A 107,575-nucleotide genomic window follows, 5' to 3' on the forward strand; every position below is an offset into this window, starting at 1 on the left:
TCTTGGAAAATAAAACATATATATTTATCATTACATTGTAATATTATTTATTTTTGCCCCATCATATTTTTTCATTTATTAACTTTGATGAAAATAAAAAATATTTATTATTTCATTTTATTATATTATAAACATTTTCACCCACCATTTTTTTTTTTCAATTTTCATATTATTTATTTGTGTCGTTTTTACTTATCTATTTATTTTGAGGGGAAAAAAAATATAATTTCATTTTAATATTATGTATTTTGGCCCATTTCTTTTTTTTTTTTCATTTTATTAATTTTGATGAAAATAAAAAAAAATATATTATTTCATTTTATTATACTACATTTATTTTCACCCAAAAAAACACAAAAAGATGCAGAACGACTAAGAGATGGAAAATGACTGAAGACAAAATTATTAGCCTACAACGACAAACAACAACAAAAACAGAAATAACAGACATTAAAAAGAGAGGTAACACCACCACAAGATCTGTATTCCCTTTCACACTGCCTGTTCAGAGCAGGAATAAAGATGGGAAAGCGCCGGCTCTGACCACCTCGAATTTACGACAGAAATTGAGGAATACCTCCGCACAAAATTCTAGACTAATGTTAATGATATTGGACATGGACCCATTTCAATTGTCTTTTCTTAGTCTACTGGTATCTGATCTTAAAATTATTTTGTCTGTTGCCCTTTGAATGGTTTTGTCTGCAGGTGTTTATGCTGCTGTCTTGCTCAGGTCTTGCCTATTTAGGCAAAGTACAATAAAATAATATTTGATCAAACACAAAGAAAGCCAAGTATTCCTTTTTTTTCTTTCCTCCCTTTTATTGTGAAGTAAAAATGACCAAACTTCCGGTTGCGGTTGGTCTGGATTGACGCCGGTATTTGCGGCTTTCAGCAGAATTCCTTGAATGTGCGCGAGACCGCCTCAGAGCCTCTCTGTTTGTGCGTGTGGCACTTAGTCGTGCGCGAGGCAAATCTGTGCCTCACGTGAAGATGTAATAAAGGATATATGTTCAAGTCCACAGTGTGTCGGGTAACCTACAACTCACTGTGCTCTGTATGTATGAATCACCATGAGAGGCTATGTGATTCCTAATTACTAAAGTACCTGCGTGGTGCCAGTGTAGAGACGTAGAGAGGATTATACAGCCTAACTGAAGCCACACAGGTAGGAACAGAGCCAACATGGAGGCTTACAGTATACAGCTCAGTGAAGACGGTCAGGGATATCATTGGTTGTCCAAGTGCTCTGATTGGTTTAGTTTTAAAGGCTTCAAAATGTTTTGGGAAAATAAAAGTCAGGTTTGATTTTGGGTCGTTTCAGACACATTTGTCATGGCATCATTATATCCTGCTGAGACCCTGTGTCCACATCTGAGGACATCACATCTTGGGTTTAATGGACCTTATACTTTATCCTACTTAACTTAGACCTGTTGTCCTCATTCGTAGACACTTTTGTGCCATCTAGTGATAGTAAGAGCACAATACACTAATCTATGTAAAAACAAGATGGCAGCCATCTCTGCCAAGTCAGTCTGCAGCTGATCCCGACACAAACATGGACAAAGTCCAAAACCTGATCACATTTTATGGTTTTTATTCATGATTAATGATGTTTGTAGTTTGATATGGCAACAAAGTTGACCAATTTTAGTAACAGTAACAAGCTGAGACGGTGTTAATTAGGACGTACTCACTTGAAGACATTGGACTTAATTATTGTTGAAAATGATTTGTTTTTTACACTTATCAGGTCCTACTGATCCCAAATAGCCAGGAGAAATTAAAAATGCACACCAAACAAAAGTTCTGGTCTCAGGAGGATATAGGAGAGTGTAACCATTTCCTCTTCTGTAACCTACTCACCTACCAAGTAGTACACCAACTTCATCAACTAGGTTGAGGTTCCTGTGCCAGAAAATTTGGAGCATGAGACACCCATTTTAAAATCCATCTACCTACCTACCTACCTGCCTGCCTGCCTGCCTGCCTGCCTACCTACCTGCCTGCCTGCCTGCCTGCCTGCCTGCCTGCCTGCCTGCCCGTCCATCCATCCATCCATCCATCCACCTGCCTGCCTGCCCGCCCGTCCATCCATCCCTCCATCCAATTACCTACCTGCCTGCCTGCCTGCCTGCCTGCCTGCCTACCTACCTACCTGCCTGCCTGCCTGCCTGCCTGCCTACCTACCTGCCTGCCTGCCTGCCCGTCCATCCATCCATCCACCCACCCATCCACCCATCCATCCATCCATCCATCCATCCACCCACCCACCCACCCACCCACCCATCCATCCATCCATCCACCTGCCTGCCTGCCCGCCCATCCATCCATCCCTCCATCCAATTACCTACCTGCCTGCCTGCCTGCCTGCCCGTCCGTCCATCCATCCATCCACCCACCCACCCATCCACCCATCCATCCATCCATCCACCTGCCTGCCTGCCCGCCTGTCCATCCATCCCTCCATCCAATTACCTACCTGCCTGCCTGCCTGCCCATCCATCCAACTACCTACCTACCCATCCATCCATCCATCCATCCAACTAACTACCTACCCATCCATCCATCCACCAACCATCCATCCAACTACCTACCTACCTGTCTACCTACCTACCTACCTACCCATCCATCCTCCATCCATCCATCCAGCTACCTACCTACCTACCCACCCATCCATCCATCCAGCTACCTACCTACCTACCTACCTACCTACCTACCTAACCATCCATCCATTCGTCCATCCATCCATCTACCTACCTACATGTCTACCTACCTACCCATCCATCCATCCATCCATCCATCCATCATCTATCTATCTATCTATCTATCTATCTATCTATCCATCCATCCATCTATCTATCTACCTACCCACCCATTTGTATCTCAAAAATCTGTCAAAATAAAAGTCCTCTGCTACTGTCTTGTTTTATTCGGGGTGACAAATAACATGCTCTAAATATTGAGGGAGACGTGTCCCCTGTCTCCACAAAATCTGTTATTATGAAACTCTCCCTAGCTGCAGGAAGAAAGTTCTGGCACAATAACTTGAGGATAAATACAGTTCTGTCAGTGCTGAACTGACCTACACAGCTATTATTTTTGTTTTAAATACTACACTGCTTATTAGTGCATGGAAGCTTATGGTTCTGCCAGGTTGGTCGGAGATTTTAGATTTAGTTGCCTTAAGAAATAAATCCCTTGCTTTATTTGACAACAAAATACATACAGGACCCAGACTGGCTCTGAGAATAAGTTTTGATAATTTACTGTAGTTGACTGAAGCTTCAGAGGAGGCTGAAAAAATCTGCTTCATAAAACCAGAGGCGTTTATAAATGAAGCCAAAACCAAAAACGGTCCTCTGCCTCGTGCAGGGAAGCTGTGGGCTCATGCACAAGTCGCACGTGTGTGTGTGTGTGTGTGTGTAAGAGGGGGGCATAATCCCTTCTCGCGCGCGCTTGGAAAAGCCTCTTCTCTGGTAGATTAATGGCGCACGGCGCACGCTCCAACCATCTGTTCCTCCAGCGGCATCACACCGGCACGAGCGCCTCTTCTTCCGTCTTTATGATTCCTTTGTGTCGGTCTTTATCAATCACACCTGCCGCCGATAATTCAACACCCAACTTCCCCTTAGATTACAGGTTTCAAAATAAAATCCCTTCATGCAGTTATGAACAAATGTCTCACTCTTTGTCATAACAGAACTAATACTTACAGCCTGTTCTATATGGAATCTTTGGTGACTTAATGTGCCTTAAGCCTTAAAACTTTTTGCCTACTATTCCCTTATAATTAAGTAAATGTATAATGACTGGCTGTTTAACTTAAAGGGGTTTTTAGGCTGAAGCTGTCCAGAATTTCCACATTAAAAGAGGTTTAAAAAAATCACAAAAAAAAAAAACAAACAAAAAGCATTGATCTCTTATCCCTTTAATTATCTGGTGACACCTCAGACTTTGGGGACCTTTGGGGGTTCTGACCCACAGACTGAGAGCCTGTACCCCTGTTTTACACGAGGTCTTTGATGAATTTATGTGCTTAAAGCTTTAAACTTTTGGCCTTGTGGTCCCTTAAAATTAAGTAAATGTATAAAGTGATTGGTTGTTTAATTTAAAGGGTTTTTTAGGATGAAGGTGTCCAGAATTTCACCTTAAAAGAGCAAAAAATTCATAAAACTCACAATTCTGACAGAAAAAGATATAAAGATATCCCCTTAATTGTCTGGTGAGTCCTCAGATTTTGTGGACCCTTGGGGGGTTCTGAGCCACAGATTGAGAACCAGCCCAGCCTGTTTTATATGGAGTCTTTGGTGACTTTATGTGCTTTAAGCCTTAAACCTTTTTGCCTTGTAGTCCCTTAAAAGTAAGTAAATGTATAAGGTGATTGGTTGTTTAATTTAAAGGTTTTTTTAGGATGAAGGTGTCCAGAATTTCACATTAAAAGACGTTTAAAAAATCACAAAACTCAAAATTACAACCCCACAATTCTGACAGAAAAAAATCCCTTTAATCATCTGGGGACCCCTCAGAGTTTGGGGACCCCTGAGAGGTTCTGAGCCACAGATTGAGAACCTTTTCAGACTGTTTTATATGGAGTCTTTGGTGACTTTATATGCTTTTGGTATTAAACTTTTTTTTTTGCATTCTTTTCCCTTAAAATAAAGTAAATGTATAGAGTGACTGGTTAAGGGATTTTAGGCTCAAGGTGTCCTGAATTTTACATTAAAAGAGGTAAAAACAATTCACAAAAACTCAAAAAAGGACAATTCTAACAGAAAAGGCAGAGTCTATTCTTTTTGTCTCTTAATCCCTTTAATCATATGATGACCCCTCACATTTTAGTGTGCCTTGGGAGATTCTGGCCCACAGATTGGGAACCTTTCCAACCTGTTTTATGTGGAGTGTTTGATGACTTTATGTGTTTTAAGCGTTAAACCTTTTTGTCTTGTGGTCCCTTAAAATTAAGGAAATGTAAAGAGTGAGTGGTTGTTAAATTTTAAGTGGTTTTATTAGACTGACGGTGTCCAGAATTTCACATTAATAGAGGTAAGAAAAAAAAAATCACAAAACTTGGAAAACCCCACAGTTCTGACAGAAAAGACAGAGGCTACTCTTGTTGTCTCTTATCCCTTTAATTGTCTAGTGACCCCTCAGATATTGTGGGGACGCTCTGGGGGTTCTGACCCACAGATTTAGAGCCTGTCCCCCTGTTTTATATGGAGTGTTTGATGACTTTATGTGTTTTAAGCCTTAAACCTTTTTGCCTGCTATTCCCTTAAAATTAAGTAGTTGTATAGAGTGACTAGTTATTTAACTTAAAGGGTTTTTTTAAGGTTGAAGGTGTCCAGAATTTCACACTAAAAGAGGTAAAAACAATTCACAAAAACTCAAAAAAGGACAATTATGACAGAAAATGCATAAGCTTTTCTTTTTGTCTCTTAACCCTTTAATCATCTGGTGACCCCTCAGACTTTGGGGACCAACAGGTTGAGAACCGCATGCCTTAAAACCACAGTTTAGTCAGAAATATAACTTGCAGAAAACCCTTTAATTTCATATGTTGCAATATAGTTTTAGGTTACTTACATGGCTCTATCTACCTATTTATTTTTAATTTCCATTTCCACCCTGTTCCAAGTCAGTCAAGTCAAACAGACAGAATTTAGGCAAAAAGATTAATATGCATCACTTTTTTCGAATATATGAGTTATTCATACGAGAACACAGCTATTGCATTTGAGTTTCATGAGCTCGGCCGGGTGTAACAGTGAAAGTCGGGGAATTCTGGTGATTTTTTTAGGGGATTCCCAGCAAAATATGCTGTGTAACAAACCGCCCAAAGGCCCACTGCACAATAGACTATAACAGACCTGACTTTCATTTATGTCGCATGCTGTTCCTAAATGTCAAGAGTGAACTTCCACGCCTAAAGAGGAACATGCTACTTTAATTTCACTCAGGCCCAAATTAGAAATTGCGCCGACAAACCCTCGTGTTGTATCGGCGGTGATCACAGAGCCACGGAGCTTTCACTTGGACTTGCCAAAAAACATCCACCATGTTGTGCATGTATATCCTCACTGCCTCACCTCCACTGGCTGCGGTGGTAATCTGTCTGTTTATGGGTCTTTATGGAAATATGCTCCAACCTTTGCACCAAAGGCATGACGGTTAAACGTGATGCAATGCGCTCCTACCACTAGAGGATACTGTTGACTTTGACAAGACATGGCCCCGTTAAAAAAACAACATGTGAGGGTATTTCTCAAGAGCTGTTTGGAGCAAAGTGTTTGCCAGAAGAGAGAAAACAGAAATAAAGGAAACCCAGCAGAGCAGAATGAACCGGTCAGAGGAGCAAACGGTTGTAAAGCATAATAATGTACTGACTTTTGTGGTTGTGCATGCACAGAGGCAGCAAAAGATGAGGAGGAATTTGTATTTTTGCTATAGTTATATATATTTGCATAAAATATTTGCACTTGTATTGTTGATTTTGTGATTGTTTTCTTCCTGTTGATGATGAAACACAAATGAATTGTGGTTGTTGGGTTGGAAAGCTGTTTTAAACTGAAGTAAAATGATAGATTTAATTAAATTTGAGTTTTAAAAAGATGAATAATTAATATTTGGGGTATGGGAATATGTAAGTTTGATTAAAAATAAGGTTTAATGCGCGTAAAAATACAGTTTCATCGCGTAATAGGCAGTTTCCCGCCGCGGTGTGTTTGTTCCTTATTTCTAACAGCCTGGAGAAATATTTTTCTGCTGCTGCACTAAAAGCTCCATGAAGGAGTTGGCTTGAAAAATATCTGTAGATGTTTTTTTGGACATGCGCAGATGGGAGATGCCATATTGGAACGGGGGCAGCAGCAGCTGAAAGACGTCGCTCGCGTTGCTGTGCTCGAGCTCACGCGAACGAGGAGAGGAGCGAGAGAGAGGGGAGGAAAAAAAAACAGACGGGGGTCTCGAGACGGAGAGGCGACCAGAAAAAAAAAAACTTGGACAGGTAAGACAGGTGACGGCTCCGGCGGTGCGGGGAGGCTTTTCCGTGCTTGCTGCGGTTTGTTATTTGCGTTATGTCGACGGAATAAACACGGCGGAGAGTTATTTCTCTCCTCCTTCCCTTTAAAAAAACCATGAAGTGCTCCCGAGGCGGTTACTGTAGAAACGAGAAAATAGTCGCGAGCGTTCGTTCACGAGCCTTAAGTTGTTCAAAGTGTCTCTCACGCGCTGTAATTAACAGCTCTCACCGGCTGGGAGGACGCTGTCTCGTGGCACTCGTGGTAATACGCTTTTTATTGCGTTGTTTTCCCTCTCTGTGTGTGTGTCTGTCATGTTCACAAGTGTCCCAGAAATATGGTGAATTTTTAATATTCTGCAGTAAGCTTTAATTTAAAGTGTTTCATGCTGCGTTCAGCGACGCAATTTTTTTGTTTGACGCCGCCGCGAAGTTGTTGTCACAGATTAACATTAGAAACGACTTATTGCGGATTCTCGCGCACACATGAGTCATTTGGGATTTTTTTCGTCACCCCAAGGTGCGTGGAAAAAAGCCATCGGAAAATACCGGACACTGCCAAAATGTCAAAGCACTTTCAACATGGCGGGTTCTGGTGTTGAGGGGGGAAAACTGCGCCTTAAAATCTTTGAACGAGGAAAAAATAAAACGACGACAGATAACGCGCCCGGGTCGGTTTCTTTTGATGGACACACACGAGGTGTAATCAATTAAATTCGAAGTGTGCATTTGGCATTTCCGTGGGAGTTTTTTTCCGCTGCAGTTTTGAGTGTGCAAAGTACATGACCGGAGTGACAGGCAGCCTGCTGGTCGGCTACACCCCTCACTGCCTCATCTTCCTCATGTGCACTTAACGTTTCCTCTTTCACTTTTATCCAAAAAATGCTCGAGCTCGTGCGACTCGTCCCTTACCAACACACATTATATTACATTAATATCGGGTTATTTTCTGATCAAGCCGACAGCAGGATGATTTAATTGCACATTTCGGCTGTAATCTTAGATTAATATGTTTGTGATTGTACAGTGGGACGAGTTTATTGTGTCTCCGTGGGTACATTTGCACCGATTAAGCAGATAATTGGGTTAAACCGCGCGTATCTGTTTAATTATTTCTCTTTTGCGTGCGGTCTGCAAATCCGAGCTTTAGCAGCTTTGCATTATGCGAGGATTCCTCCTGCAGATTAAAGCCGTCACCATAATGAAGAGAAACAATAACGACTGCGTTATGGAGCCGCCGAGACACGTTCATGTGCGTGGAATAAATCATGCTCTCACACTTCTTGTTTCTCCAAACATATTTGAGGTGTGAGTGGTGATGGGCGAGCGGCAGGAAATGCCCCACAGTGAGCACTGTGAAGGGGAGATATAACGCGTAGGCATGAAGGTAGACATATATGATCCGCTGTGTCCAAGGGAGAGGTGATCGATATGCTGCATTGATACATTATTGATGCTTTGGACTGGAAGAACCTCCCACCGCCATTTTTATCATCCAGCAGGTTCTGATGAGCCTCTGTATGCTAATGACGATGATGATGATGATGATGATGATGATGTATCAGTGTTTAAGACTCACTGTAAAGAGACAGAGGCTGTCACCTCACAGGAAGTTATGAGGTCAGGAGGCTTTCTTTCTTTCTCTCTTTCTTTTCTGTCCTGTCATTTCTTTCCTTTCTGTCTCTTTTCTTTCCTTCTTTCTGTCCTTTCTTTTCTGTCTCTCTTTCTTTCATTCTTCCCTGTCATTTCTTTCCTTTCTGTCTCTTTTCTGCCCTTTTTCTTTCCCTCTTTCTTTTCTGTCCTTCTTTATTTCTTTTCTGTCTTTCTTTCTTTTCTTTCCTTTCTTTCTCTCTTTCATTCTCCCCTGTCATTTCTTTCCTTTCTCTTTTCTGCCCCTTTTCTTTCCCTCTTTCTTTTCTGTCCTTCTTTATTTCTTTTCTGTCTTTTGTCCTTTCATTCTCTCTTTCTTTCATTCCTCCCTGTCATTTCTTTCCTTTCTGTCTCTTTTCTGCCCTTTTTCTTTCCCTCTTTCTGTCCTTCTTTCTTTCTTTATTTATTTTTCTGTCTTTTCTGTCCTTCTCTTTCTTTTTCTTATATTTCCTGTTCCATCATCTCTATCTTTATTCTTTCCCCTTTCTTTTTCCTTCTTTCAGTCCTTAATTCTTTCTGTTCTGTCTCTTTTCCGTCCTTTTTTCTTTCTGTCTTTATTTTTTCTTTCTTTCTCTTTTTCTTTCCTGTTCTGTCATGTCTATCTTTCTTCTTTCCTCCCTTTGTTTTCCTTCATTCTTTCTCTGTCATTCTTTTTTCTCCTTTCTTTTCTTTTTCTATCTTTCACCATCATTATTTCATTCTTTCTCTGTCATTCTATCTTTCAGAAAACTTTTTTGTCTTTTCTTTCTTTCTCTTTCTGTCTTTATTTCTTTTGTTCTTCATCATTCTTTCTCTTTCTATCTGTCTCTCTGTCTCTGTGCTGACAGACAGTCTCTGGGCCTGTGTGTGAATGAGAGGACTTTACAGGCCCACTGTCAGATTTGACCTCTCATGTTGTTGTTAGTAGACAGACTCAGTCTCAAAGCTGCAGGTAGTGTTGTTTATGTGTACGTGTGTGTGTGTGTGTGTGTGTGTGTGTAGGAAGTTGTTTCCAGTCACTGATGTTGAAATTAGAAAGCTCCGGGCTCGGGGAGTTCCCGCCCCCTCCTCACCCTCTGGCTGCTGCTGCCTCACAGTTTCTCCTGGTGTTTTCGGCTCCACCAGGGGCAGTTGCTGTTTGCACTTCATCATTTTATAGTTAGCTGATCTCAGCGAGCATCACAGGCTGTCGTAATTGGGCATGAAACACACAGGCTGCATTGTGTACACGTTTAAAAAACCGCAGGAATCAAGAGGGAGAAACAGAGGGCAAATTGTTGCATCGGGGCCTCCTGTTGCTGAGAGGAAACAACCCTTGGATGGGTCTAAAAGAGGAGAACCTAATAGGGAGTAATGCAACAAAACCCCAAGCCCATGCAGTGGTAGTTAATCTCCTAAATCCCCCATTAAATCTTTGGCATGGACAGGTTTAGGGAAAGGCAGGAGACAACATGTGGATGCCCAGCGACCCATCAGGGGCTAATCAATAAAAAAAACCTCCCCTCAATCTGAGACCACGGGGACGCAAATGTCCTGAGATTAACTCTCCCAGACCAGTTTAATCCCCTTGTGCCCAATCTGGACTGTTTCCTCCAGGCCAGTAAGCTTCATCAAGTACAAACGCTGCTCCAAAAAGAGTCGCTGTGGTTCAGGGATAAAGACTGAGTCAAAGAGTCGACATTGACAGCGACCTTCTGCCAAAGCCCGTGGATGGTTTTCTGCTCCTGAGGGTTATAAAACTAGTTTAACCAGTGAGGGACCACTGAAAAAACCTCTCTCACAGGGAGCTGGGAGGGTAAAAAGACTTTTTAAGGGTTTTTTCTCGCTGATTAATTATAAAATGTCACTTTTTTTTAGAGGAGAATGGAGAATTTAGCAGTAAAGTTTATTCAAACTGCTAACACCCACAGAAAATCTACTTTATAGGCCCCATAATGGCAGAAACATAAATGTGGGTTGGCTGTGTGTTAGAACAGAAAGCATTCTTCAAGACCTCGGGGGAACTGTACGATACGAAGAGTAAAATATGTGACCTTTTTTAAATTCCAGAGGACATCCAAAAGTTTGCTCAGATAATAAATATGTCAGGGTGAATTTTGGGGAAATGAGCAATGCAGTCCAAAAGTATTTGGACAGTGACACATTTCCTGTTTTGCTGGCTCTGCGCGCCGTCCAGCAGAGTGAATCTGAAATGAAACAACTTTCAGCTTTAAGGATTTTTTTTTTAACGGCTGTTTTCTGTATCTGTGTTGAGCAATCAGCGTCAGAGCAGCCGTGCCCTGTTTTTATACATATTGCCTCCAATTTCATGTCTTCAGCTCCTGCACTTTTCTTCTGATGTGGTCGTTAAAAGCCTCTAATTAAAGCTCAAAGTCAGCTCTTTAACCGCAAAGTCTTTGTTTCGTTTTAAAGTCAATGTGCTGCAGTGGAGACAAACAATTCAAGCTGTCATGAATGTATGTAGGGAAGGGCAGCACTGAATGTAATATATCCAATAGGGCTACAATTAACCATCATTTGCATTATTAATTTATCAGTTCATTATATTTTTGATAAATAAATTAAATTGTTTTTGGTGAAAAATGTTCCCAGAGCCCAAAGTGGTGTCTTCAAATCGACTGTCTTATGTGATTAGCTGTGCAAAACCCTAAAAATATTCAATTTACAATCAAGCTGCAACAATTAAATAACTAGTTATCGATCACTAAATTAATCGGCAACTCGTTTGACATTCAGATAATCGGTTTGGGTATCTTTTTATGCATGGATGGATTACTGGACGCCAGGCTTCCACCTGCACAATGTGACCTAAATTACCACAAACAGATCAGGGGTCTCATTTATAAACATTGCGACGCACAAAACAAGGCCTGAAAGAGGTGTACGCCACTTCCCATGCAAAAGCTGTGATCTTAATAAACAGATCTTATGGGAGAAACTTTGACCCATGCTTACGAACATTTTGGAGAGAGGAAATCGGCGACGTAGATTGTGAGGTGAAACTGATTGTAGGAACAGTCAAATATTTTTTGGTGTACACCGTTTTTGGCTTTTGTCTGTATGTATATTTTTAGTATGGATCCTACGCACTGTTGTACAAATGAGATCCCAGGAGGAGACTCAAAATGGCCACAAAGAAACATAAAACAACTACAAAGAGACAAAAAGATAATTTAGAGGCACAAAAACAACTACAAAGAGATGCAAAACAGCTGCAAATAGATTCTAAATGACAACAAAGAGACTCAAAATGACTACAAAGAGACGCAAAGCACCTATAACTCACTCATAATGGCTACAACAAGATTCAAAATGACTTTAATAAGACAGAAAGCAACTTCAAAGAGACGGACAGCAACTACAAAGAGACTCAAAATGACTAAAAAAAGGGGCAAAACAACCGCAGACGCAAAAAACTACAGACAGAAGGTAACAGAGAGGTGGAAGCCTGATTGTGGAAATTGTTAAATATTTTCTGGCGCATACCGTTTTTTGGCTTTTGTCTGTATGTACATTTTTAGTATGGATCCTTCGCACTGTTGTATAAATGAGGCCCCAGGAGGAGACTCAAAATGACCACAAAGAAACATAAAATGACTAGGGCTGCAACAATTAGTCGAGTAATCGATGACTAATCGACTATTAAAATAATCAGTGACTATTTTAGTTGTCGACTAATCGGTTTGAGTCATTTTTCATAGAAAAGTACTATAAAAGTACCCTAAAATACTCTTATTGTAGCTTCTTATGTTCGAATATTGGCAGCTTTACACACTCTCCCATGACGGTGAACTAAAACCCTTTGGCGTGAGTACGACACAAGACATTAGATGACATAATTTTGGGGTTTGGGAGAGACAGACCGACATTTTTTGACATTTTAACACATTTTTCGATAAAATGATTAGTCAACTAATCGAAGAAAATCGACAGGTTAGTCGACAATGAAAATAATCGTTAGTTGCAGCCCTAAAAACGACTACAAAGAGACAAAAAAGATCAATAAGAGACAAAACAACAACAAAGAGATGCAAAACAACTGCAAATAGATTCTAAATGACAAAAAAGGGACTCAAAATCACTAGAGAGGCAAAGCACCTTCAAACTCACTCGTAATGACGACAAAGAGATTCAAAATGACTTCAATGAGATGAAAAGCAGCTCACTCAAAATGAAACAAAACAGCAGCAAATAGATTCTAAACGACCACAAAGGGACTCAAAATGACTACAAAGAGAGGTAAAATTACTTCAAAGAGATGGAAGGCAACAACAAAGAGACTCACAATGACTGAAAAAAGAGGCAAAACAACCGCAGACACAAAAACAACAGACAGAAAGTAACAGAGATGCATAACTGCTACAAAAAGAAGCTGAACAACTAATAAAGTCTTGCCTCAGTGCAGGAGAGGTGGTGACACCTTCCTCATGTCTGTGCTCAGGTGCCCACTGTCTCATAATCTGTCCATATTTTTATGAAAAAAATGTCAAAAGTCACTGACTCTTAGCTTCTTGAACGGATATATTTACTGGTTTCTATGACGGAAAACTGAATATCTTTGGGTTATAGACAAAACAAGACATTTGAGGACGATATCTTGGGCTTTGGGAAACACTGATCGACAGTTATCACCATTTTCTGATGTGTTATAGACCTGTGGGAGCCAGAATATGTATTTAACCTCTGCTGTTTATTATTTGTGCAAGCTGTGCACATTCTTATGGTTACTTTCACAGAGGTGTGGTTTTCATGTTGTGATACCTGTTCATATACTGGTCTGGCAGCTCTTAGACAAAGAGGATGAGTTTTTGGCTCCCGTATTTTCTGTCAACGGTGATATCACTTCACTTAATATTTCGTGTAATCTCGTTTTGCTGTATCGTAGTTGTTTGTTTGATAATGGGGCTGCAACTAACGATTATTTTCATTGTCGACTACTCTGTCGATTATTTCTTCGATTAGTCGACTGATCATTTTATCGAAAAATGTGTTAAAATGTTGAAAAATGTTGGTCTGTACTCACGCCAAAGGGTTTCAGTTCACCGTCATGGGAGAGTGTGTAAAGCTGCCAGTATCTGGACGTAAGAAGCTGTACTGTATTTTGGGTACTTTTATAGTACTTTTCTATGAAAAATGAACAATACCAATTAGTCGACGACTAAAATAGTCACCGATTATTTAATCGATTAGTCATTGATTAGTTGACTAATCGTTGCAGCCCTATTTGATAAACCACCTTAAAACACATCTTTGGACTTCGGTATGAATTTCTTTGAACGAGTCACAGTTAGGAGCCTACTCAGCCTCTTAGCAGCTTTTTCCATTGATAATAATAATAATAATAATAATAATAATAATAATAATAACTTTTACTTATATAGCACCTTTCAAAAACGAGTTACAAGGTGCTGTACATAAAACATATCACATACAATACAATTGTCAACATAAAAAACCACCAAGAGAAATAAAATTGGCCTTAAAAAATTAACTTAACGTCGCTACAAGACCAAACAACTAATTGATTGATCAAGAAAATAATCGACACTGACAATTAAAGTAAGATGCAGCCCTAATTTACGATGAGATAAAACAGGAAAAAGCTGCAAGTCACATAAAAAGAGCAGGAGCCAGTTAATGACTGGCCATTTATACTTGATAATTAACGTCACTATCAAAACATGGCATCTGGGGTTTTAAAGGAATACTTAACACACAAAATGACCATCTGTTAATCAGTTCGTGATGCTGTGTTACCTTGGATTCATGAAGAAGACTCCATGCGTCCATGGAAAGCAAAAAACATATGGATTGATTGATTGATCAATTGGGGATGTGTTTAACAGCAAAACTATATCAAAACATCAGTTTACAAACTATCACACGACTCCTGCAGTATAATCCAACTCTCTTATAACTTAGTCGTATGCTCAGTGCTTTCCAAATGAGCCCGGTCTCACTCCGAAGTCATCGAAATCTGGAGTCAGAAACCAACGGAAAAAGGCCTCCTTTATTGCGGCACGATACACAGCCAGTTGCCCTTATGGTTTAACTGTGCCCGCCGGCGTCAGGGGGAAACTCGGTGCGACAAGGACGAAAGTTTAGGTGGCGAAAGTCCAACTGGGGCAGGCCGGAGGGGTGGTGGATGGGTCCAACAAACACCGACTTTCACCGAAGAGAACGGTGTCAAACCCTGTTCTTTTTCCCTAAACCTAACCACGTGTGTTTGTTGTTGAAGGTAAAAAAACGTCAATTTGTGGTGTTGTACTGATGTAGTGCGTTTATTTTGAGGCAGAACTGAACATAGTGTCCCAGAACGTCAACAACCAACACACCCAGGGTACCTTGGACGTTGTATCTGGACGTAGAAAGTCCATGACCAAACGTCAGTATGTGACGAGGTCGGAGTGAGAATGTGTTGCCCAAACACATGTACTCTTGCTAACACTTTTCGACTGAAACTGACTTGAAAGTGAAACTTATCTATTCTCTCTTCAAAGCCAGACTCCATTACTAAGGGTTTTTTTGTGTGAAAATGCATGTGTTTGGGAAGTACTGAGCACATGTTTTGTGTATAAAATGTCAGGAAATGGTGAAAAATGTCCCCACAGCATAGGTGTAGATTTTGGAGAGGACGCAGAGGAAACCTCCCCCTCGAAATTTACAACACGTGCATTTGTCTCCCCGAATAAAAACATGGAAGTAGTAGAGCACTTTGACAATTTTTAAGGACATTTACACCACACACTGCTGCAGAAAAAGCACCAGAATGCAGGAAAATAAGTGTTTGATGCGCAAAATGTTCTGGTGCCCCCCACATGGACGCCCTTGCCCTGGTGTGATGTCTTCAAATTGATCGTCTTATGTGATCAACAGTCCAAAAACCTAAATATATATTTAATTAACGATGATATAAAACAGAAAAAAGCAGCAAATAATTAATGTTTTTGCCATTTTTGCTTGATAAATAACTTGTTCGTTAATTTCCTTCTAAATGACTTATTGTTTCAACACCAACTTCTGCTCGGTGTAACTATAAATACACGCCATCTTGGGTTTTAAAGTCTGTCTTCAAATAGCTTAACTGAAGTGTTGAAGCGAGCAGATGCTGAATGTCTTAACTGTCACAGTGTCGGGGGAGAAACAGCCGCTTAAGGGGCTTTTTAAGGGGAAAAACCAGGTTGAAGAGCCGCTGTGAGCTGCTCCTTGCACTATTTGATAGCAGTGTTTGAGTGCACTTTAATGAGTTTTGTCGAGGGCTGCATGCTGACGACAGCGATGTGTCAATGCCGCAGGAGATTGTAGGGCTCTTGGGCAAGAAATGGTCTGTGAGGAGGGGGAGAGAAGGGCAGCGAACGGAGTCATGTGAGCCAAATCAGCTCAGCTTGTTGTTTATGCAATTGATGTTTGCCGGAGCCACTGTGGGACGTCAGGGGCGTGTGTGGTTGTGGTGCTGGTGAGGGAGGGGGGATGCGGCCGGTTGTGGAGACTGTCACAGCCTCACAGTTCTGTAAATACACTCGGCTCTGACGGCAGCTTGAGCATTGTCTGTGTGTTTTCATTTCCTCAGGATTTTCAAGGGTTCTTTTGGACGCGGGGCTTCGGTCTATTTTCATAAAGAGGATTGTTGGATTCTCACATTTTTCATCTTATTTCTGTTTTTTGATTTTCCTCCCTGGGAACATCTTAGGATGCGTGGTGTGCCCAGTCACAGGATAAGGATATTTTCTGCTCCTTTGGATATTGATTTGAGAGCGACAACCTGATCCTGGAGTTGTTTTCAGCTTGACTGGGGGATCTCTGTGTGACGAGGCAGCGTGCCTCAGTGTTTATTGTCATGTTGATGAAAGTGGGTGCAAGTCGGGGAGTGAGTCATTGATCATGTTACCGCATGACCTACTGTAGGACAACCACCAGGCAAGTGACACACAGGGTTTGTTGTTGTGAAGATGATTATTTTTATTATTATTATATTATTTTTGTGCTGATTATTTAGAAATGAAACAGTTTTAGACTTGAAATCTGCTGTTTTCCCCCTTTATAATATATCTTTTCTGGAATGTACCTTTACACAGGTTGAGGTATTAAGTTTCCATGTGCCGTCTTGATTTTTGTAAAGCTTATTTTTAAAACTTTAACAGGGTGTCTACAGATATAAGTGAAATTTAAGACTTTTTAAGGCCTTTTTAATTCCACCTTATATGAAATTTAAGACCAAACCTGCAACCTTTTCAATTTAACACACTGATATCAGTTTAAAATGAACAGTAAGGGAAAATAACAGCTGGGTGAGTTTAAGTTTAATGTGTTTAATGTAGAAAGAAAACAAAATCCCATCACACATCTCACATTTATGCTATTTATTATTGCAATATTCAGAGAGATACAAATTTTTCAATCTGTCAAATAATTGTAATCAGTCATTGGGTCTGTCAGGCTGGAGACATTTTCACGGTAATGTGACCGAAAAAATTTAAAACCCACTGAATCTGAATTTAAGACAATTAGAGTAGAGTTTTTTAAGGACCTGTGGACACTCTGTTTAATGATACTGTACGAGGAGTGCGTTGAGTAGACACAGATATAGAGGGCTGAGGCATCTGGTGGCCCGCTGGTTGAGATCAGTGACATACACTCTGCTTCTTTTTCCACTTAAATGATTCAGATGATTCACTGACTGATAGAAAATGAAGCAGGAACTATTTTGATGATCAATAAGCCAGTTTGTAAGTTAAACTTCTGTGGTTGCAGCTTCTTTAATGTGAGGATTTGCTTGTAAATTGAATATCTTTGGGTGTTGGACTGGTAATAGAGGGAATCGCCTTGTTGTTTACAAATACTTTGGGGTGGAAAACCAGCAGAGTTTAGCTATATATATATATATATATATATATATATATATATATATATATATATATATATATCACATTTTTCACGTCACTATATCACCGTTGAGAGTAATCTGATGTTTGTTAAGCCTATAAACACAATGATTGAACAAACATTACTATTTCTGTGGATTTTTTCCAGCGGATATCTTAGTTACAACATGATTGAGCTAACTGGAGTAGTTTCATGTCGTATCCGACAACAGGAGGCTTTTAACAGATGACGTCCTGATGTTAGCTTTGCTGCTAGTGTTAGCTGTCCCTGTCAGCTGCAGCCACTGATGCTTTTTAGACGTCGTGATTTCCCAAAACTGAATAAATACCACACATAGCAACACAAAACTGCTTTGCTAGCTCAATCATGATGTAACTAGGATATCCGCTGGAAAAAATATTTTTTTCACGGACCGTTTATTGAGTTACTGAGTTATTACAGACACTGCTAACGGCTAACAGCTAATCTACAATAATGATGTTATTAATTACAAAACGTGCACACAGAAATAATAATGTTTGTTCAGTCATTGTGTTTATAGACTTTACAAACATCAGATTAGTCTAAACAGTGATATAGTGACGTGAAAAATGTGATTTTATATATATATATAGCTAAACTCTGCTGGCTTTCTACCCATTAGTATTTGTAAACAACAAGGTGATTCCCTCTATTGGAAAAAACAAGGCATTTGATGATGTCAGCAAGGACTTTTGGAAAGATTTTCACCATTTTCAGACTTTTAAAGACCTTTTAACAACACTTTAATTTTCTGACCAAAATTGTGATTGAAATAGATGCCAAAAAAGATGCGCATTGATGTCAGTTCCAAGTGAACAATAAGGTAATATAACATTGATGTAATTCTCTGTGCCTAACTGCTGCGAAGGCACTATAATATCGGCATGTCATCGGTATTGGCAGATAAAGGCTTTAAAATGACGCATCAGTATCAGACCGAAATGAAGGTTTCTGCCAACATGACAGGCCAATAAGATGACGCTTTGATTATGTGACTTTAATCTGTCGAAATAGCTCAGTTTTTTTCTTGCTTGTTGTTATTGTCAAGATTGTCTCAGGGAGACAAAAATGTTACATAAAAACTATATACAGCTGGTTTTACATGTAACCTAAGTTGAAGTAGCAAATGTATACATCTTGAAAAGCATTGTCTTTTATGTCTGCACCTGCCAGTGGCCCATCACTGGCAGATTCATCCACTGATGAATTTAAGGGCATCATGAAGAATGTGGTGACAGAGACATGTGCTTGTTTTTCTTGGAAGGCCGCTATATTTGAGTAGTTGCTGTTTTATTGTGGATTTTTGTGTTACATGTTGTATTTGTTGCATTTTATTGTGTTTTGATTGGCTGCTACCTCGGCCGGGTCTGTCTTGTAAAAGAGATTTTCAATCTCAATGGGACTTCCTGGTTAAATAAGGGTTGAATAAATAGAATAAATCACAACAAAAGTAGGTACAATTTCATGTGAATTTCACTACAGGAGAGACTTGATGTTCTCTGCAAATATTTGCAAAAAATACATGATGAGACTAGACAACTTTGAAGATCCTTCCAATTTAATTTAAGACAATTTCATATTTCTTCAGGCCTTTTAAGAACAGTTGAATTCTTTTTTAAGGACCTGTGGCCACCCTGCAAACGAGTAATCAGTCAACTGAGAAAATAATCTTCAGATTAATCGATAATGAAAATATTAGTTAGTTGCAACCCCAATTTCAGCACCCCTGGTTTGATGTCATTCCTCTTTTCTGTCTCCTCTCCACTGTCTGCTGTTAAATAAAAAAAATACCAAAAATACTTACAAACAGAATACAAAATACTTACGAACAGGTCAGAAGGTGTTCAATAACTATAAAGAAAAGAAGAAAACCATATTTCAGTACAGTAAATATCACATAGTGGATCGACTGTTTAAACTGTCATCGTGTAACTACACTGTTAACAAGACGAGACGCATCACAGTCTGTCTGATTCATCTCAGCGGGTGACTGATTGATTGATCACGTCTTACGTTTGCTTCACAGTAATTAATCAGAGTTCAAAGTTAGTTTTGATCAGCGGGAGCGGACGCTGCTTTCAAAATGACGACTCCGTAAACGTCGGAACTGCACTTGAAAGAAAACAAGGGAACATAAAGGCGACTGTGGCAAAGGAAAAATCAGGAGAGTTCACACTAATAGACGATTACCTTTATGTTATTTCAAGACCAGTTTTAATGAAGAAACATTTGCTAATTGACGCATTAATGAGCTTAACTAATGGCCTCATTAGTGAAAGTGAGTGTGTTTAATACATCATGGTGATTACAGCCCAACATTAAACAGCTCAAGTCCCTCTGGTGTAAATACATGTTTATGGTCATTTCTCTCTTTTAAGCTTCAGTGTCATCATTCAATTTATTATTGTCTCTCTGTGATAATGGAGCATTATTCTCTCTCCACAGTTGCCTAAATTAATATTTTCAAGTTGCACTAATTTGCCTGCCTGTTGTCTCGCTCGTGTCATTCCAGTTTTTCTACTCTGTTTGAATCTGATTGGTTATCTGATGCAGTTTTGCTGCGGCATGCAAAATCTGGCTGCCGGCAGACAAAATACATAACCTGATATTACAGAGTGCAGGGTGAAGCAGAGGCAGAGTTTGGTCGCCAATTAAACACAATCACAGGCTTTCCGCTCGGCTTTAATGATGCTGAAAATTAGTTTGAGCTTGGAAAACTGCAAGATCTCTGTTTTGTTTCTTTTCTTACACTCTGCCTCAGCACGGGCTGCTAAGTGCTTATTACTGCACTGGTTTTTTTTAATCTGGACTTCCCCCGAGACCAGCTGTCTTTTCAGTGGAATTTCTCTTGGTGAAGTTAGAGGCAGCATTGTTCTCTTTCGCTGTTTGTGCTTATCACCCACTTCTTGTGTGTTTTCTGGAGAAACTGGACATGCAACCTGCATCATTTCCTGTCTGCCAGATCATTTTCCGAAGAAATTCTTAACAAACAGTGGGTGCAGCAAATGCAAAGCTTTTATGAATTGTCTCTAGCAGCTGTGACGTGTATCTAAGTACATTTACTCACAAAGGCAAAAGACCTTAATTCATCGGCGTGTAGAACTAAGAAAAAGCTGCATGACATCAGAAATGTGGCGATTCTCTGTTTTCTTCAACACAGCCTTTTATCGTCGTTAAAATCTTAAGCTCAGACTTGATCTTTGACCCTTATTCTGCAGTTAAGCTACTCTGCATTTGTATTTAATGCAAAGCAATGCAGGGTCATGCTGAGGCAAAAGGTGTTAACCTCCATCTGATCTCTCACTTGTTGTTGATCAGAGTAAGCAGGGTTGGGTCGGTGTAGAAATTTTTAAACAGCTTCCTGTCAATCTACCTCCAGCTAACTGCCACCTTGTTTTGGTATTGTGTCATTTTGTTTTTTTTAGATAAGTCATTTCAGCGCAATCAATCAGACATTCCTTGTCCGTTGCAGCGACAAGGGACAAAGGTTCAGCTCAGATCTGCAGCCAGTTAGGACACATCTTTTGTTGGCTTTAAACCTCATCTCGTCACCCCAAAAAACACACATACTTTCTAGTAAACAAAAGCCCCGTTTCCACCGAGCAGTGCGGTTCAGTTCAGTTCGCTTTTTTTCTGTTTCCACTGTGAAAAGTTGTGGATGTACCAATGGAGCCGTTCCGTACCATTCCCATGTTTGGTCCCCCCTCTGTTGGGGTACCTAGCACACAGATCTGGTACTAAAAGGTGGAGCTGTGAACACTGCAGTCTGATTGGTCAGTAGAGGACGGTCACTCTGCTCTGGGCTGAGTTGTGTCTGGTTTTGAGGCTCATGTAACCACTGTTCATACTGTGGAGAGTTTTATTAGTAAACTGTAACTATAAAATTAGTAATGAGTGGATCTTCAAGCGTTTATATATATTAATTTTGACCAGGTTATGTGAACCGCATATATTCTAATCCTCACACGGAGAAAAAACAGCGTCAGAAAGTGTCGTTCCTGTGGGCTCCAGCAACACTAAACCCCTGAGCTTGCCTGAGAAGGACTAAATGCACAAAGCTGCTATTTTTAAATATCCCATGGAGAGAGACTCTCACTGCAGCCTGTTCTATTTTGTTCTGAAAATGTCGGCGTGCAGCCTCGTTCTGTGGACGAGAAAGAAAGTGCAGACTGATAAAGGAGGAAATACAGTGAGTGCTGGACGGAGCAGTGAGTGACAACAACCCGCCCACATTTAAGAGGACTGTTTGTGGTGGAAACACTAGGGTCTAGGTACCATGTCTGAAGGGTTACTGTTGGTTCCAAAGGTACCATACCGAATGTAATTAGTGGAAACAGGGCTTAACTCAATATGTGCCACTCTCACCTCTACTGAAGTTTGATGTTCGTCATGTTGTAGGCCTTGGCTGGGCTGTAAATTGTGCATAGACTGTAGGAAACTGTCGTTATTACCTGTGCAATACAAGGTGGATTTAGTGCAGTGATGCTGCTGATGTAGGCTACTTTACCTTTTTCTCAAACCGTTTTAAGAGCGCACACTGGACCAGACCAGACCGGCAAAACTCTCAACTCAAGTTAAGTCTGTAGTGTTTTTTTTTTTAAACCTCTCTGACTTTGATTGTCTTTTGATGGTCCATTACCAATTTATATCAGATTGGGTAAACTAATATTTATATTGAATCAAAACCAAATCAAACCTTACAATATTAGTTTTCCAATCTCTTAATGTTGCAAGTTGCAAAAAGAGTTACCTCATTCTTGGGTAAACAAACCATTCTCAACGCAACAAAACACAGCCAAAGAACCTTAAGTTAAGTTGCAGGATTTTGCCTTGATTTTCAGAACTTTTCTAGTTAAGGCAAAGACAACTCACTATTTTTAACAAAAAACAACACAGGATATTTGTCCCAAGTGACAGAGCAGCCACTGATTATTCTAGAAATGAACAAAAGTATTTTTTGGATAATGGAGTTAAGATCTTTTGCCCTTCAGTACTGAACTTATGTAGCAGTTTGAGGTACCTTAGTTGAGTGCTTGCTATTACACTTGCTAATACAATATTTACCACTGAGATAAAGTACAAGTAAAAAGTTGCATAACTTTTTACTTGTACTTTATCTCAGTGGTAAATATTGTATTTTTTTTTTTAAAATTTTATTTAGAACAAAATTGGAGCACAGTTCTTACATCATATTGTAGTTCCATATCATTTTTATTTTCCTTTTCTTTGAAGGTAAAGTAACAAAACATTCAAATGGATCTGTTGTATATATGACAACAGAGTGAAAAAATTAAATTTCCCCTCAGGGATTAATAAAAAATTAGTGTGAGTGGGCGGAAGTTCACTGCATAGATCAGCCTCTCGTTAGGCGGAATGAGCCACCCACTGAAGTCCCGCCCTACCACCTCCGGTTGCAGTTTTCAACACGTCCTTCACTAACTTTTGCAGTGTTTGATCTTGCAGGGATGTAGCCATTTTTCTGCCATGGTTCGTGTCCTGTAGGCAATATTTTTGTGGGCGTGTTACACCAAAACCTGTTTCCCCCCGGCAATATTTTTGCAAGCGCACCGTTGCTGTGGCACCGCCCAGAACGATTGTGATTGGTTGAAAGAAATACAAGCAGCTGGGGCATTTTTTTTCTCCAATCTTAAAGTGAGAGTCGGCCCAGCCAGACCTTTCTTTTCTTGAGAAAGGTCTGGTGAGCGAGACTAATAAAGAATATAAATAAATGAAAAAAAAAAGGGTATAGGTATATAGGTATTTATGTATATGTATAGGTAAATAAATAAAAAAGGATTTGGCAAGAAGGAAATACACAAATTAAATAATTGAAATTAAAAATAAAAAAAAATTCACCCTTACAAAAATAATAGGTAAATAGTTACAGATAAAACAAAGCAATAATAAGCACTTGCTGAATCAATTAATTTTTGTACCTTTAGACATAATCCAATAAACCAGAAGAAATATTATACTTTTACTGCACTACATTTGTCGACAGCTTCAGTTACTTTTCAGATTACAACTTTTAATTCTCTTCCTGTCCAGTGAAAACCACGTATCTCCAGATGTGCTGATGTTGTTTGTGATAAACTGAAAGATGAAGTGTTCCTTTATGTGCTGAGAAAATTCTCCTACTTCTTAAGCTAAATAAACTTGTCAAGAACCGTCTTGTATTTAGGACTTTGACTTGTAGTGAAGTATCTTCACAGTGTGGTATTAGAACTTTCACATAAGTAAAAGATCTGAATACTTCCTCCACCACTGCTCTTTAGTTTCAGTCTTTGTTATGGTGCTGTGAAGGGACGGGCAGTTTGGAAATGACCTGACAGATCAGCACATTAACTCTCTGTGTCTTTTCTGTTCCAGGGCTGTCGAGGAAAGTGAGAGATGCAGTGAAGAATAAGTGACACACCTCAGGTCAAAGGTTAAACGCTCACCAGGAAGTGGAGTTGCAGGATGCAGTCTCTCGCCAAGGAGCAGCCGTTGGCCCTCACTGCGGTGAAGTCACACTGTCCAACCAATGGGAAAGAAGAAGAGGTGAAAACAGGTGAGGAGGCTGTTAAGCTTTATCTCTGCTGTAAATGTGACCGGGTCAGTTTCATGACATGAGGAAGTATTATTATATATTGATGGACAAAAATGTGAAAGAACTATCAATAGATATCAATAGATACTTAAAGGAATAGTTCACCCCTCAAATGATCATTTGTATATCAGTTACTCAACTTGTGTTATGTTACTTTTGTGAAGAAAACTTTGTTTTATTTGCATCACTCCACGGTGAACGAAGAATCCAAAAACTGATAAAAGTCTTGATGAATTGAAGTCATAGGGGTCCACGTTTAACAACAGCAAAACTATATCAAAACACCCATTTACAAACTCTCACACAACTCGTGCAGTATAATTCAAGTCTCATTTATCCAGTTGTATGCTCAGTACTTCTGAAACAGTCATTTCTTTATGACAGGGAACCAAATTAAAAAAATGGATCTGCACTCCCTTCAAAGCCAGACTCCATTGACAAAAAGCGTAATTTTATCTCGCTGAACACAGGAGCTGTTGGTTATTTTGTTGGCGTTATTGTGTGACTTTGGTGTTTTAATGGGTTAATTTGGATTTAGCAAAGTCACACAATAAAGGAGGATCTATACTTGTGAGTCAGCTTTATTAAACACAGCTTCATAGAGACAGTTTCAAACACAAGTACACAAATCAGCTTCACTATAACTCGCAGCATTCACAGACAAACTTTATCTGTATCTTTGTCTTTATCTGGACACATTTTCCCCACAAATACAACATGCTAACGTTATTAGCACAAGCCTATTTGCCATTGTATAAATTAGCCTAGCAGCTAGCGGACTTTTCTTCTTCTCATATGAAGCCAGGGACAACAGCAACATTTAACAAAGGTAACGTTACAAAATTCGGCTCCATTACAACTCACAAGGTTCACTGACAAAACAACTGTCTTATACTAAACACATTTTCCAAACAAATACAACATGCTAACGTTATTAGCACAAGCCTATGGTATTTAACATTGTATAAATTAGCCTAGCAGCTAGCGGACTTTTCTTCTTCTCATATGAAGCCAGGATAAATCACACACAAGACTTACAATGCTATTTTTGTGGAGGCTTTATTGTCTTCACAATTTATTGTTTCTTATCTGTGAAATTAAAGTAAATAAAAGCTTTGTTTCCACTGAGGGAAATGGTTTCAGCTTACAGAAACAGACAGGAGGTCTGCGTCGCTGCAACGTGTAGTTACATTTCTGCGGAGGTGCACGTCAGGCTACGACAAACAGTAGGGTACGGTGTAGGTTCTACGTCAAAATCCTGCGTAACACAGGGTGAGTAATTGACATATTTAAATAGTCATTTGTGGGGTGAAATATTTAATGGTTGTAGGCCTTATCATCTCTCCTGGTTTTCCTTCATATTTTCATACATCGACCAGAGATAATGGTCTAAAACATTGCTGTTAGCAATTACTTTTTGCTCTGTAATTTATTCGCTATGAGGCCAAATCAGAGGAAAGGAATCAACAGAATTCTAGATAAACAGATGAACTGCTGTCATAAAAAGAAAATCGAGTTAATTTCAGCAGTGAGTGTGTAAGTGGTGTAATGTTTGACACAGTTGGGTGCTAAGGGTTAGGCTCTGTTTGTTAACAAGTGTGTGTGTGCATGAGAGGAAGGGAGCAGAGCATCTACAATCTATTGAAACAAACTCTGTCGAATATCAGCTTCCTACATCTCATTAGCCAGAGCAGGTTCAGTCCTGCTCTCTTCACACTGAGGAGCCTCCAGAGACACAACACACACACTCAGCCTTCACACACTTAACACAAACACACACACATACAGAAATACAACAGAGAGAAAACTGACACATAATAGCTGTATCAGTATCCCACAGGTAAAGTGAACAATTCTCACCTTCAGCAGAAACATTACTGACATTTCATTTGACGACTTGTAAAAGTGGCGTGCACACAAACACACACTGATCACTTCCTGTTGTGTCCTGGAAAGATGAGCTACATTCACAAAGCATCGAGACTGTGCATTTAATCGCTACCTGTTTGCTATCCCAAAAATGAAATATATAATATCGGCGACGACTAAAGGATTATTTCATTCATTCAGATGCAGACTCCATGGAGGAAGAGGCGGAGTTTAATTGGGAGGAGTACATGGAGGAGACGGGGGCTAACGCTGCCCCTCACACCACCTTCAAACATGTGAGTGACTGCATATGATCTCCACATCGCACTTTAAAACACCCCATCCCTCTGTGATCCTTTAAATACAGCCTCATAGATAAGTACGGCATGCAGAAATCCTTTAACGACATATTGGAGGGAGCCAGGCTGTGACATCACAGCGCTAATGCTGCTCAATAGAGCGCTCTCATAGGCTTTGTTCCCTCATGACGCACAAGTTGTTAGACGACCTTTGCTGGTTGCTGAATACACAATTGAAGGTAATTACGGAGGTACAAAAGACAACAATACAATGGATACAAATGAGCACCGTGCTGTGTATGTGTGTGTGTGTGTGTGTATGTGTGTGTGTGTGTGCTGCTGAAGGAATATTTTCACCAAACTAACAGGGACAGAAAAGTGAAAGGTGAAACAAACAGTTAAATCCTGGTTATTCACTTTTCTGAGGCACATATTTATATTTTGGGGGCTGGGTGATGATGTTGAAAGTATTATCACAATCAACAACTGCTTCTAAGGTCAACTCAACTAAGTCCAAACAAGGAAACGGTCTCAAATCTGTGTCTATTTTATTATTAGTCTCTGATACAGCGCTTTTTTCTGTGTCTGCGGTGATGACAGCCGTGGCCGGAAGCAGTACGTTTGTGGGTTGTCCGTCCGTCCCATTCTTGTTAACGTAATATATTAAGAATTCCTTGAGATGGAAATCTCTTCAAATTTGGCCTAAATGTCCACTTGGAATTAACAATGAATTAAATAGATTTTGATGGTCACAGGTCACAGGTCAAAGGTCAAAGTCACTGTGACCTTGTCTGTCTGATTCTCGTGAATGCAAAATCTCAGAAACACCATGAGGGAATTTCTTCAAATTTGGCAATAATGTCCACTTGGACTCAAAATGAAATGATTAGATTTTGGTGGTCAAAGGTCAAGGTCACTGTGACATCACTGTGTCATTCTTGTGAATGTGATATCTCAAGAACACCTCAAGGGAATTTCTTAAAATTTGGCAAAAACGTCTATTTTGATACAAAGATGAACTGAAAATTGCAGAACTGAAACTTCTCCAGTGTGCCAAGGAGTATGCTGGCCAAAGCCAAAATGTGAATAACACTATGTAGAGCCAGTGTTTGGTTCCTCCATTCTGGGCTACTGTAGAAACAACATGGCGGACTCCATGAAGGAGGACCCGCTCTGTATGTAGACATAAATGGCTCATTCTGAGGTAACAAAAACTTGATTCTTACTTCAACATGCACTTATGAAAACATGAATTCTACTGGGTTTCCCTCACACTTCATCTATTAAAACTTCTGCCAACACATGTTGATTTTCTAGTTTTGGAGCTGGACGGTTCATAAGAAGTGCTGTTGGAATATTTATTGCTCCACAGTCTTAAACTGCAGAGCATACTGTGGGCACACACTGAGCACCAGAACTTAAGGCACATTGAAAGTCAAACCTAACCATTCATCGCGTTAGAAGTTCCTCTGCAGCAGTTGCTCCTCTCATCTCTTGATGTGATCTGATCAGCTGGGATCAGATCGACTGACCCGTTATTCACCCCGTGACTTAAAGCTCCGCAAACTGCTGCTGAGGGAAAAAAAGATGTGCTCACTGATCCGCAAAAACATCCAAATTTAGAGAGGGGATGCAAATAGGCAAGAAAAAAAACCAACCACGATGACACACACACACTGACTCACAAGGTGAAAACAATACCAGTCGACTTGATGTTGTTGCAGCTGGTAATTACTGGGATCAGACTCCAAAGTGTGTCAGTTATTGTTGCAGAAAATAAACATCAGCTACATTGCTAAACCTAAATTACCTGAAAACTTACCAGGGAAATGTCCTTAATGGTAGACCAAGCCCTGCATGCAATTTTTTAATTACAAGTCAGGAATCGTTAATTTGGTCAACAGAACGACAGCATGATATGATCAAATTATCGCAGCTTGATTTTCTTTGTAAGTGCAGAGGGTGCCAGAACCAAAAGTGACATCAAGTGTTACCTTGCACCAAATTACTGAGAGTGTTAGCCATGTGTGTTTCTACAGGAGGCCTGATCTTTATCTCAGATATCTGAGTCAGGAAACGACGCACAGCTGAAATTCTCAAGAAAACTGATTCATCACATTCAAGAGAAAGGGAGCACAACATAAAACCTGTCTGAAATGTCATCAGTATGATCAGGGTTGATGCAACACAGATAGTGCAAGAAAGGAAAAGGTACTTTTTTTTGGCAGTGACCCTGCAGACCAGTTGCGCTCTGCTCTGACTCTCTGGGCTGAAATTCATATCTCATATGTGAAGTGAAGCACAGCAAGCTGACTTAGCTCAGACAGACAGTTATAGTCCAGGTCAGCTGAGAGGTCAGCTGAGCTGCATGTTGCCCTCACCAACTGGGCAGCCCTGTTTAACATGTCAGGCTCACCTGTTTAATCTCTGCCTGCTGCTGCTGCCTAGTACAGATCTCATACATCTACAGGAGTGGAAGTAAATCTCTGTACTTACACTTGTTTTTAGAGGAAGGGTTTCTGTTCTTATATGCTAGCGACATACGTGGGTGCAGAGTAACTGAATTAAGGTTTTTTTTCCAAACAGAAAACTGAATCAGCTAATCTGTTTTTCTGCTAAACGTCGTTCTTCTTTATGTTAAGCTCAGCAGAACTGCAGCAGTGCTAAGATGATGATGAATTTACTTTCCAGGGCAAAGCTGACATCTGTTGAACATAGTCACAATAGCCAGATGTCAATTTGACTGTTTTTAAGAACCAGAAGTTGGCACTGAGTGCATGGTCTCATTTTCAGTCTTGTTGGTTTAGTCTCTAATCAGATATTTCCTGACTTCAAATCTTTTACTTTTTAGTAATTTCACACACTGTTTTATTTCGGCGCAGTTATCGTACAGTGGTTTTGCTGAAGGGGCACTCCACCAATTTTATGACATAAAACATAAAACAGATATAAACTGTTAAGTACTTCAACTTGTGGAAACAACTGTACACGTCTTTTTCGTCTCTAGATGATACTTTGAGTAATTCCAGCCCGAGTTTGAGAGAGTACAAATGTTTAATCAATCCCATTTCCAGAATAAATGTTGGCATCGTATATTTTTGAAGACCACAAATGTGTCACATTTGTTTATTACGTTTATTATGTAGTGGATACATTGAAACTTAACATTTCAACAAAGTTGTGGTAAACATCTTGTAGGTTAAGGCACAAAAACCATTTCATAATGGTTAGGAAAAGATCAATAAAGTACCTGCTTTTCGTGGCTCCTTACTGGCAGGAAACACACCAAAGTATTTCAAGGTATTTTTGCGATGACAATACTCTTGACGATATGACAAATTATTGTTAATTTGAGAAAACAGTATTGTAACAAAATATAGTTTTACAGTTTGCTTAAAATATTCAGTAAAAACTAAAGAAAAATAATCCCTCATTTCTTTAGTTTGTGAACAACAACAGTAACTCAGAGTGAGATTCAGATTCTGTTACAATATTAATAGTTCAACAAAATAAAATCTACCACAAATTACACATTTAAACAGCTCTCAAATACAAAAAAATGTCCCCTGGGATCTATATATATAAATCAACAGGTGATTTCCTTCTTTTAGTAAAATCCTAAATGATTGAGTTGTTGTTTTTTCCACCTGGACCTTTATGCTCTGCCATTTCTCCTCTTATCATCACGCTGTAACCTGTGACAGGCTGTTAAGACACCACAACTATCACACGCTCACATATATGGAGTTTTTTGTCGAGCTGCAAGCGTCACACAGGTTTACATTACCAAAGATTTATGACAAAATCACTTGACGACACAGCAAGAGAGGAGAGGGAGAGACGCTGTGCTGCTGCCAGAGGAGCTGCTGAATGAGTTCCCTCTGAGCGGTAAGTCACTAAAAGAGTCTGAGAAGTCCGGGGCTGTTCATAAAACATTCAGGACGCCACAGTTTATTCCACACTACTGAAGCTGCTCCTCTTTATGGAACCACCAAGGAGTTGGTAATAATTTCACTTTCAACCATGCTTGTTGTTGCCGTGGGTAACAGTATGACATCGATATGTCAACAAGTCAAAATTCCGCAAGTAGCATGTTATGAATTTTTCATATGATATTAAAAAATATGGCAGTATTATCGTGAACAAGATGATATGGCACACCCCTAATCTATACCATCAGGAAATGCAGCAACTTCTTGACCGCGTTTCATGACTCCATATTAGCAGGAATTGCAGCAAAGTCTCTGTAAAAAACTTCCGCTTTTCGTGGCACTATACCCCAGTGAAAACACAGTGACATGCCGCTAAAAAACACCTACTGTTGTTGCCTAAAAAGCTGCTGGAAACAGCGATGACTCGACAGTTTTGTGGTGTATTGGTCTCAAACAGTGGTTTGCAGCTTGGCAGGTGTCTCACTTTGGTTTCACGCCATTCGCCATCCCCTCCATCTACTGATGTCAAGTCAGCTCATATACTACATCACTTTAGAAACGTTAACATGATATGTAATGTACAAGTGTGATGTATTTGTGGTTTGCAGATGCGTACAATGCAAACATTTTCTTAACTGAGAGACAGTGTTGAGTAATGAAGACATTTGTGCGATAAAAGAAAGTTCTCTATAGAAAAACATGTTTAGAAGCAGTAAACTGAGGTCTCAAATAAAGTATTGTTTTGGTACCTTAAGTCAGGTTTGGAAATCGGAGCAGCACTGAAAGACACTTTGAGCTGCAGTGTCTTTAAGAAACGTTTGTTTCTCTGCCAGCTGGAGTGGATTTTGCTCGGCTGGCATTAGCTCATTGTTTGAGTGTTTATATTTGTACAGTGTTATTATTAGCCTGTCAGTCACCTGTACAGCACACTAACCTGCATGAAAGGCGTTATGCAAGTAAAGTTTGGTTCAAGTGTTAATTAACTGCTGCAGCGCCTTTGTATTACAGCTGTTTACTTTGGGAGTTTAGCATGTTAAGACAACTCAACTAGTTTCATGAAGAGACTGATCAGAAATTATAAATATTACTTTAGTATTTGAGGCAGAACTTTAGTGTTTGTGGCAACTGCATGTAAACAATTTTTATTAAAGGGTCTCAGATCTCAATGTCAAATCAATTTCATCACGCTGATGTTGACTGTTTGTGATAAACTGAAGGATGAAGTGTTCCTTTATGTCTTGAGAAAATGATCCTACTTCTTAAGCTAAATCAACTCTTTATAAACCCTCTTGGATCAGCTGGAAAATACATCATCACAAAGATGAAAACAGGCCTGTTTTTATGACACCGTGAAAACTTTTTAGAGATATGTTGTTCTCACAGGGCAGAGAGGCTACAAACATATGATGAACTTATAAAATAATGCTGATTACAAAACTTTTTCATTGTGTGGTATTAGCACTTTTATTTAAGAAAAGGATCTGAATACTCAATCGCCAGAATACCAGAATTTGGAGCCTATAAATTTGATGGAAACACACTGACGGGTTGCTACAAAAAACATTAATGATTGAAGATGAAAAAAACAGATGAAATTGTACTGATGGGTCACTACACACCACCCATGTTTAGAGCCTAAAAAGTGGATGGATTCACTCTGACAGGTTGCTACAAAACACACACATTTGTAGCCTAAAAAGCCAATGGAAACACACCAGCTGGTCACTACAGTACTCCCACTTTTGAAGCCTAAAAAGCCGGTGGAAAGACACTTATGGGTCACTATAAAACACCCATGTTTGGAGTCTAAGAAACACTCTGGCAGGTTGCCACAAAACACCCATGTTTGGTGCCTAAAGAGTTGATGGAAACGTAGTAACAGGTCGTTCAAAACACACAATTCTGGAGCATAAAAAGCACATGAAAACACACTAATGGGTCACTACAAACCACCCATGTTTAGAGCCTAAAAAGTGGATGAAAACACACTGACGTGTTGCTACAAAACTCACTTCTGCAGGCTAGAAAGTTGAGGGAAACACACAGACGGGTCACTAAAAAACACCCACGTTTGGAGTCTAAAAAGGTCTGGCAGGTTGCTACAAAACACCAACATTTTGAGCCTAAAAAGCTTATTAAAACACATCGACATGTCGCTAACTAATACATGTTTGAAGCCTAAAAACCTGATGGAAGCATGACAACGGGTGCCACAAAACACCCTAGCTTGGAGCCTAAAAATCTGATGATAACACACCCATAGTTTGCTAAAAGACAATGGAAACATGCCGACAGGTTGCTACAAAACACAGGCTTGGAGCCTAAAGAGCCAATGAAAACACACTGATGGGTCACTACAAACCACCCATGTTTAGAGCCTAAAAATGGATGAAAACACACTGACTGGTTGCTACAAAACACGTCTGCAGGCTAAAAAGTTGAGGGAAACACACAGACGGGTCAAAAAAAAAACAAAAAACACACACACACACACATTTGGAGTCTAAAAAGGTCTGGCAGGTTGCTACAAAACACCAAAATTTTGAGCCTTAAAAGCTTAGGAAAACATATCGACATGTTGCTAACTAACACGTTTGAAGCCGATGGAAACACAACGACGGATGCCTAAAACGCTGATGATAACACACCCATAGTTTGCTAAAAGACAATGAAAACACGCAGACAGGTTGCTACAAAACACAGGCTTGGAGCCTAAAGAGCCAATGAAAACACACTGATGGGTCACTACAAAAAAATACACGTTTGGAGCCTAAAAAGCTGGCAGAAACACAGCAGCGACTGGCTAAATCAAAAATTGGGTTTTGCTAGTTTGTCGGTCTCAAACAGTCTACAAGATCTGCAGCTCGGCAGGCGTCTTACCTTAATGTCATGCCATCTACCATCTCCTCCACCTCTCGCTGTCAAAGTCAGCTCATATATTATGTCAAAACTTTGATATGATACGTATGAAACATACAAATGTCACGGTTTGCAGAAACGTACAGTGCCAACATGTCCTGGTGACTGGACTGGAATACTTTTTCCAGCACTACTGGGAACATTAAGTGTATTTTATGGCATGTTAGAATATTAATTAGAACATTATCAGCGAATACCTTTTGCTAGCAATCCCCCAAAAACCTCGGCCTGTCACCAAACCAGGTTTTGCCTCCATTAACATGTTACATCACAGGAGATGGCCAGATGGGCAAGTAGAGTTGATCCTGGATGCTAGGCCTTTATCCACCTCAGCTGTCTGCCCCGATGAGGCTCACAGCTGCCGGCAGGACAGGCCGCAAAAAAGGTGGAGACGTGTCTGCTGGTAATTTAAGGTTTAAAAGAGCGAGTCTGTGTTTCAGATGAATGGTAATAAAGGCGAGATTAAGAATACGTGGGTTTTCATGAGCAAGCCTCGATGTCGGAGAAAGTGTCTATGTGGTGATTTGGAGCGGGCGAGGTCTCCTGGGAAGCTAAATTGCTTTGTTGGTAAGTGGATTGAGTCAGTGGGAAACAAACCATGAATTCCTCAGAAAAATGTGATTCAGTAAAGTGCAGCCCTCATCTCTCTCTCCCTCTCTGTGTGCCTGGACAAATTGAAACAGTGATTTCTCTTGGGCCTGCACACACAGACACACACAGACACACACACACACACACAAACACTGCCAAGGCTGCCCCGTAGCTCTCTTACATAAGCCGAGTCAGAGTGATACAGCACGTTTGCATTGTTGTAGCAGGAAGTCACAGGGCCATTTGTATTGTGTTTATTTCTAAGATGTTGGCTTTTTCCATTCAATCGTGAGTGTGTGCATTTGTGTGAGTGTTGAATGTGAACATCCTGTTGGGCTTGTAGTGTTCTCAAGAATTGTAAAGCAGCCTGTGGCTATGGTGGAAACGCATTACGCTGTGCTGCATTCACTGTCGTACAGATTTATCGCTCTCTGTGCACAAGGACAAGCACAGAGGCTGTTGTTTGGCGCAGAGCTTTAAGTTCAGGTTGTTTTTTAAGAGTCGTCAGGCTCATTGATTATTCTTGTTGTTAATTAAACCTCACCTGTAAATGTTTCTCTGTCAACACTTAACTTTAATGGAAGAGTCTTGCTTCTCACCACTGACTAGACTAAACATTTGCAGGGGTTAAAGCAAGAAAAAATTTTGTGCCTGAAATGTGGAGCACGGAAGATTTGTGTGCCTGAAATCTGAAATCTTTTCCGGAGCGGGGGGCTTGGTGTTGTGGTCACAAAATGAAGAAATAGAAATGTATGTGTTGCAAAGGAACGTGTTCATTATCAAAACAAACAAAAAGATTATAGCTTTAGTAGTTACTTTTCAGATCAGATGGGAACTGACACGGCCCACTGAGGGCAAAGTTGTATCCGGTACTTACGGTACTGAAAAAAAACAAAAAACATACGGATTTGTTTTTCGCGTGTTGGCATCGACTTGGTACCGAAGTATCGGTTCTCATGACAACCCTAGTACAGAGTCACCAAAGCCACACAATATAGGGCTCCCATAGTCAAGGAAAACCTGGAGAAGTCATGGAATTTCACCATCACATTTTCCAGGCCTGGAAAAGTCATGAAATTAGACAAAATCATCGAAAGTTCTGAAAAGGTCATGTAATTTTGGTGTGTAAAATAAAATTGTTATAATAATCTTCTGTGGGTAAGCTTCCACGCAATGTAACATAACGGCAAATTAATTTTCTGTAGCTGTCGACCTTACATCGCTCCAATATCCTTGCATGTGTGACATTTTGTTTACTACTGCGTACATTTCATCCACTTCTCCCTGGGTTCATCTTTGCTTTCCTGTATGCCAGCTAGCTGATATTATGTTTGAACAGTAACAGAGTTTGAGATCTGAAGTGTTTTAAAAATGCCTGACAAGTGGGGCTAGAAAAAACAAAATCTGTATCATGAGTCCTTGAAAAGTCATGGAAGAGATTGGACGTTTTGTCCATGAAAATGTGTGGGAACCCTACATGATAACACAAACAAACTAACCGATCAAGGCAGCGGTCGACCAGCAGCTCCCGTGTTCAGCGAGCTAAAATTATAGTTTTAGTCAATGGTGTCTGGCGGTTTTGTGGAGAAAATATTCTAAATATAGCGTAAAGATGAACTGATATTGAGTTTTTTAGGTGGCTAAAATACGTTTTGCTGCAGCCCCATCCACAGCAGTACATCCCTTAGCTTCTGTGGTGCAACTGCTTCTCCAAACTGGGGTTGTGCTGACTGGGCATCAACTGTAGGTAATACACTGACTATGGATAAGTACCTCATACAACTCCAGTTCTGTGTATGTATTGAGAGCGCGCTCTCTCAATCTCTCAATCAGTAAAGCTGAATCTGACTCAGCTTCAAAAGATGTGAACTATCCTTTAACCTGCAGTGATGTGACACATGTGTCAAGCGTTTCTTAACTGTTTTAGTTCCTTGAAATTTAAGAGGTATTGTAGCAAGTTCAGGGACAGCTTAGAAAATAAAGAGGGCCAAATTCGAGAACAAGTATGATTCGAGCTCCAAAAACACTTGATCCCACATTTTTCAAAATGCAGTTGCGGTCGGTGTCTCCACGCTCTCAGCTTGTAACACAGGCTTTCTGTTATTAATTCCGAATCTCAAGTTCAAGACAAGTTGACCCTGTCGATATCATCAGCGTTCTTTTCTCAGCCTTTACAAAGCTCCTTCAGACACGCAGAAGACACTAAACAAGTTTTTTCACAGGCCGTGTTTATGTTTTCCCATCAAGTGACATTTATGTGTGAAATTAGTGGAGTTCCCCTTTCAGCTTGACGTCTGTTTCCTATCAGGCCACTGTCATGCCAATCAGTTCTGATAACACCACACCCACACAGTGCTGATGACTGAGATTTAACTGTTCAATATAAACAAACCAAGGATGAGTATCTCTGAATTTCAGCTCTGAAGTTTGTGGTCCTTGTTTAGTCATGAACACTTTATTTTTATCAAGAAAAACGTTTTGGGGTCAAATATTTATAGTCTGGCCATGACTCCTGTTGGTTTTGGTAACATTTACTCACCAAATTGGATCCCGTGATGTGCATGTAGACGTGGCACCAACAGTAGATGGAGTCCACCAGAGCACAGATCATGAGCAATCACACAAACTGCAAACAAACCAAAACAAACATCAAACTTGTTACTCAATCTGTCCATAAACTTCCTCCCTGGTTCACCTTTGACCTGCCACATTTACTCTGGTTGTGTGTGCACAGTTCAGTGATCATAGTCAACCCTCGACATGTTATTAAAATCTACGGAAAAGACAACTAAAACATTTGTGTGTCTCTCAGGTGGAGATCAGCCTGCAGAGCAGCTTTCAGCCCGGCATGAAGCTGGAAGTGGCCAATAAGAGCAGCCCAGACACATACTGGGTGGCCACCATCATCACCACGTGCGGCCAGCTGCTGCTGCTGCGCTTCAGTGGCTACGGTGAGGACCGTAAGGCCGACTTCTGGTGTGATGTCATGACGGCCGAGCTGCACCCAGTGGGCTGGTGCACCCAGAACAACAAGGCCCTGATGCCCCCCGAAGGTAGGAAGAAACACTGTGATGCACACATTCACCTGAACCTCGTCTGTTACTCACACACGGCGAGGTTAGATCAGTGTCAACTAATTCAGGCAAAATTTACACCAGACATTGGTATTCACTAACCTCTAACCCTAGCCCAGAAATTATAACATTTCAATCCACAAAATTACGTGCAATAAAGTGGAATGACACAGGAATAAAGTGTTAAAAACGCTGTCTGACATGTATGTTGGAGAAGTGTGTGTTTGCTCAGCTTCAAGACGCTTCCTGTATGGAGACACTAATCTCTACTACTCTCTACTCTACTACTAATCTACCTTTAAATTTTAAAGAGATTTTGAGGGCCCATTTGTGAATCTTGGGAAAGAAATTACACTTTCAAAACTTCACTTTCCGAACGCTTCCTGAGTGTTGTAAAAGAGAAGGTGATGTAACACGGTGGTAAACATGTTCCTGTGCCAACTTTTTTGGAACGTGTTGCAGGCATCAAATTCAGAAAGGGTGTGTAGCTACAGGAAACAATGTTGTTAGTTCAATCAGTTTGAACATTGAATATCTTGTTGTTGTACTATATTTAATAGAATATAGGTTGAAAACGATTTACAAACCATTATGTATATATATTACCGTTATGTTTTAATTTACATTCAACACATTGTTTTGGAATCAGGGTTGTATTAGGAGAATGGAGAATGACATACAACAAAGGTTGGCAGAGGAGATAACCACACATCAATGCTACTGGGCTGGACTGCCACCAAAAAGGTTTACAGACTGAGATCAATGCAAAAAAAGTCAATTTATTCAGGGCATCCGTGCACAAACGGCAAAAAATAGTTGTTAAAATTAATAAAAACAGCAGCAAACGTTTCAGTCCTTGACTATCATCAGTGCTGCACAAGGACTGAAACCTTTGCTGCTGTTTTTATTCATTTTCTAAAATAATTTTTTGCATTTTGAGCACACAATATCAGCCCGATCCTAGCCCGACGCAACGTCGTACAGTGTCTGCTCGGATCGTGAACGACAATGAGTGTCATATGAGATAATCCATCGCTTCATCTTGTGTAGTGTGTCATAGTAGACGACAACTGACGCCATGTCTGGGACGCTTAAGACATCCCGACAGAAAATCTAGCATGTTTGATTTTCTTTTTGTCGTTCATGACTGCTCCCGTCATAGCCGTCACTTTGACCAATAGGAACACAGAGCGATCTGCTGCCATAGACAACTGTACGTCAACAACACCCCAGGGTTTGAGATATTTCCTTGAGGGACGTTAGCACACAGAGTAAAATGGAAAAATGATGGCGTGAAACAGCAGAGGCACTTTAGCAACTCAGTGAGTACTGCCAGTCATTTCAAACTCAACACTTCCTGTATCTGTTTCAAATTAAAAGTCCCTTATAACTTCGGCTGAGAGAATCCCTTCATTTTCCAAAAAGGCTTTTATTGTGAAACATTCGCAGGAACTTGTTGTGGAGGATTCAGTGACTGGCACATTTGCGTACGGTACTTCAAATGTAGCTCCTGCCATCTGCTGGCACTTTTTACGTTACTACAACAACATTTCAGCGGGCACATGAACAGACACAGTGACTGAAATGATAGTAAAAGTAATAAAAATAGGACAAGAATAACCCGATGACATCACACACGTCGTGAAGGACGACCAAGGATGATTGGCGTGGACCGTCGTGTAGTGTGTCATGTCTGTCGGCCAAGTCACGGCACGATTTTATGACTCCACAATCGCATAATGTGACATAGTGACTGTCGGAACGGACAGAAATGTTGTGTAGTGTGTACCAGGCATTAGTGGTTGTCCAGCCCAGTTGCATTGATGTATGGGTATCTCCTCTGTTGTCCTTTCTTGGTTGTCCATTGTACCGACACACCCAAGATAAACTTGTTGCCTTGAGTAGGCACTTGAACCAGCAACACTGAAGTTCATGGTCAGTGCCGTAACCTCTAGGCCCGAACTTTATTTTGTTTTGCAATGATAATACACAAATATGAACACTCTCGTGCCTCATGATGTGCTGCCAGCTTTGTCCATGTCTCAGTTGTATTTTCTAATCCATATAAAGAAATTCAATTTAAACTTAAAATCTATGGGATGAAAGGACCCTTTTAAAAAATAGAAGGTTATTAGCACAAAAGGTCAGCTCATGGTTGATTCACTACATTTGTTTGGAAGTGTAAGTCCGACCAAACACACACACAAACGTGAACACCTCCTACCTTCACCTCTGAAAGAATGCTTTACATAAACTGAGCGGACGGACAGGTTTCCCTCAAAGTGCTTTGACTGTCAAGGTCACCTCCTGTCATTTATCTAACTGACACATGTCAAGCTCCACAAAAGAATGGTCACCTCCTTTCTACAACAGCTGTCTCTATTCTCCAAGAGCATCTTTTATACCTGAACCTTTTTCAGGATGTCCTTCTCAGGTTCTACGACAGCCATTCTTCCTTCTGTCCCCTTCACAATATCACAACTTCACCATCAGACACATTTCCACCTGCAGCGGGCCCTCGCGCCCTCAGATAGATGACTCACCCTCCCCGGCCTCATTCAGACCATTTATTTTTCTCGACACTTCCCTGCTGATGGATCGCGTGTGCCTCCGTTGTTGTGGAGACGACCTGGATATGTTTCCACCTGACGCGGGTGTCCTCGCCCTCACACCAGCTCCATATGTCCTTTTCACTCAGCGTCGGCCTTTTCACCAACTTCCTCTTTTGCATTTTGCAGCAGCAGGCGGCTCATAAAACGTCTGTATTCACATCTCAGTGGATTATTTATCTGAATTGGCTGAATTGATTTCAGTGCTGCAGTGGAGTCTTTTGTTTGTTTCAATTTGAATTTCAAAGTCATGAAACATGATTTGACTGAAGATTGAAGCAATTAATATTTAGTTTTATTATCAAGCAATCTGTCAACTATTTTCTTAATTAATTGTTCAGAAAATAAAGAGAGAAATGGCAAAAAATGCAACTTCCCTAAATCCAAGTTGACATATTCATATTAGTTGTTTGTCCGACCAACACGCCAAAAGATTAATAATAAGATATTCAGTTAATAGATCACAGAAGATAAAGAAATCCAGCAAACATTGTGAATTTACGACATCTTCCTTTAAAAATGAATGATATTATTAAGCAAATATCAACTAATCGTTTCAGGTCAAGACTGAAAAATTGCATATTTCACATCACATCTATTTAAGAGTTCAGATTGTTACGCTGTGTTCACACTGTGAACAACAAAGTAACAGCGTGGCCAGCTACATCATTGCCAAGTTGCAGTTAAGTGTTGCTTAAATGTTCGTTAACATAGTTACGTCATCGCGGGCGTGTGTATCTGCTACTTGCCTCAAAGCACCTCAACTAAACATCATCTTAAATCTGTACTTTGTCACAAAATTATCTACATTGGAGCCTCATTTTAACGTCACATTTTGCATCCCTGTGTGCACCACAATGCACAAAAAGCTAGCATAGCTTCAGCTAACGTAAGCTGAAAGGTAAAGAGACACTTCAGACACTTATAACAATCTGAGCCTGTGTAGCCCCATGTGCTCCCATTGCACCCCGTCCTACGGCTGCCGACCGCTGCCCGCTCTGTCAATACTGGACCAAAAATTGTTGTTCACATCAGCCTCTTTGACATGTGGAAATAGGGTCCAGGATAAAAAAATGACAAAGTTATCCTTTAAGGTCACACATGACATAAGTGTCACGTGACATGTCACATAGGTTACATGACATAGTTGTTAAACTTACTTGAGTTACATAACAAACACACTTATTTTAGCCCAATATGATGTGTTTTCTGAACCAAACCAAGTAGTTTTTTTTGATCAACCTAAAGTAGTTTTGGTGACAAAAACCTGAACATGGAAGTTAATTTTTAATTTTAATTAAGACACTGTTGTGATGTACCAAGGAGAAACTAAGGGCCTGTCCCAATGCCCACACTTCCCCTAGAAATACCCACTTGCACTTGGTTGTGTGCGCTCACATTTAGGCTAGTGGTGTCCCAAAACAGAATGGAGGTAGTGGAAGTGGTTTCCAACACTTAAAACCCACCCTAGATCTCAAGGGAGCCCTGACCCACACTTTCAACGAAGTGGAAGATGAAATTTCCCAGAACACCTTGCGAAATCAGCAACTTTGACAAGTTTTGGAAAACAATTTGTTACTGCAAACAACAGATGGTTGGACTAGCGTAAAGTCATCAGCAACTCGGTTGAACGCAGCGTCAAAATATTTAAACAAATCGACTTACCTGAACAAAATCAATCAGAACTAGAAGATGTCATAGGCGCCTCCTGTTTTCAGCTTTTCTTCTCTGTTGATTCATCAGATGGAGAAGAATAAACATAGCACACGCCACAACACAAGCACTGGAGCCCGCATTTTCAAACCTGAATGACTACCGGTATCTTGTGTTGCCACAGTAAATAAAATTTACTTACTTACTTACTTACTTACTACATGAGACATATGCCTGCACGTCGGCCACACCAATTTACACGAAGTGGTGTCTCATTTCTTAGGGAAAGATCTCTACCCTAATATTTCTCACTTCCCTCATCAAGGGTTATCTCACAAACGAGGGCACTCAATACCAAGTGGAAGATCTAAGGGGTAGAAATGGGATTGGGCCTAACACACCCTCCCTGAACGTCCAAATCTGACACCAGAGGGGTACAGCGCTCGACAGTGCGAGCGTTTCACTCGCATTTGCGATTAAAAATAGGTGTGTGCGAACTGTAAAAAATATTTAGGGGCACATGTGCGCACAAAAAAATAAGCCGAAGCAGCCTATATTTTTGTCAATAAAAAAATATGATAATCTAACCGCAAATGTTGGAGGAACTCCAGCCGCCTTCCCTCTTCCCCGTGTGACACGGTTATGGGTTTTCCAAGCCACTGTCGGCACAATGAATATAAGTCCCACTGTCGGCAGCGTGGAAATAAGTCAAAGTATGGAGGAGACAGTCCAGGTTAAGTGGCGGACCTCTGGGGAACCCTGCTCCGTTCTCCCCACAGTTAGGGACCGTTCTCCACGGCCAGGCTGTCGGCTGGGTGGGAATAAGTCGAAGTGTGGTGGAGAAGAGGGACCGGGAAAAGCGGCGGACTTCTGGGGAAGCCTGCTCCGTTCTCCCCACAGTTAGGGACTGTTCTCCACGGTCAGGCTGTCGGTTGGGTGGGAATAAGTCAAAGTGTGGCGGAGAAGAGGGACCGGGAAAAGCGGCGGACCTCCGGGGAAGCCTGCTCCGTTCTCCCCGCAGTTAGGGACCGTTCGCCACGGTACTGCTGCTGGGCAGGGTGGAAATAAGTCCTGCAGAGTTTCAGAGGACCTGGAGAATGTTTTAGGATAGTAACAACATTATATAAGATAATCATATTGCAAAGATAATATATATAAGATAATAACATTAAAGACAAAATTAAATTGCAATACTTTTTCAAAACTTGATGATTTTGCCTTTCTGTACATTTTGTATATAAATTCATTAAATAATTTTGCTTGTAAATGTCTATTTGCATCACGTTTATTACAGAAAACACATTATTTGATCAATTTACATTGTGCCCCTAAAGTTCTTTGTGCCTCCTTACTTTTTCAACTTAGGAGCACATGTGGTCCTTGGGAAAAAAGTTAGTGTCAAGCCCTGGGGGTACCTAGGGCGTCATGGTTTAAAGCATAGGGCCACTGACGAAGTGGCGTTTATGACAAGTTGGGACAAATTGACAAATTGAGAACGTGTTGAACAGGACTTGTTCAGGAGTGAGGCTGTAATGCTTACACTCTGCAGAGATAAGTCATGTTGCTTTACTGTGTGTTTTCTTTAATTAAGTCTTTTCTAGTTTTCTGAAATAAAGAGTTTGTTTATTAAAGTGTTAAAAAATAAAAGGAGTAATAAATAAACTAGTTTTCTTGAAATAAAAAATAGATATACTCTTTATAATTTCAGCACAGCAAATTGTTTCTGGTGAAAATTTAGGAGTTAAACAGTTGAAAGCAATCAGCCTCTTACAAATTATATTCATGTACAATAAATACAGTTCTGTTTCCAAATAGATTCATAGGAACCATAATAATATTTTATATATTACGATTCTTAATAAAGTTCTTCCCATGGCATCGATTAAATTCATCTCTCATCATTGAAATATAATATATAGAAGTTGTTTCCACGAGAAAAAAATCCCTTCATGCCTTAAAATGGATTAGATGTAACTCTACCCCTTCACCTCATTCAGTATGTACACATCTATGAATATGCAAATCAGCCCAGCCGCTCGCCTGCAGCCTGAGCGTACCTGCTCGCCTCCTCTCTGCTGATCAAACACACAAACCTCAGCTTGGAAGTCGTGATAACTAACAAGAGTCTTCAGCTCGACTGTGTTATCAAACAGCTAATAATGTGCTGCTAATGTTAGATAAACCTTGTTCCTGATTAGCAGCTCAGCTCAAGTGAAAGTGAAAATGAATTTGGAAAATACTGATATTCAGCTACACCTGCTTCTCCTCCAATAGCCCTCATTTCGGGTGTTGATGGGAGTGTGTCCTTTAGTTTGTGATGTAACAAACCCTGGTTGTCTGAATGTGTGTTTTTGAGAGTGTCATTGGTGCTCTGCAGTTCTGAGGCAGAATGATCAGCCATGGCGTTTAACTCTTAAGCCTGAGTTTATGGATTTTTGATGAGTATCACTCAACAGAAATGACATATTTTCGACAGGAAAAAGGTTTATATTTGATCAGCGCAGTTCCTTAGGCTTTCACTGTGCAGGAAACAGTATGGCGCAAACTTACTTTTCACAAACCCTCGCTATTCCAGGTAAATACGGCACTAGAATATGTTTCTAAAAATACTGTAGGTAAGAAATAGGCAGTACAGTAACATAATCTTGATATGTAGTCGATCAGCACTGTCTAGTTTTACCGTTTGATCGGATTTCAGTCCAAGTTTGAGAGACAGAAAAAGACACTGGGGTCGATTTGTCTCTTGATCTGCTTCTGTACTCTTTGTGTCCACGGTGGCGGGCAATACAAGAATGTGCAAGTACAGCCTGTAGTTCGAGCAACAACCCAGATAGCCCATAGACCATGTCATTGGTCCGACATCCCATTAGTCCGACGTCCTGTTGTTCCGATATGTGATTATTACTGTATTTGTGTACCATAGAGGATCAGCAATGCAACAAAAGTAGGCTACTGGTCGAGATACAAGTGTCATAGAGAGGAGAGAATGAAACACCATAACCTCCTGTTATTAACTCTGGGGTCGGGGTTGTGTGGGGAGCTCTCTGCGGTGCTGAACGGCTCCCGGCGGGCGTATTTCTGCCTTGATGGTGCACCGCGACTGGCTTTGGTCAGCTCGGAAAGGCTTGAGGCGAAGCAGGCTCACAACTTATGTGTTTGCCACTTTCTTTTTCATTTTAACCCACACCATGATCTTTTCCTGACCCTAACCAAGTGGTTTTTGTGCCTAAACCTAACCAGACCTTAACCACAGGGCATCATGATGATTTCGGAACAACGGGACTTCAGAACAATGGGTTTAATATGGTCGGAACAATGGGATGTCGGACCAATGGGTTGTTGGAATAATGGGCTGTTGGACCAATGGGCAGACCCCGATAGTTCATGAAACTCTGCCGAATGACACCATTTACATCGATCGGCGGATAATACTCGTGTCTAGGCACTGCTGAGACACACACCACCCACGCTGTTTTGATACAGAGCTGGTTGAAAATCTGTGTATCCCTTCAACTAGCTCACTGATTTAATCAAACACCTCCATTATCAAACTGCAAAAGGAAACAAAGTAGCACAGATACAGAAGTAAAACAAGCAGCTGTCAGAAGGATATATATGTATACCAATCAGGATGATATAATAAAATAAAATAACTAAACAAGCCAGTTGGAGGACAACTTCTGGTTACCATGGAGATGACTGAAACCTTTCACAGAAGCATAAATTGAAAACATCGCACGGCTCTTTATTTTCTGTCGAGCGCCCCACCATAACTCAGGCTTAGTTTCGCTCATGATATGTGTTGTGACATATGAAAAACACCATATGGACATCACAGAGAAACATTTATTGTAAGTGTACATGCATAAAAAGGAAACAAATATTGGCAGGTAATCTGAGCAGTGTACAGTACAAACATATGTTGAAGGGGAAAGAGCTGATTGAGTGATCACATGACCCTCCATCAGTTTAGAATATTCTGCAGGTGTATAAAACACAACAAATGAAATATGTATGAATGTCTATGATAAGGTTTATATTATTCTAACATTAAAGCAAAAGTATTTTCTGATTTTAAAAGAATTATTACTTAATAATTTAGTAAACCCACATATCAGCCCAAAGCTACTAGGAATATATATGAGAATATACCCACTTCCTGCTTGCCTGGTAACCTACCCATTTACCTAGAAGTACACCCACCTCATCAACTTCCACTATACTACTGGATATTGTTTGTTTTACTGAAATATATTTTCTTCATTGAGAAAAAAAACAGCAGCATTAGGCCCTGATCACACGGGACACGTTTTAGAGGCATTAAAACAGCTATTTCTCACCATTATCCTTGCTGGAAAAGCAGCAATGTCTCAATTAAAAAAAAAAAAAAAGGTTTTTGGGATACTATCGGCGCTGGAAAAGCAGCAACTGATTGCTACAAAACACCCATGTTCGGTGCCCAAAAAGCTGCTGAAAACAGCAATGACTCACTAAATCAGTGGTTCCCAACTGGTGGATCCCAGGTCTATTCTGAAAGGAGCACAAGTGACTTGTGAACATGTCACAGTTTATTTTTAAGTACGGTGAATTTCTGGTACAGGGCTTTTATTCTGAAGTGCCGTTTCCTTCTTTTGAATAAGCGAGAGATCGGACAACTACTTGACAGAGACAGCAAACTAGCTCGACGACATGGTCAAATGCAAGTACAACGCCTAATATATTAAAGGGAAATGTCGGTTTATTCAACCTGTCTCCTATCGTCCTAAATTTGTTTCAGGTGACTAGTGACATAAAAATAATAGTTGGCATGTTAGCCGTTAGCCTAGATACAGCCGGGGCGCATAGTAGCGTCAGACCTGTTAAAACGTAAGTGAACGGGCAACCTTCAAGTGCAAAGTTAGTCCACTAAACAAGCTTTTTTTGCACAAAGACCGCCTCATATCGTTAGGATAAATGTCAGAGAACATATAGAAAACGACATGTAAACGCGTTGTCTTACCTTACCGGTGTGCTGCCATGTTTGTTTACCATCTAGCTCTGCTTTCCAAAGCGCGGCTGAAATATCGTGAGAACAAGCAGCGATCTCATACCGTGCCTGAAATCTTGCGAGCTCTAGATAAAGCCCAGCTGGACACTACTCCAGGTGGAGGTGTCTCGTCCTCGGTCACATCCAGACCTTGAAAATAAGGCTGCAACCGGTCCCATTCCTTGCAACAGAGGCATTCCTCTTCTGTGGGCACTGGGGCACAGCATTGACAGGTACACCACCAATCTCCAGAGCTACGCAGCCTTGCAGCAGCCATTCCTCCTCTCTCGTCCTCTACCTGTTGCGCCTCTCTCTCTCTCCTCCTCCATTCTTCAATTTCACGAAGCTCTTCGTCAGTGTATTCTGGCTTAAATAAATAAGGGCGGCCATCAAACTCTGCAAAATCAAATTCTTCCTCCACAAAGTCGAAGTCTGGCAAAAAGTCAGCCATTATTCTATAAATCTTTTATAAAATAAATGAATGAACTTTTCAGGCTACTGTCCGGTTCTGCCTTCCAGCTGTTGCTGCTTGTTCTTGCAAGATTTCAGGCACAGTATGAGATCACTGCTTGTTCTCGCGATATTTCGGCCGCGCTTTAGAAAGCAGAGCTAGATGATAAACAAACATGGCAGCACACCGGTAAGGTAAGACAACACGTTTACATGTCGTTTTCTACATGTTCTCTGACATTTATCCTAACGATATGAGGCGGTCTTTGTGCAAAAAAAGCTTGTTTAGTGGACTAACTTTGCACTTGAAGGTTGCCCGTTCACTTACGTTTTAACAGGTCTGACGCTACTATGCGCCCCGGCTGTATCTAGGCTAATGGCTAACATGCTAACTATTATTTTTATGTCACTAGTCACTTGAAACAAATTTAGGACGATAGGAGACAGGTTGAAATAAACCGAAATTTCCCTTTAAATTGTGTGGACCTTGAACTAATGACAAAGGAAGAATCTGGACCTGAACCACTGAACAAAATCACAACCAGTCTTGTTGTTTGTTGGTGTTGAACAGTGGTCAACAGCTAGGCAGGTGTCTTTTAATTCTTTACATATTCCACAAGTCTGGAGATTACTGATGCCAAGATATCCTTTAGGAAAGTGCTGTTAAAAGGGACTTCTTGCCGGGGGTAGCGGTTAAAATCCAACTCATAGTAGCAACAGATCAGATCGACTTTATGGATGACAGTAAGGGCTCATTTATGCTCAACGTTAAATGCGGATCCAGATACAGACGGAGCCTTCTGTCTGTGCTCTGTGTTCATTTCGTCCGTATTTCTGCACGTTTCCATAAAGCTTACGGATACGGACCAAACAGAGCAGTACCACCGGGAACCGTGGGGGCAGTGTTGCTGTCACTACCCGATACGTAGCTCTAGTGAGACACGAAGAAGAAATAACAATTCCATTTCTCTCATCGGCAGTACTAGAGAAAAGAATTCTCCATCCTCCAGTCGCGATGTATTTAACGGCCTCACCGACCACCGCCTCCTACAACGCTGCCTCTGTTTTTGTCTTTTATGCAAGAGGTACATTATCAATATCTCCTCCACAGTCGCCATGTTTGTTTTTGAGTTTGTTGTGGTCATAAACTTTTGACTCTGGGCTGCCTCCTGGTGGATATATTGGTTAACATCCATGCCAACGTAAAGGGCGCATGGAAGTATGTGAGCAGTGACGGTAACATCGTTTGAAACGGATGTATACATTTTCGTACGTAAAGGGAGCATAAATGAGCCCTAAGACAACGTACAAATGTTCTTATTCCAACCAACACCATTTTCAATATGCTTAGTGTACACAGCACCATTTTTTTGTCTTTTAAATATTCTTCCAAGAACCGTACAATGACAATTTTTGAATACACCTTTTATTACTAAAGCACAAGGTAAATAATTCTGAGGTGTTGGAGCCCGGTCAGAATGCATTCATACTGTAGTACCGCTGATAACAAAGTCTGCTCATGTACTACAACACTTTGGACACGTTGATGTGACGTGAAACATACAAGTGTAAGTGTATTGGTGGTTTGCAGAAACATGCCGGGCTGATTTTACAGTAATAATGAATTGACCCCTGAGCTCAGTTACCATAAACCAACTCTTCTGTGCCTCTCTGAAATCTCATATTTCAATATCTTCCTATTAATAATGATGTACAGCTGACATGGCTGCATGTTTGATGATGCAAACTGAAGTATAAATCATGTAATGACAGCTGTTCTGTATTCCCTAAAGAGGCCTCTGCAAGATACTGTCAATTTCTGATTCTGTCCAAAAAAGAAGAAGAACTTTGCTGCTTCGTTTCAAGGCTTTGCATCATGTTGTGTGTGTGTGTGTGTGTGTGTGTGTGTGTGTTGCTCAGTCAGCTGTGAGAGTGTGTATTACACCTGTGTCACAGCTACCTGTTTTATTTGTTCCCTTTTTGTTTGTTTTTGTCTCTCAGATAACATTTACCTAAGAAAAGGTAAGCAGCTCTAACGGTGCCTCTGACTAACTCGCCTGCACTTAGTGGCTAACATGAAATCAAACACTGTGTTAGGCCTCAGAGCTGCATGTACAGTGTGCTTCCTCCTCCTCCTCTTCCTCTTTTCACCTCTCCACAGGAAGTGACCTCACCGCTCAGTTGCCTTGCCTCCTCTTGCATGTGACTCCCTTCTAGCTCTGTGTGTCTTAGCGGAGAGTGATAACACACACGTACACGCTGCTGTTTGTGCCAAGCTGTGCTCGTATGATAACTGGTGCAAAAGGCAGCGGCTTAGGCAGAAATGTGATGCTCTGATAAAGAGGCCTCCGCTCATGTGCAACAAACAAACTGTGTCCTGTATCAGATAAACACGTCGCCAGTCTGTGAGTTAAATGAAGAGAGGTCAGAAGTTAAAGAGCCGCCGTGTGTAAAATGTGGTGTTGGCAGATAAAATCAGTGTGCGTTACAGAAGTGGCCACAGACATTTAACTCCTGATGTTATATCCAGTCTGTAGTTACACACAGCCTCTGAAAACATTAATGACTTTATGTTAGTCATTTATTAATGCATCAATTTTCTATTGATCAAAATTACATATAAAGACAACCCATATGTCGTCTTGGAAAATGAAAAGAAGAATAAGATGTGTTGGGCTTGTTTTCTCTTTCTTGTTTCTTCGTGTTATTGTGTGACTTTGTTGAATCCAAGCTAACCCTTTTAAACACCAAAGTTAGCAAGCTAAAATGACTCCTTTTCTCATTGGAGTCTGGCTTTGAAGAGAGCGATATCACATTGCTTAGCTTCCATGTTGGTACTCCTGCCGGCTTCTCCAAAATGGGGGCGTGCCGACTGACACCACTCACTATAGGCCCGTTTCCACCGCAGGAACTTCGGGGTAATTTTACGGGGCCGGGGCTGTTGGTGCGTGTCTCCACCGCAGGAACCACCCCCGAATGACAGAGTTCCGGAACTTTTACGGGGGCTAAACAAGTCCCTGCCTCGGAGTAGGTACTCAGAACGGCCCCGAGAAACTCCTGGCTGGGGCTTGGGGATTACTTGGTGCTGATTGGATATACTCAAGGCGGGATGTGACGTCAACAGAAAGCAACAAAATAGCCGGCATTTTTAAAACTCAGCAGACAAGGGTTAGCTTGTTCTTAGCTTCCACCGCCATGTAAACAAACTCAATAACTGGTCCTTGAAAAACATATTTTTTCCAGCGGATATCTTAGTTACAACATGATTGAGCTAGCAAAGCAGTTTTGTGTTGCTATGTGTGGTATTTATTCAGTTTTGGGAAATCACGATGTCTAGAAAGCATCAGCTGACAGGGACAGCTAACAGCAGCAGCAAAGCTAACATCAGGACGTCATCTGTGAAAAGCCTCCCGTTGTCGGCTACGACATGAAACTACTCCAGTTAGCTCAATCATGTTGTAACTAAGACATCCGCTGGAAAAAATATTTTTTTCACGGGCCACTTTGTGAGTTTAGTGAGTTATTACAGACACTGCTATCGGCTAACAGCTAACAGCGTCCCTACGCCACTATGTCGCCCTGGTCAAAATGGTCGCGCAACGATTACATCACATACAGAGCCCGGTAACTTTACAGGAACCTTCCTCCTACTCCGCTCTCTCAGTGGAGACATGGCGGTTGAGAGGGCCGAGCGAGAGGACGTTCCTGTAGTAGTTCCTGCCCCCCAAATAGTACCAGGAACTTCTTCAGTGGAAACAGGCCTTATGGATACACATACAACCCCACTTGAAAAACTGTTGGCTCGAAGTTTTGGATATGTAAAGCTAAATAAATGTACATGAGAATATGTTATATATCCTTATTTGGAATTGGAACTGTTTGAGTCTAATAGTGCAGCGCAATAGTGCTGTTGGTTAAAGGGTTAGTTCATGCTAAAAAAAAAAAAAAAAAAAAAAAAAAAATTACGTTATCTTCAGTTGTGTCTGACCGTGCAGATAAAAGTCTGCTGAATACATAGTTGTAATAGTGTCCATTATGGGGACACTGTTTGTAGGTAAAGATGCTGCCTGCTCCTGGTAAATTAAATAATTTTTGAGCACCACAAAATGGTGTATTTAGAGTGTGTAGGTTCTTCTTCCATAAAATATATAAATCCAAGCACTTTCAATGACCCATGTCTATTCGGGTCTTTCTGCAAAAACTTTCAAGGCCTTATATTTTTCTCCCATTTCCTCACAGTCACAAATTTTCAGGGATTTCAAAGACCCGTAGGAACCCTGTGTACCTGTTTGATCGTGTGCTTTAAGGTCCAGTGTGTAGGATTCAGGGGGATATATTGACTGGAATAGAATATAATACTCTTTGGTGTATAATCTCCTGAAAATAAGAACTGTCGTGTTCTGACCTTAGAATGAGCCGTCCTTCTTCATAGGGAGCGGGTCTTTGTTTAGGAAGATCAACATGTTGCACCGCCACATTTCTACCATAGCGTAGAACAGACAAACACTCGGGACCATTAGCGTTTTTGGATCGGCCACTATAGCAAGTAGTCCAGCTGCAAGGAGCAGCACCGGAGTTACACTGATTTGTAACGTGAAACTGCTTTATTCATTGTTTCTTGCGGTTTAAATCACCTTGGGTCTCATTTATAAAAATTGTGTACACAGAAAAAGAGGCCTGAAAGAGGCGTACGCCACTTCCCACTGAAAAGTTGTCATCAATAAAAACAGACTTGATGGGATAAACTTTGACCCATGCTGACGAACGTTTGGAGACAGGAAATTGGTGACACAGATGGTGAGGTGGAAGACTGATTGTTTTTGGCTTTTGTCCGTACGTACATTTGTTTGGTTTGGTCCATTTGTTTTGGAGAAAAAGAGACCTCTGTGGATAATTCGGCTTCTGATACAAACCTCTTCAACGTCTGAATCTTATGTTATCAGAGAAAAAATGTGACCACACAGTAACGTGTTGGATTAGCTGCCCGCAGCAGCACGCCAAACTGCATTGGAAATACAAGGATTTGTGATGTGAAACTGCGTTAGATGGTGTTTTTATAGTATAAATCAATGGGTCTGTTTGTTTTAGAGAGGAAGAGAACTCTATGGATAATTCTGCTCCTGGTACAAACCTCCTGAACAATGAACACTGAAGGAATTCTAACTGGGAGAAGTTTCAGCTGGATGCAATCTGCAATTCGCTCCTAGAATCCCCATAAATCTCACACACTTCACCTTTAAAGGCAGATATTTGGGCAAACAAAACCAACCCTTCAAGTAGAGCTCAGGATATGAGGCAAAGCAGCAAATTCATCCCAGAACTCAGACTGGAACCAGTGACTATTTAGCCTCATTATTTTAAATGAATAACCAAATATCAAAAGTGACAGTAACATAACAAAATGCCATTGTTACAGAATGAAAAGCATCAACAGAACTGAGCAAAAAATAATTAAGAAAAACTAATTAAAACACGTCAATTAGAGAAAGGCTTTTACATGAAGCTGAGCTTTGAGACGAGATTTAAAAGGCAACTGTGATTTTTCCACCCTGAGATCTTCAGACAGTTTCACTATGACTCTGTACCACACGGATATCTAATTGGCTGCTCTACATAAAGCAGCAGCGGCGCCGTGAGAAACTCCCTCATGAGTCTCGCTTCCAAAATGTTTCTGACAAATCTGCCTCAATAACCATTTCACCATCATTTCTTTTTCCTCCCAGTTTGCAACAAGGTGCAAAACCTGAATACAGATAAGTGTTTCAATTGGACAAAACACATATAACAAACACACCTAAATCCCTCGTCAAACCACTTACTCACTCATGAAACTCTCACACACACACGCACACACACACACACACAGTCTCCCTCTCAGCTCCTCCACTTTAAATGCTCCTCTGCTAACTGATGCGTTCAGCAAAGCTTTTGTGCTCATCAAATCAGCGCCCGTATTAATCAGCGTCTCCATTTGCACGAACAGCACAGGAGTCTGCAGCGCTGCGAGCACTTCTGTTGCGTAATTTGCTCGTTTTTGGGAATTAAAAAGTCATTTGAAAGACGGTATTACAGGGTAAACACTGTTGGTTTTTCCACCTCACCTGTAATGACTTCACGCACCTCCTGCAGGCTGGAAAAATAGCTGAAAATGACTCTTAATTCATACGTGGTAACTCATGAATGAAGCTGTTTTTGTATATTTGTTAGAAAGATTTTAAACAGGAAGTAACATGAAAATATAAAGTAAGCTTAAATGAATAATGGCAGATGTTGTAAAATACATCTTTACTCTACGAGCCTGTGGCCAAACATAATTCATCCTTCTATACATATTTATGGCACTCTGACTGTATATGAAGCCTCAGGGTCGGGCTCAGGGAGCTTGTTCAAACACAGTCTCATGTGCATGTGCACATACAGTACAGGCCAAAAGTTTGGACACACCTTCTCATTCAATGCGTTTTCTTTATTTTCATGACTATTTACATTGTAGATTCTCACTGAAGGCATCAAAACTATGAATGAACACATGTGGAGTTATGTACTTAACAAAAAAAGGTGAAATAACTGAAAACATGTTTTATATTCTAGTTTCTTCAAAATAGCCACCCTTTGCTCTGATTACTGCTTTGCACACTCTTGGCATTCTCTCCATGAGCTTCAAGAGGTAGTCACCTGAAATGGTTTTCCAACAGTCTTGAAGGAGTTCCCAGAGGTGTTTAGCACTTGTTGGCCCCTTTGCCTTCACTCTGTGGTCCAGCTCACCCCAAACCATCTCGATTGGGTTCAGGTCCGGTGACTGTGGAGGCCAGGTCATCTGCCGCAGCACTCCATCACTCTTCTTCTTGGTCAAATAGCCCTTACACAGCCTGGAGGTGTGTTTGGGGTCATTGTCCTGTTGAAAAATAAATGATCGTCCAACTAAACGCAAACCGGATGGGATGACATGTCGCTGCAGGATGCTGTGGTAGCCATGCTGGTTCAGTGTGCCTTCAATTTTGAATAAATCTCCAACAGTGTCACCAGCAAAACACCCCCACACCATCACACCTCCTCCTCCATGCTTCACAGTGGGAACCAGGCATGTGGAATCCATCCGTTCACCTTTTCTGCATCTCACAAAGACACGGCGGTTGGAACCAAAGATCTCAAATTTGGACTCATCAGACCAAAGCACAGATTTCCACTGGTCTAATGTCCATTCCTTGTGTTTCTTGGCCCAAACAAATCTCTTCTGCTTGTTGCCTCTCCTTAGCAGTGGTTTCCTAGCAGCTATTTGACCATGAAGGCCTGATTGGCGCAGTCTCCTCTTAACAGTTGTTCTAGAGATGGGTCTGCTGCTAGAACTCTGTGTGGCATTCATCTGGTCTCTGATCTGAGCTGCTGTTAACTTGCGATTTCTGAGGCTGGTGACTCGGATGAACTTATCCTCAGAAGCAGAGGTGACTCTTGGTCTTCCTTTCCTGGGTCGGTCCTCATGTGTGCCAGTTTGGTTGTAGCGCTTGATGGTTTTTGCGACTCCACTTGGGGACACATTTAAAGTTTTTGCAATTTTCTGGACTGACTGACCTTCATTTCTTAAAGTAATGATGGCCACTCGTTTTTCTTTAGTTAGCTGATTGGTTCTTGCCATAATATGAATTTTAACAGTTGTCCAATAGGGCTGTCGGCTGTGTATTAACCTGACTTCTGCACAACACAACTGATGGTCCCAACCCCATTGATAAAGCAAGAAATTCCACTAATTAACCCTAATAAGGCACACCTGTGACGTGGAAACCATTTCAGGTGACTACCTCTTGAAGCTCATGGAGAGAATGCCAAGAGTGTGCAAAGCAGTAATCAGAGCAAAGGGTGGCTATTTTGAAGAAACTAGAATATAAAACATGTTTTCAGTTATTTCACCTTTTTTTGTTAAGTACATAACTCCACATGTGTTCATTCATAGTTTTGATGCCTTCAGTGAGAATCTACAATGTAAATAGTCATGAAAATAAAGAAAACGCATTGAATGAGAAGGTGTGTCCAAACTTTTGGCCTGTACTGTATGTGTGCGTGTGTGTGTCTGCATGTGTGTCGGTTACATTCATCCATTCATGTAAAGAGCTTTTAAAAGCTACATCACAAGTTTGGTCATGTGGTAAGGTAGCTGCTCGCTGAACAGATCCCAACAGAGGTCATTTGCATAATGAATTCACCACACTGCTTCCTGCCAGAGCCTGCTGGAGATGATGCTCTGAGATAGACCCGTCTTCTGCTCTGTGTCTGTGCGTGTGTGCATGTGTGTGTGAGAGAGAGGTGTAGTGTGGTGTTTAAAGAGTTAGGCTGCATTCAGGCTGACAAAAGCATTGTGGTGAGAAAAATACAAAGGGCTGCTTTAGTTTGGGTGTGACCCCTGTGAAACATTTTACCGACTGATGCTAAATGTGTATTGGCGCCTCTGCCTCACAGTTGGTTTATATTTAAGTGCTGAATTTCACCTGATAGCATCACTACTACGCTATTTGGACAGCGCTGCACATTATCAGGCAGTGTTTTGCTTTAATTATACCTGCAAAGTCATTGTGATTTAAAGCCTCAGCTGATTATTATTTCCTTGTCAATGAATGTGATGATTTTGTTCTTGATTTGGTTGATGAAATATCAGAAATTGCTCATTAGCAGCTTCGTAAAGGCTGAGATTGTAGCTTCAAACTGCCTATTAACAGCCCAACTAATCAGTTTGCTTTCACATAAGAGAAAGAAGAGCAGCAAAGCCTCTCAAATTAGAAGCTGGAACAAAATAATATTTGGTGTTTTTGCTTTAACGATTATCCAGATAGTTGCAGTTTGAATAATAATAATTTGAATAATCAACTAATCATTACGGCTGCAAAGATTCTTGGCCGATACTGATCACTCAAATAAGGCTGGGCTCACATTTCACACAACTCCTCCCTGCTGTGACCTCCAGATTTGCATTATGTTAGTGTTTGTATATGCAATATGTGCGTGTGTGTGTGTGTGTGGCTTCATGTATTCATTCATTTTTCAGTAGTAGCAACTTGCATCAATGGAAGTAACATACCTAAAAGGTACTTTTACTTAAGTACAGTGGTTGATTAAAATTTTGAGGCACCTGTACATTATATTATTAGTACTTCCATTTTGTGTTACATTATGCTTCTACTCAACTACACTTCAGAGGGAAACATACTACATTTGCTCCACTATATTTATTTGACAACAGTGACTTTGCAGATTTTGATGAACAGAAATACAAAATTAAATCAGTCATATAGAGCAGAAAATAAAGAAATTCAAATTCGCTCAACCTTTACCAACTGCATTATTAAAGTGATGAACATATTAATGCATCAATATAGTAAGTAACATGTATTATTCTGAAATATACTGTCCTGCATAACAGTCCTGTTACCAAAAGAAAATGTTGGCATTATACATTTCTGCACATTTCGTACATATCATATCTTATCAATGTTTCTAAAGTGACGTAGTATATGAACTAACTTTGTCATCAGGAGGTGGAGGGGATGATGGATGGCGGGACACCTAGAAAAAGCGGCAGACCACTGTGTGATACCAACACGCAACAAAACCGAATGTTTTCTAGTGGCCCATCACTGCGTTTTCTAAGGCGTTTTAGCCACCACACATGGGTGTCTTTAAGTTACCCATGGTTGTTTTTCCAGCAGCTTATTAGCCTCTAAATGCAGGTGTTTTTAAGTGACTTGTGGTTGCTTCTCCAGCAGCGTTTCAGCCCCCCAAACATAGGCGTTTTTTAGCAACCCATGGTTGGTTTTCTAGCAGATTCTCAGCCCCCATAAGTATGTTTTTTGAGGGACCTGTCACTGTCTTTTCAGTGGCATTTTAGCCCCTAAACATGGGTTTATTTTAGCACCCTGGTGCTGTTGTTCCAGTGATGTTTTAGCCCCTAAACATGGGTATTTTCTTAGAGAACCACGGTTGTTTCTCCAGCGGCTTTATAACCCCCAAATATGGGTGTATTTTAGTGACCCATGGCTGGTTTTCCAGCAGCATTTTAGTTCCTTAATGTGGGTGTGTTTTTTTAGTGACCGATAGCTGTTTTTCCAGCGGACTTCTAGCACCCCAAACTTGCGTTTTTTAGCGATCCCTTGCTGTTGTTCAAGTGCGGTTTTAGCTCCTAAACATTTGTATTTTTTAGTGACTGATGGCTTTTTTTCCAGCGGCTTTTTAGCCCCTAAATGTGGGTGTTCTTTAGTGGCCGAGGGCTGTTTTTCCAGCAGCTTTTTAGCCCCTTAATGTGGGTGTTCTTTAGTGGCCGAGGGCTGTTTTTCCAGCAGCTTTTTAGCCCCTTAACGTGGGTGTTCTTTAGTGACCGAGGGCTGTTTTTCCAGCAGATTTTTTAGCACCCCAAACTTGTGTTTTTTTGCAATCCATTGGTGTTGTGGTGTTTTTAGTGACCCATGGCTGCTTTTCCAGCTGATTTTTAGCCCCCCAAATGTGGATGTTTTCAGGGATCCATGGCTCCAGGAAAGATAAGGCACTGAAAAGCAGTTGTTTCTAACAAAACCATTTTTTTAAGCCAAAACATGATGTTTTCCTAAACATAACCAAGTGGATTTTGTGCCTAAACATAAGCACACAACCACAGCGCTGTTGAAACTTTTAGTTTCCCTACATAATAATGTGCAGGTTTTGTATCTGTGTTTTGCAGAATTGTACAATGCCAACATTTTTTCAGGAGCTTGGGTGATGAATATTGAGTCCTTTTTGTACTTCAAGGATATTTTCATAATAAAACCTTTGTATTTCTACTAAAGTAAGATTTCAATACATGTCTTTTACTTATAACAGTATTTCTGCATTGCAGCATTGCAACTTGAGGAAAAAGTCTGAGTATTTCCTCCAGCACTGGTAACTTGAGTAGGTTTTTCATGAATGGAGTCACAGTGACAATCCCCATACAAGAACACACACACACACATCTTGTATGTGCTCTGTTCCCGTGGGTCTTGTTACCACTTACCGCAAACACATAAAGTAATTCATATTTACACAAATTGCTGTAATATCCCCTGCCCTGTCGTGAAGAGGGCTATAAAAATGTTAACAATATGGCATCTGAAACTGTCCGGGTGTAATTCAGCCACACACAACTCTCTTGATAAAAACACAAATTGCGTGCTGACTGTGTGACATTTTACATTGCGCCCGCATGCTGCAGTCATTACGCTCATGGCCTGTTTGGAAAGGCCGTCAGTTAAAATGGAAGTAGGTAATTGTTTGAATCGACTTGGCTTTCTAGCCTTTGTGCAGTCAGGGCTGTTCATCTCCATGCCAGTGCATAATGACTGGATAAGACGGAGGGGGAATCAAGTGTAATTTGCTCCCATTAGCTCTGATTAGAATCGGTTGCACTGCTGTGATCGTAGCAAAAAAAGAAAAAAGAAACACTGAGACGATTTTTCTTCTTTAATTATAACATTGATTATTTAAAGTAAAGCTTTTAAATAAGCCCTGTGCAAAGAGCCGGGAGTGTTTACAGAGAAGAGGAGCTGACAGAATATGCAAATATCAGGTTTCATGCGCATATTTTCATATTTGTTTTTGTTTTTTTTTAATGCTTGATATTTGCATGCAGACTTCAGCCAGCTTTGGTGCAGCCTGGGAGGGAGGACGGCAGAGGAGGAGGAGGAGAAGGAGGAGGAGGAGGGGGGGGGGGGGGGGGGGAGGTTAGCTCTGCGATAGTGCGCTGGGGGAAGAAGGGGGTGTTTTGAGGAGCTCCTCCCTCAAGGTTAATTATGCACTTATTGTTATGTGAAAGTCAGGCTTTCACCTCTACGTATCTGCTGCCTTTGGGATGGAAATGAAGAAAAATAGATCATTATTTATATTTTAAAAAAGCACTACAGTATAATAAACTGCAAGCTGGGGGAGGGAGAAAGGGGAGCAGGGAGGAAAGAGATAGAGAAGGAGGGAGGGTGAAGGAGGTTGAAGTTTGCATGTTTTAGCTTCTGCTACTTCGCCTGAGCTCTAAATGGCTTCATGACTAATCTCAGCAGGATCTGTAAAAATAGTTTATCTATTTCTGCACGCCCGAGATCAACACCTTGTATATACAGTGTGTGTGTGTGTGTGTGTGTGTGTGTGTGTGTGTGTGTGTGTGTGCTCTTACAAAGTCCAGCAGCAGCGAGGGAAGAAAATAGTCTCACAGGAAAAAACACTATTATTAAACAGGCGTACAGAGAGCGACTGGGTTCACAGAGACGCTCACTGTTCACGCTACCTTCACAGGAAAACCATGATTTATTTGCCCTTGTGTTGAGTCCACCATGGGATTTATTGATTTGGTCTCATAAGTCAATTATGTATTTAAAATCCTGAGCAGCCTGTATAGAGCAAACTGTCAATAATATTTACTCAAATCTTTCATTTAAAAAGGGATTACAATAAGTATAATATGTGCGTTTAAAGCATTTTCCGAAACAACTGTGACCAAAACAAACAACACAATGTTTAAATTAGTGGCTTTAAATTATTGAGCGAAGAGTGATTTAGCCTCATATTCTGGTATGTTAAAGGTTAGACAACCTTAACTCCTGTGGGACATGTTGAGAGAGACAAAAGGTCTGATGGAATATCTTGATGTGTATGTGGACAGCCTTTTTTACTCGTCTTAAAAGCTGCGACTTCTCACTGTGGTGATTACATCACTTGCACCAGTCTTCCAGTAAAAAGAACAAAGAACACAGAGGAAGGAAATAATATTAGTTAGAGGTCTACTGTGCAGGGTTTTCCTGTAAAACAGTGTAAAGACTCATAGAGAGTAATGCCTCTCAATCATTGCTTATGACCCATTAAAAGTATGTGGTGACATATGTATGTATCTGCCCTCTGCCTGTATTTCCTTACTGTGTTCTGGAGGTAATGACCAAGTAGTAGCAGCACACATCCAAGAGGAACCTACAGACATTGTAGATACAGCGCTGCAAACCCCCTCCACAAATTTAGCGAGGCGAAACACCAAGCAGACAAAGCTCGAGAGAATCTCAAGTTGATTTTTGCTTTTGCTGGCGAGTGTGTTTACAAAGAGCAACTGACAATTCCTGTGTAGAATCTTATAATGATGACAACTCTGTGTGTGTGTGTGTGTGTGTGTGTGTGTGTGTGTGTCTGTTCCATGTTTTTCTCCTCACTGACTTGGTCAGTCCATGTGAAATTTGGCACAATGGTAGAGGGTCATGGGAGGATGCGAATGAAGCAATATTACATCAATTGGCCAAAGGGGGGCGCTATAGCAATCGATTGAAATTGGGCATATCTCATGCCCTGTATGTCAAGAGACATGAAACTTTGCATAGAGATGCCTCTCCTCATGAGGAACACATTTGCCTCAAGAACCCATAACTTCCGCTTATATAGATTTTCTGGCATTTTGAATTTTTTGAAAAACACTTCAAATCGATCTCTTCCTAGGAAGTTTGAGCGATCTGCATGAGGGCGTGGCTCATCACATAAAGGTGTATAACATCTCAAGGGTTTCACCCATCACCACGCAACTTTGTAGGCATATGACCACACATAATCTGAGGGGACCCCTCCATTATTGACCCCATCAAACAAAATGGGGGCGCTAGAGAGCTCATTTCTTATCTAGGCCTAACCGCCATATGGATTTTTACTAAACTTGGTAGATATGTAGAACAGGACGCCTCAAGGTGACTGGAGAAATTTAACTCTAATTGGCAACTGGGTGGCGCTATAACAACAGAAAAATGCTTAAAAATGGCTAAAATGCGACCAATCGCTGTGGCTCCCCCTGTGGACCAATGTTTGTTGTTTTTTCTAATTTTTGGTATGACTAAGTCATGGTATGGTATGCTGTACATAATCACAGAAACTGTCAGTGTGTCATTCTGTCAGTCAGTCTTTCTGTCTGTCCCACGTTTTTCTACTCACTGATGTGGTCAATCTATGTGAAACTGCACATAGGCATTGAGGACTGGCATAGGTAGAAGGTGACAAAGCTACCAGTGGGTATGGACTAGTACTTAAGTATCTCAAAAACGCTGAAAAAAAGCTGATGAATAAAAAGGAAAGAAATACATCTCCTGAAGATGCTGAGTATTTCTAAGTGTGCAAGACTAGGTATATGAAAAAACATGTATGAAAGAAAAATAAGAGCTAGAAAAGGCTAACATTTTGAATAAAAATATTAGCACTGGAAATTGCAAATTCAAACAGTTTGCCTTCAAATATTCAGTAAAAACTAAACAAAAATGGTCTCTCATTTCTTTAGTTTGTGAACAACAACAGTAACTCAGAGTGAGATTCAGATTCTGTAACAATATTAATAGTTCAACAAAATAAAATCTACCACAAATTACACATTTAAACAGCTCCAAATACAAAAATGTCCCCTGGGATCTATATATATAAATCAACAGGTGATTTCCTTCTTTTAGTAAAATCCTAAATGATTGAGTTGGGGTTTTTTTGCACCTGGACTTTTATGCTCTGCCATTTCTCCTCTAATCATCAGCTGTAACCTGTGACAGGCTGTTATGATACCACAACTATCACACAGTCACATATATGGAGTTTTTGTAAGAGCCGTAATTACTGTACAAGATTTTCTCTCGTAATTATGAGATAAGGCTCCCAATGTCTTTTCTACAGATAATGTGGTCATGATTGTCAGAATAGCAAAGTCACAGAAACCTTCAAAATAAGGTATAATAGGTAAAAATGTTGAAAGCTACTGTACTCAGTTGAAGTGCAATCACTGGAGGTACATTAAAGAAGTATTTCACCACTGGAAAGATGGTCTTTTCAAAAAACTGGGCTGTCTATGCAGAAGAGACACGCAAATACTTACAGAGAGAAAGTACTGTGGTGTTCTCTTTTGCTCAAGAGATAATAAACCCACAACTACCTGAATGCACTGGATCAGCACGATATGGCATGAATTCAGCCACTTGACACAGTGGTCGGCTGGTAACAAATGATCTCATATTATAGTTAATCAGTAACACAATCTTGATTTACCCAGTTTTTTTAAACTGTGCAGGAAACAGTATGGCACCCACTTCCTGTTCAAAGACTCTTGGTATTACAGCCAAACAGTTCGCAAAAATATGTTCTGTAAAGGCAGGAAATAGGCACCACTGTTACATACTCTTGGTTTATATTTGATCAGCACTGCCTAGTTTTACAGTTTGGTCTGAGTTTGAGAGAGACAGAGAGGAGTACTCTTTGTGTCCGCAGTGGCAGCATGTGTGGCAGGCAATACAAAAAAGCGAAAGTATAGCCTGTAGTTCGAGCAGTAGCATCACAAGAGCAAAAGGCGTGAGAGGGGAGCAGGAAGATCTAGGCACTGTTTAGATGAAGGGAAGTTTACCACAGTTCATTCACACATACTGCCCACACTGTGATGATACAAAGCTGGTTGAAAATCAGCGAAGCACCCTTTTACATATTCTCTGAACTGTTAGCATTGAAAGCTCAACATAAAGGGAGCACACTTACACGTTAAAGATATAATCTGTAACTTTCCGCATTAAAATGTCCAAAAAAAAAACTTAACCAGTATTAGACAATTTGTTCAGCTGTGTACTTACATTATTCCAAACGTTTCCAGCAGTGTTCAACCCCAGAGAAATCTGTGATTTAATTAAAGATACGGTCCGTTTTATTTGGTCGCCATCACCTGTCAGTGACGTCATATGTGTTGTTTACCAGAAGCTGACCTTAATTTACTTTTTATGCAGTTTTGAGCCACATTTTCACGATGCGATACGATATGTTTTAGATCTTGCTTGATTTTAACATTTATCCAGATGAAGGACTGTAAGTCATTAGATGTCTGGATGTTGTTATCACATCCAGGGCAGCCTCTGCCGTGTCAAAGAGCGTTGGAGAAACACAGGTTTTTAACGTAAAACTGCTTGATTCAGTGTTTTTACTGGTTTAAGTCACCTGGTCCATTTGTTTAAGAGAGGAAGAGACCTCTGCAGATAATTTGGATCCCGGTAGAAAACCTCCTCAACGTTTTAATCTTGAGTTATCATTCAAGTTGAAGATGAAATCCAGGAGTTGAAAAAAGCCTTGGGTAGTTTGTGCAAACAGCTTATTTTGGGCCAAATTTTACACGAGACAGGTAAAATAAAGTGATTTTGATAAAATATTACTATCTTAAGATCAGATTTGGTTATGGGTTTTTTTCTGACAGTAGCGTTCGTCACATATAATGTGTTCAAGGACCATTGGATATTTGAAAATCCAATGATAATTTCTGTTTTTTGCTGTTTCTTGCTGTGATAAATAGCGTAATTTGTCAATTTTTAAAAGAAAACATGCCTACCAAATAAAGGCAGATTCTCTTCACATGATTTCTTTCGATTTTTCAAGGAAGCATGTCCTCAAAACCCACCAGCATATTTTGAAGGCATGTTTCCTTTAAAAATCAAGGTTAAAAGAAATACAAAATACTGCCATTTCAGTTGTGTATTTCTTCCCTAAGCCAAAATAAAAAACATAAGTCTCTCCCTAGTGCTTCCAAATTACTTATCATGCCTCTGTGGATTATTCAGCTCCCAGTAAAAACCTCCTGAACAATGAACACTGAAGGAATTGTAACCGGGAGAAACTGACTGCAGTGACGGCATTGCTCCGTCTTTTGTTATTGTTTTGACTGAGAGACCCCTGGCAGCAGAAAATTACATATTGTAAATTTAAATTAACATGCTATTGAAAGAAAAACTAGAGAAGTAGAAGTTAAACAGCAGAAGTAAAAAAACATCTGTTGAGAACTGCTCAAATACTTTTTTCATGACTTAACTGACTGGTTTCCAGTAACACAAACTGTTCAAGTGGATTCTTCTGTCTGTTGAAAAAACCTACTCAAGCTTTACATTTACAACCCTGTAGTTTATGATTTGTTTTTCCAGCTGTTCACTGAAAAGGAAATTAAAAATCCAAACAAGAACTTGCACGATAAACACGATATACATGCTCAAAGATTAATTTGCTCTCTTGATTCTAAACTCTGGAAACAGAAACACCTCAGCGAGCCGAACAACCTAAACCCAGACCCTATTTTCATTAGCAGCATGTTTCAGTGTATGGACTACATTTCATTTTTACTTCAGCTTGATGCTAATCACTGCTGCAGGGAATGTCAGTTCACGCAGTGTGTGGTAGTCATTCTGTAACTGTGACTCATTTGGCAACGTTTCAGCGACTCCAACAAGTGTCTGACTTCGTGGAGGTTTTCTGTTTTTGTTTTTGTGTAAGTGACTAACAGGAAAAACACGCAGGACTCTGAAGGCCACTCAGCATAACCACGTCCTCATGCAAACGAGCTGGAAGTTGGCTTTTTAGCACGGCTCTGGAGACAGAGCTCTGGTCCACCTGGCATGTGCTGGGTTTGCATTTGTGTGGTGTTGTAGTGGTCACATTGTAGGGACAGAAATCTGTTCAAACAGTCACACTGTGGGGATTCATGTCCTGTTGGTCCTCACGAGGTGAGCAAATTCTGTCCATGAATAAGGGCGTCAATCAAGCAAAAAAAAAAATATGGCAAGGCTGCTAACATAAGTCAAGAGTTTGTTAGTATCACACTCAGTTTAAGGGGAGAGTTGGAGTTCAACATTATTTCGGGTGAAGTTTTGTCAAGTCAAGTCGTCATAAGTCATCATAGCAAAGGGCACCTTTATTCAAAGTCTCTCAGGTCTCTGGATGCTGATACTTGCTTTCAAAGCTGTGCTTTTGGACATACATCAGTTTACTGCACATGTTTAATGATAAAATAGTCAAGAAAACCTGCCTGTCTATGTCTAGTTTTTCTATTTTACCAAAATTTAACACATCAAACCTTGAGTGAATGTTTTTGCTTTTAAGTCAAGACCAATCTCAGAGTCCAAATCAGGTTTTCATTTTTGTGACTTAAAGGAATACTTCACCCCCTAAATGATCATGTGTAAATCAGTTACTCACCCTGTGTTATGTTGAATTCTTTAAAAGAAAAAGTGTTTTCCTTACATGCCTTCACGGTGAACGGACAATCCAAAAACACACAAAATTCTTCTGAATTGGAGTCATAGGGGTCCGCGTTTAAGGACAGCAAAACTATATCAAAAAGTCCATTTACAAACTCTCAGACAACTCGTGCAGCATAATCCGAGTCTCATTTATCCAGTCGTACGCTCAGTACTTCCCAAACACATGCATTGTTGCTAAAATCTTAACTGAACTGAAGCCAGACCCCATTGACAAAAACAGCAATTTTACCTCACTGAACACAGGAGCTGCTGGCGTACAGCTGCGTCTACAGGTAGACAGCTTGTGTTATTGTGTGACTTTGGTGAGTTCGAACTAACCCTTTAAAACACAAATGTCACACAGTAACACAAACTAAATAACTGATCGAGGCAGTTGTAGACCAGCAGCTCCTGTGTTCTGCCAGGTAAAATGACTGTTTTGTCAATGGAGTTTGGCTTTGAAGAGAGCATAGATAAGTTTCACTGTTAGTTCAGTTCCCTTTTAGAAAGAGCTGTCTGTTTGGGAAGTACTGAGCATACGGCTGGATCCATGAGACTTGGATTATACTGCAGGGGTTGTGTGAGAGTTAAAACGGATGTTTTGATATCAGTTTCCTGTTTTTGAACATGGACCCCTATGACTTCAATTCATTAAGATTTTTTATTTTTTGGATTCTTCGTTTCACCGTTGAGGAATGTTAGAAAAAAAAAGCTCATTCACGCATTCAAGGTATTATGGGGTGAGTAACGGATACAGACATGATCATTTGTGGGGTGAAGTTTTCCTTTAAGTCTCAAATCGCGTACTTCTGTACTTACACTTAATATTTTGAGTGCATAAGTGTGTCCACACTGAGAAGTATGGAAAAATGCAGTGCACTATGAGTACCTGGATGGTGCACTCAAAACGGTCAAGAAGTTGAGTGTGGAGCTATGGACACTTCTCGCCCTCAATGGTCGCCATCTTGGCTACGTAGCGGAAGGGGAGGGACCACTTTTCAAACTGGAAATGGCGGCCGAGGACTGTGCGACCGTGAACGTCGCTGCATTGTACAAATACATGTGTTTTTTGCACTAAGCACCACTATACTGTTGTCGGGTATAAGCCAGCAGTGTGTTTGTTGGGTTAATTTAGCAGTCTGTGATTGTGATTGATTGATATTTGTGTGTCTGGCTTTAGGTAGACCTGGTTTAGAGTCTCAGATCTGGTGGTGCATTCAGTGTTCATCATGGACATTTAACAGGTTTCATATTTATTGTTTTTAAAAACAGCAGATTGAGTAAACACTCATATTAACCCTACACAGATGTTCTTACTTATCGTGATTAGACCTTGTTTTCTGGACTGTACAGACTCTGCTTGATTTATATTTCCCTTCCTGTTCCCTTCCTGTTCCCTTCCTTTCCCTTCCTTGCACCTGTTAAAGTGGTAAAACACTAAGTTGCCAGTTTATTAGGTACACCCAGCTAAAACTAACACAGTCTAAAGACTTTTGTCATGGCGACTTTTACACAGAATTTGAATATTACCAAGCAAAAAAACAACGTAATTTTTGTTGCAAATGAGGTTGATATTTCTGAGCTTTTGCGCCGTGAATAAAGGCATCAACCAATCACATTGCATAAACAAAATTCTGTGATTAATAAATTGATTATGGGAGACCAGTTGCAACTGTTTCAAATTCATATCGCTGCTGGTATGAATAGTGTTGATGCGGACTAGTATTTTCAAATTTTGTTTATTCCTCATGTCCCTAATGAGTTAATACAGCCCTGCAATAAACCCTACCTTTATTAAAGGGCGTGATATTACGTAGAATTACAGACGTGTCCATTTTGGAAGATGTTTAAGTGATGTCACATAATATTCTTCACGTGTACTCTGAACTAAGAATGGAGACGAGGTCTTATCAGAAAGAAATCGTCATACCAAGCAGTATTTTTAGGGGAAAGCCCTTTCATGAATACATTTTAGTTTACATTTCATCTATTTTCTACCTGATAAACACAATTTATTATTAATACTTCCATCAATACTATTATCTTAGCACTATCTTTCCTTCCTCATTTGTGCCATAGATCATTTTCTATCTCTCACTCTGCAGCTGACGTTTCTAAGTTTGATCTGGGTTGCTCTCATATGTGGTCTTAAACCGGACACATATCTAATTTGCGGCAGCGACCTCAGCCTCAACAGTCATCTTCAGTTCATGCATCATTTACTGCTCCCAGAGGAAGTTACACGTCACCCGATGACCTTTGATACGTGAAATTCTGGATGAAACCTGTTTCTGTTCCCGCCACTCATCTCACATCTCTGCACAGAATAAAAAACAGCCACTTCTGCTCTTCCAAGAGTCCTAATCAAACGTTTTGGTTCTGTTTTGCCTCCTTAGCCTCGTCTTTATTTTATTCTCAAATTTGCAGCTGTTATTCTGTGCATTAACATTTAAATGGCACGGCTCAATACGACATTAGTCAGTGTTTTTCATTTTGATGTGTTTACTTCTGCAGAAACCTGCCAGATGCAAGCCCAAAAAAATGTCTAATCTCAGCCATAAATCAGAATCCAGCATTAATGTTTGCAGAGTGAATGAAGCCATCAAGGCTTCAGAGGCTTTTCCAGGGAAAAACACTGAATATGTGAATTTTTTTCTCACTTCTTTTGCATAAAAATGATCAAAATTCAGAGACATTCACGGTTAAAATACTTCACATCTGCAGCTTTAATTAAAGAAATCCCTATCTGCATTTAAAAACCAGTATTAATAGTAGGAGTGCTGTGTGTTTGTGATGTGTGCACTTACTCATGCATGCCGTTCTCTGGTGACTACACTTAACAGTTCAATGTAGTGGCTCATAATTAATAATTCACCATGACACAGCAGCACAGTTGTGATTGCTGTTGATTGCTTACATGTCTCTCAGTCTCACTTCTGTGTTTTATGTCTCTTTGCAGCCATCAAGGAGAAATACAGCGACTGGACGGAGTTCCTCGTTCAGGACCTGACCGGCGCCAGGACGGCACCTGCCAACCTGCTGGAGGGGGTGAGTGTGCTCACATAGAGAATATCATAGGGAGGAGGTGGGGGATCAAGATATCATCTACAATTCTGAGTCCCCAGCCTGCTCTCATTTCAAGGGGGGTCAAATATCAATGCTTTGTCACGCCCCTCAACACGTGATATTAACACCAAAGTCACCCTTTAGCATGTTTATGAGACAAACCGGGCTTTTAACTAACTCCTGTGTAAACCCATACTTGACGCTGAGAGCAACTGCTTTCGTATAAAGAACGAAAAAGTCTGGGTAGCATGGGAGGAAGGGGGGGGGGTAGGTCAAACAAAACCAGACTTTCAGCTCAGAAATCGGAGGCAACATCATATTTACGTCACACTACAATATGAAACGAATGTACTTCTTTTAACACAGAACGTGTTCTTTTTTCTGAACCTAACCAAACAGTTTTGAAACCTAACTGCAACCGCTTCACAACATTAACCACGTACCAACGAGTCCAGCCACAGGGTCCAGATTTCTCCTTAGTCATTAGTTCAAGGTCCACACAGTTTAATACACTCAAAGTCATACTTGTGTTTGGCCATGTTGTTGCGTTAGTTTGCTGTCTCTGTTAAGTAGCTGTGCTTTATTCACTCATTCTACAGCAGGAACCGGCACTTCAAAATAAAAGCGATGCGCCAGAAATTCACTGTCCTTCAAAATAAAGTATATTTTTTACAAACCTGACATGTTCGCAAGTCACTTGCGGCCCATTTACCAAGACCCAAGACCCATTTTTGGACCGTGACCCACCAGTTAGGAACCACTGTGCTAAATGGTGCCCTGTGCATCCCTGTGAGATGCCGAGGGGCATGACAAAGCCCCTTATATTATGGTTTCCCCTCATTAAATGTACTCGCTTACTTAAGGTTAAAGACAAAGCTTATATTATATTATATATGGTTTCCCCTCATTAAATGTACTTGCTTACTTAAGGTTAAAGACAAAGCTTTTGTAGATGTGGTAGAATTTAAAGGGCAGGTCCATTATCTGTTGTGTTTTTCAAGGATTTTTTATCATTCTGTATCTCCCCAGTTGTATTCCTTATGTATTTAAATCTGAACATTCAAATTTTGGATGAAGTACGTATGTTTGAGTGTCACAAAAGCTGTTTTTCCAAGCTCTCCGAAAAGCCTTTTTTCCACGTGATCTGCTGTTGCCAATTAGAGTTAAATTTCTCCAGTCACCTTGAGGCGTCCTGTTCTACATATCTACCAAGTTTAGTAAAAATCCATATGGCGGTTAGGCCTAGATAAGAAATGAGCTCTCTAGCGCCCCCATTTTGTTTGATGGGGTCAATAATGGAGGGGTCCCCTCAGATTATGTGTGGTCATATGCCTACAAAGTTGCGTGGTGATGGGTGAAACCCTTGAGATGTTATACACCTTTATGTGATGAGCCACGCCCTCCGCAATATTCATTGCCTTATAGAAGCTCAGTTTTAGTAAGTTTTCCAACTTTTGCCAAGAGGGAACTTTAGATATTGGTCCCTAGATTATGTTCACCCAGTTTCATGCAGATCGCTCAAACTTTCTAGGAAGAGATTTGAAGTGTTTTTCAAAAGATTCAAAATGGCGGAAAATCTATATAAGCGGAAGTTATGGGTTCTTGAGGCAAATGTGTTCCTCATGAGGAGAGGCATCTCTGTGCAAAGTTTCATGTCTCTACGACATACGGGGCATGAGATATGCCCATTCAAAGTTTGACATTTCAATCGGTTGCTATAGCGCCCCCCTTTGGCCAATTGATGTAATATTGCTTCATTGGCATCCTCCCATGACCCTCTACCACCAAGTCAGTGAGGAGAAAAACATGGAACACACACACACACACACACACACAGACACACACACAGAGCTTTTGTCATTATATAGTAAGAGATTCCTCTAACCCTCTAACTTGCACGGAAGCTAAACAACAGACTGCTTGTGTAGTTCAGATCTGGAAGTCACACTATAATACAAACTTACTCAAAGGGCTTTCAGACCTAGAGTCGTCTCCTTTGGTCTGAATCAGGGACTTATTTTGTCACAAAGTTGTATAATTGCCTAGAGTTGGTTCGTGTTCTCACGGCAGCATTTACAAGAGGACCAGATCAAATGCCTTGTGTGAGAAAGCTGCTCTTGATTGGTCAAAATTTCCATGTGGGAAAAATCCAGGAAGTAAAGCAAACGTTGAAGAAGAGTTCACTTGCAAGATAAATGTGACACTTTCTAATGTCACAATGGAGGGACAACTGCGCAGGTTGATTTTAGCGCTGCTCATCGTGGACTATATTGCTGTCATTGTTCATTTTAGTCAAACCATACAGTTTGAAAACGAGGCGCGGCTCCAACTAGAAAACAATGTTTTGATGCATTGGATGTGCTGAATGTGCATATTAAGGCAGTACAGGAGGAGGTGCACATTAATAATCCTCCAGGACTGTAACATGCTCATGTTTAACCCAAACAATGTGTCTTGTGACTGCAGTTGCTTCACATCCAGGTCGAAACACCTTCTCACCACAAATGAACCGCACCAGAGTTTGTTTGTGTGTGTTTGGTGTGCACCTGAGTGTGATTGCTGTGTTCACACCTGCGTAAATTACCTACACTGAGGGGGCAAACAAACTTGAATTAGAACTTGAATTAGAACTGAATCAAGCAGGGCAGGTGTGAAAGCCCCCGACAGCAAGGTGAAAATATTCTTCTTATAGAGTACACCGAAACTGATATTGATTTTTTAGGTGGCTAAAAAATGTCTACAGCTGTACATTGCTTAGCTTTTGTGTCGGTACTCCTGCCTGCTTCTCCAAACTGGGGGCTGACTGACACTTACTGTAGGTAACTATACTTTTCAGTTATTATTACTATCAGTGCTGTAACCTACATCACTGCTTTTGTCCAACAGCTGAGTGGGTGTTCTTATTTGTAAAAGCTGAAAAAAGAACACAGATGGAGTCGACCTTTAATGTAGTTGCTAAATAGGACACTACAGAGGAGGAAGAATAAATTCAACCAGCCTGATTCGACATGAATACAAATGTTGGAACACAATGGCTTGGTTTTTAGCTGCAGGTTTTTTATCCTCTTATTGCAGCACCTTGTTAGAAAATAGAGGAAGAATTTACACAAAGGAAATACCTCATTTTTAGTTCTCTGTAATATAAAACACAGCTGACTGTCGGGCTAACAGGTTTCAAACAATGCCACTTTCTGACTGGAACATTTTGGGCTTTAACTTTGGGTCCTTTGTTGCATGATGGGGAATGAAACGATGCAACAAAGGACCCTGGCTGGAGTTGAACACAGGGACAGCAGGGGTCATTTTGGGCATCTCAGCCCCTGAGTTAGATTCGGAGATTGATACCAGTCTCAAGTCTGGACAGTAAATATGTAGCTGGAGGCAGCAGGCAGCTGCAGACTGTAGCCTGATATATAACAGACAGATATGAGAGTGGTATCAATTTCCTCAGTTAATCCCCGGCACGAAAGTGAATAAGTGTATTTTCCAAAATGTCAAATGTCTGTTTTAACAAAAAACAAAAAAAAAAAAAACACACTAAAGGACACCACATCCTAAAAGAAACGATCCAGTAATCCACTTTCTCTAAGCAAGTAAATTAAAATGTTGCATTGGTTGGCGTCTTTAAAGATTTCTGTCTCAGTTATCACTAAAAAACATGAATGGTAGTGTATAATTTCAGCTCATTAAGGTCAGGTGAGCAGGCGAAGGCCCTGGTCAGGCGAAGCGGTTTTAGCAGCCTGGGGCAGCTTTTTGTAATTTGACCTTTCAATGAGACTGAAGCTTTTTGCTCACTGCTGTTGTGTTGCGGAGCGCCTCACATTGTTCTACTGTATGGGCCTCGCAGGTGCACCCTGAACTCAAAACTCAGAGCAGAGCAGTGTTGGACATCATTTGCGTTTTTTCCCCATTGTTGAATGGGGTGAAAAAAATGGTGCAGGAATGAGTCTTAAAATGCAGAAATTAGTTAGCACATGATGAGTGTGGTTCCCTTGTTTCGAGGTAACTGGGTTTTTTTAATGGGTTTTTGGTGCCTGAAGTAAGGTCTGTGGTAAACACAAGCTTAAGACTTTAAAGTTTTCACAAGTGCTATATCGTAGGCAACTGGACTTGCTTGTGTTGGTGATGGTGTAGTTTGTTTATGGCCTAACGTTAGCTTTTTACTTCTGGCAATTGCATTTACACTCCAAACTAGGGCTGCCCTGACTAATTTTCCTAGTCAACCAATAGTCGTCATTTAGGGCCATCAGACGACTAGTCGCCCACATGTTTCTGATATGAATGTAATGATTAAATGATATATTTTGGTGGTTTGAGTTGAAGGTGTGAGAAAGAATAATATCAGTAACATTGTTAACACTGTGCTACATTACAGAGAAATACAAAACCGTACTAATGAACCTTCATTAATATAGGCCTATATTTTATCTCCAAGTGCACGTCACACACTGAGCGAGCCGCCTGTTAATGACGCTGTGGGCTAATGGGCATGTAGCTACTTCCATGTTTCAGATGATACGTCATGTTTGTAGTCGACCAATGAAGATGAGTTTACATATCACCTTGGGTTCGTCCTTCACCTTCTCAAAATGATCCCACACTTTGGATTTCCTGCCTGACATGTTATTAACTAGCCTGTGGAATAACCGCAGGTACCAGCCCTGGAAATTAACCTGACTCCTGTCTGACTGCTGAGCGTGGACACTTCCTGTGTCTGTCCTTTCAAATTAAAGTCCCACATGGTCCAGTCAGATAGGTTTGGATTTATTTGGACAAGGCGCAGCTCGTCATAGAATTTCACATTTTTGTTTTGGTTTTGTTTTGTTTTGTTTGTTTATTTTTCTGTGACTAAGCAACTAAAGAAATCTTGACGACGAATGACCTTTCTGGTCGACTAACATTTGGTCGACTATTATGGGACAGCCCTACCTCAAACACCAGAAAGTGGTGTCTCTCTGAACACAATGTATATGTGTCTTAAACTTATGTTTGCCATGGAGTTGCGATATTAACTTCAGGGTTATCCCACAAAAATAAACTTCATCCCTGCAGCACCCCGTGTAGAGATGGGCCTTCTGTGGTGGTGACAACAACAAGATGGATCTCTGTCTCCTTGTGTTCAACATACTATTTGAGAACAGCCTCTCACTCCCATCAGAGCCACAGCAAGTGCCCTCAGCATGTCTATTTTTTATGCAGATGGTTATTAATTAGACACTGTAGGCAGGTTATTAGCTGCTTGCTATGTCACTATCTAAAAGATAAAAGAAACAGATCTGTGAGTTTTCACAGCAAAATAACAGTTAGGCCATGAACAGGTGATTTAGTGGTTGCCCAGCAACAATAAAAAAAAGACACAGCAAGCTGCTCTTTTTTAAGTTGTAGGCTTTAAAAACAAGGCAGTGTGGTGAGCCTGCACAAGAAAAACCTGTCCTCTCAGGATACCTGTATGATCAGACACTATGGTCAGACTGAACTATGAGAAACAGTTCATCAGCTTCCTCTTTTGTTCCTGTTTTCACTGCTCATACTGTGGCAGTATTTTATAGTTTACAAGCTCTGTCAAATGAGGTTTAACTAAACCAATAAAGCACTCAAAATCTCTCTGTCTCTCTCACAGCCTCTGAGAGGTAAGAACACCGTGGACTTGATTGTTGAGGGCTCAGTCCTGGAGCTCCAGGACGTCTCCGGCCCGTTCCTTTACTGGCCCGTACGAGTAATCCAGAACGTCGGAGGGAGGCTCCGTCTGCGCTACGCCGGACTCTCTGACGACCACGAGGCTCAGGACACCTGGCTGTTCTACCTGGACGTCAGGCTCCGCCCGCTCGGCTGGGCTCTGGAGAACCGTCTCGCCTTAGAACCGCCTACAGGTGATTATCTGATCTGCTTGCACCTTTTCATTTACTGCTGCGGTCACAAGGAGGACCTTTGATTTTCTCACAACACAATCACAGCGTTTATGAGAAACTTAATGATACTTAATGAGCCGTTTGTCATCGTTCATTTTTAATGGTCCATTTGGAATTTGTTTGAAAGGTTTAAATCAGGGTTTCAACTGTGTTCATTATCTTTAACCTGAATATTGTTTTCTTGATTTTATCTCTTTATATTTTGCTCAAGGATTTGTATTAGAAAACACTGAATATTCAGAGAGTCAGAGTTCAAGGTAGTCGTTGTTAAAATCCCTACCAACAAAATTATTTTTGATTCGTAATAATTGATGACATTCACAGAAACTGTTGAGTTTAAAAGGTACACTGATGTCATGTATTTTATTTGAGCTGCAGTATGAGAATAATCTACCCCTCTCAATGTGACAGTGGATCCTAAAAAACTAATCTTTAATATCATATTCCCTCCTCAGGACTCAGGTCTCTGAAGAGCGCCTCCGATTGGCAGGAGGCTCTGGAGGATGCCCGACTCAACGGACAGAAGAGCCCACTGCCACTGGAGGTGTTCAAGGTGAGTCAGTTCACACACACTGCTGCTCTTCACACAGAGTATATATGTGTGTGTGTGTGTGTGTGTGTGTGGCGTTGGCTCAGAGCCAGACTGCAGGACTGTCTGGATGAGACGAGCTTTGTTATGTTGCCAGTCTTACCTCTGGTGTCTGGGGCTGATTTATGATGTGAAACTGGGATAATAAATGGTAATGCAATATATTACAGGTCTGTAATTTCCTCATAATCATTTTCCAGCAGGTTTCATTGAAAGAATGATGTGATGTGGTACCAATTATAGAGGGAAACAGGAAGATCCTTGAAAGAAGAGCTCCATTTAAACACATGGGAACATTCATTAATGATTAATTTATTAAGGAAATTTTAGTCTCTCTGTGCTGTGTGTTGAATTGTGTATTTGCATGAAGATAAAGTTCACATTGTTGCGTGTTCAGTTAATCTGCTAACTGATGGGAACTGTGCCAATTGAACGCTGTTTTTCTCCATAATAACGAAAACTCGAAAACTGCCTAATCCTCAGAAAAAAATGTTGGTGTTGTACATTTCTGCAAAAAAGGAAATCGTAATAGTTTGGCTGTTTTGGAGGCAAAATCACAAGTGGAGACGCAGCGATGTCTCTTTTAAAAGACAACCACATAATGTTGCGCTATCCCCGCTGGAAACACAGTGATGGATCGCTACAAACAGCTATGTTTGGTGGCTAAAATACCGCTGGAAACAACTGGTTTTGTTGTTTGTTGGTCTCAAACAGAGGTCTGCAGCTTTGGAGGCGTCTCACCTAGGTGTCACACCATCCACCTTCTTCTCCACCTCCCGTTGACAAAGTCAGCTCATATATTACGTCACTTCAGAAAAGTTGATGTGAAATGTATTAAATGTGCAAATGTAATGTATCCATGGTTGACTGAAACGTACAATGCCAACAATTTCTTCTGGCGACTGAACTGAGCTGCACCATTAAAATCCCTCCTTTGAATTCGGAAATCTACTGCAGCAAACCAAACACTCCTCAAGTCGAGCAACAGACACCTGAAGTACCAGGAGAAACTCAATGAAAGAAAAAGTTTCCTACAGCCCAGTTCAGACCAAAGATTCACGACAAGAAGAAACCGTTTTAGAAAGCTGCAGAGAAAAGTTGCAGCAGTGTGAACTGGCCGGTCTGAGTTCGACTAAAGCCGGTTGATGGTGTCACCTGCGACTCCACTGGTCAAATCGCTGGCGGCTGGTTTTAAAGCACGTCACCTGTTTCGACAGCCAATTGTTTTGTAGTAAAGTCTGCTGGTCAAATCAAAATGACAGCACACGGCGTGATTGCTTGCTGCAGCAGGTGCTCTGTCCCCGCCGAGCCCTCTGTTTCCGTCCTCACGGTGTGCCGGTGCCGGATGGTGGGTCGTTTTCCTATGTTTCATCACGACGACAAATGCAACTGTAGCCAGTATCTCACTATCACTATCGTCATTCATATTTTAAGAAGCTACAAATTATATTCAGCCACAAAATAAACCTGAAAAGCTGCAAATCAGAGCAGAAGTACAGAGAGTTGCTGCATAGAGATGATACACTGTCCCTGGTTGCATTGGTGTGAACTGGCAGGTTTTTAGAACGTAGCGCAAGTAGTTGCCTGTTTCAACTCATCTCGTCCCGAATCTTTGGTCTGAACTGGGCGTAGTGCTAATAACTAGAATTAAAATGACCAAAAATTGTGACCAAACTGTGGTACAACCAACAAACAGGCTAGAATAAGCAGATCTTATTCACATTAATGAAGAAGGAACATAAAATCAAAGGATTTCTACCACTACCTGAAACTTTCTGACATGAAACAGTGTGATGAAGCTCCAGTATCAACGCCCCGAAAACTGCCAGAAACTCCCTTCATCCAAACCACAACAACATCCATAACTGAAAGCTGAAAGCAAACCTGACAAGCTGTCAGTGAGATTACAAAGGCAATATTTGTTTTTATCTAAAAAATGCTTTCCCTAAGTTTCCCTCTGGCATACAGGAAGTGATGTGTTTACATTTCCAGCTCATTTAGAATGAATAGAAGAAGAAGAACTGGGTAGTTGGCATGAGGAGTGGAAATATAAATCACATCGTCTATCAGTAAAAAGTGATAATTAATATTTATTTTAGGCCTAACGATCACCACCATCCTGAGATGATGGGGATAACACTTTGCCTCGTTCATTACATGCCCACCCAGCAGGGTCTGAGTGACCTACATTGTCTTGCATGTGTGTGCGCGTTAACAAAAGTGGAGCACATTTGTCTGAAAGTCTTGACTTTACTGTGTCAGGACCATGTAGACCTGCCCGAGCACTCCTTCAAGACGGGGATGAAACTGGAGATGGTTTCTCCATGGGAGCAGCTCCAGATCTGCCCTGTTTCTGTCACCAAGGTGAGTCACACTGAAAACAATGTCTTATCTTTAAGAAGAAGAAAAAAAATAGATATATTAAGCAGACGCCTCCCCCAGGCATTCCTCAGCTGCCTTTATTAATGTGGCATCAAATTTTTAACATGTTTCTGCCCAGAAGGCCTCGTTCCTCAGGTTTCTGGATTCCTGTGACTGGAAGTTGGTATTTTATCTTTCATGTGTCGCACTGATGCCGACTTCTGATTCTTTCATCATTGTCTTATTTTTATATACTTTCCTTACCGTGTTCCTTTTGTTTAATAAAACCACTGATACTCTGCTGTATTGTGTGACATCCAAACCCTCCTTTTTTGGGGAATAAATCTGTCAATAGTCAATATTCTGTGCCAGTATTCAATAGTTTAAAGACACAAATAGGAACTTTAAATGTTGTATTTTACTCCCAGCGCTCTGCGGATGTTTTGAAAGATTCCGACATCTTGATTTTCTGAGCACTATTTAAAGGGATTTTTTTGTGGTGCTTTCTTAAAATAAGGAAGTCTACACTGTCCGCAATAAAGCTCTAAAAAAAATCCAGTGTTTGAATTTAGACCAAAGAAGTGTTTAAAGTCATGTTTCTGAAAATGCTCAATTTGAATCTTCCAAGAAGGAAATACCAAATATGACCCACTAGAAGAGTGTGGTGGTGTGTTTTTCTGCAGAGACTCTGCCCGCTGCCCGTATTTTCTTATTTAATATGTTCAGAATGTTTATGGGCGTGTACCCACACAGAGCTCAGGTGAGGTCCGGTGCCAAACTGTAAGCAGGAGGCATCCAAGAGACACAGTGCCAAAAAAAAAAAAAATGCAAATAGGGTGAGGCAAAGTGCCAAACAAGAGTGAATCTGGGGCTGGCTTTTGCTCCCACTTTCACTTTCTCTGACAGCAAACAGTAACCGACAATCCTACATAGATACCTTTAAGAACTGAATAATGATAAAACTCAAATTATAAGTATTAGTATTAGTAAGTATTTAATAGCTTTAAAAATGTTTGGGTATGGCTCTTGTTGCTTTCATACCAGACTTAAAGGGGCCCTCCAGCCTTTTACTCTTCCACAGATTAAAAGAAAGAATGGTCAGAATCGACACAACTGAGCCTGAAATATTGAAAAACTTTGGAGCCTACATTTCCCATGATGCACCTCCATAGCAAAATACATCCTGGGCAATCAGATCACAAGTAACTGCTCTACGTACAGGTGTGAGTGCAACCAATGTGTCCACATTAAAGGACAGTCTCCTCAGCTGACATCCTTGCTTATCTTGCTCTCCGCCAGAAAACTTTCTGTTGCTGCCGTTACACAAGTTAGACACAGAAATGAAGGACCATCTCTTGAGCCGCTCTCCTCTCTGGCAAATGATCAGGTCAACGTCAGTTGACAGCCAGTTAGCATGAGCCAACAAACTCACACCGACACCAAAACAGCTTGAATCTGTTGTTAAACCTGTTCATATCTGTTAAGTAACGTTAGCAATGTGAGGCTAACAGTTAGCCCTGTAACTATGTGTGTGCAGATGGACTCTCACCAACTGTCCCCATCACAGAGCTCACCCTCCAGCAGCAGTAGTCTGCTAATGATGGTACATGAAGTGATGTGTGTGTTTATTTGAGAGGGGAAGTTAGATCCGATCACTTGAGACGCATGTGGAGACAGATTCTAATCTCAGGCTCCAAAATGTCGCATTAAAAAGATGTTAATAGTTTCTCTTCTTGTTTTTTCCTCTTCAGGTCTACAATGAAATCTACTTCCAGGTAATGCTGGATGATCTCTCAGTCGATGCAAAGCCGCAGTGTGTGGTGTGTCACATCAACTCGACGGGCATCTTGCCTGTCCAGTGGTGTCTGAAGAACGGTGTGGGCCTGGAGCGGCCCCCGGGTTACGAGGGCCAAGACTTTGACTGGGCTGACTACCTGAAGCAGAGTGGGACAGAGGCAGCTCCGGACGCCTGCTTCCCTGATGTAAGACAGACATTTGATGCAGCATCCAGACAATGACATGCTCGGTCTGCATTAGACTTGCTATTTATATTAGGACTATTCATAAGCAACTGTTTGGAGTTTGTTTGTGAAGTATGTCATTAAGGTGTTTAAAGATATTCTGAATGATCAGATATTTGCTCAGAGTGAAGTGGATTCAGCCATGGTGCGAATTACACGAGGTCCCCACTGTCAATATACTTGTAAAAATGAGTAAGATGTTTATCTGTGAGTACACACAAAAGCAATTCAGTAAGTAAGCGAGCTTGGAGAAGCAGCTGTGCTCCGCTCTTCAGTGGAGGTGGGAAAGTGAACCAGACATGAGTTTGTAAAACCAACCTGTTCGTCCTCATCCTTTACATTTTTTCTCTTGTAAAAATCAAACAACCTGTCAGAGAAAATTTCTGCTAAAGAATAAATCAGATCTTTGTGAGCGTAGCCACGTTTTGTTTGAGTGTGGAATGGGCTCATCGTGGCCGACAGTTGGGGAAAAAGGTACTAGTGGGTGTTGCCCTCCAGCGTCAGGGGGCAGGAATGAGCCCATTCTGGCTCAGCGCTTCAAAATGAGACAAAGAACACCGCCCACCTCCAAACTTACTTTGGACCAGCCACACATAAATTTGTTTGTTTTTAACACCATGTTTTTGTTTTACAAGAGAGAAGGTGTCAGGGATGAGGACTAACATGTCTCTCATACCTGTTACCACACACAAGTTTGGAGATCAAAGACGGCATCTGAAATTGAAGACCAAATTCCCACAATGTGACTACGACCCGCGTCTTCAAACAAACCAACTAATGCATGAAAACAAAGCCATTTGAACACAAACAAGCCAGCAACATGGACAAAGCTTGATTTGTGCTGCATTTTTAAAACACAAGATTAAAGGAGAAGATGTGTCTCTCTATGTTCCCTTTTTACATTATTACAAAGGGAATACATTCAAAATTTAAGTTTCAACGCTTTGGTTCATGTGTGGTTATGTTTAGGCACAGAAACCACTTGGTTAAGATTAGGAAAAGATCTGTTTTGCCTTAAAATGCCCGGTTTTGGGGGCACAATCCTGACTGGAAACGATGTCTCGGTAAAAGACAACCGCTGTTTGTGGCACTATCACGGCAGAAAACACAGCAATGTCTAAATAAATACAACCGTTTCTCGTGGCACTATCACGGCAGTAACGCAGCAATGTCTAAATAAATACAACTGTTTCTCGTGGCACTATCGCAGCAGAAAACGCAGCAATGTCCAAATAAATACAACCATTTTTCGTGGCACTGTCACGGCAGAGAACACAGCAATGTCTAAATAAATACACCCGTTTTTTGTGGCACTGTCACGGCAGAGAACACAGCAATGTCTAAATAAATACAACCGTTTCTCGTGGCACTGTCACGGCAGAGAACACAGCCATGTCTAAATAAATACAATTGCTTTTCATGGCACTGTCATGGCAGAAAACACAGCCATGTCTAAATAAATACAACCGTTTGTCATGGCACTATCGCGGCAGAAAACGCAGCTATGTCTAAATAAATACAACCGTTTCTCGTGGCACTATCACGGCAGAGAACACGGCAATGTCTAAATAAATACAACCGTTTCTCGTGGCACTATCACGGCAGAAAACGCAGCAATGTCTAAATAAATACAACCGTTTCTCGTGGCACTATCACGGCAGAAAACACAGCAATGTCTAAATAAATACAACCGTTTTTGCGTGGCACTATCACGGCAGAGAATGCAGCAATGTCTAAATAAATATAACCGTTTCTCGTGGCACTATCACAGCAGAAAACACAGCAATGTCTAAATAAATACAACCGTTTTTCGTGGCACTATCACGGCAGAGAATGCAGCAATGTCTAAATAAATATAACCGTTTCTCGTGGCACTATCACAGCAGAAAACGCAGCAATGTCTAAATAAATACAACCGTTTGTCGTGGCACTATCACGGCAGAGAATGCAGCAATGTCTAAATAAATATAACCGTTTCTCGTGGCACTATCACGGCAGAAAACACAGCAATGTCTAAATAAATACAATTGTTTTTTGCGGCACTATCGCGGCAGAAAACGCAGTAATGTCTAAATAAATACAACCGTTTCTCATGGCACTGTCACGGCAGAGAACACAGCAATGTCTAAATAAATACAACCGTTTCTCGTGGCACTATCACGGCAGAAAATGCAGCAATGTCTCAGTGTCTTAGTACTTTTCTGCAAACCACAAACATGTTACCTCTTTACATTATTACATGGGGGATACATGCCAAATTTAAGTTTCAACAACACTTTGGTTAATGTGTGGTTATGTTTAGGCATAAAAACCACTTGGTTATGATTAGGATAAGATCTGTTTTGCCTTAAAAAGCCCGGTTTTGGGGGCACAATCCTGACTGGAAACACAGCAATGTCTTGGGAAAAAGAAAACCACTGTTTGTGGCACTATCACAGCAGAAAGCACAGCGATGTCTCAGTAAAATACAACCACTTTTTGTGGCTCTATCCTGGGAGAAAACATAGTAACGTCTAAATAACAACAACCATTTTTTGTGGTACTATCACCGCAGAAGACGCAGAAATGTCTTGGTAAAAAAAAACAACTACTTTTCATTGCACTGTCACTGGCAGAATATGCAGCTTCATTATCAATAAACCAAATGGAGCTAAATTCATCAGGATATTCATCACATTATCTAACACAGATTGCAATCAGGATGTTATTTGACCCTTCTGGTTCACCGTAACATGCAGCGAACCTGCTAAATCGCTGTTACTGCAGCTCGTGTGAGGTGAAATCAGTTTCATATCTTGTCCAGGTTTAGTTTATCAGAGGTTAGATCACTGTCAGAAATGTAACATAAACTCTACCTCACTCTCTCCTCCTGTGTGTGTGTGTGTGTGTGTGTGTGTGTGTGTGTGTGTGTGTGTGTGTGGTCAGACATGGCAGAACAGAGGCTTTGCCAAGGACATGTGGCTGGAGGCAGTGAACCCTCACCGGCCAGCGGAGGTGTGTGTGGCTCAGATCACACAGGTCAGAGGACGCCTGCTGTGGCTCCGACTGGAAGGTACAGTCGTGTGTGTGTGTGTGTGTGTGGGGGGGGGAGATTAAGTGTCGGAGGATTAAGTGTCAGAGGACTCCTGCTGTGTCTCAAAAAAATGGCCTGTGTGTGTGTGTGTGTGTGTGTGTGTGTGTGTGTGTGTTAGTGTGTGACAGCTTCCTCACCCCTCCTCTCCCTCTTTGCTGTCTACCTGTCTCCAGGTGTGGCGAAGCCCCTGTCAGAGTGTATCATGGATGTCGAGTCCATGGACATCTTCCCTGTCGGCTGGTGCGAGGCCAACGCTTACCCTCTGACCCCTCCACTCAAACCTGTCTGTATGTACACACACACACACACACACACACAAAGAGAACACGCACATATTTACTTGGGAGTGACGGCTTAATGCAGACTCTGTGTCTCTGCAGGTCAGAAGCAGAAGAAGATCGCTGTGGTGCAGCCAGAAAAACAGTAAGCGAAGACTTTTATCTTCCAAAATATATCACAGTCACGGAGTTACAGAGTTCGACTGATGACAGGCTCATGCTGATATATTTGAGTAGTTTCATTGGCCTCAGCCTGACAATATACAGAGAGGATAGCAGTTTGTAGAAAATCAGAGGTCAAACATTAACACAGATGCTTCGAAAACTGATGTGAATCATGTGTTACAGCCTCTTCAGTCACAAGAACTCAACACAATTAGACGTCTACACATTTTCTGGTGCTCCGATGACCGAAAGCTAGAACGGTTGTTTAATTTTGATGTGTTAAAGTTTGCCAATCTTGTAACAAAAGCCTAAAAAGAAGGCAGGATAGTTTGTTTAATTAGTACTTATTATGATTTTTCCAGTGCTGCACGGTAAATATGTTCGTGAGTGATCCAAGAACTCGTCAGACACAATGATGATCTGATTACTTAGGATGCTTTTGTTGCTTTGCTCCATTTTCTTTCTTTTCAATGCTGTCTGAAAACATGTACGTTGGACTCCGGTCCTGGCTTGTTTTGATTTTATGGTGTCTTGTAAACCTGTGCAGGATGGCACCTCACTATTTGCATGACACACTGATAAAAATTCATTCAACTCTGCCTACATGCTTGCAATCGGAGAGCCTTGTGCTATGTCTCAAATCACATACGTCCGTTAGTACACTTCCATGTAGTATACCATGTGCACTATGTACTTATTGGCGTAGTGCGTGAATTTCAACAGGGTAGTGTTGTCTCAAACCAAACACGGCTGTTGTGCACTCACCGGAAATGACGACCGCAAATTAGCTAGTTAGCAAACTAGCATTAGCATTTGCGTTATCGTTCGTGGTATCAAATCAATCACAGACTGCTAAATTAACCCAACAAACACACTGCTGGCTTATACCCGACAACAGTATAGTGGTGCTTAGTGCAAAAAACACATGTATTTGTACAATGCAGCGACGTTCACGGTCGCACAGTCCTCAGCCGCTATTTCCAGTTTGAAAAGTGGTCCCTCCCCTTCCACTACGTAGCCAAGATGGCGACCATTGAGGGCGAGAAGAGTCCATAGTTCCACACTCAATGTCTTGACCGTTTTGAGTGCACCATCCAGGTACTCAAAATGCACTGCATTTTTCCATACTTCTCAATGTGAACGCACTTATGCACTCAAAATATTAAGTGTAAGTACAGAAGTACACAATTTGAGACACAGCATTGCAGTCCTCTTTCGAGGCATGCCCAAGAAAGACCATTTTTTTGATTTTATAGGCCAAATAGTTATCGATTAATCAAGAAAGTAATCAGCACATTTATCAGTAATGAAAATAATCATTAGTTGCAGCCTTAGTAGAACAGTGGAGCCTGGTCTCATTCCGAAGTCGTTGCGGCGTCAGAGATCAACAAAAAAAAGGCATCCTGTAACTTCGGCATGATACGCGGCCAGTTGCTGTTATAGTTTAACAGCGCTCGGTGGTGTCAGGGGGAAATGCGGCAGAACAAGGATGAAAGTTGGCAGGCAGTAGGCAGCAAAAGTCCAACTGGGGGGCGGGAATGGTGGTGGATGGGTCCAACAAACATCGACTTTCACCTGAGAGAGTGGCGTTCGTGTCCTGTAAGATTCTAAAGCCAAACCCTGTTCTTTTTTCCTAAACCTAACCACGTGCTTATGTCGTGAACGTTAATTCACAGTGTTGTACCATCGTAGTCCTTTTATTTCGAAAGAGACTGTATGTACGCGCTAAATTTCCTGTGAAAACTGAAGTGTATTTTGAAAGAAGACAATGCATGTAACAGGCAGAACTTGACACAGTATCTCAGAACATCAACAACCAACACACCCAGGGTACCTTGCACGTTGTGCGTGGACGTGGAAAGTCCATGACCAAATGTCAATACATGAAGAGGTCAGAGTGAGACTGTGTTGAACAGTGAGGTGACACAAAATGGCAGTTAAGTTGAATTATTTCTTGCAGTTGGCCGACTCAGAACTTATTGAGAATCTGATATAACACTTGACTTGTTTGATGGTATCGTCTTTTTCTCTCCCTGTATGTCCATTCAACCTCTATTCAAACTGAAGTATTGTCCACACGTATCCATCAGCCGATACATCACTTTAACTTAACTACTGTACAGCCATCGTCTGTGTCACTTCAGCGTGTTGTGAAAAATGGTTTCATTCACTGCCTTTTGTTTTCCATCCTTCTGCCTGTGAGCCAGAAAACAAAAAGTAAAGGTTTCTTCAGAAAACCCTGGAGGCTTTTCTCCGCCTGCCTCTCCCTCTCTGTCACTCCAAAGACATTAATTGAAACCGTGGCTTTTTAGAGCAGAAATTGCTTTCCCGCGGCGCTGATTGATTTTGTTGACAAATGACATGTTACACCGTCAGCTGGCAAACGCAGCCCGGGGAGTACGAGGAGAGCGCGGGAGAAATATGAGGTCTTCAGCAGCACTTTGTCAGCTCTCTCATCTAACCACTAACTCCATTTCTCACCTTCAGGGGAATCCTTTCATCAATACTTTCTCCCCGTCACTGCGTCCCCCCTGCTGCTTCTCTAACTCTTCTACTTCTAAACCTGAAACTGTTTGTGAAGACTGATCGCTCCAATGAGCCCTCATTTGATTGCTCTGTTGTTTCCTGTCTGATTACAGTTAGGTAATCTTATTGATTAGTTTGACTGTATTGATTGCTTTTCTCCCACAGGTTGGCCCCGTCCCAGCCGTTGGAGACGACTCCCGTCAGCCTCTGCCAGCCCGTCACCATGGATCCAGGTAATCAAACAGCCACGTTACACATGATTTATCTCCAGTGATTAATGCTAATGAGAGTTGAGGAGAAGCCCCGCCTTTCAGATACTCCTACACTCATAAACATCAGCGGTTTGCGATGCCGAGCATTCAGCTTGTGTTTCTTCATGAGTCCTTTTGGGACATGAAACATGGTCGGCTTTGTTTAACTGGTAAAATAACAACTTCCAGTCTTCATTCAGACAGAACATTTCCAATAGTCGCACCATATCTGGCAAATGGTACAAAAAGGGAGCTGAGTTGGAGAGTGATGATATCAAGAAGAAGAGCGTCTTTTTATTCTCCCACAAGATGCATATTTTGCCACTGAAAGCTCAATTAAAAACCACTGTGAGCACCAGTTCCACTTTCACTCATTGGCAACAAATCCCCTACATCAATTTTACTGTTTAGATGTTACTTCCTATTTCCTGTCCAAGGTCCAAATAAGAAAGATTTTATTAGTGACGTTCATGTAAACCTTTAGTCATGAGACATGGATGGGAGAGGGAAGGAAAGGAAGGGAGGAAAGAAGGAAGGAAGGAAAGGAAAGAAAGAGGAAAGGAGAGATGAGACGAAGGAAGGAAAGGAAAGAAAAGAAAGGTAGAGTAAATGCAAGAACAGGGTAGGAAAGGACTGACAAGGAAGGGGAGGAAAGAAGGAAGGAAGGGAAGGAGAGGAAAGGCAAGGAAGGGAAAGAAACAGAAGCAAAGGGGAAGGAAAGGAAAGGAAAGAAAAGGAAAGGAAAGGAAAGGAATCAACTGATAGGAAAGAAAGGGAGATGAAAGGATGGGAGAGGGAAGGAAAGAAAGGAAGAAAAGAAGGAAAAAATGGAAGGCAAGGAAAGGAAAGGAAAGGAAAGGAAAGGAGAGGAAAGGAAGGGGGAAGACGAAAGGAAGGGAAGTAGAATAAAAAAAGGAAAGCAGAGGAAAGGAAAGGAAAGGAAAAGAAAGGAAAGGAAATGAAAGAGGAAAATAAGGGAAGGAGAGGAGAGGAGAGGAAAGGAAAGGAGAATAAATCAACTGATAGGAAAGAAGGGGAGATGAAAGGAAGGGAGAGGGAAGGAAGGAAGGAAGGAAGGAAGGAAGGAAAAGGAAAAAAAGGAAAGGAAAGGAAGGGGAAGGAGAGAAGAAGTGAAGGAATGAAAAGAAAAGAAAAGGAGAGGAAATGGAGGAAGAGGGTAGGAAAGGACAGAAAAAGAAGGGAGCAGAAGAAAGGAAGGGAAGTAGATGAAAGGAAGGGAAAGGAAAGGAAAGGAAAGGAGAAGAAATCAACTGATAGGAAAGGGAGGGAGAGAGAAGGAAGGGAAGATAGGAAAGGAAAGGAAAGGAAAGGAAAGGAAAGGAAAGGAAAGGAAACACAATCCAAACAGTAACACTGTGTTGTGTCCATGTAGGTAATGACAGTGACAGTTAAAGAGAAACCACACTGGTGACAGAGTAACGTGTGTGTGTGTGTGTCATAACAAACACAAAGAGCAGCTACAACGAGACGCAGCTCGTGGCTTCAGTTTGCACTTTGTCCTACTGAGTCTCATTTCCTCTTTAGTTAAGCTTTTTTTCTCTCTCATGGAAAACAATATACCACAAAAATATACACGGATGAATTTCTCTCTGCTGCGGAGGAAACCCTCACTTCTCTCTGATACACAGAGAGCTGGAACATTTTCTGCTATCAGATTTTACTGGAGCTGCACTGGAGCTACTATGTCTGGATTTGGCCAGCGATCAACTGGAAGCAGAGAAATACACCCACAGACCAAAACACAGAGCCAGGAAGGCAGCATCCTTTTTTATCCATGTTTAAGTGTTTTAAAACGAGTCTCTCCTTAAAGAAAATATCAGGCTTTAACAACTATAGTCTTATTATTTTAGTTTTCCTGGTATTCATGTGAAGAAAACACTTTATAACTGAGGCCAGACACAAGAAATCACACTGGTTTTAAATCAGGCTTGTGTTTAAACACATGTACAATCAATAATAAGTGCCTAAAATAACTGAGTTAAAGAAAACAATGGGATTAAAGACTAAATTTAAAGGTACAAAATACGTAGCCCGAGCAAAGTTAGGTGTATTTCTGGATGCATTTCAGCAGACCACACTGGAGAAGATAGGGCTAATGTTTGTTGTGGATGTGTATGTAAACAACATGTATGTTCAGGCACAAAGAGAGCAGCGGGCTAAGTCTTGTTTCCAGGAGACCCTTGCCCTCTTTTTTCAAGTTCCCCGTGTAAAAACCACCCACTCGCTCATGCATATTCATCCCCTCACCTAATTACTATTCACCCCTAGCGGTGCGGTTCCAGGTGCTGGCAGTAGTCGGGGGCTGCAGGAAGGGCGGAGAGCAGCTTCGTTATGTCGACCCTCATTTATCTCCGGGGGGGTAGGGAGGTGGGGGGGATCACATGAACAGGACATACTCTTGGCCCAGTTTGACTCTGCATTCGCCCCTCTCACTGCTCATATACAATAAACAAAACAGCAACATAGGAAAAGGTGAAAGAACAAAGGGTGCTCTGTTAAAGACTCTGACAACCTGTTTTCTACATCAGCTGAGTGACGGATGCCTCAGTGTAAACACAGTTTTCTGCCAAAGTAACAACAGTTACGCTGATTTCACTGAGAGATCTGTAGATTATTTGGTTTTCTCTGGGCTCTTCTCACTGCTTTGATGTGGGCAGAGTTCAGTTGGGAAAAAGGTGCAGCCAAAAATCAGGATTAGCAACATCTGAATCAGAATCTGATGAGGTTGTTTCATCACTGTATGTTATCGAACAGCACACACACACGGTCCTGATGAAGCAGATCAGCTGACTGTTTGTGTTGAGTGTTAAACTTGTTATAAATAATACCTCCATGTTTTATTTTCACCCCAAACCTTAACTGTGATTGCTGCATCGCATATTATCCAATTAATATTAAATGTTATAGACTAGTGGTTCCCAGCTGGTGGGTCATGGTCCAAAAGTGGGTTGCAGATCCACTCTGAAAAAAACACAAGTGACTTGGAAACGTGTCGTTTATAAAAAAAAAACAAAAAACAACAAAAAAACCCAAAAACACTTCATTTAAGTGCAGTGAATTTCCGACACAGAGCTTTTATTTCGAAGTGCCGCTTCCTGTTGTAGAGTGAGTGAATGGACAGCAAACTAGCTCGATGACATGGCCAAATGCAAGTACGATGCTGAATGTATTAAAGGGATAATGCACCCAAAAATGAAAATTCAGCCATTATCTACTCACCCTCATGCCGAGGGAGGCTCTGGTGAAGTGAGTCCTCACATCCCTTGCGGAGATCGGCAGGGGGAGGGGCTAGCACACCTAATGGCTGATGGTGCCCCAGACTAACGTCCAAGAACAAGAGCACAGTTGCTCAGTTGGATTAAGTGGATACATGCAGCAATAGTTCGGTTTTCAATCGAATTATCTAGGTGTGTTAGTCGAGCTACGGACAGTCCAATTTCAGTCAGACTAAGCATGAATTTAAAAGTCCTGTTTCAGTCTGACTAAGCCAATAATTTGCTCAAGCTGCATGTAAACGTACTGACTCATTGCATGGTCATTGTTGTCATAACATTTAGCCAAGTTCAGTGCTGGGAAGTAGTGAATGACATGTAATAAAAGTAGTAGTTTGACTATTTCGGGCCACAAAAGTAAAGTTTTTTATTTGTATTTTACCATTTCTTCTCTACTGTAATCAAACCCCCTTTGACCACAAGTAGTTATTAGTATTGATTATTGTTATTTATTAACGAATATTCACAGAAGTTACTGCATGATATTTTAGACTATCACCCCAAGTTCGAACCTTGGGATAGGGGAGCCCCCAGTTCTCCCCGTATCAGTGTGGGTTTCCTCCAGGTACTCCAGCTTCCTCCCACAGTCCAAAGACATGCAGGATAATTGGTGACTCTAAATTGTCCGTAGTGTGAATAATTGGCTGGCATGTGACTCTTTTGTGTTATATTTTGTTATAATTTAGTGTCACATGTACAGTACATTGTCAATTTGATCATTTTTAGAAAGCAGCTTGAACTACTTTTTCCATACTTAGATTTCTACCTAGTGTAGCTTTGCTGTAGTTCAGCTAATTCCATTGTGAAGAAAATGGCAGCTTGAAGCCTTTGAGAGCTCTCGTGTTGTTGTGTAGGGGTATGTGAGTGTGCGTTGGGTTAATGGAATGTTTTTTCTTTTATGAGAGACAGCATATTTGGTTTTATGTAACTATGCAATGACAGTCAGGGCATTCATTCATTCATCCATTCATTAAAGTATCTTCCCCAACACTGGCAAATGTGGACAACACTGTTCTGACTGCATGTCTGCGACTGTTGCACAATGTAGTCATGAAGATTTGGACCAAATGAACAGAAAAATCAGATCCTTGCCGTTCTGGTCACATTGACAACAACTATCACAAAACACAAATTAAAACCGTTTTGACAGACTTAACATGAGATGCCACTCTATCAACCATGTCCACTGTGACTATTGAGACTCATGTATACTCCCATTACGCATGGAAATAGATACGTCTGTTTAAAATGTACGCGTCACTGCCCTCATTCTGCCATGCGTCCTTTATGTTGGCATAAATACAGCCAATAGACGGCTTTAGACGGATTTTGGTAAAATGCCTCAAATAAGGTCTGTGGTCAACAAAAGCTTAAGCGAGTTTCAGGTTTTGTTCTATGACATAAAACACGTCAGTATATACCCTACTTGTGAATTCTGAAGCTTTTACGTGTCGTAAAAAAGGCAGTTGCTAACAAGTTGTTCAATACGACTACAAACCCTGTCGGGGACATTAAACGTCATCACCCCCGAACAGGCGAGAGTGCTGGCAGTCCACCATTACAGCTTCTTATTTAGCTTAAACAGTCCGATTTCCCCATTATACAATGTTTTTAAAATAAAGCGGCCGAAATCAGTTGAAAGCTTAGTGGCGGTGACGCCAAGAGTCATGCGACCGTGGAGTAGTCATGTAGTCCGTTAAAGCCTAACGTTAGCTTTTTACTTCTGGCGATCGCATTTAAGCTTCAAATGTGGTATGAAAGGTGTTCATATGTGAAGATTATCTCGCTGAACAAAACCTGTAAGTATCATAAACTTGTGTTAGCCACAGAGCTTATTTTCTGACATAATCCAAAAATCACATTCACTTTCTCTTCCGGGAACCAGCGTGATGCTAAACTTCCGGGTTTTGACGTCAGCCCTGGTACACTCTATACAATTTTATTTATAAAGCCCGGGATGCTTTTACATCTGGAACCTCCCATCTACAACAGGCTTGAGATGCGCCCTCATTGAGGACTTGGCTCAGGGTCCGGAGTTACTCTCTTACACCTTCTTATCCTGAAGCCTCCTTAAGGAATCTGATCCCGTTTGGTTCGGCGGTGGGAACCTCTTGTGACAGCATGTCTTTGCTGACGTCGACGGAACCCTGGACCTTCCGCATGGAAGACGAGTGCACTAACCACTACACGAGAGAGGCCCCAATAAAGCCCAATATCACAATTCGCCTCAGAGGGCTTTACAGCATACGACAGCCCTCAGTCCTTGGACCCTCACAGCAGATAAGGAAAAACTCCCCAAGGAAACCAATAACCAAAACCATACATGAGCCCTTATAGATGAACTATGTGTCAGTAGAGAGTCAAAGACCAAGTTAGAGCAGCTATCAAAAGGCAGTGTATCCCAGGACTGCATGGATAAGTCATTTTTTGAAGATTGCATCGTCACAGTTCTGGAGTTACTCCAACATGTCAGGCGTCTGTGTTCAGTTGTGGTTATGTCCTTACATTTGAAACTTCATTTAAAAACCTTAATAGAAGCTTGAAATGTATTTTTTTTTTTTTTTTAAAAAAACATCTGATACAGCCCTGTTAAATATAAAAATATTCCGCACCAACACTGCTCAGATCTGGCAACCAAAAGCTGCAACATCTGCTGTCAGATTAAAATAAAGGGTTTGATTATACTTGTAAAACTTGTTTGTATAGTGTCTTTCTAATGTTTATTTTTCCACATACAGTATGTTATATATTTTTTAGGAGTTACATTAACTACATCAGCTCAGGACGAACACACATCAGAGATTAAATCTTTAGATTTGTTTAGTTTTATTCTTGGATCTTTGACGCTGCAAACTATGGTTCATGTTTCTGTGTGCTTTCATTTAGATGACTCAAGATAGCGATGACTAATACCCTAGAAAAGTTTGTTTAATGACGAGCAGGCAGTGGGCTTGTGATTGATGGATATATAAAATGATAAACTTATTACTGACTTGTTTAATACTCTTTTGTTTGGCTACATTTTTAAAAGAGACTTAAGAGAAGTTAACACGCATCATATATGTTTCTATGTTGGCTAATGTTCCTGTTTCTGGTCCTCTCTCTCAGGCTCAGCCAACGGCAGATACTGCTGCTCCAAGATTTTTGTCAACCACCGCTGTTTCTCAGGACCCTACCTCAACAAGGGACGCATTGCGGAGCTGCCGCAGGCCGTCGGGCCCGGAAAGTGCACGCTGGTCCTCAAAGAGGTGGGCTGATGAGAGGAGCAGGTTTAATCAAAGAGTTACACACTTTCAAAGCGAGGGGTGGGCTGACAGAGATTGAAAGAGGGGAGGAGGTGAAAAACGGAGGGTGAGACAGCGATGTCTTGTTAACCACCTGCAGTTTCCCAGCAGAGCCTTCGTTTTAATGTGAGGAGCTGTCAGTCAAGCGTGTTTACACATACACACCACCGCCACTACCGCTCAGCAAAACAGCCTCTTAATTTCTCCAGAGACTGTTTGTGCGTGCACATGCACTTTCTGTATGTGTGTGAGCATGCACAAATGTATCCGTAAAGACAAGTGTGATCTGCATTTGTGCTCCTTCATGTTTGTGCAGTTACTCTGATTCTTCCTGAGAACTGTTTAATAGAAGCGGGAGTTTATTTTTTTTTAATCTGCGGTTTTGTTTTTGCCTCCAGCTGCTGAGCATGCTGATCAACGCCGCCTACAAGCCCGGACGAGTCCTGAAGGAGCTGCAGGAGCTGGAGGATCAGAGCTGGGACTGCCAGGAGGAGACCCTCAAAGCCAAGTGAGGAGAGCACAAAGACGTGCAGGAGAACGTTCACTAGAACACATTCTCCCAATTGATTTGGTTATTCTCTGGTTCTGGTCATTTTCAGGGGCAGTGAAGTCATAACATTACAGGCCTTTTTGGCTTTCATGCTTAATGTATTGTAAATCATAATAAATCAAACTATGACCACATCTCATCACATAAATCAGTCGCAGGCCTCACAGAGGAGCCTGCTGTTTTTCCCTCTCGCCGTCCCTGAGAGTCCATATCGCCCCCTCTGCTGAACTTTTGATGTTATTTTTTCAGAGCTTTGTGCGAGTTGTGCATTTTCCTCCACTGCTGGCTGCACAGAGCCAAATTATTCCACAGCTCCAGGCTGCGTGCTCTGTGTTGTCTAATCAAAAACTGCTCCATTTTTTCTGGCTGAAACGAGAAAGGCTCGGCCAGTCACGGGTCCTGGTGAGTCACCTGCGCTGGGCTGCGGAGCACAGTGATCACATTCATGCACCAATGTTTTGATAAGTCAACAAAGTAACAGAGTTACTTCTGATTTTCTGGGGCGTTTGCCGCCCTGAGAGACGAGTCATCGAACCAGACTTGTTAGCAGCTCTGATCAAATGGTGGGTTAATTATCTCAGGAGAAAAATGTGTTTTTTGGGGCAACTTCACAGTGATTCTTTTGGACATGTAGAAGTGCTGAAAACTAACAACAGAAACTTAGTAATAATTTTGATGATCTATTAATTGTTGAAGAAGTTTATTGAGCAAAAATGAAATGAAAAAAGCTTCCTAAATGTAAAAATGTTCTACTTGTCATTGTTTTAATATCACAACTGACTTTAAATCTTTGGGTTTTGACATTTTAAGATGCCACCTTGGTCTGTGAGAACTTTTAATGGACATTTCCCCCCCAATTTTCTGGTATATTACACACTAAATGATTTATCGGTTTCCGGGAAAAATGGACATATAATTTGATAATGAAAATTATCATTAGCTGCAGCCCTAACATGTATTGGAACTTGTTTATTGGTGGAGCATCATGCTGCTGCCAGTCTTCTTTCTCTATCTGGGTCTGTTTAGATCACATTTAATTATCTTTGCACCTCAGGCCCCTTTTATGTAAGGTCTTTTTTGAAAATGTATTAGTGTACAGTGGTTTGGGACAGATTTTCCATGGTACAAAATATTATACCCCATTCTTCCCCCAAGTATTAAAGGATAGTTTAAGTTTTCAAGTCTTAAATTAAAGGTCAGGGGCTGGTTGCACAAAGCATCTTAAGTTTGCTCCTTAAGTATGACACTTAAGGATTAGTTTTTCCTGAGCTGAGGAAATTACTTAAAGTTGTTGCACAGAATCTCTTAAAGGGTTTCTTTAGTCAAGAAAAGACCTGCTGTCGCATCTAAGGATCCTCTCACAAATTCGGCCTGATAGTAAAAAAATTGCATTGGATAAGAAGACACGAAAAACAAATTGGCTGGAGGGAGAAAAATCATACTTCTAGAGGAATTCAATAACCCTCTCGTCTAGAATCTGAGCGTCATGGATACTGCGAGGCCATTGTGCTGCAATGTTGGTTATTTTGTTTTCATAACTGCAGACAAACTCAACACTGATTGAGTGTTGATTTTTTAATGGTTGACAAATTGATCCTCATGTTGTGCGGGCGCTTGGATCCTGAAGTGGGTTCCGTCTTTCACCCCGCAAAGTTTTGGGAAGCAGGCAACATCAAAAAAGTGTGCCGCTATGTCTTCCTCTTCCTGTTTGGATGGGAACGTCACTACAGTGTTTGCAGACACGGTGAATGACGCAGCATACCGTTGACTTGTGTATGCCTCGCCAATAACTTATTGGAAAGATCCCATCAAATAAAACTGCAGAGCAATCGTTAATTGTAACGGGGCTGGAAGAGCACAGCTTTGGAAAACAGTGATCAAACTTCAGACGTTACAAGAAATTATAAACTGACCTTCAGTGAAATTTATAGTGCAAAATTATTGCTCATCATGAAGGGTGTCTGTTGGGTTCTTGCGGTTGCAACACTCTTCTTAGGATGCCTTCATTTTCCTCATTTATGCAGTTCTTATGCAGTCAAAGGTACCTTTAGTTTCTTCCTTACCTTGGTTACTAAGGCTCTTTGTGCAACAGTTTAACAAACTTTAAGCAGTTCCTTAAGTGTAAGACCAAGATAAGGAGAAAAACTTAAGGAAACCTTAGGTAGGAGACTTAAGGATGTTTGTGCAACTGATTTTATTTAAAGGAAAGTACTTTATGCAACCAGCCCCAGGTGACCATGTTAACATGTGAACAGGTTCTGTTTGCTGTAATCACTCCTCCTGTTCATACTGGCCTAATGCACTTTCAATGGACAAGATCCACAGTCTTTATTTTGTGTAAAAATACGCTCCAGTGTTTATCCACAGTTAATATGGGGCTTAAGTTGTCTGACTGAGATAAATCAAGTGTGTATCTTCCTGTCTTTTAGTACAAAAGTCCCTCCTTGTAACCATAACTAACGAAGTGAAGGAACTTCATACTGAAAAGACAGTTTATTTGGAAAGCATGCTCTCAGTCTGACATATTAAGACTGCTGAAGCCTCGTATTAACGTCAGATAAACTTTAGAATACATTTTTGCACAAAACAACAGCTGTAGATCTTGTTCCCCATCACTGACAACGAAAGTGTGTTAAGAAATACAACCGGGAGGAATAATTACAGCAAGCAAAACCTGTTTCTGTGTTCATGTGGGCAACTGGCCATTGTTTTTAGTGAACCAAGCCTTTATGGTTGTAGGAAAGGTTAGGAATCATCAGGTTACATTATATGCTTTTAAATGTACAAACAGATCTGCTAAGCTCATGTACGTAACCACAAGAGAATAAGCTATTTGGGATATTTGTGACCAGTCATTAACATGAAAAACATCTTTCAGTTCTGTCTTGTTATCAGGCATTTGGTCGTGTCCGTATGTGTGTGCACGTGCATGTGTCTGCCTGTCCGTAGCCTACTCGCACACTACTTGACCAATCAGCCTAATACTTTATGTACGCATGTATAACTGTAAGTTCAAGGACCTCTTATGGTTGCGTTGATTCACAATTGACCTTTCGCTAAGGAAAAATGAAAGAGTGATTCCAGAGAGAAGCAGACAGAGGGGTCTACAGTCTGTGTTTGAAGGATATATCCAGAATGTCAAACTGACTCAGCAGCAGCAACAGGTTAAAAAGACAAAGATAGTTAGAAGCTAAAGCCGAACTATAGGCTACAGATCACAGTGTAAAAGTGAACCACCACATCACTGCTGGTTCATATTGAACCAGCTGTGTGGCATTGCAGCGTGTGCAGATGAACTGTGTTTGGCTTCACCCTTCATCTGCACACACTGTGATGACACACAGTCGGTTGAATATCACAAAGTTTCCCTGCTTCCCTTCACTGGTTCCTGTACAGCAGGGTCGGTCTTTGTTTCACTGTTATAATCATTACAAAGCAAAAGCAGCATGTGTATACATTCAGTAGGCTATATCTTCAGTAGCTAGCTAGCTAACCCTACACTTTTCAGGGTTTGATTTTGGTTTTGGAACAGGGAAGAAACAAATATCTTTTTCCAACCTCTCCAGGTAACGAGTATCATTAATACACGACGTGCCCCAGGCACAACATTTAGCTCCAAATCCACAAAACCAGCCTGAAAATGAAGGAAATCTGAAACGACTGCAGATTAGCTTCATTCAGTGCACTTTTCTAGTTTAGGTATTTATTTTCAACAGGAGGAAACTCTCCTTCCTGGTGTTATATTTCATTTTCTTGTATTACTTCATTGTTTCTCTTTCTTGTTTATTTGTGAAACTTAAAACCTGACAAAATGAACAAAAACAACAAAAGACAAATCTTACTGAAGCTTCAGTCTACATATATAATCTCATCTTTGATCTGTCTGTTTGAATATTAAAGAAGTCACTCAGAAGAACTCGGCTACATCAGACTGCAGGTCAGATTTGTCCTTGAGCTGCCAACAGATCAACTCACCTTTCCTAACCTTAGCCATTAGATGAGAGATTGCAAAATCGACCCTGCCTGACGCACTGCGCTCTCCTGGATAATCCTCATCAACCAGACAATCTGAATTCACTGAAACAGCCCACTTTCACATCATAACTGCGCCGGCAATCATTCATCTTCAAGTGCTCTGATGGATTACAGTTTCATTATGCATTGTTCCCATAAATAAAAGTGTAATCACTGGCTGACAATGTCACGACATCCCTCTTTCAGATATAAAGGGAAAACCTATCGCTCCACCATCCGCATCGTCCGCCTCGCAGACCAGATCCCAGACTTCTGCCGTAAGGTGTGCGTGAAGTTGCAGTGCTGCCCGAACCTCTTCAGCCCTGTCCTCGTCACCGACAAGTGCCCGGAGAACTGCTCCGTTCAGACCAAAACCAAATACAGTGAGTCTCTGTAATTAAACGCATCACTTCCTGCACCACAGCTATGAAGAAGACCCCAAATCACTGCAGAGTGTATAATTGCCTCTGATGAGTAGCTAGGGTTTGTTTTCGGGTGTATTGTTTTCAACATCTGCTGGTGCGTCCGCAGCCTATTACTATGGGAAGAAGAGGAAGCTGTCCAAGCCGACGGGAGGAGAGGAGGCAGCCGAGGGAGAGCTGGCCAAGCCGACGCGCCGCAGGAAGAAGAGGAAAGCTATCTTTGTGCAGAAGAAGAGACGCTCGTCAGCTGTGGACTACACTCCTGCTGGCTCACCGCAGGTTAGATAACACTTCTTCTTCTTCTCCACTTTCCGCCTTGTCTCTTCTTCTTTTCTTCCTCCCTTGTATCATGTTAACGGGGCGTCCTGTCAGATCCAGCTCACACAACAGGCGGATACTGTACAGTCATAATTTACTGTATAAATATAAACATCCCAACATGTGACAGGAAGAAGAGGAGCTTCACAGGCAGGAAATGTAGCTCAGCTAGTTCAGTTTAGACAGCTGACTAAATCTGAATTTATACCAATTAAAGGCTCGATCTTGAATTAGTGCTTTGGTTTTATGTGTGATGTCGCATAAAGGAAAGATTCAATCTCAACTCGGTTATGAATTATTGTTTGTGGGTGTTTTTACCACTGAAATGTGGATTGTTTACTGGTCAGACTGGTTTGTAGCTGGTTTTTCACCAAGAGAAATACTGAGGTAAGAGACTGTGCTGAGCAGAGCAGCAACAAATTTTTATTTTAATTAGAGATTAATCTGCAGATTAGTTTCTCAATTAATTGTTGGGTCTTTAAGATGTTGCTTTTTTTGTCGAGTTGAAATGATAAGTTGATTAATGGAAAAATTAATAGGCAACTATTTTGATAGTCGATGAATAATTTGAGCCATTTTGTTCTGCAAATAAATTTAAAAATAGCGTGTTCTTGTTGCTCTCATTTCAGTATTTTCTGTTTTTTATCTCCTGTGTCATTACAAACTGAGTATCTGATGGCTGTTAGACAAAACAATACATTGAAGGCATCACTTTGAGCTGTAGGAAAATGAGAGTCATTTTTAGCATTTGCTGACATTTTATACACCAAATAATTAATCAATAAAAGCACATTAATTGATCATGGAAATATATCTTAATTGTAGCCTTATTATAGTGTTCAAGCAATAGTCCAAAACCCAAATATAAAGAGCAGCAAAAGCCCCACAACTGAGACGCTGGATAAAGGTAATATTTGGCATTTTTGCCTTAAAAATGACCCAAACTATTACCCAATTTTTTTGTCAAGTCGACTGATCAATTCATCATTTCAGCTCTAGAGCTGTTGTAGCAAAAGAGTTGTACTTACTTGGTTTGATAGAATTTTATTGAATCTGAAACAAATATAAAATGAGCTTAATACGTATATCCATATCAGGGCAGCAAGGTGGTACAGTGGTTAGCAATTTTAAATAACAAGAGTTAAAAGTCATAAGCTTCATAATTTAGAACTAAAACTCAAATGCCGACTTCAGGTTTGTATTTCTGCTGTTAACCTGTTACATTCCCCCTCACCAATCACTAGAGACCCACATACCACTTGAATCTAACATTGCTTTAAGCCCACACTGATGCGTAGCCATGCCAACATACTTGTTTTGCCGAGGTTTTAAAAGAAAAGCAGGGCAAAGTAAAACAAACTACAGTGTCAGCAGATATTGAGAAGACATTTTGATTTAAAACAGCCTTGATAGCAGTGTCTGGCTTGTCTATGGGGCTTGCCATTGTTAATACTCCTCATTGGTTCCCACACACTGCTTGACAACAGCTTGACAACGGCGTCAGTCCAGGCAATGGCACTGATTGGTTAGTGAAGCCCCCCTGCAGCATTGGTTGGTCAGTTTTTATTTTAACCACTGTTGTTGTTTCACTGAGTCAGTCAACTCAACTAGAAACACACTGAAGATTCAATAAGAGACTCCGGTAAAGCTCAAAGAATCTGGGTTTGGAGCCGGTCCTAGGAACCCAACCCCGCGGAGCAGACGATGTAAACTCTCAGTTCATGCCCTGAGTGGAAACTTGAAACTCTTGCGGGCAACATGAGTCATGTGTAACGTCACTCACGAGGAACTTCAGACTAATCTCACCCATGCTCCTGTCCAGTTCAAATATCTCCTCCTGTGAGTGACACCAGTGAGACACCAGTGGAGCTGGAGAGTATTCGAGTTAAATCATCATTTTGGCTGTTTGATCAAACATGAAAAAAAAGATTCGGAGACAATATTGTAGAAACATTCCCTGGGCAAGAAACAGCTGATTCATGTTTTAAGCCAACTAGCCAAAACATGGTCTCACAAAAACTATTTCAGAACTTTCCAGAGGGAACATCTGAGGTACATTCAACACTGCAAAGAGTTTGCCCACCAAACTGAAGCCTTAAAAACCACACCTGCAGCCAACCTATCTGACTCTGACTCTTTCTTCCTCCCTCAGGACAGCGAGGATGATGAAGAGATGGCGCTGCAGTCGGGCAGCGAAGGCACCAGCTCGGAGCCCCGAGAGGACCACACCGACGCCTCCTCGGTGGAGGTGACCAGCAGCCGTCCTCGCCGGGCTGCGACGCTGCGCAGGGCCTTCAGCGCCGGCAACACTCCCAGCAGCCAGGAGGCCCCAGAGGGCCGCAGGAGGTCGACACGCTCGCTGTCGGCTTACAACCAGAACAGCAAGTACCAGCCTCCCAAAGGACAAGACGTGCAGGTGCGGACAGACAGACGGCACGCTGACAGAGGTTCAGCCCTCACAGTGGTTACTGACAAGCATGTGTCCAGTTTAATGACTCATGAAATTAATGAAGAAGTGTGTTTTATATGTATGGGTCTTCCATTATATGTGTGTGTCAGGTGGAGGAGGAGGACGGTCAGCTGGTTTTGGACAGAAACCCTCTCGAGTGGAGCGTCGATGAAGTCGTTCAGTTTATCAACTCTACTGACTGTGCGTCCCTGGCCAACATCTTCCAGGAGCAGGTAAACACACACACACACACACGTGACGACACTTACCGACAAACTATATTAATTAGGCCACACCTCTTACCATCACAACCGCCTGTTTAACCACAAAAGGCCCAAACACTTTGCTCCACAAAGACGTACAGGAGTGCACGCACAGTTGTTCAGATTATCTCTTAAGGAAGTAAATTTACTCTCTCTGCTCCTCGTCTTTTCACAGCTGTTTTCCACTTACAACATTATGAGCTAATATTTGTTTTTAAGTACAGCATCAGATATCAGGAGGTCAGTCACCACCCGGAGTGTTTGATTAAATATTACTTCAGTGCGTGACGTCAGATGAGCCTGACAACATGCCGATAATCAGAAACACTTTACAGATAGTAAGGGTTTATATTTTCAGGGTTATTCAAGAGCAAATTAAAGATTTAAAACAAAATCAATGGTGCAAGAAATCAGGGTCAAAATCTGATTTTAAAAATCTTTGCTTTTCTACTTATTAAGAGGCTAATGTGCATGTTTTACACCTTTTATTCTCATTGCCTTTTATGACCAGAGGCTTGACTAAATGGCAAGAGGATCTGGTTTACCATTGGCAGCAGTAAAGAGCACTTTTACAGCATGAACAACAACAATTTTTGGATGCATGAGGACATAAAAAACGTCTTTCTTTTGAAACAATTCGTAGTAAAGAACGGTTGTTGAATGTAGAGGGAAAAAGGAAAGTAAAATTTGCTTCTGTCGGCCACTTTAAGCAGAAAAATTCGAGTGACACCTTTCTCCTTTTCTCTGTTTAAATATTTATATGCATCTCTTGTGCAGGACATCGACGGTCAGGCCCTGCTGCTGCTAACTCTGCCCACCGTACAGGAGTGCATGGACCTGAAGCTCGGCCCTGCCATCAAACTGTGTCACCAGATAGAGCGCGTCAAGGTTGCCTTTTACAGACAGTACGCCAACTGATCAAGGAGCAGCAATGGCAAGTCGCCCACTGAACACCCGCTCAGTGGAAAGAGAAGTTGTGGTCCTGCACCACTGGGAAATGTTGGATTAGGTGCCTCCTGGTGGAAAGTTTCGGAAAGATGGATTTCCAACTTGGAAGAAGGAGGGATATTTTCTGGAGCGGTTGTGATGGAAAAGCACAAACTAAGTCACAAACAGGAGAAGGTTTCCCTATGAGAAGCTGAAGGATGGATTTATGGGGTACTGTTGGTGTGAAAATGTGACGCAGTACCCACAAAAACGTCCCCACTGCCGACTGTGGCGGAACAAAACACATGGGGGTGGATCCATGTGCTTTACTGAACTGTGAAGAAGTTGTTATGAGAAGCTGAGGACTCGATTCTGAAGACATTTGTGTTTATTTCTTACTTTTCATTTCTATTTTTATTTGTGCTAGAGGAGCATTTAAGTTAAAAATAATCACTGACCATTGAGAGTTTTCCCCTTTTTGTTTGACGTAACTGATTCGGAAAGTATATATTTGAAAAGTATTTAACAAACCAGTGATTAATATATTTGGAATATTTATTTAATCTATTTGAATTTAGAGAAAATAATTGGTCAGTTATAAAATAATGTCATTATTAACTCTTTTTCTGCTGAAACAAAGCCCTGAAAGATGTCTAAGTTATTCCACAAACAGACAGAGGATGTGCATTTATTTAGATTTACACTTCAGTTGTGTTTATGGAGGAGAAACAGGTGTTTGGGGAAAATAACACCCTCTTAAATACTTTGTGTTGTGTTGCTCTCTTCTCATTGTTACAATCACATGGAACAATCATGTAAGCTATTTTGTGTCCATCTATGCAAATGTGTTGCAGATATTTTTGATAAGTAAGAAAATAAATTTCTATTGATTTTTTATCTGTTTTGTAGGAACCTTCTTTCACAATAACAGGACCATTTGTTTTTTTACAGCTACACCCACAGAACTATGAGTAATAACAGCATGAAGTAGTTATTTTCACAAAAGATACAGTTTGAGCCCAAGTTCCTTAGAAATGACTCCAGGTTATATTCTGGGTAACATTAAGGATGAGGAAACAATAATGCTAGAGAAAGTTATGATTCAGACGATTTACTTAGAGTAACAGTGTGTAAGATTTAGGGGGATTAAGTGGCACCTAGCAGTCAGGATTGCATATTGCTACCAGCTGAAAGTTTTCGCGGTTAGATTTCCTTTAGCGTTCATTGTTCAGAAGATATTTATCATGAGCCGAATTATCTCCAGAGGTCTCCTCCTCTCCTAAACAAATGGATGAGGTGATTAAAAACAGTAAAACACTGAATAACCTCCTGAGACCCATAGTTTTTTTGGTATGCATTCTTATTTCTCCTAGCTATTTCCGATCAGTAGGATTCAATAAGTACGAAAAACAGTTAATCGTTAACAACAGTAAAGTCCCAATGTCTTCAAACGAGTTTGTCCTAATTAACAGTGTCTCATCTTGTTAATGTTGCTAAAATTAGTCAAATGTGTTGCCATATCAAATTACAAACATTATTAATCATAAATAAAAACGTTTCAATTATAAAATGTGATCAGGTTTGGGACCTTGTCCACTTTTGTGTCGGGATCAGCTGCAGACTGACTTGGCAGAGATGGCTGCCATCTTGTCTTTACATGGATTAATGTATTGAGGTCTCACTACCAGTAACACAAGAAAGTGTCCACGGATGAGGACAACAGGTCTAAGTTAAAGGAGCAACATGTAAGAAATCTAAAGCAAATAGTCATAAAATCCTCCTAATATGTCACAGAGACTAAGGAATAATGTTCATATAACATACTGATCTCACCGACAACAATAGTACAGCCAGAATATTCGTATTTAAAAAAATATTTTACGGTCCGCAAATCATGTTTATGTTTTGAATTTGTGTTTTGGCCTGTTGCGCCACCCACCGCCGTCTACCAGTCACGCAGTCAGTAGAATCTCAGCATCAGTTACAGTTACGACTGAGCTACAGCAGCATGGCAAGCAGCATTAGCAGTGTCCTGGTACATAGCATTAGCAGCCGGCTCCTCCTCCGCTGTATCCCGGCAGCAGCGTTAGCAGCAGAGAAGCTGGACTTGTTGTAACGGTCTGCTGGAAAACCGAAGATCAAGGACACAGCAACGCAACCCTGCCACGGCAGCCGCCCGTGGGCAAACAAATCAGTCTCCAGCGTGCCACTGTCCAGCAACCTCGAATCTGTAGGGGAGGGGGGGCGGACACGACTCACGGCAGTATTTTGAATTTGAGTGCAGTAACTGTTTTGGCCACATTCTTACATACAGCGCCTTTAAGTAGAATGAAGAATAAGGTCCAGCAAATACAAAATATGATGTAGTCATATGAGGACACAGGGTCTCAGGAGGATAAAGCAGTGTCGTGTTACAAATAAGTGTTTTTCCAAAGCTGTTTGGGTTGTTAGCGATGGGCTGCTAGCTCACCTTTTTCGAATGCTAACTTAAGATCCAGATGTTAGGAGGTTTTTAGCAGGCGCCATATTTTCCACAGATGTCTTATCTTCTCAAAAAAAAAAACAGACTGGGTGATTAAAACCGATAAAAACATAGAATAGAAAACTAAAGAAGTAGTTTAAAATAAAATAAAATAAAATAAAAAAATAAAATAAAATAAACTGGGTAACCAGTAACTGTAACAATGATTTATGATGAATTAATGATGAATTAACTATTAATTAGTGGCGCAAATTGGCTCATTATTGGCTCGCAGTTATACTTCATTAATTATTTATCATTTATGACATTAAACAAAAACACTACCATCATTATCAGGGGACTTCCAAGCCATGGATACTACAGTTGCCAGGGAGAATCATAAAATATAAACCCAAATCGCATTACAAGTTGGTGATGATTGGATGATTTTTACTGCACTCGGTCTCCCCAGAGTTCAGTGGACAGTGCACACAACATAATGCTGCTTCTTTATACCTATTTAGCCTGAATAATTTAATATTTTCACCTACTTTGCATCCCCTAAGGTTGCTGCAAATTACAATTATTGATCATTTACTGATGTTTCGTAAAAGCAGCACCAAAGCAGTCTTATATTCTTGGCTATCTGCCTTTAAACAGCGTTCGGAGACACTACATGATGATTTTAAAGCATAGATTACTGCCAGATAATAAAGATCTACTCATTAAGTCGTTATACTTGAGCAAACACTTCAAACCTTTTCACTGCTTTAGCTTCTACTAACACTTCAACTGCTGTAAGAGGTTTAATCTGAAATGCAATCTCTATGACATTTCACAACTACTATCATTAAAAGACATTTTTATCTTCCATTATCTTTATAAAATAGAGCTTTTTTTGGCTCATTCTTGGCTCTCTGCCTCTAAACAGTAATTATTTTCAAGTGTTGCTATACCATTTCAAGTGAATAACCCTGCCGACAGCCTAACAATTAAAACACATTTCTGCAGAGGAGCTCTTCATATGTGGAGCCAGTTATGAGAAAGAGATAAAAGGTTAACAGATACTCCCTTGTGCATGGTGAGAATATAGGAAGTCAGACCTCACTGTGGTTAACAAAACAAACACACAGTAATGCACAGAGTCACAGCTAAAGAGGAATCACACTCCTCTATGCTGCTCTGCTGAAACAAACACCAACCAACACAAACTGCTGTTTATCTCAGTATTATTATTGACTGATTACCTTTTAAGTGATTATGAAGGAGTGTGAATACCTAAATAACTAGGTAACTTGCCTGATTACAGCATGCAGCATTGCATTCTTGGAATTACTTAAGACAATGCATATAAAACATAAAACTGAGCTTTTACCAACATTCATAATGTAATAAATGGTTTTATGCAGTGTGTGCAAATGATTCCTAACCAGGGGTAGGTCTACTCGTACACCAGGAGGTAATGTTGCTTATATAGTAACCAGAAGTAATGGATACACTGTTGAAATAGCTAAAATGAATAGATACATGGTTGAAATAGTTGGCTACAAGTAATGAATTAACAATTAAAATAGTAAAGGATAAATGGTTGAAATAGTTAAAAGGATAGGCTTAAATGGTTGAAACAAAACACATGATAAATAGTAAAAGATAAATGGCTAAATCAGTAAGCTAAAGATAATAGACAACCTATATAGTTAAAACCGTTAGCTAAAAGGATAAATGGTTAATGGCTAAAAATAAGAGACAAATGGTTGATAGCTAACGCAAAGGGATAAATGGTTAAAGTAGTTATCTTAAAGTAATGGATAAATGGTTAAAATAGCTAAAAGTAATGGATAGCCTAAACAGTTGAAACCATTAGCTAAATGTAATGGATAAACAGTTAGCTAAAACTAATAGATAGCCTAGATCGTTAAACAGTAAGCTAAAAAGATAAATGGTTGAAATAGTAAGCTAAAAATAATGCACAAATGGCTAGCTAACTAAAAGTAATGTAACTAAAAGTAATGTATAAATGGTTAAAACAGTTAGCAAAAAGTTACAGATAAATGGCTAAAATAGTTATCCTACAGTAATGGATAAATGGTTAAAACAGTTCACTAAAAGTTATCACCAGTATTGAAAGCAGTTAGCTAATTAGCAAAAAATGGTTGGTTAGAACAGCTAAAAGTAATTAATAACTGGTTAAAATAGTTCTCTTTAAGTAATGAATAAATGGTTAAAACTAGCTAAAGCTTAGCTTTAGCCAAAAAGACAAATAGTTAAAATAGCCAGCTAAAGGATAAATTGTTGATTCTTAAATTGATTAGACTGATAAATCGTTGAAATTACATTGTTCATTAAAAGGAAATGATTGAAATGGATAGCTGAAAGTAATGGATACACTGCTGAGAAACTTTAAAGTAATGGATAAGTGGTTGAAACAGCTAGCTAAAAGTAGAATGGATAAATGGTTAAAACAGCTAGCAAAAAGCAATTGATAAATTGTTAAAATAGTTTAAACAGTTGAAACAGTTATAACTAAAAAAAAAAAAAAAAAAAAAAAAAGTTAGCTAAAAGTAATTGATAAATTGTTGAAGTAGCTCCAAGTAATGGACAAACGGTTGAAACAGCTAGCTAAAAAGTATAATGGACAAATGGTTAAAATAGCTGGCTAAAAGAAATGGATAAACTGTTGAAATAGTTAAATGAAATGGATAGCCTGATGGCTGAAATAGTTAGCTAAATGTAAGTGATTAATTGTTTGAGCAGGTAGCTAAAAGACAAATGGTTGAAATAGTTAGCTAACTGTATTGGATAAATTGTTGAAATACTTTAAAGTAATGGATAGCCTTAATGGTTGAAACAGTTAGCTAAACGAAATTGATACATTGTTGAAATAGTTTGAAGTAACGTACAGGCTTAATGTTTGAAACAGTTAGCTTAAAATATAACAGAAAATGGTTGAAACAGTTAGCTAAAAGAAATGGGTAAATGGTTGAAAAATACATTTAAAACTAATGGATAAACTGTTTAAATAGTTAAAAGACAATATCCACTCATATAGCAATTGATAAATAGACCAAATCACTGTGACATTACGCTAACAACAACATCACTTCTGGGTAGACAACTGGCAAATAATGACAATGGCGATGATATGTGAAATCGGCAAAGTTGTTTATATCTGTTGTCATTTTCAGCCATGACTTTGCCTTTCAAAGATATTTAGTTTAACAGTTTGGTCCGACCCATGTGAAGTTTTTGCTTTGCTTATTTATGTACTTTGTTGCTTTGCTATCATTTGTAATAAACCAAATCTACACAGAAGCTAAACAATGTACTGCTGCGGACGTGGCTTCGGCAAAACGTATTTTAACCACCTAAACAAATCAATATCAGTGTGAGTGTATGCTATATTTGAATATTCTCTGCTTTACCTTACATATTAAACGATAAAGGTTGTGGTAGACCAGTAATTTAGTGTTCTGCTGAGTATAATTACTGTTTTTGTCAATGAAGTCTGGAGGTTTTGATATAATTGCTTCAATTCCCCATCAGAAAAGGGCGGTCTGCTTAAACTCACTGACTTTTTGGGAGGTCTTTTATAGGTGTCAAAAAACTCAGCTCAGTGCTGTTTGATTTTATGTGCGTAATGCTACCTGAAAGTTAATGCAGACAAACATTGTGATTCGATCTATGGTGTGAAATTAACTATTTTAAAATCTATTCAAATGTGCACATGGAAGATGACACGTGGTGTCACTGACAGGGTGTTTCAGTTCATGTCGCAGTGCTGTGGTGACATATCCGGTAATTTCTGACTAATATATGGAGGTGGAACAAAAACCAAAGTCATAAAGTTTGTCATAAAATCATGACGTGTTTGTGATGTAAACAAATATACCTCTTTCAATATGCGAACAGTGACTTATAGTGGGAGGGTGATAAATATAAGTCATGATGGTTTATGAATGTACTTTTCTAAACTTATTTCCGTGGCACCAAAATAAACAGGCAGTCTTGACAGACACTAATGTATTCCACAAAAACCAAACAGCAATTACACATGAAATGAGACGCGGTTTTCAAAACAAAAAGCAAAATGCCACCAAGAGCAAAAACAGAAATTGAAGTGTGTAAACAAAAGCCGCAATTTATCTCTTTCCCTTGAAATAAAATGTCGTTTCACACAAAGGGTATCAATGCGAGCTCTCAGAAAGCCATTCCTTTCTTTTCTCTACACTCACACACACACGAGACACTTAAAAAATATCCTGCAATAAAGTTACAATCCTTCATTCAAAAGCTACTCACATGTACATCCAGATTTAGTCACGTTTATTTAAGCTTTATTTATTCAGGGCTGGCTGGCTGAACAGACGTGCTTTTACAGCAACACCCTGTTGAATAAACAGAATAATGTAACAAGACCGAGTACAAACAGAACTGAATGATAAAAAGGGAAAGCAGTCACGGGCAGGTATGAGGACATTACGCATTATTCCATGAGACCAGTGTACTGTCGATAAAAGGGAAGCTATTATTTGACCAAATAAACTCGACACAGGGTCTACTTGTGTCAAGATGGAGCTTTTATTGTCATTCACTGTCTGTATCAGTGGAGTAGTTCCTGTAGTACCAAACTCTCTCTTCTAAAGATTAGAAATCCAACCTACTATTTTTAAGGTCAAGCGTAAACGATCACATTCAATTTTCAACGTCACAGCCGGATTTTGGGCCAAAACAAATAGTCTAAAACTGCCAAAATATTCTATCAAA

At 40.7% G+C, this 107,575-nt stretch overlaps 1 protein-coding gene across 3 annotated transcripts; it reads left to right on the forward strand.

Moving 5' to 3' along the window:
* Positions 1-6,843: 6,843 nt before the first annotated feature.
* sfmbt2 (Scm like with four mbt domains 2) lies at positions 6,844-101,247 on the forward strand. Of its 3 annotated transcripts, none has more exons than XM_078165396.1 (21): positions 6,844-7,009; positions 23,924-24,104; positions 26,214-26,308; positions 36,566-36,806; positions 48,567-48,587; positions 67,551-67,639; positions 73,278-73,527; positions 74,022-74,119; positions 76,418-76,519; positions 78,268-78,498; positions 81,463-81,589; positions 81,784-81,897; positions 81,991-82,033; positions 84,745-84,812; positions 91,232-91,371; positions 91,806-91,915; positions 96,179-96,354; positions 96,503-96,672; positions 98,864-99,127; positions 99,271-99,393; positions 100,201-101,247. In XM_078165396.1, exons 2-21 carry the CDS (start codon positions 24,014-24,016, stop codon positions 100,339-100,341), a joined length of 2,694 nt encoding a protein of 897 aa, XP_078021522.1. In that variant the 5' UTR covers positions 6,844-7,009; positions 23,924-24,013; the 3' UTR covers positions 100,342-101,247. The 3 variants fall into 3 exon arrangements, with proteins under 3 accessions (XP_078021522.1, XP_078021524.1, XP_078021523.1); XM_078165397.1 differs by lacking the exon at positions 6,844-7,009 and adding an exon at positions 16,437-16,567; XM_078165398.1 differs by lacking the exon at positions 48,567-48,587.
* Positions 101,248-107,575: the final 6,328 nt, after the last annotated feature.

The sequence above is a fragment of the Epinephelus lanceolatus genome, chromosome 23 (assembly GCF_041903045.1).
Source record: "Epinephelus lanceolatus isolate andai-2023 chromosome 23, ASM4190304v1, whole genome shotgun sequence".
NCBI classification, from domain to species: Eukaryota; Metazoa; Chordata; class Actinopteri; order Perciformes; family Serranidae; genus Epinephelus; species Epinephelus lanceolatus.

Excerpts from the sequence above, each read along its gene's own strand:
- sfmbt2 (XM_078165396.1), top strand. The coding sequence starts at position 24,014 with ATGCAGTCTCTCGCCAAGGAGCAGCCGTTGGCCCTCACTGCGGTGAAG. Across the intron at positions 26,309-36,565 it reads CTCACACCACCTTCAAACAT|GTGGAGATCAGCCTGCAGAG; the intron begins GTGAGTGACTGC and ends TGTGTCTCTCAG. Across the intron at positions 91,916-96,178 it reads GAGGAGACCCTCAAAGCCAA|ATATAAAGGGAAAACCTATC; the intron begins GTGAGGAGAGCA and ends TCCCTCTTTCAG.